The sequence below is a fragment of the Odocoileus virginianus genome, chromosome 24 (genome assembly GCF_023699985.2).
Source record: "Odocoileus virginianus isolate 20LAN1187 ecotype Illinois chromosome 24, Ovbor_1.2, whole genome shotgun sequence".
NCBI classification, from domain to species: Eukaryota; Metazoa; Chordata; class Mammalia; order Artiodactyla; family Cervidae; genus Odocoileus; species Odocoileus virginianus.
The window spans coordinates 41,834,268-41,978,446 of NC_069697.1; the positions used below are offsets into that span (position 1 = coordinate 41,834,268).

At 39.5% G+C, this 144,179-nt stretch overlaps 1 long non-coding RNA gene across 1 annotated transcript; it reads left to right on the plus strand.

Moving 5' to 3' along the window:
* The first annotated feature begins 11,355 nt into the window (after positions 1-11,355).
* LOC110129987 (uncharacterized) lies at positions 11,356-118,855 on the plus strand. The gene is made up of 4 exons (XR_011483294.1): positions 11,356-11,757; positions 19,815-19,896; positions 25,266-25,403; positions 118,674-118,855. It is a non-coding gene; the product is annotated as an uncharacterized lncRNA (long non-coding RNA).
* Positions 118,856-144,179: the final 25,324 nt, after the last annotated feature.

The window sequence follows — 144,179 nt, forward strand, 5'->3', positions numbered from 1 at the left end:
TTTAAAAGCTTTTAATTTTTTACATTGGAGCTAGCTGATTTAACAATGCTATGATAGTTTAAGGTGGACAGCAAAGGGACTCAGCCATATATATATACATGTATCCATTCTTCCCAAACTCCCTTCCCATCCAGGCTGCCACCTAAATTGAGCAGAGTTCCTTGTGCTATACAGGAGGACCTTGTAGGTCATCCATTTATTTTTTAAGATTTATTTATTTGGCTGTGTGGGTCTTTGTTGCTGCATATCCTCTCTGCTCTCTAATTGCAGAGAGCAGCGTGGGCTTCTCACTGTGGTTACTTCCCTTGTAGTGGAGCCCAGGCTGTAGGTGGGCGAGTTTCAGTAGTTGTTGTATGTGTGTTCAGTAACGGGCTTGTGGGCTCTGGAGCACTGGCTTAACAGTTGTGGCCCAAGGGCTTAGTTGCTCTGAGGCGTGTGTGATCTTCCAGGACCAGGGATCAAATTGCTGTCCCTGTTTACACTTCAAGGAGAACTCTTAACCACTGGACTACCAGGGAAGCCCATCCATTTTAAATACAGTAGTGTGTGCATATTAATCCCAGACTCTCTAACTATCCCTTCCCCCTACTCTCCCTCCCATCCCCTGTAACCGTAAGTTCCTCCTCTAAGTCTGTGGGTCTGTTTCTGCTTTGTAGATAGGTTCATCTATATCACTTCTTTGTGGATTTCACATATAAGGGATGTTATACACCTTTCCCCTTCTCTGTCTGATTTACTTTACTTAGTATTGGCAGTCTCTGGGTCCATCCACGTTGCTGCAAATGGCATTATTTCATTCTTTTTAATGGCTGAGTAATATTCCATTGTATATATGCACCACCTCTTCTCAGCCATTCCTCTGTCGATGGACATTTGGGTTGCTTCCATGTCTTAGCTATCATAAACAGTGCTGCAATGAACACTGAGCTGCATGTATCCTTTTGGACCATGTTCTTCTCTGGGTACATGCCCAGGAGTGAGATTGCTGGAGCACAAGGTAATTTTATTTTTAGCTTTCTGAAGACCCTCCATACTGTTCTCCATAATGGCTGTAGTTGGTGAATCATCTTTGATGTTTTAATGACGGTCTCTGGAGAGGGTCTTCACATGCCCCTCAGGAATATGAGCGAACCAAGGGAATTGAAAGAAGAGTATTGTTTGGATGAGTCAAACAGAATGGTGGCGTTTAGGGCTAAAGAGCTTCAAGCAATTAGGAGAAGGGAAAGGCTACCCACTCCAGTACTCTGGCCTAGAGAATTCCATGGACTAGTCCATGGAGCTGCAAAGAGTCAGACATGACTGACCAAATTTCACACACACACACACACACACACCTTTCAATTAGCCTCAAGAAGAACTTGTCTGATGAAAATAAAAGAGTATCTGTAAAGTCACTATATAAATTAAGAAAAGTAATGTATGTGAGTTCCATGGGACATGGGGTAATTCTTCATTGCCCAGAATTGTCTCGTGCATTACAGGACTTCTAACACCCTAGGCTGCTCTACCTGTGAAATTCCAGTGGAATCTCTGGAATCATTGTGATAATCAGAGTTGCCCTTTACATTTCCAAAGTTACTTAAGTGGAGGGAGGTGGGTATCACTCATTTAGATCCAGGACCATTGACCTAATTGAATTCTAAAGAATTTTTCAGATCTCTGCATGTATGAAGCCATGCTTTGCATGCTTGCCTTTCTCTTGTTTCAGATCAATGATATATAATTAATCCTCCAATGGGTTTGGCAAGACAATTACAAATATTTTCCGTTTAGTTTTTTGTTGTTGTTGTTTATTGACAGTACTATGCACCAATATACACTGAGGAGCAGGGCACTGGAAACATCAGGGGAATAAGAATCATGAACATGAATCATGGATACTGGGTTAGCTGGGGGACGCCAGAAATCTTGGGTAGTTAGCTTTTAGCTATTCTTGTTTTTATCACTAAGTTGAAGAACCATGACCAGAGTAGAAAAATGCTGCATAATTGGAAAATGACATGCTGGAAACTTTGGCTCAGGAGTCAGGAAATCCCCATCATCAGCTTATTTAGGCTAACACACTGGGGTTGAATTGGACATAAATGAAGAGGCGATATCAGTCTGCAAGTGTACCCTGTCTATATATTGGGTTGCCAAAAAGTTTGTGAGGGTATTTCTATAACATGCTATAGACCAATCCAATACAACAGGACAATATGACTTTGATTAATTTACAGAATAACAACAGTGAATGCTGTTTATCATAATGTATTTAAGCCCAATAATTGTTTTCCTGAGTTCTTTTTCTATTTTAATTCCTGACTTAAGACTGCTACAGGTGAATCAGAAAATCAGAAAACATCAACTCAGAGGAGGCAGCAACAAAGAAAAAACACCATGAATCACTGAAAAACCACAAACACCCAAAATGTCCAAATGACTCTCAGACAGTGGTCTTAACACCTTGGATTTGGCATTTTTCCAAGTACATCAAGTGGCAAGATTTTTAGCCTACATGCATATCAGAGAAAAATGAACTGTCTCATTGAATTCTGGTTTGACTCCTGTTTACATGTAGTTTTTCAGCTTCTCAAGGTAAGTCTGTGGTTGCTGCTGTTGTGGGGCTGCTGCTTCAGCCCCATTGCCCAAGAGCTCAGACAGGGGGACTCAAAGAAAGCCAGCTCAGGTCTGAAATCTAGAGAAATATTTGTTGACCAGTGATGACCGTTTTCATGATGGGATGGTAACCCACAGTCTCTCTTGAGGTGGGAAGAGGAGTAAAGAGGGGTTAGGAGAAGATTCCAGGGCTTAGTCAGGGAAAGGATTGTTTTAAAAATCTTGAGGTGAGGACAGACTGAGTTGGGAAACGACGTTCTACTTTTATGAGATCTTTTTCCCTGCCAAATACCTTAAAGGTCACATAGCTATTAGTATAAGAATGTTTTTAACCACATAAGTTTCAGTAAAATCAAAATCAAATGCTACTAAGGAAATCAGTTAAAAAAATTTTTTTTTAACAGGAGGTTAGCAAATAAGGAAAATTGCAGCCTCTAGGGCTGAATGACTTGACGTTGTGAATGGCATAACACTGCCAGGGAAACCGCAGTCTGGGTTTTCTACCTTAAAATGTGAAAACATATTTATTTTCATCTTTTTCCTATCTCAAAGCTAGATGAGAATGTTGATGTTAAAACCCTAGTCACCAAAACAGTGACTCTCAAAACGGCAAAACACGGAGGGACTTGCTCCGGGCAAGCCAGGGACTTCAGGTGTGGCTGGAGAAGCAGTTTCCTGATTCTGCTGACAAGGAGGGTTAGATGTTTGCTTTCTGCTCCTCACTAGAGACAGTCAGTGGGAAAGAGGTAGTCTTTGATGAGATGACAGGAAACGGCTTCTCAGAAGTGAAATGAGAGGCCATGTCTAGATTTATTAGATGGGAGAGGTAAGGCGGGACAGGAAAGCAGTCTGGTGGAAGAGTAGGCAGAGGAGAGCGATGCTATCTTGCTGCGTTGGATGGAGAGAATGGTGTTGGCAGGGCAATCCGGTTGGCTGAAATGGGGTGTTCCCAGCTCTAGGGCAGACAGTAGTGAAGGAGGAGAGAAGGTGGGACTTTATGTAGAGCCTCTGGACACGGAGATGCTAGGAATGCATTCCTCACCCCCTCCTTCCTTACTGGTTCAGAAGAGTGAATAAGATAATGCAAGTCACTAAAACTCTGTAGCACAGTGGCTGCCGCAAAATAAGCTGTCATAAATGAAAGTCATTATTTTCTCATTATCATTTTTCATTTTAGTGGAGGGTTTTATTTCCAGCCCTTTGGTGGGCACAGAGTAGTTTCTTAACTAACACTGGTCGGTTGAATGATTGGTTGAAGTAGTCACAGAGGTAATAGTGGCAGCAAACACTGACTCTCTGCTTACTATGTGTGGCTTTCCAGGTGGCACAGTGGTAAAGAATCCACCTACCAATGCAGGAGACCCGAGAGATGCAGGTTCGATCCCTGGGTTAGGAAGATCGCCTGGAGTAGAAAATAGCAACTCACTTCAGTACTCTTGGTGGAAACTTCCATGAGCAGAGGAGCCTGGTGGGCTACAGTCCATGGAATTGCAGAGTCAGGCACAACTGAGCCCTGAACCCAGGTGGGAGGTGTGAGCAGACAGGGGTCTGCAGGGCCAGGAGTAGAGCCAGCAGGCATTTACTCTTGGGATGCGCCCTCCACACAGTCCTCCTCACCTACCCCTCACTCCTGGGGCTGCAGCTCCCAGGCACCACCTCTGAAGCCATGAGAGGAAGCAGCTTGGACAGAGGCTACAGCAACCACAGGAGCAGGAAAGCACTAAAGGCAATTTGTGGAGAAGATTTAATAAGATGAAAAAAATAACCATGGAAAGAGCGATGGAGAAGAGTCCCATGTCCATCACAGGCCTGTGGTTGTAACTAAAATCAGAAGAAGAAAAAAAAGCACTGAGAATAAATGTCACAGTTGCATTACTAAAACAGACACTGGTCTAAAGTGCAATGCTAAACAGGAGAAGTGATTACAGGGCGCTTGAGCCCTTGGGGGTCTGCACACAGAGCCTTGGGGGGAAGTTAAAGCTAGGTGAGCGTAGAGCTTTGGGTAAATCTGCGAGCTAGGAAGCATGCATCCTGTCCCCACTCACTTCCTCTTTGCCAGCCTCCTTCCTTACACCCTGATTTGCTCTGGACCTCAAAGTCCTTTGTCTGTTCAGGATCCTTCAGTGTGATGGCTCACTACAAGGCCTCTTGCCTAGAGTGCACCCTCCTTGTTTCTCCCATCACAACTTCACTTGTCTGTGATGCCCTACCTGGCTCGATCAGCTGGAAGAAATCTGATAGGCAATTTGCCCAGATTGAATACAGGCCTTTAAGTGACTTATCCTAGAGATATGTTTTTAAAGAATATCCCTGAGTGTCAATGACAATTTAATGAATCAAATACTAAGGGAGGTGCTTCATGCCCTAGAGCAGGGGCCAGAAGCATTTTTGCACATCCCATCAATCACAGGGCACCAGTGACTGATCAGTCCGCTCTTCTGCAAAGCTGTGAGGTCTTTATGGCAAGCATTTTAAACGAAAGGCCTGGCCTGATGTATTTCATTTAATGCTTTCTTGTTCTAGTCTCTATTTTATTTCTCAAATGGATTACCAGTTTTACAGGGACAGAAACAATTTCTCACACATTTCTTGTACCACATAATAGTATGGGAAGATATTTCCCAAACAAACACCCCAATGTGTATTCAAGTGGGAGTATAGTGAACACTGTAGAAAGATTCATTTTAGGAAAAAAAAAAGAAATCTCAAGAGGGCCATAACCCAGAGCAATCCCACCACAAAGATGAAACCCTTTGGGAACTTCTACAAATTTAGTTTCATCAAATCCAGTTACTAACACCATCATCCCACACCTAGCTTTAGGCCTCTAAGAAAATGAATTAGTTTTTCATCCACTCAGTGAAAGTTTATTGAGCACCTATGTAAACAAGCTTCCCTCATAGCTCAGTTGGTAGAGAATCCGTCTGCAATGCAGGAGACCCTAGTTCGATCCCTGGGTCAGGAAGATCCTGCTGGAGAAGGGAAAGACTACCAACTCCAGTATTTTTGGGCTTCCCTTATGACTCAGTGGGTAAAGAATTCACCAGAAATGCGGGAGACCTGGGTTTGATCCCTGGGTTGGGAAGAGCCCCTGGAGAAGGGAAACACTACCCACTCTAGTATTCTGGCCTGGAGAATTTCATGGACTGTATAGTCCATGGGGTTGCAAAGAATCAGACACGACTGAGCGACTTTCACTCTCACTTTCACGTGTAACCAGACACTGCTATCTGCGCTGATGATCTTGAGACTGCAGGAGCTGAGTCCTGTCCTGGCAGAACTCCTCATTTAATGGGAAAGCAGTCAAGTGAGTATACAATGTAAGGCCTCCTGCAAAATTCACTGAGAGTTCAAGTCTTCAGTTCAGTCACTCAGTCATGTCAGATTCTTTGTGACCCCATGGACTGCAGCACACCAGGCTTCCCTGTCCATCACCAACTCCTGAGCCTTGCTCAAACTCATGTCCATCGAATTGGTAATGCCATCCAACCTCTCTCATCCCCTTCTCCTTTCGCAGCATCAGGGTCTTTTCCAATGAGTACGTTCTTTGCATCTGGTGGCCAAAGTATTGGAGCTTCAGCTTCAGCATCAGTCCTTCCAATGAATATTCAGGACTGATTTCCTTTAGGATTGACTGATTTGATCTCCTTGCAGTCCAAGTGTTAATCTATAACATTATTCTGGGAGAGCTGCATTTATTATCAGCCTCTTTCATTTACAGATCATTGTCATCCAGCTGTCTCAGCCAACTCCTTATCTCCTAAGGAAATTTTCCCTCACTCTCAGAAGGGATAGTACTGATAAGACTGAGTATGATTGCTGTTTTCTTGTAAAGGATAACAGACCTGAGAGAATGAGAGATGCCATAAAGTAGGATGATAAAGATGGTTATTTCAGTTTTCTTTCAGGAAATAAAGTACCTCAACATTTCTCCCTTAACCAAATTCTTCCTTGTGAAACAGTTATACAGCACTAACCTCATCTTCATGCAGTTAATAACCTGAGTTCTTAGACTTTTTAATCAATAGAAATTGATAAGAGACCAGAGGAGAAGTTCAGGCAGGTCTTCACAAGGAAGCAAAAACAAATGGCAGTTTACCTTGTTAAGGAGATCAGGGGCAAGTTGGTTCCTTAAATGGGATGAGGATGGGGATGGATTGGTGAGTGGGCCAGAGGCGTGGCTTAGGTGGTCTGCCCATCCCCTTGGTGGTCCTGTATGCAGAGTACCCTGCTTTTGCTCCTGGCTCTTCAGAAGTGGCAGAGAGTGTTGGCCTTTTGGTATCTTGTTGCTCATAATTTGCATGCAGTTATTTTAGTCCTTTGTAGTTTCTTTGTATTCTATTGCTTGAGGAGATGTTTGTCCAGGTGCAAGGATTGCAGAAAAGTGTCCCAGGTCCCAGTCTGTTTCACTAATATAGTTCTTGGGGGAAAAAAGTTTTGATCTTAATCAGAGTATTATCTTTTTTTTCCAGCACACACCTCAGTATCATTTTAAAGGACTTTACTGTTAAATCAAATTTAACTACTGCCACCATCACCCTACAACTGGATTTAGGCTTCTAAAAAATGAAGTAGGTTTTCATCTATTCAACAAAAATTTTATTAAGCATCTATATAACTAAGCATTGTGATATATCAATACTCATAAGAGGTGATCCCTGCCATGAAGTAATTTTTAATCTAATGAAAAGGTCAACAAAAACATGTAATTGCAAGATTACAAAATGGTGTGATGTGATGCAAACAGGGTGCTACTGGAAGATGTGGTACCTGAGTTAATTAGGTGAGGCGAGGACTAAGAACTTAACAGTATAGGATAGAAGATTTTGTTTTCCTCCCTTCCTGGAATCTGGCACATCCCAAAAGCCAGGAAAATAAAAGGGCATTTTTCTGGCAACTCAAGTTAATAACTGACTCTTGTAGCATCATAATAAAATTTAATAGAGAATGTCAAAGAGGAAGGCTCTGCTCTATAGACTGAACATTTATGTCCCTCCAAAATTCTTACTTTGAAATCATAACCGGCAAGGTGATGGCATTTGGAGGTAAGGCATTTGGGAGGTGATCAGGTCATAAGGGCTCTGCCCTCAGGATGAATGCCTTTATGAAAGACACCGCAGAGAGATCTCTCACTCCTTCCACTGTGAGGTTGTAGCAAAAAGAAGGTGTCTATGAACCAGAAAGCAAGGTCTCACTAGGCACCAAATCTCTGGCACATTGATCTTGGACTTCTCGGGCTTCAGAAATGTGAGAAATAAATTTTTATTGCTTATATGCTACTTGGTCTATGGCATTTTGCTTTAGTAGCCCCAATTGATTAAGACAAAAGGTGATTTCGGGTAGTAGAAAAAGTCTGGTTATATTACTAAAGCTCCTTCTATAACTGCCCTCACTTGTTGTACTCAGTTGTGTCTGACTCTTTTTGACTCCATGGACTGTAGCTCATCAGGCTGTTTTTGTCCATGAAATTTTCTGGGCAAGAATACTGGAGTGGGTTACCAGTTCCTACTCCAGGGGATCTTCCCGACTCAGGGACTGAACCCATGTCTCTTGTGTCTCCTGCATTGGCAGGCGGATTCTTGACCACTAGTGCCACCTGGAGGGAAATAAACAACAGGGAGGGCCCAGATGGAAGAGGAGAGTGTTGGGAAAGGGAAGGGGCCATAGGAGGGGTTGCCACTTGGAGTGGCTTTAAAACTTGAGACTGAAGAATCCCTTCCTGTTCAGTTGGGGTGGACCTTATGTAAACTGGAAGCTCAGTGGAAAGTTTGCCTATGGTTTTACAATTTATGTGGGTGTTTAATAACAAAGTATCATGTTTCCCTTCTGCTGGTACCAGAGTTATGCAGCCAGATAGAACAACATATACAACAGTAAAAAGGAAGGAGAAATAACAGTTATCCTTTTTTAATTGGCATCGAGTTGATTTACAATATTAGTTTCAAGTGTACAGCATAGTGATTTGATATTTTTTTATCAATCATATTCCATTTAAAGTTATTACAAAATAATGGCTATAGGTCCCTGGGCTATCTGATAAAACCTGTTTGCTTATTTATTTAATACATAGTAGTTTGGGTCTCTTAATCCCCTTCTCCTATTTCTCCCCTCCCCCTTCCCCTCTGGAAGCCACTCGTTTGTTCTCTAGATCTGTGAGTCTGTTTCTGTTTTCTTATAGTCATTCGTTTATTTCTGACTTTCCACATGAGTGATTACATACAGTAATTGTCTTTTTCTGTCTGACTTATTTCGCTAAACATAATACACTCTACATCCATTCAAGTTGTCGCAAAGGCAGAATTTCATTCTTTTCTATGGCTAAGTAATAAAAAGAAATAATGATATCTTTTTGGGTTTCTTAGTATGCCTCCGTACTAATTGCTGTAAGTCTCTGAGATCTCTTTCTTCTTTCTTATCCTGTGTCCCATCCTTCCCCTCTTCCTGGAGTCCCTTCTCTGTGCCCTATAGAACCTGAGGTGAATCATCAAAAACATTCCCTGTATCATCAGCCCCCTCTGTGAAGGTTCTCTTGCTTTCTAACTGAAACTAGCCTTTCTGTTGACGATACCTCTTCCGTGAAACTGACTAAAAAGGTGACTCTTCTCTCTCACAGCCCTTGTACTCTGAGCTGAAGGAGGAGGAGGTAGACATCCTCTTTATTTCTCATTGCCTCATTCCTTAACTTTGTCTCTCCTGATGCTCTTGTCCTTCATCCCCTCTCTGTCACTTACAGCCACACTCATAACTTAGACCTTGTCATTGCCAACAGCTGGTAACTTTTGCTAATTTCAAAGTCAAACATTCAGTTTTCTCACCACTCTCTCTTATGTGTAGATAACTGCAGACTTGTTTCTCTATGTAAGATGGCTGTTTTCTTGCTCTCTGTACATTCTCTGCTCAACCTGTCCCTGCTTCACTCACATGACCCTCCAGTCCTCTTAATTACAGGACTTAATTAGTCTCTGCTAACTGATAAGCCAAACTGATGTCAATTCCCCCTATAAACAGTAGCCTCCTAGCAAAGACTGCTGTCCTGTCCACCCGCTGGCTGCTGCACGTGGTGGGGAGCTGCTCCAGGCCCCCTGTTCAGTAAACCAGTGATGATGTCTCTGTTGCTCTCCAGGTTCTTTCTTCAGTCTCAACTCAGGGCAGCACCAAGACTTGCAGGCCCTTGGGGTACAGCCCAACACCTAGTAACCATGATCCCAATTCAATTTCACTGGAGTACTTGGAAGATAGAGTAAATGCTGTCAGCTTTTGGATCTGACAGATCACCACATTTGCCTTCCAGAATGAGAGTGAATAAATTCATGACAACGCTAATAAAGTGAGAAAAAGACATCAGAAGATGTGAGATTTTGACAAGTTTCTCATGGAAAGTAGGTAGAATCATAATGAGATAAATCAGATCAAGAAAGATGCAGCCCAGAACGCAGGAAAGGCTACAGTGTAGGTGGTAGAGTGGTAGAGGTTTGCCCCCCCTGCACTTGTGAAAAAACAGGAATGGGAGGTAGATCAGAAATCAGAGACTAATTGAAAGCTGTGAAGAGAACAAATCAACCTCTACCTATCATGGAAATGGTGGGTGGTTTATCCCTTTGCTAAATCTGGGTAATATGCTTTCAAATAAGCTGTGTGAGAGTGCTTGGGATGAGATGCATGGAAGATGCCATTTAGGGTTTAGGAGCATTTGACCTGGCTCTCAGTCTAGACACCTAAACTAAAGGCATTTAAAGGACACACCTGCCCTCACTTAGAACAAAGCACTTAGAACTGGAAAATTTTACAGAAAAACCTTCTGAGTGTTGGCCCCTATAGAGGAACATATGCCAACTACTTATATTAATCTACCTGGTTCCCCAGTTGTAAATTTGAAAATATAGGAGGAATTCTAATTGTTTGGGGGAAATGAGGAATACAAATAAAGACCAAGTTGATGACACAGAAGAAATGATTCCCGGTGCCACTTTACCCATTTTTAATTAGTACTCTCAGAATAGGAGAGGGTATCATGTTTATAAAATTTTTAAAAATTTTGAAATTGTATTTACAAATTTAAATGCTGAAATTAAAAATAAAATTAAAGAGATGCCAGAAGAAAAGGGCTGTAATATTTTGAACATGGGCTGGAAACAACCTATGGACAAACTTCTGAAAAACTGATTTACTGTTTTAGACTGTAAATCTTATAAGCCTTGACAATGTAGGAGTTTTAGATAACAAGCTGAATAGCGGAGGGAAGCAATGTGAGTTGTCTTAAAACTGGGAGTCAACGATGGATCAAGAAATATCTCTGTCATTTAAAAATATGAATACTGTATGACCAATGAAAGAAGTAGAAAAACTGTGGGCTACCAGGCTGACTTGAAAAAAAAAAGAGTATAAATTAGTATTACAACAAATGTGGATAAACATCTTCATCTTTCACATTAAGGAATCTGTAATTCCTGTTTAAAGTTGATGAATCAATGAGCATTTATGTAGAACAACTAATAAATAATTACAAGTGATTTTCTTTGCGGAGTGAAACTAGGTAGAAATTAGGGGACCCAGGAAAAAGAGACTTTTACTCTCAGTATCTTTTGATACCATTAGAACTTTTATTCTCATATGAACATATTTTTTTTTTCATATGAACATATTATTTTTTCATATGAACATATTTTAAAATACATTAGAAATCGATTGGACCAGAAAATAGTTACTGAGGAAAGAGGTGAGTCTAAGGGTAATACAGTAAATTAGAAAATTTGCAATATTCCTTTAAATTAACGTAGTATGTTCTATGTATGACAGATTCTAATGCTGATAGTTACACTGGGGAGTAAAGTTAGAGCTTCACATAAACTGCCTTGGTTCATGCACAAGCTAGTCCAATATGTCAGTGTTTTCCCCACCAGGTAACAAAAGTCGGGTGTAAGGCACAGCAACGGCGCAGCAAGCTTTAGAGGAGCACAGCGCTGTTCACGACGCGCGGAGTGAGGGACGATTCACCTCGCTGTCTCTCGCCTTCGCGCAGGTGTTGGCGGGGGCGCCATCTTGCAAAAGCAGGCTCAGTAGTCCAGTTCTCGCGGCGTTCGCGCGGTTTTCCATTACCTCAGGCGGAGCCGCCTCAACCTGCGCTTACAGGCCCTGTCAACAAATTTCATTATTTTAAAGGTAAGAAATATGTTTACCTCATATTTCCTTCTTTACTACATATTAATGTTCAAAAAATTGTGTTGCCTAATTTTTAATAGGATTGTTACTATTTCTCTTGGCTCTCTGGTTTCAAAGTTGAGTGGTTCTAAGTGGTCTATGCCCCATCTTTCCTCCACAAGTACTGTTTTTTGGAGTGTGATTTGAGGTTTCTTTGATATTGCTTATACGAAGTTGTAATAGACAAATTTGTATTTTTAAAAGCTTTTTGTTATAAAAATTCTCAAATATTTACAGAAGTAGACAGTATAGTGTTTAGAGCACTTAAGAATTCATTATTCTACTTCAACAGGGAGGCACTCCTAGCCAATCTTGTTTTATCTATACTCTCCCCTATCTTCCCTCCTATAATATTTTGACACAAATCCCAGCAATAATATCATTTAATTGTAAATATTAATCTTTAAAATGTAAGAAGTCTTTTCTGTAACATAGCCACCATTCTATTATTATACCTAATAAGATTAGAATAATTTCTTCAAATAGTCTGTCAATACTATTGTATGTGTATGTATGTATTTGACATGAAATAAAATTATTATTGTCCTATTAGAAAACAAAATATGTTTGAACTGAAATTTTAAGTTATGACTTCTTTTTCATCCCTAAACTGAGCTTTATCTCTATTAAATGTAACCCATAAAGACATCTTCTTAATCTCTGAAGATATTGGGCTAGAAATATTTTATCAGGACAACAACTTATGCATATGGATGACTCAGAGGCTGTATAGTTGATAATAACTGTGGCTCCAGCTGCTGACCTTCCCAGAAACCTCAGGGGAGAGCAGAGATTTCTCCATGAAATGAACCTTCACATGTCAGCTTGCTTCTCAGCAGCTTTGTCACCCTGAAACTTCTATGATAGCTTCCAGTTTTCCAAAAAGGATAACCACCCTCAAAGCAAAATATTTGAGTTCCCTGACAGATAAAAAGCATACTTGCTGCTCTCAGTTTTGAAAGAGACATAGGTAGAGCTTAGTTTTCGGTTGTTCCCATATCATCTCACTAGACCCATCTTTTCTCTATTCAAAGAAAATAAAGACAAAACTCTAGCCAGATGTGATGTCCCAGTATTTCCCCATTTTCCTCCTTTTTAGTTCAACACTTAGTGTTTTCTTTGGGGGGTTGATTTTATTTTGACTCTGGTTAATAATAAACAACTAGATAAAGATATATTACATACACATCTCTATACATTATCACTTTTATATATGTATGACATTTAATATCTATCATCTATTTATCAATCTTTCATCTAATTGGAGGTGGTGTTTGAGTCACAAAGTTGTGTCCGACTCCTGTGACCCGGTGGCCTGTAGGCCACCAGGCTCCTCTCTCCATGGGATTTCCCAGGCAAGAATACTGGAGTGGGTTGCCATTTCCTTCTCCAATCATCTAGTTATTTATCACAAAGTTCTGGTTTTAAATTATAGATGCATCATTTACTAATCATGTAAATTTGGGAAAACTATCTAATATCCTTCTCATTTGTTAAATGGGATGAGTTTGCTGGGAAAATTACATGAGTTAGCACATATAAATGGTGGTTAGAATCTAGTATTTGCTCGAGGAAAGTTAGTAATATTATTGATACTTTAAGTGCCAATAAATAATACTGTGCTTTAATAGCTACTTTGAGAAAAACTTTCAAAGTTGTCAATATTGATTTCTCTTCATGTTAAAACTACCTGTCATGTAGTACTTTTATGATTCACTTATTTTTACCTTTTATCAGTGGATGTTGCCTGTGATAATTATTACTATGATATTCTTTTCTAGTGATGCTTTATTTCTCTTATTTCTTTTTTGTTATTTGTTACTTAAAATTCTTTTATACCAAAGAGTTGTCCCATTCTCCCATTTATTTATTAATTTTGTTGTTCTTCAGTTGCCAAGTTGGGTCTAAATCTTTGTGAGTCCATGGACTACAGCATACCATGCTCATTTGTCCTTAATTATCTCCTGAAGTTTGCTAAAATTCATGTCCATTGAGTTGGTGATGCTGTCTAACTATCTCATCCTCTGCCACACACTTCTCTTTTTGCCTTCAATCTGTCCCAGCATTAGGGTCTTTTCCAGTGAGTTGCCTCTTCTCATCAGGTGGCCAAAGTATTGGAGCTTCAACTTCAGCATCAATCCTTCCATGAATATTCAGTGTTGATTTCCTTTAGGATTGACAGGTTTGATCTCCTTGCCATTCAAGAGACTCTCAAGAGTCTTTTCTAGCACCACAAATCGAAAGCATCAATTCTTTGGCACTCAGCCTTCTTGATGGTCCAACTCTCACATCCATACATGAGTACTGGAAAAACCATGGAAGTAAGTGAAAGTTGCTCAGTCATGTCCGACTCTTTGTGACCCCATGGACTATAGAGTCCATAGAATTCTCCAGGCCAGAATACTGGAGTGGGTAGCCTTTTCCTTCTCCAGGGGATCTTCCCAACCCAGGGATCGAACCCAGGTCTCCTGCATTGCAGGCAGATTCTTTACCAGCTAGCCACAAGGGAAGCCCTAGCTTTGACTGTATGGACCTTCGATGGCAAAGTGATGTCCCTGCTTTTTAATACTCTGTCTGTTTGTCCTAGCTTTCCTTCCAAGGAGCAAGCATCTTTACAACCCCCAAAATAAAAAAAACATTTGTGAATCTATACTGACATTAATATATAACTAAATTTAAAAATATGTATTAATATCAGTTATAATCTAATACTGTCATAATTTATTTTGTTACTATTGCTGTTTTAATTTTGGCCATTGGGAGCTCTTTCAGGTTGTCTTCTTTGTCAACATGGTTTTATTTATTAATTTAATTTAATTTATTACCTCTTCCTTACTTTCTGGCACTGCAGGATGCTCCACTATCATTTACATTTTCTCTGTAACAGCAGTGGAATCAACTAGGGTTACATCCCTTCTCTTGAAGAATGATGTATAGAAACCAAGATCTCAGTACTAGATGTGCTAATTGCTACTGAGGTATCACTGTTTCTAGTTTCTCTTAATGAATAGAAGTATGGAGTATATGTAGGTACACTTACTCATGCATATGCACACATATATTTTTCTGTATCTATCTGAATGCATATTAAAAATAATACCATGAGTCATATTTTAGCCTTAACACTTTCCTTATTTCTAACTTTTTTTTTACTATGGTAAGAAATCTTGCTTTCATTATCTGTAATGTGTTTATGTTTATGTTCAAAGCTAACATACAGATTAAGTAGTTTTAGAATTGAAACCCCATACCCTGTGAGGAACAAACTTTTCAACAGTGTTTAAATTTTTTTTCCTTTGAATCTTATAATATCTGGTCAAAATGCTGTTTTCCAAAGTTAATAGATCAGCTTCTTTTTACTCCACCCTCCTTCAATGTGGTTATGTTTTTAATTTGTAATACATACGGCCTGCATTCCGTATTTCCCCACATCCTGACTGATTCTGTTTAGTTTATGGAGGGCAAACTTAATACATTCTCAGTGATGTACAGTTCTATGGGTTTTGCCAAATGCGTAGCATTGTGTGTCCTCTACGTTTCCATTCTCTTTCAGTTAGCCCCTGGATTTCCTGTGTTGCCCTTTTGTAGTCAGATCCCCCACCCATTCTTTAATGCCTGGCAACCACTTACCTGTTTCCCATCCCTATAGTTCCAGAGAATTATAAAAATGAAATTGTAAGTAAGTATATAGCCTTTTCAGGCTTCCCTTGGACTCAGCTGGTAAAGAATCTGCCTGCAACGTGGGAGACCTGGGTTTGATCCCTGGGTTGGGAAGATCTCCTGGACAAGGGAATTATTCTTCAGGGAAGAATAAATAAGGGAAGGCCAGTATTCTGGCCTAGAGAATTCCATGGACTGTATAGTCCATGGGGTCATAAAGAGTCTGACACGACTAAGTGACTTTCACTCACTCACTCGCTCATATAGTCTTTTCAGCCTGACTTCTTTCACTTAGCAAAATGCATTTCAGATTTATCCATGTTGTTGTTGTTATGTGGAATCAATGGTTTATTGCTTTTTATTGCTAAATGCAGTTCCATTGAATACATGTACCATAGCTTGTTTATCCATTCATCAGTAAAGGGTCTTTGGGTTGATTCCACCTTTGGGTGATTATGAATCAAGCAGGTGTACTTGCATACAGATTTTGTAGGAAGATAAGCATTCATTTTTCCTGGGAAATCCCTTAGAGTGGCTTGTTGGGTGATAAGAGTTTGAGTGAATGAGTTTAATTTTATAAGAAATTGGCCAAACTATTTACTGGAGTGGCTTTACTTTGCCTTCTCAGCAGCAATGTACAAGAGTTCCAAAATTACAATTTTAGTGTTTCCTGTGAACACTGAGTGGTCTTTATGGAGAATGTGCCTCCTAGCTGGTGCTTATTTCCCCAACTTCTGGGACCCCCAAAATCTATTCTCCTCACTCTCACTTGCCCTTCACCAGTTTATCAGTTATTCTACTTCAGTTCTTCTTCCATTTGAGAAAAAGTATATGTAAATGAATACAAGTATGAAAATGTGCATGGAGTAACAAACACCAAATTGAAACTAGTGATTATCTCTGTTTGGAAGGAAGAAGTTCAAATGGAGATGGGAATTTTAAAAAGTCTTTATTGTGTTGATAATGTTCTATTTCTTTTTTTTCTCAAATTCTTTTTTATATTGAAGTATAATTTACTTATAATATTGTTTTAGTTTTAGGTGTACAGAATAGCGATCCAGTGTTTTTGCAGATGATATTCCATTATAGGTTATTACAAAATAATAGGTATAATTCCCTGTGTGTTACAGTGTATGCTTGCTGCTTGTATATTTTATACATAGTTGTTAGTGTCTGTTAATCCCATTCCTGTAATTTTTCTCTTCTTCCCCACATTACCCCTTTGATAACAAGTTTGTTTTCTATATCTTTGAGTCTGTTTCTGTTCATATTTATTTGTATTATTTTTAAGATTCTACATATAAGTGATATCATACAGTATTTTCTTTCTCTGACTTATTTCACAAAGCATAATATTCTCTAGGTCCATCCAGGATGCTGCAAATGACAGTATTTCATTTCTTTTTTATGTTGAGGAATATTCCATAGTATGTATAAATCATATCTTCTTAATCCAGTTGTCTTTTGATTGACACTTGGGTTGCTTCCATGTCCTAGGTATTGCTTTGAACATTGGGATACATGTATCTTTTCAAATTAGTGTTTCATTTTTTTCTGGATACATAGCCTCCAGTGGAATTTCTGGATCATGTAGTAGTTCTGTTGTTAGCTTTTTAAGGAACTGGTAATATTTTATTTCTTGATCTGGGTTATTGTATTATCCTTAATACCCTTGGGCATATTTAGAATCACAGAAAATTAAATAATAAATAATACAACAAAATAAAACTATACACTTTAAGAAGAAACTAATTTAAAAACTAGATACATGGTATATATTTTCCTCCTCTAGGTATGTCTGTGTTATTTTAATTTAAATATTCATATGTTATTTTTTTACTCAGAAAAACAAATATGTTTTTAAAGAAGTACAAACATCAGACTTACCTTGTAGCCTTGGGCTTCCCAAGTGTCATACATTTTATGTCTTTGTTGAATGTGAGAGGTCTTTTTAAAGCCTCCTTTGTTTACAAGAAGATTGGGGGAAACCAATTACCATTACAATGCAGGTCTGAAATTGGGGCAGAATTTGGGGCTAAATCAATGTGGAAAATTTCCAGAATGTCACAAATCTTGAATCATTTCCCATGAGAAAGTAACATGTTTTAGAATCAGATACACCACAAAGAAAAATCTGGTCTTCCTTTCTCACTGCATGAAGTCGCTTAATTTCTATTTCCTTACCTTTGAAGTGGGAATAGTAAAAACTCCCTTGGTAAGAGTGTTTTGAAGTTTATGGATATCTGTCATTTGTGACCCAACTCTATCCCTGGTTTATGGCACTCCAACCACACGTGCCTTTTTCCATTTCTCCAACTGGCCCAGCTTATTTGTGCCTCAGGACCTTTGTGCAGCTTTAGTGACGTGGAATGCTCTTCCTTCTCATCTTCCCATGGCTGCCTCCTTTTTATAATCCTGTTCTCAGCTTACATGGCGTTTCCTTAGTAATACTTTTCCTGACTACTCAGTCTAACGTAGCTTCTAAGTCACTCTTTGTTATACTCTGTATACCATTTACTGCTATCTGATATTCTTTTACTTATTTAGTTGTTTATCATCTGTTACCCAACCTACCCCAGCTTGGCCCGCTTACACTTAGAAGAACATGTAGCACAAAATAGTCAATGAATTTTTGTGGAAAGAAAGAATGAATAATGACCATTTTTCTTTTGTTATTGAGACATTCTTAATATTGTTTGGTTCCTACAGGATGCCTTAAAATTCAAGGAGTAGGAAGTTATTCCTTATTCTTTCCCTGTCTGCATTAGTCTTACTTTCTTTAACAATTGTTTTGATCAAAGTTTTTTTCTAGAGTAGTATACAGAAAGTTGAACTTTTTCCTTAAAGAGGCTTTGAATGATGTATTTTGAGGCAAGCAGCATAAGAGATGATCTTTCTAGACCTCAGTGAATAAGAACCAGAGATGCCTCCTGATGTCATGTAAATCATAGGACAGAACAAGGCAGACAGACAAAGAGGTGGATAGAAAATAAAATAAGGAGCAAAAATTTGTGTCACTCATTCAGTGTAGTAGCTAAAGGATAGGGAGAATCTGAAGAGGCCTTGAGTTCTCTAATATGAGCCCCTGGATGGATGGTGCAAGATATGAGTATAGGAGCAGGAAGAGTGATGCAAGAGCTGGAGAAGTGGGAAGCACAGGCGAGAGTGTGTTAGGTGTATTACGTTTGGTGCTCAGGCTCTGGATGAGACTGATAGATCAAGAGTTCCTTATTTTTCAGATGGTAGTTGAAATCATGGGAGTAGTTGAGGTCACTAGCTAGTGTGTGTATGGTAACAGAATTGGGATAAGGACTGAACCTGCAGTTACAGGTACCACTGAAGAACAGAAAGAAGAGGAGGCTGTAAAAGGGGTGGCCAAGGTGTCAGGAGAAACAAGAGAGCATCATCACAGAAGTCAAAGGAAGAGGGTGAGGGTGTGGTTGATGATGTCAAATGCAAAAAGAGGGCAGGTCCTAAGGCTGGAAATGAGTCCACTGATTTGACAGTTTGTGATCACTGGTGACCTTTGGCAGTCACAGTTTCAGAGGTAATGGGAGGTGGTGGTGATGGTACAGAATTTAGCTGGCAGTGGCTGGATAAAGAAGTGAGAAAGAAGAGACAGACCTGGTTGTCTGTGCTCTTCAAGCTGGGGTAATCCAGTGCAGTAGGGTGGCCCTGCTGGGAAGAGCTAGTTTTTGGCAAGCACATTATGTATATTGGTGGCTGATATTAAGCATGGTCAACTCTCTTTCTCTCTCTTTTCAACTTTGGCAAGATGTGCATGGTTATTTTTTAGAAATCTAATGCAGGTCTTTAACATTCATTCCTTTCAAAAAGCACCTTTTTGAAAGCTTAAGTCAAATTTTCTGAACTCATTCTGCAACCTGATTTCATCACTATTCACTGTGTAGTCCTGCCTAGGACCGTACTCTGAGCTTCCCAGACCTCTTCCTTAGTAACCAGATATGGAGGTGCACCTTTATGATAATGTTTGCATGTGGAAAACAAGAATTGAGCTCAGTGTCATTCCAGGAAAAGAAAACAACCTTATTATCCAGCATGTACACTCTAACTGGAAATCCTCTGATAAGAGATTTTTCAAGAATTTTATTTTGAAATAGCAAATGACTACAAGTCAAATGCCCTTGATTGACTTCAAGATTGCAGATGCTCAAAATTGTCTTTATGATGTACTTATTCGATGGACGAATGTATTTTAGAGAAAGTTTGATAAAGGTGATAAACAGACGAATTTGAAAATAAAGGCCATTTCTTAGCTGAATTTTCCATGAATTGAGATTTTTACATTTTACTCTAGCATTGGCGTTTTCTTTCATTTTGTTTTGAACTTTTCAAAGGACCAGAAATTGTGATCCGTGTGCAGTGGATGGACTACTTTCTATTTTCATTTTACTTGTGAGAAGACTGCTGTGCCGGGAGGTAAGTAACATGCCCAAGGAATATAAGTCAGATCTTCTGATTTTTCATCAAAAATTTCCCCATGGCTTTCCCAGCACTCTCGTCACATATCTTTGTTCACAGTTTTATTGTGTCATGTTCAAGGTGAAAAATGTAGGGAGGAGCAGACAGAAACAGTTTTGTATATACCTCAGCTAATTGTGTGAAGTTGGTGGTCATGAAGCTGTGGGACTTGGAGCGCTGGTTACAGCGAGGCAGAATGTGGGCAGAAGATGCTTCCTCTAGGCAGCTCGGGCAGAGACTCGTGCACCACCCTTGCCTCTTCAGCTTATTTTTTAGCAGACACAGAGACTGTGCAGCCATCAGCTCAATTTCTGTACGTGACAAATCCTGAATCCTGGGGAGGGACGTACTTATGTAAACTCCCCCCAACCCCCAGTGCATCCTTGTCATGCTGCCAGCAAATGTTTACTGGAGCAGCAGCCGGAGTCTGCTTGGGAACTTGCAACCTGTGTACATCAGATGAGTGACCAAGATGCTTGGGTGTGTGCTGACTCATTTAAGAACATCTGATTTAGAGAGCTGCAGGGGCGTGGGTGTTAGAGTACACTGTTGGTTGATTTTCCAGCATGCTGCCAAAAAAGCAATAAATGGAAGTGGCAAGTGATGAAGTCAAAACACAATTAAGGTACTGTTCAGAATCTAACTAGTTGTTTCTTAAGTCTGTCTTTCAAGATACCCCAGTTATTAGCATCTGAATTCAGTAATATTTTAGAGATGCTGAAATAGGGATAGTAATATTTGTTGAGCACTTACTGTATGCCAGGTGTTTTTCTAAGTGTTTACATGCATTAAATAAGTCATTCCTTACAACCACCCTCTGAGGCAGGTGCTATCATTTTATAATCAGGGCAGAAGTAACTATCCTGAGGATACTAGGGCGTCCTTGGTAGAGCATGACATTCAAACCCAGGTCAGAATCATGTCTACGCCATTAACCACGAAATGCTATTACTACCAAGGAGTTAGTGCCATTAAAATAGAAGTAAATGGTTAGTGCTTAAAGTTCAGCAAATGCTGTTTCTATCCCTCTTCCTGATTTTTTTGTATGTACAAAATAGAAGATGAAAGTTTGTCCATTTACTCTGAAATGTGCACTAAATTGTGGTTAAATGGAGAGCATGAGAAAGAGACTATAGTCTTTTTATATATGATGGATAAATGAGTCCCTTTCAGTCTTTCAGGTGGTTGATCCCTGCTCAAGGACATTCTCAAGGCCAACTTTTTCTCTGGGAGGGAGAAGCAGGTCTGTGTGAGCTGCTGTGGGCTAGACTGAGCTTTGATCCTGGTGAGACCCAGGGACTTTAAAACAGTCTGTCAGAGAGCCCTGGGGCCATGGAGAGAATAGTTAGGAATGAGAGACAGTTGAGGGTAAGTCAGTTACTCCAGTGGCATAATTTAGTATTTCAGACATGACCTTTAATCTTCTGTAAAGTATTTGTTGACCTTGTCTCAGAGTCGCTGGAATCTGCTTTCAGTGGGCCTGTCTCATGCAGTCTGAAGGGTGGGGCCGTTAGGAGCAGAGGGCTTCAGCCCACAGGTCTGAGGCCTCATCAGTATGACCCCAAAATAGAGAGATCCTTTAAATTTTGAATCATAGTTTAACTGCCTAAATAATGAAAGTTTGAACTACCTCCCCTTCTTTGGCCCAAGTGCTAATCAGTGCCCACTGCCTAAACGTTCTCTACTCCATTGAGGGGAGTCTTAAGCCCCCACCCCAGTCGAGTCCTCTGACCTCCCTGTGCAGTCACAGACTCTCCAGAGCTGGGTGCTCTGCTCACACCTGTTGCCTACTGGGGACCATCCTCTCACTCTCCTCTTGACGCCTGCTTTCCTGTTTGCTAGCCTGTCTGAACGGTGAGGTTCGCTCTTCCATAAGTCCTTATAAATACAGCTGATGTTAGACACATAAGTAGCACAATTAAATCACCTCTTTTAGCTGTGGCTTTTCTTAGAGCTCTCAAAATTGCTTAGTTTCCAGTTGGCCTCCGCCTACCAGAGACCAGCTTCTCTCCTTCAGTCTACTCACAAGAAGGCCCCGAGTATCGGAAACACTGCAGGGGTCCCCTTGGTTCCTGGGGATAGGAAACAGACTTCCCCACGTTCTGTCTAAAGCCACCAGCCCAGTCTCACTCTCTGAAATGGAATTAATATCTGTCCACAATACTGACTGGGAATACCCATTAGGTTCAGGAAGTCCTGTCTTGATTTGTCAGGGTATCAGGACCTTCCCAGATCCCCCATATCATCAGAACCCCTGAATCAGACGTTAATGCTTCCTAGCCTCTGGACTCTTGCTAAATAAAGTTGTCAGTGGGACCCTGCCAGTGGGTCAGATGGCACCATACACCGCCAGTGTCCTTTCCTTCAGAACAACAAGTAGGAAGCTTCAAGCCTACACTTCCTCATGTAGGTCTCTTTCTCGCAACATCCCAGCTCCTATAAAGAACTCAAACATCAACATGACCTACCTTGCAAGGAGGCCTGAGGAACTGTTCAGTCAGTCGTGGGTAACTGTTTGTGACCCCATGGACTGCAGCATGCCAGGCTTCCCTGTCCTTCGCTATCTCCCAGAGTTTGCTCAGGCTCATGTTCATTGAATTGGTGATGCCCTCCAACCATCTCATTCTCTGTCACCCCCTTCTCCTCCTGCCCTCAATCTTTCCCAGCCTCAGGGTTTTTTTCCAATGAGTCAGCTCTTCGCATCAGGTGGCCAAAGTGTTGGAGCTTCAGCATCAGTCCTTCCAATGAACACCCAGGACTGATCTCCTTTAGGATTGCGTGGTTGGATCTCCTTGCTGTCCAAGGGATTCTCAAGAGTCTTCTCCAGCACCACAGTTCGAGAGCATCAGTTCTTCAGCACTTAGCCTTCTTTATGGTCCAGCTCTCACATCCATACATGAGTACTGGAAAAATCACAGCTTTGACTGTACAGACCTTTGTCAGCAAAGTGATGTCTCTGCTTTTTAACATGCTGTCTAGGTTGGTCATCGCTTTTTTTCCAAGAAACAAGGGTCTTTTAATTTCATGGCTCCAGTCACCATCTGCAGTGATAGAGCAGACAGAATGCTTTCTGGGGAAGGAAGCATTTCATCCTAAAATATAATTCACAAGGATAAAAATTTGTCAAAGGACACTCCCAGTTGACATTACTATGTGGTCCACAGTGTCTCATTCTAAAGAGTGGCCAGTGCGCAGAGGTAGTAAATACAGAGTGAACAAAGCTCACGTGCATCTTAGAGATATTTCACTGCTCGCTAGCCTTTCCAGGAAAGAGGATGTATGCTGTCATTTTAGACGTGTCCGGCTATTTGCGACCCAGTGGACTGTAGCCCATCAGGCTCCTTTGTCCCTCAGGTTCTCCAGTTACGGAGGCTGAAGTGGGTTGCCATGCCCTTCTCCACAGGATCTTCCAGTTTAGGGAAGGTGGTTTCACTCCCAGTTTGCATAACCATAGAGCCCCTCTCTAGTTTTTTTTTTTTTTTTTCCTTTTCTCAGAACAAGAGGACTCTCTGCCACAAAGATAAGTTCAAATTACCAGTCTAGGAAACAGAGTAGCTTGCTAATTTTAGAATGATTCTTCTTCCATTTATTTCACACATCAGCATTTACCAACATTTCAATTATTTTAGAGTAGTTGAAGTAGGAAGAATACTAGATGTGAAATTGTGAAACCTGCATTTGAATCCTGGTTTGTGTTTTGTTAGACTTGTGTTGTAGGCCAAGTTATTATCTCCCTGAGGTTCAGCTCGTCATCTTAAAATGGGAACAGTTATATCATGAGAAGCAAATGATAATAAGTATGTAATGTTATTTGGGAAGAATAAAGAGCTATAAAGATGCAAACTAGGGTTTTGTATTATTACTGTTGTTATTATTATTACCCAAGGTTTTACCCATTTCAGGGCTTCCAGCTGCATCATATTTTGAGACAGATTGCTCCAGGAAGAATGTAATGAAAGACTAAGTTTCTATTCTTTTTCTAGCCTTGTGTAGTATTCATCCCAAGGATATTAGCAAAAGGTAGTTGATACTCTTTTCCTCAAATAGATGCCATTTGTTGAGCAGTGACTATGGATCAGATACTAATCTTAGGTGTGCTGGGAAAAATTTGAGGATAGTAGAAACCACTCCTGACCTCATAGAGTTATAGTCTGGCTGGGAAGGTGGATGTTACCATATAATTACATAATTAAAGAAATACAATCAAGGCAAGTGCTCTGAAAGAAAAGCCTGAGACCAGTGTTCCCAGGTTGTGAGGCTAACTAGGCGTCTGCGGTTGTCACTCTCATTTTGGGTCTTGCTCATGCCTTTTGCAAGCCCTTGTAAGATACTCTCAATCTTTTTGTGTCAGATGCTCTCAGGAACTTCCCCCAGTGCTGGCCAGCCCTGTTGAGTCTGGTGTCTGTCTCCATTTAAAATGCCTTCTGGGTTCTTTGGGACTTGGGCAATTATGTGTTTCCCATTCTACCCTAAACAAGCTTGATCCTGGACCTTCCAACAGCAGCTCTGAGTTCTTAATTGATTTTAAGGAACTGGCTCAAAGCCCTCTTCAGTTGCACCGGGCGTGCCTGCCAGCATAACCCTCTGTAGTGTCTTGGGATAGGGATCAGTTGCTTGACCTCTTTATTTCAGAGTGAGCTGTTTGTTCTCTGAATTCCGTAGTAGAGAGCCAAGGGCTCACCCCTCAAACTCTAATATGACTCAGGGTTATGATATGTTCTATTGACTGACGTGTAGTAATGCATTCACGCCTATGAAGGATAGTCTGGTTTATTGGGAAGAGCACTGGACTGGTAATCAGCAGATTTGACCTTGTCATCAAGTAACTTTTTCACCTGGAGCAAAACTTCACTTCTGTGGTTCTCTGGCGTGACACCTACAAAATGAGTAAACAGTATTCATTGTTTAATCAATGTTTATTAAATTTTATGAAGGAACTGGGCTAGACATTTATATATACACACATATTTTTGCTAATCAAAGTTATTTGGACCTTAGATTTTTACATTCTTAGAATATGTGTTATATAATGACTGGAAGAACAAGATGGCGTATGTGCCTCATGGTGCATATTATGGATTGAATGTTTGCCTGCCCCAGACTCATATATTGAATCCCTTATCCTTCATGTGATAATATTTGGGGATAGTGTTTTTTTAGGCTTTGACACGGATATTTTTTTTTCATTATTCTGCTTTCTACTTTTCCATATCATGATGGAGATTATAAAGACCATTTGTAAACAAAATTTCATAGCTCATTTAAAAATATCAGAGAAGAAAAAGTGTATTTGATCTCTTGTGTTCTTTTCTTTTTCTTTGGCCCAGCAAGTTTCATTTTAGTAAGGGAGAAGCAAAGAAGAAGTGAGAAAAGCAAAGATGAAGACTGAGAAAACTTTTGGAGCTCCAGGGACCAGTGAAAAAGTTGTGCATCCAATTGCATGAGCTTATTAAATTAGGCCAGAGGTAAAATTATGTGTTTTGAGTTTGTTGTTGTATAAAACAAAGTTTTCTGGTTGTACACTGAATATTTTGTTGGGGGGAGGCTGTTAAAATAATGTATGCTATCTTTTTTTTTTTCTTTTACTAATTGGCAGTTAGGTTATTCAGAGAGAATGATGAATGAAATGACAGGTATATAGATATTACTCATATTTAGTGTTTTCTCTAGCTTCCTTCTCCATACTCTCCATTTTCTTTAGTTATGATTTCAGTTTTATATATACTTTTTTTTGGTAAGTCTTGATTTGTGGTGTAAATGTCAACCTCATACTAACAAAGACTACTTTTTCTCAGTTTTATTTTGAGATGTCTGTAGCCTGGATTTTTTATCTATCAAGGAAGAAGATGAAATTTTAAGAGAAGAGTTCATTTTTGGATGTGTGAGTTAGTTAAATGGCTAGTGATAGAAGCCAGGCTGTTTCAGATAATCATGGATTCCGAAACTATCTTTGATACTTTTATGGACATGATTATTATCTCCCCAAGAACTGAATATTTAACTGCCAACATAATTCTGATCTCATATCAGGCGATCAAGTACAGCTAAAATCTACTGCTTATTTTTTTGATCTGTTGTGGAGTTTGGACTCTTATTGGAGTTGGTATTCAGTCATTTAATAGATATTTATATGCTAGGTACGTAAATATATGCCAGGTACTGTGCCGGGTATCTGGTATGGATCAGAAAAATTCTCATATCCTCGCAGCCTGTGTTCTGGTGAGGGAGCCAGATAATAGACAAGTGTATGAATGTGTACTATATAATGGGAGGTAGTGATAAGAGCTGGCAAGAACAACCAAACAAGATCAGTTATTAGAGAGGAGGCAGAGTCTGTCTGAGGAGATGACCTTTGAGTGAAGCTGAATGAACTAGGAGGGAATCATTTGAGTATTTGAGAGAGGAGTGTTCCAAATGGGAACAGCAAATGCTAAGTCTCTGAGTAAGGGTGAGTCAAGGATGAGAACCGACTAGGAGGCCATCTACAGGCAGTGAGGGGAACAGGGACCGAAATTGGATTCTAGAAGTAGCTGGAGGCCAGATCCCATCCTCAAAGAAAAGAATCTGATTAGAAAAATAAAAATAAGAGACATTTATGAACTATAGCACAGTGTATCATCCAGGAAAAAATTAGGTGTCATAAACAAGAATGCTACTGGATGTTAAAAAAGAGAAGTATCTCTGTGACCTAGGCATGTGACGAAGTCTTCATGGGAGAAGATGTCCTTGAGCTGCTCTCATTCATTCATTTACTCAGCTTGTATTTGTTGAGTGACAAATAGGTGCTGGACTCTGTGGTAGGTGGTAGAAACGTGGTGAGTATCAAAACAGACCAAGTCCTGTGTCCATGAACGTATTACCTAGTTGGGGAGAGAGAGGTAAAGCATAGAATTACACAAGTGAATGTATAATTACAAATTGAAGAACACTCTGTAAGCACAGTATAGCGGTCTTAGATTTAAAGAGTCTAAGAGTCTAAATCACATACTGACATAGTCTGTGTGTGTGTGGTGGAGGGAGTGGGTGGGTCATCAGAGAAGGTGACACTCAGAAAGTGATAAGATAACTGGGAGTTGGCCAGGTTAGAGTGTGCATGAACTGTCTGGATAGAGGAGTAGGCCGTGAAATAGACCAGGTCTATGCAGGCACCTGAAATGAAGCCTGCGTGGCATGGATTGAGCACAGTGAGCATGGATTGAGGAGATACAGGAAGCGATCAAAAGAGGAAGCAAGGGATAGTTGTGAGGGCATCGCAGGAGTCTAGGTAGGATGATCCTGGCTTAGACTAGAGTGGTGACACTGAAGACCAATTGGAAGGGGAGATATATTTTTGAAGTATTTTCATCAGGCAGATCTCAGGTGACATGCAGAATTTTCATGTATTCAGTTCAGTCATTCAGTGTTGTCCAACTCCTTGCAACCCCATGGACTGCAGCACACCAAGCCTTCCTTGGTTTACCAAGTAAACCCCAACTCCTGGGGTTTACTCAAACTCATGTCCGTTGAGTCTGTGATGCCATCCAACCATCTCATCCTCTGTCATCCACTTCTTCTCCTGCCTTCAATCTTTCCCAGCATCAAGGTCTTTTCAAATGAGTCATCTCTTTGCATCAGGTGGCCAAAGTTTTGGAGTTTCAGATTCAACATCAGTCCTTCCAATGAATATTCAGGACTGATTTCCTTTAGGATGGACTGGTTGGATCTCCTTGCAGTCCAAGGGACTCTTAAGAGTCTTCTCCAACACCACAGTTCAAAAGCATCAATTCTTCGACACTCAGCTTTCTTTATAGTCCAACACTCATATCCATACATGACTACTGGACCTCAGTCCATAGCCTTGACTAGACGGACCTTTGTTGGCAAAGTAATGTTTCTGCTTTTTAATATGCTGTCTAGATGGTCATAACTTTCCTGCCAAGGAGTAAGCGTCTTTTAATTTCGTGGCTGCAGTCACCATCTGCAGTGATTTTTAGCCCCCAAAGATAAAGTCTGCCACTGATTCCACTGTTTCCCCATCTATTTGCTATGAAGTGATGGGACTGGATGCCATGACCTTAGTTTTCTAAATGTTGAGCTTTAAGCCAACTTTTTCACTCTCCTCTTTCACTTTCATCAAGAGGCTTTTTAGTTCTTCTTCGCTTACTGCCATAAGGGTGGTGTCATCTGCATATCTGAGGTTATTGATATTTCTCCTGGCAGTCTTGATTCCACCTTGTGCTTCACCAGCCCAGCATTTCTCATGATGTACTCTGCATATAAGTTAAATAAGCAGGGTGACAATATACAGCCTTGATGTTCTCCTTTCCCAGTTTGGAACCAGTTCCAAATTGTTGTTTGAACTGTTGAACTGTTGTTCCATGTCCATTTCTGACTGTTGCTTCCTGACCTGCATACAGATTTCTCAGGAGGCAGGTCAGGTGGTCTGGTATTCCCATCTCTTGAATAATTTTCCACAGTTTGTGGTGATATACACAGTTAAAGGTTTTGGCATAGTCAATAAAGCAGAAGTAGATGTTTTTCTGGAACTCGCTTGCTTTTTCGATGATCCAGTGGATGTTGGCAATTTGATCTCTGGTTCCTCTGCCTTTTCTAAAACCAGCCTGAACATCTGGAAGGTCATAGTTCATGTATTGTTGTAGCCTGGCTTGGAGAATTTTGAGCATTACTTTACTATCGTGTGGTAGCATGTGGTAGTGCAATTGTGTGGTAGTTTGAGCATTATTTGGCATTGCCTTTCTTTGGGACTGAAATGAAAACTGACTTTTTCCAGTCCTGTGCCCACTGCTGTGTTTTCCAAATTTGCTGGCACATTGAGTATAGCACTTTCACAGCATCATCTTTTAGTATTTGAAATAGCTCAACTGGAATTCCATCATCTCCACTAGCTTTGTTCATAGTGATGTTGCCTAAGGCCCACTTGACTTCACATTCCAGGATGTCTGGCTCTAGGTGAGTGTTCACACCTTCGTGATTATCTGGGTTGTGAAGATCATTTTTGTATAGTTCTTCTGTGTATTCTTGCCACCTCTTCTTAATATCTTCTGCTTCTGTTAGGTCCATAACATTTCTGTCCTTTATTGTGCCCATCTTTGCATGAAATGTTCCCTTGGTATCTCTGATTTTCTTGAAGAGATCTCTAGTCTTTCCCATTCTATTGTTCTCCTCTATTTCTTCGCACTGATCACTGAGGAAGGCTTTCTTATCTCTCCTTGATATTCTTTGAAACTCTGCATTCAAATAGGTGTATCTTTCCTTTTCTCCTTTGCTTTTCGCTTCTCTTCTTTTCACCGCTATTTGTAAGGCCTCCTCAGACAGCCATTTTCCTTTTTTGCATGTCTTTTTCTTGGGGATGCTCTTGAGCCCTGTCATGGATGGTCCATCCCTGTCATGGACGGTTCATCCCTGTCATGGACCTCCATCCACAGTTCATCAGGCGCTCTATCAGATCTAGGCCCTTAAGTCTCTTTCTCGTTCCGCTGTATAATCGTTAAGGATGTGATTGAGCTCATTCCCGAAAGGTCTAGTGGTTTTTCCTACTTCCTTCAGTTTAAGTCTCAATTTGGCAATAAGGAGTTCATGATCTGAGCCGTAGTCTGTTCCCAGTGTTCTTTTTTTTTCTTTTGCTGACTGTATAGAGCTTCGCCACCTTTGGATGCAAAGAATATAATCAATCTGATTTCAATATTGACCACCTGGTGATGTCCATGAGTAGAGTCTTCTCTTGTGTTGTTGGAAGAGGGTGTTTGCTATGACCAGTGCGTTTTCTTGGCAGAACTCTGTTAGCCTTTGCCATGCTTCATTCTGTACCCCAAGGCCAAATTTTCCTGTTATTCCAGGTATTTCTTGACTTCCTGCTTTTGCATTCCAGTCCCCTGTAATGAAGAGGACATCTTTTGGGGCGTTAGTTCTAGAAGGTCCTGTAGGTCTTCATAGAACCGTTCAACTTCAGCTTCTTCAGCATTACTGGTCAGGGCATAGACTTGGATTACCATGATATTTAATTGTTTGCCTTGGAAACAAACAGAGATCATTCTCTTGTTTTTGAGAGTGCATCCAAGTACTGCATTTCAGACTCTTTTTGTTGACTATGATGGCTACTCCTTTTCTTCTAAGAGATTCTTGTCCACAGTAGTAGATATAATGGTCATCTGAGTTAAATTCACCAATTCCAGTCCATTTTAGTTTGCTGATTCCTAAAATGTTGACATTCACTCTTGCCATCTCCTGTTTGACCTCTTCCTATTTGTCTTGATTCTTGGACCTAACATCCCAGGTTTCTATGCAATGTTGTTCTTTACAGCATTAGACCTTGCTTCCATCACCAGTCACATCCACAAGTGGGTGTTGTTTTTGCTTTGGCTCCATCTCTTCATTCTTTCTGGAGTTATTTCTCCACTGATCTCCAGTAGCATATTGGGCAGCTACTGACCTAGGGAGTTCATCTTTCAGTGTCCTATCTTTTGCCTTTTCATAGTGTTCATAGGCTTCTCAAGGCAAGAACACAGGAGTGGTTTGCCATTCCCTTCTCCAGTAGACCACATTTTGTCAGAACTCTCCACCATGATCCATTTGTCCTGGGTGGCCCTACGTGGTATGGCTCATAGTTTCATTGAGTTAGACAAGGCTGTGGTCCATGTGATTCGGTTAGTTAGTTTTCTGTGATTGTGGTTTTCAGTCTGTCTGCCCGCTGATGGAGAAGGATAAGAGGCTTATGGAAGCTTCCTGATAGGAAAGACTGGCTGAGGGCATTGTCTAGGCTGTGAAAAAATTAGAAATGCAAAGAAAACACAAGCTCCAAGTGAATACATTCTGATATTCTGACAGTAAAATGTACTTCAGCCAGAACACCATGTATTGACAGTGTGGATCTTGTATGTTAATAATTATCTTTGATTCTTGGAACATCTTTGGAAGTCTGATTTATACAAATTGTGAGGTAATGATGTACTTATTTGGACAACAAATAGAATACTTACTGTATGCTAGGAACAGTTGTAAGAGCTGGGTCCCAAAGGGCTGGTATTCTGCTAAAACTTACATTCCTGTGTATTCTTTTAAGAACTACGTATTTTAACCAAAAGAAAATAAATGAGTGATATTTTTCTTAAGTACATCAGTTTGATGTAGGAAAGTGTAAAATAGTTTCTGAATTTTTGTGAGAAGGCTTCCAAACTTCTGTTTAAAACATTTTAAAAAGTAAATAAGCAAATAACTCACTGGGAGAGCATTTTCCTTTAATTAACCATGAAATAATGCTGTTCCTATATCGAGATTATGTAGAAATCATTAAATAAACAGAATCTCCCAACAGAATAGGTATGCTAAAGCCATAAAATATTGCTAAAACAAATAATATAGTTTCCAAAGTTATAATAATATAAATTTTAAAAGGTTGACCTCAGCAATAATAAAAGAAACAAAAGTTTAATCAACCATATGCATTTGTTCCTCTAACCTTAGCAAAGATTTTACCTTTTTGAATCATTAAGTGTTGGGTGGGAGTGGCTGCACTAGTGAGAACTGGCACAACTGTTTCTGGAAAGCAGTTTGAAAATATGCATGATGGGCTTAAAATGTTAAATCTTTTTCTTAAATCTGTTTTAGACACATAACCAAATAATAATCAGTAATACAGGTAAAGATTTCTATACACACAAATGGGCAAAGATTCAAGATGGGGGACAGATATTAAGCTTAGGAGGCTGAAAAATTAACTTTGTGATCTGAAATGTAATTAGTTTTTTGATGCTTCTGGAGATCTTATTTTGATAACTGTGAATGGATTGAGTAACCTCAGCAAAGAGCTACATCGTCGTTGGAGATGGAATCTCCTTCTGTTTCCTGGCTGGTTTAGCCCCAGAACAGAACTGCAGAGTTTAGGGCTTTCTTACTTTCCTGCCTTCAGAGCTGCACCAAGATTCCTCTTGTCATGGATTAGGTCAGAGCCTACAGGTCCCTGCTAGAAGCTCTCTGCTGCCATCTCCAGTCCTCTCTTCTCTATCAGTCCTACCTTCCACCTCCATTCTAGATTTCAGAACACACATACAAACAGGAGTGGGAGAGGCAGACAAGAAGTAAAACATCAGTAGATTTGGAATCAGTAATAATAATTGGTAATACTTATATAGTCTGTATGCTTATATAGTTTTTATGTATATTAACTAATCGAATCCTTACAACAACAATAAAATAACAATATCATGAGGTAGATACTGTGATGATCCTCATCTTACAGATGAGGGTACTGATGTGAGGTGATTTAACCAAGGTCATACAACTAGTGTGGGGCAGTGCTGGGATTTTTGCGCAAGCAATCTGCATTCAGAATTCTGCTTTTAAGATCATTCTATGATCCTGCCTCTTTAATCAAATGACTGGAGTGCATGTCCTGACTCTCTTACTTACCAACTAGTGATTGGGAAAGACCATACATCTCAGACCCTGAGTTTTTTACTGTGAAATGAATATATAATGATACCAACTGCACCAGAGTGTCATGATGATACAGTGAGGTGAGGTGAAGTTATGCCAAATACTTATGGCATTGTTGGGCTTTCCTGATGACTTAGCTGGTAAAGAATCCACCTGCAATGCAGGAGACCTGTGTTTGATCCCTGGGTTGGGAAGATCCCCTGGAGAAGGGAATGGCTACCCTCACCAGAATTCTGGCCTGAAGAATTCCATGGAATTATATAGTTCATGGGTTGCAAAGAGTTGGACACAACTGAGCGACTTTCACTTTATGGCATTATTATTATTCATAAGTATATTAAAATTCCTTGTAAGTTTGTACATTGGCTTTGCCATAATATGTAACTTCTATTTAAAAATGAATAGCAAAGTCAAAACTGTGCCCTCCTGAAACATTTTTGAGACACTTTTTGTTATAGCATTTGATGGTTATGCAGCTCACCAGAAAGTTCTGATCACTGCTTCTTCAACAAGTTGTCCAGACATCTGTATCATTTGGACACTTGAATGACTCTAGACCACGGCTCTTTCAGTTGTGCGGTTTATGGAGTGAGTTTGACAAAGACTGTTGGCAAGTCCCTTTTGCTGTGGTGAAGCAGCAGCTTAGACTGAGGACAAAGGAACTCACCATCGTGCTCCGGTACAGAACACTGTGGGTCTCTGGGTGTGGAATTTCCAAGTCGGCTTGTCTGTATCTTTGATCCCATGACCTGGTGTCTAAGGAGTGGCTGTGATACAGAACTTTATGCCAACCACAAGAATGCAGTTAGAAGCAAATCTTGATCTACTTTCTCATTTATGTGGTCACTGTGTATACATTTTGATCCTGCAGAGTAAGAGTTCTAAGAAAAAGAGAAAAATAGATTTCTCTTATAACTCTGAAGTAGAAGTAGAAATGGAAACACCTTTTTCCTTGGGTAACTCTTATCTGTACAGTATTTAGCAAGTTTCTGTATTTATTCATGCAAAAATATACATCCACTGTTCTTTTCAATTCACCTTCTTTTTCAAAGAGATATGAGCTTATTTTATTCTTAACTCTTTCTCTGATCTCCCACTTCTTCTGTTTTAGAGTTGTACAGGTCTGGGTACATCTGGACCCAGCTACACATCTGATTCTACTGTTGGCTGTGAGATTTTGAACTAGTTACTTATCCTTATGATCTTAGATTTTCTTATTTGTAAATTGAAAATAATAGTGTGTAGCTCTTGGGATAGGTAAGATGATTATGTGGGATAATGTGTGTAATGCATCTTGCAAGATGACTAGGTAAGTTGTAGGGGTAGAGGGCATAGCATATACAAACACGGGTAGACATAAAAAATAAGAGCCTAGAACAAAGGTAAGGAAAGGAAAGTATAAGAAATAATCAAATGACATACGGATAAAAGAGAAACAGATTTTGTTGAATAAAGCAACAGGTTTAGAATTCAAAATAAGATTTTTGTCATTTCCCAAAAACTACATAATCAGAACAGAAACTGGACTATTGGCCATACCTAAGCTCCTTAGCAGATCAGAATCACAGGCTTTCTTTTATTTGTTTCTCAGACATCTGTTACCTCCAGGAATTCTGCCTTGATGTCATTGTGGGAGGAGGACCTTTAAGAAAGTCAGGTAGGAGAGTAGAGACCTTTACTGCTTATCAGGATGAGAAGGTAGACATGATAGCCAGTTTTGAAGGACTGTTTGAATTGAGTATTGATAGCAAGCTTTTGGAAGGGGTTGCAGTATTTATTTATTAAATATCTATTTTTGTTAGGGCTTCCCAGTGGCGCTAGTGGTAAAGAACCCACTGGCCAGTGCAGGAGACAGTAGAGATGTGGATTTGTTCCCTGGGTGGGGAAGATCCCTTAGAGGAGGGTGGCAACCCACTCCAGTATTCTTGCCTGGAGAATCCTCTGGACAGAGGAGTCTGGCGGGTACCATCCGTAGGGTTGCAAAAGTCATACATGACTGAAGCAACTTTAGCATGCAGCACATTTTTGTTTGGAACTAAATGTACAGTGTTACTGCATTATTTTGAAGGAGCAGAACTTCACATCAGAGGGGAATAGATAGGTAGGTATTGCTTTAAGGAAGTATTACAAGCAAAGGAGACAATATCCATTATCTATCCAGCGTGTACTCACACTGGATACCTATCCTATCCTATTCATCTATGATAACAGGTGAATGAAATATGAATCTTGACATAGGAAGATGTTGAAGTTAATAATTATTTTAACCAACCATTCCCAAGTTTGGCGGCTTTAGACTATAACAGCCATTTATCATTTCTCGTAATTCTACCAGTGACCTGGTTATTCTTCTGCTGGTGTTGGTTTATCTCTCTCATGTGATTGCAGTGAAATGATGTCTGGCTGGAGTCATGTGGAACCTTACTTGGGATATTGATATGACTGGGCTCTTCTTTTTCATACATTCGCAAGCCTTCTTCCTTTCTACATGGCCTATTTGGTGTCCTGCTATCAGGTATATTGTCACCCTGCTTATTTAACTTATATGCAGAGTACATCATGAGAAACGCTGGGCTGGAAGAAGCACAAGCTGGAATCAAGATTGCCGAGAAATATCAGTAACCTCAGATATGCAGATGACACCACCCTTATGGCAGAGAGTGAAGAGGAACTAAAAAGCCTCTTGATGAAAGTGAAAGAGGAGAGTGAAAAAGTTGGCTTAAAGCTCAACATTCAGAAAACTAAGATCATGGCATCTGGTCCCATCACTTCATGGGAAATAGATGGGGAAACAGTGGAAGCAGTGTCAGACTTTATTTTTCGGGGCTCCAAAATCACTGCAGATGGTGACTGCAGCCATGAAATTAAAAGATGCTTACTCCTTGGAAGGAAAGTTATGACCAACCTAGACAGCATATTAAAAAGCAGAGACATCGCTCTGTATAATGGGCTCCAGTTTCATCCATCTCATTAGAACTGATTCAAATGAATTCTTTTTAATGGCTGAGTAATATTCCATGGTGTATATGTACCACAGCTTCCTCATCCATTCGTCTGCTGATGGGCATCTAGGTTGCTTCCATGTCCTGGCTATTATAAACAGTGCTGCGATGAACAGAGCAAAGTAAGCCAGAAAGATAAAGACCATTACAGTATACTAACACATATATATGGAATTTAGAAAGATGGTAACGATAACCCTACATGCAAAACAGAAAAAGAGACTCAGATGTATAGAACAGACTTGTGGACTCTGGGAGAAGGCGAGGGTGGGATGTTTCAAGAGAACAGCATTGAAACATGTATATTATCTAGGGTGAAACAGATCACCAGCCCAGGTTGGGTGCATGAGACAAGTGCTCGGGCCTGGTGCACTGGGAAGACCCAGAGGGATCGGGTGGAGAGGGAGGTGGGAGGGGGGACCGAGATGGGGAATACATGTAAATCCATGGCTAATTCATTTCAATGTATGACAAAAACTACTGCAATGTTGTAAAGTAATTAGCCTCCAACTAATAAAAATAAATGGAAAAAAAAAAAAAAGCAGAGACATTACTTTGCCAACAAAGGTCTGTCTAGTCAAGGCTATGGTTTTTCCAGTGGTCATGTATGGATGTGAGAGTTGGACTGTGAAGAAAGCTGAGTGCCAAAAAATTGATGCTTTTGAACTGTGGTGTTGGAGAAGACTCTCGAGAGTCCCTTGGACTGCAAGGAGATCCAACCAGTCCATGCTAAAGGAGATCAGTCCTGGGTGTTCATTGGAATGACTGATGCTGAAGCTGAAACTCCAATACTTTGGCCACCTCATGCAAAGAGTTGACTCATTGGGAAAGACCCTGATGCTGGGAGGGACTGGGGGCAGGAGGAGAAGGGGACGACAGAGGTTGAGATGGCTGGATGGCATCATCGATTCGATGGACATGAGTTTGAAGTAAACTCCAGGAGTTGGTGATGGACAGGGAGGCCTGGCGTGCTGTGATTCAGGGGGCCACAAAGAGTTGGACACGACTGAGCGACTGAACTGAATTGATCAGGTAACTGATATCTGTTTGCTCAGTCATTTCCAACTCTTTGCAACTTGCCAGGTTCCTCTGTACATGGGGATTCTCGAAGCAGGAATAGTGGAGTGGGTTGCCATGCCTTCCTCCAGGTAATTGATCACTCTACATGATGGCAAAAATCAGCATTCAAGAGAAAGAACATGAAATCTGCCAGTTCTCTTAGAAACAAAGTTCTGAACTGACGCAGCATCATTTCCATTGAATTCTCTTTATTACTGTGACTCATAAACCAATGTATGTTGGGAAATTAGCTCTCTAAAAAATGGAAAATTCCCACTAATTTGTAGTGCTACGAATGTGACATCACTGAACGCAATATGGGAAGAGATGTGTACAGTTCTCTCTCAAGGGCTGATATGAGCTGGCTCAGCATGCCCTTGGCCAACCAAGAATCATCATGGGAGAGGACTACCAGTCTAGACCACCAGAAGATGTGGTTCACTAAAGGCCATCTTTGGAGATCATCACAGAAGCAAACAGTTGAATGTAAAAGACAGTTTCATAAATGTCTCATTGTGTTATTAGTATTCAGCAAGATGTGGTAAAATATATTAAATGGGGATGATCAGAGAGCTATAGGAGTATAGAGAAAATAACTGATTCTGCCAAGGGATATCTATAAAAGATTCACAGTAGAGATAGTGATTAAGCTGAGTCTTTAAGAGTTCAACAGGGAGAAAATGGGAAGAAGATATCCAGTTAAGGGGGACAGTATGTACAAGTCCAGGAATTGTTACAGTAAGATCACTTGAAGAGTGTAAAATGTTTCCTTACTCAACTGATTGTAGTGGATTAATCTTGGCTAGTTGAGATTTCTGTCCATTGTTCACATAAATCAGACCATGTGGCTCAACTTTTGAAAAAGTGTCTGGTCCTTATAAGTAAAAAGTTCCTAGAAGGCAGGTATAGAATAGGAGGCTAAAAATGTCTCCAGTGATAAGATTATGAAAATTCTCGAATGCAGTTTAAGAAGTCTAGAATTTATCCTATAGGTAATAAGACTCCCATCAGATAATTTCAAGAAAAGAAGTGGCATGAATTTATATTTCCTATAGTTGCTATAGGGCTTTGATGGCTCAGATGATAAAGAATCTGCAGGAGACCCGAATTTGATCCCTGGGTCAAGAAGATCGCCAGGAGAAGGAAATGGCAGCCTACTCCAGCATTCTTGCCTGGAGAATTCCATGCATAGAGGAGCCTGGTGGACTGTAGTCCATGCAGTCACACAGAGTTGGACACGACAGAGTGACTTAATACTTTTTGCTGTAAAAGATTATCATATGCTTAATAGCTTAAGACAAAAAAACCTTGTTATCTTACAGTTATGGAAGTCAGAAGTCCAAAATCAGCTTCACTGGGATAAACCAAGGTGTCAGTAGGGCCGGTTCTGGAGGCTCTAGGAAAGAACATTTCTTTGCCCTGTTCAGCATCTGGAGGGTTCCTGCATTTCTTGGTTCATGACCATTTCTCTACATCACTCTATGCTCTTGCTTCTGTTATCACATCTCCTACTATACGCTTTGACCCTCTTACCTCCCTCTTTAAGGGATCTTTGTGACTATGTTGGACTCTTGCAGATACTACAGAATAATTTCCCCATCTCAAGATTCTTAACCCAATCACATCTTCAAAGTCCCTTTTTCCTTGTAAAGTAACGTAGTCAACAGGTTTCAGGAACTAGATTGTGGACATCTTTGGGGGAGCCATTTTTCAGCCTACCACACATGATCAAATTTGTATTTGAGGAATATCACTTTGGCAGTTAAATGCAGAATTGATTTGAGAGGCATGATACAGAAGGCTAGGAAAATAATTATAGGCTGTTGTAATAGTCCAGGTTTAGCCTTGAAGTAAGATGTGACAATAAGGAGAGAAAGGGGCATATGAATTTCAAAGTTATCTAAGAACTGTGATTAACATAGTTTTCATGACCAGGAAGAACTAAGGAGTAAAGCAGTGGAAAGAATCAAGGTTGACTCCAATTTTTGTCTTCACTTAGGTGATTGTGACATAGTTAAACTATAGAGGATGCATGAGATTTCAGAGTAGGAGGACAGTTGGTTCCATTTGGGCCATGTTGTTACTCCAGTACTTTGGCCACCTGATGTGAAGAGCTGACTCATTTGAGAAGACCTGATGCTGGGAAAGATTGAGGGCAGGAGAAGGGGACGACAGAGGATGAGTTGGTTGGAGGGCATCACTGAATCGATGGACATGGGTTTGGGTAGACTCTGGTAGTTGGTGATGGACAGGGAGGCCTGATGTACTACAGTTCATGGGATCGCAAAGAGTCGGACACGACTGAGTGACTGAACTGAACTGAACTGTTTGAGTAGCTTCTGGAACATGATGGTTGTGAGGGCAGAGGCCATTGGAAATTCAGACCTAGAGAAACCCTAAGAAAGATCATTCTTGGAGAACACACGGAATAGGAAAAGAAATTCCAGCATAGAAACCAGCACGTCCAGTATTTGAGAAGAATTGCCAGCTAAGGAGGCAAAGATAGGAAGAAAAAGAGGTGTCCCTGAAAGGAAGAGGTGAGAGCATGTCAAGGAAGGAGCTGAACGATAGTCAAATATCTTAGAGAATAAAGTGAAATAAGGCCTGAAGTCTTGGACTATGCAGGCAGATAGGTTTTTGTTGTATTTTATTTGGAGCAATTTTAGAGGGCCTATGAATGCTGGGGCAAGATGAAGGGTAGAGGGTCACTGGGTAGAGAAGTAGAGAAGATAACTGCAGGAATTATTTCATGATGTTTGGCTATAAATAGAAGTCAAGAGACTGTATAGTCTGTGTATAGAGAACCCTGTTTTCTCCAGTGATGCCAGTGGCTCTCCCATTTTGTAATTGAAGGGAAAATTGTTGGAGAGGAAGACAGTGAAAATAAAGGTTCAAGAAGTTATAGAAAGATATCAAGTAGAGGATGAAATGGGTCAAGAACACATGTTTAAGTGTTACCTCATGGACAGAAGTGGAGGACAAGGTGCATCCATGATAAATAAGTACATGTATGGATACATTAAAGGGCAATATGGCAAAGATGCAGAAGCTTAAGCTTGACAGACTTCTTTTCTTCTCTGAGAGGGATGGCAGGAGCACCTCTCCAACCAAGGAGTCCAGACTTGAGCTCACAGGCTCTGTCTGAGATAAGTATGCAAAGGTTTGGATCCCAGTCCCACGTATTCCCAGCTGAATGACTTCTGATGAGTTTCTTAATTTATCTCAGTCTGAGTTTCCATATCTGCAAATTGTGGATGCTAAGATTATTTACCCCAACATAGACTTATTATAAGGTTGAAATAGATAGTCAATGTAACATGCTTAAACAAGTGTTCGACATTATAATTATTGGTACAAACTCGAATTGACTCTCTTCTGTCTTCTCTTTTACCTTCTATAATATTTTGAAAATGCTTATTTGATTCATTTATTTAACATTTTAAGATTTCTTCCAACTAAAAGCTTTTAAAAAATTTTAACATTTAACAGTGTACACTTTGAAAACATCTGACCTTCAGCTACAACATAATTTATTTAAATAATTTCATCCAGCAGAACAATCCCTCAGAGATATCTGAGAGACTGTATCCTGGGCTTAAGTCCTCAAATAAATGCCCCAAATAAAACATAATGCTCAAAAAAGAATTTAATCCATAAAACTATTTTAGCTCAACACACAAGAATATTAGACTCATGGGCAGGCCATGACATTTTAAGATTAAAAAAAAAATGCTGTCTTAAATCCATATCTGGGAGAACATTTGATATAATCTTTATGCCTGGAGCAAGGAAGTGTTACAGATTAATTTGTATGAGATTTTCATCTTATTACTTCTAATTTTGGATAGGCCTAAGGCTATCTGTGACTTTATGGGAGGGAGCTCAGGGCCTGAACTGAAATACCTCTATAAATCACTCTAACTGCTTGGCTAGCCTCAGATGCATACTAGATAGGTTTCCACCAATCCTACATTGAGTTGAGTCTAGGCATTGAATATGGCTTAATTTATCTAGAAATAATTTTATCCCAGCAAGGCACTTTGAAAAATGGCACATATTTATAGCCTACTATCGTGCATATTTGTGTAAGAAAGGCAGAAAGAAGATGAGAAAGGGAGAAAGAGAACAAGAAAGGAAGCAAGAAGAAATGGGGAAGATGCACAGAGGGAATAAGAAACATTAATGAATTGTTTTCTAGCATTATGTTTAAAGTATCTATATTCTTCTTTTATTCGGTCCAGAAAGTCCCAAGCTAATATGGGAGCTCTTATGTTTTAATCATCAACTGAGTTTGAATACTGGGTTAGCAAAAGTTCCTAAGCGTTACCAAAAATATAACTCTCATGGAAGGGAGAAAGGACATGTATCAGGAGACTAGGTAGAAAGTATGTTATGGACATAATATGCCTAAAGTTGCAAAGATAATAGTGTTGGAGCCAGGATTTGACCCCAGTCAGTCTCTGAATCCTGAGCAATGCTTAGTTATTCCACTATAGGACCTCCCATTCAGATGTTATATTAGTGATACTAGGTCAAAGATAGATATGAAAATGACAGAGTGACTTTTCTCACTGAAGTTGGTCATAGTGGAGTGACCACAGCTTGATCCAACCATCAGTATGCACTCCCAATGCATATGTAGAGTTATGGAGTTTAACTATTCTTCCCTAGAGCCAAATATGTTTAGAACTTTAGAGTTATTATAATAATGATAACCACTTTTTGTGATATATACTCTTTTAAAATGCTGTTGAATACTTTCCAGTATTCAGATTATTAGATTCTTTTTCTTTTTTTTCTGCATAACAGTCATAAGTGACATTGTCTCTAGTTTTATTTTTTTGGTAGCATTTTTGTTAGATTTGGTTCACTCATTCGCTGATTTTACAGAAAAAATTTGGAAGCTTTCTTTTCTTCTCTGTGCCCTAAACAGTTTAATATTCTAATCACTTGTCATTTAAAATTATTATAGGATTTACCCATAAAGCTGTATGTTTACAGTGACTTTTAAAGGATACACTTTGGCAGTTCTTAGTACTTAGCTACAGTAATTGATTTATTGATTTTATATATCTTCTGGGGTCAATTTGGGAACTTTTTAGTTTTTTAGAAACCATCCAGTTCTTTGTTACTGAATTTATATGCATAAAGTTGACCAAGTTGTTATCTTACAATTCTAACCTGTGACAGTGGCTATTTCTCAGTTTTATTTTCTCCCTCTCTGATTGCTTAGGCAATGCATTGTTTGCATATTTTAGTGTTTGTTCGTTTTTCAAAGAACAAGTTTTTATTTTTATTTTTTTTAAAGTCTAATTGCTTTTTTTTTTCATTTATTTTTATTAGTTGAAGGCTAGTTACTTTACAATATTGTAGTGGGTTTTGTCATACATTGACATGAATCAGCCATGGATTTACATGTATTCACCATCCTGATCCCCCCTTCCACCTCCCTCTTCACCTGATTCCTCTGGGTCTTCCCAGTGCACCAGGCCTGAGCACTTGTCTCATGCATCCAGCCTGGGCTGGTGATCTGTTTCACCCTAGATAATATACATGTTTCGATGCTGTTCTCTTGAAACATCCCACCCTCGCCTTCTCCCACAGAGTCCACAAGTCTGTTCTATACATCTGTGTCTCTTTTTCTGTTTTGCATATAGGGTTATCGTTACCATCTTTCTAAATTCCATATGTATGCATTAGTATACTGTATTGGTCTTTATCTTTCTGGCTTACTTCACTCTGTATGATGGGTTCCATTTTCATCCATCTCATTAGAACTGATTCAAATGAATTCTTTTTAATGGCTGAGTAATATTTCATGGTGTATGTGTACCATAGCTTCCTTATCCATTCGTCTGCTGATGGGCATCTAGGTTACTTCCATGTCCTGGCTATTATAAATAGTACTGCGATGAACATTGGGGTGCACGTGTCTCTTTCAGATCTGGTTTCCTCAGTGTGTATGCCCAGAAGTGGGATTGCTGGGTCATATGGCACAAAGAACAAGTTTTTAAATGCATTTATTTTTTCAAACATTTTCCTGTTTTCTGATCGATTAATTTTGGATTTTTTTTTTTTTTTGGTGTTTGTTTTCTTCTGTTTACCTGATAATTATTTTGAGTTTCCTTTTAGATCTTTTTTTTTGTTCTTGTTTAGTGGTTTTCCGTATATTAGGCTATGAATTTTCTTCTGACTTATAGATACATTAAAGTTTCATTTATTTCATTGTTTTTAGGTATTCTGTAATGTTGGATTTAATTTTCATTAAACTTCCATTTGAATTCCTCATGAATTGAGAGAGTCTAAAATTTTCAAATGACAAAGATTTTTTTTTAAAATTGTCATTAGTTTCTAATTTTACTGAATAGTGATCAAAGAATATTTTCTGAACTATTTTTACTCTTGGTACTGAGGCTTTCTGTCTAACCTGTTGTGGGTTGAATTATATCCTTTGAAAAGATACATTGACATTCTAACCCCCAGTATCTGGGAATATGACCTTATTTGGAAATATGGTCTTTGATGTAATCAAGTTGAAATGAGGTCATGCTAGATTAACGTGGGTCTAATCCAATGATTGGTCCTTTTAAAAAGAAGAGTATTTGGACAGAGAGACACACAGGAAAAACACCATGTAATAGTAGAGGCAGAATTTGTGATGCACTCACAAGCCAACGAACCCTGCAGATTGCTGGCAACCACCATAAGCTAGAGAGAGGCAAGAAAGGATCCTTCTCTGGATCAAGTGTAGTCCTGATGATATTTTGATTTTGGACTTTTAGACTCCAGATTTGTGAAAGAATAAATTTGTGTTTTTTTAAAGCCCGCTAGTTTGTAGTACTTTGTTGTGACAGCCCTCAAAATGAATGCTGTTATTGTTCAAGTGCTCAGTCATGTCCGACTCTCTGCAGCCACGCGGACTGCAGCGCAACAGGCTTCCTTGTCCTTCAGCATCTCCTGGAGTTTGCTCAGACTCACGTCCGCTGAGCGGGTGATACTATCCAGCCACCGCGTCCTCTGTTGTCCTCTTCTCTTCCTACCTTCACTCTTTCCCAGTCTCTGCATCTTTTCCAGTGAGTTGGCTCTCCGCATCAGGTGGTCAGAGTATCGGAGCTTCAGCATCAGTCCTTCCAATGAGTATTCAGGCTTGATTTCCTTTAGGGTTGACTGGCTTGATCTCCTTGCTGTCCAAGGGACTCTCATGAGTCTTCTCCAGCATCACAGTTCGAAAGCATAAATTCTTTGGCACTCAGCCTTTTTTATTGTCCAGCTCTCACATCCATACATGACTACTGGAAAAGCCATAGCTTCGAATGTACAGACCTTTGTAGGCAAAGTAATGTCTCTGTTTTTATTACACTGTCTAGATTTGTCATAGTCCCCCCCCCCCCCCCAAGGAGCAAGTGTCTTTTAATTTCATGACTTGAATATAAATATGGGAATTCTTTGTGTATAAGTGATAGCTGAAATCCTGGGTTAGTATGAAGCTACCAAGGAAAAATACACAGCTGTAGTGTCTGTTAAATAGCCACTGCTACTGCTGCTAAGTCACTTTAGTCATATCCGATTCTGTGCATCCCCATCCCTGGGATTCTCCAGGCAAGAACACTGGAGTGGGTTGCCATTTCCTTCTCCAATGCATAAAAGTGAAAAGTGAAAGTGAAGTCATTCAGTCATGTCTGACTCTTTGCAACCCCATGGACTGCAGCCTACCAGGCTCCTCCATCCTTGGGATTTGCCAGGCAAGAGTACTGGAGTGGGGTGCCATTGCCTTCTCCTTAAATAGCCACTAGTCACATGTAATTATTTAAATTTAACCTTGAGCTAATGGGCTTCGCTGATGACTCAGATGGTAAAGCATCTGCCTGCAATGAGGAGACCTGGGTTCAATCCTTGAGTGAGGAAGATCCCCTGAAGAAGGAAATGGCAACCCACTCCAGTATTCTTGAATGGAGAACTCCATGGACAGAGGAGCTTGGTGGGTTACAGTCCTTGGGGTCGCAAAGAATTGGGAACGACTGAGTCACTAACACACAATTAAAATTAAATAAAATAAAAAATTCAGTTTCTTAGTTGTATTAGTTACATTTCAACACTCAAAAGTTGCATGTGACTTATGGTTACCACATTGGATAAGCACAGATTATAGAACATTTCCATCTTCACAGAAAGTCATATTGGACAGCAGTAGTATACTGAGTGAAAAGAGCAGAGGTTTGAAATATATCAAACCCTAATATTATTTATATCTGTGTGGTCACTAAAAGAGCCCAACAAAAATAGAATGAGAAGGCACCTTCATCCATTAAGTGCCTTTTAATGGGCTAAGACTAGAGGCTTTCATATGTTATTGCTGATTCTCAAGCTCTTCTGTAACTTTGGTAATATTCATTATTTTTTTATTGAGGCTTGTTATGGTTAATTTTCCTAAGACCTCAAACTAGTAAGTGACTGTGCTGAAATTATAACCCAGGTGTACATAATATTTCAAGTCCAATGATTTTTCAGTTGCCACAGGCTGCCCATCTTAAGGGGCCTCCCAGGTTGCGCTTGAGATAAAGAATCCGCCTGCCAATGCCCGAGACTTAAGCCACGTGGGTTCAATCCCTGGGTCAATAAGGTCCCCCGGAGAAGGACAGGACAACCCACTCCAGTGTTCTTGCCTGGAAAATCCCAGGGACAGAGGAGCCTGGTGGGCTGCAGTCTGCGGGGTCACAAAGAGTCAGACACAACTGAATGAGCACATGCACACTGATTACACTCATCTTAAGAAAACACAGAGAAAATGATGCCAAGAGGAAAGAGACTTTCATGAGTGTGTGCATGATAAATGGCACCAAGGATTCAAGTAAAGTCAGATCAAAAAAGTGTTCATCGAATTAAAAGGTTGTCACAGACTTTGTTGAGAACATTTCCAATATAGTGTAGGGACTGAAAGCCCTATCAGAGTGAACGGAGAATAGCAATACAGCCATTAGGAGCATAGGCCATTTTAATTTGTTCTTTTAAGAGATTACATGTAGGTGATTCTTTCTTTACACAAAAGATGACTCACTGAAAAGACATTTCAGATTTTTATAAATTATATATTAAATGGCCTAAGGTTGCATCTTTCATCTTTGGTATAGTCAGAGAGGCTGAGTCCTCTGATTCACTCCTTGTTCCTTAACTACTAGATGTCTGACCTTGGTCTAGTCACTAAACTCTCCAAAATATTTTTTCTAGTCTGTGCAAAGGGATTGGAAATGTGTGCCTTGCTTACCTAATGCAGAGTCTTGAGTATCAAATGAAATATTTAATAGTGAACTGAGAAGTGATAGGCAATATAATATGCTATTCCTAATTGATCAGACAAAAACAGTACTTAAACAAGAATTTTATGCATCTAGTGGACTTTTCGTTTAATGTTCTCAGCTCTGTATCTCTGGAGAAGAATAGAAAAATACATGAGCATTTGTTGAGTTCTCCCAACCTGGCTTCCAGCTTGACATTTGAGTTTTCGATCCATGGACATCTGTGAATAGCTCTGAATTAAATTTTATTCTGGACTTCCCTGGTGGTCCAGGTGGTTAAGAATCTGCCTGCCAGTGCAGAGGACATGGGTTTGATCCCTGGTTCAGGAAGATCACACATGCTGTGGAGCAACTAATCCCATGAATCACAACTACTGAGCCGGCGTGTCACAACTACTGATGCCCATATACTCTAGAGCCTGTGCTCTGTAGCAAGAGACACCACTGCAATGAGAAGCCTGCACACAGCCAAGAGAGAATCCCCTGCACACAGCAATGAAGACCTAGTGCAGTCAAAAATAAATAATAAAAAAATTTTTATTCCTTGACTGATCCCATCGAAGCTGGAAGAAGAGACAACTTTTTTCCTCTCCAAGATGTTTAAAATAAGAGGAAAATAGTTTAAACTTCCTTTTTGAGAAAACTCAGCTTGCATGATATGTATTTCTAATTGTTTTGTTAACTAGATAAGTACCTATATATATAGAACCTGATAACGTTGTGGAAAAACTTAACATTAGTTCTCAAGGAAGCAAATTCCTTTGATTACGTTAACTGGAGAACTCACAGAATTGTTTGTTTTTGAGCTGTGCTGATGACTGGAGGGCAGAGTGTTGCTCAGAACTACCATGATTTTGTTAAAGTGAAGGTAAGCGGGAAATGATGTGTATTTGTCACTACACCATAGAAAAACCTGAAAGGACTTCTCAGGTGCTTCTCCAGACCTGAAATTATCAGCTGAGAATATTTCCTGTCCTGCAAAAAGTTTAACTCTCACTGAAGTCTTACTGCATGTATCCTAGCTATGTCTGAAGTAGCTCCAAGGAAAATCCTTAGTATTTTCAGTCAGAATAAATCAGAAGAGGAGTAATAATTTTGTTAGTAAAGTGTTTCTTAGTATCTTCTGAAATTTTTCTAGTTGCCTTAAGGCATATGGAACCCACAAGTTTACTGGAAACATCAGTTATTAAATAGACATTTTACCGTAATTGAACGTTAGTGTCACACAGTTCAGACCACAGGCCCTGCCAGCCCAGAGAAAGGGTTGCTTGTAGCAAACTGCAGTGACAGGAAGCAAACCTCTCAATAGGTCCCCGCACAGGGCTCTGGCCTGAAGGTGCAAGAGAAAAGAATTACAACCGCTGCCCCAGCAAGTCACCACTCATTTACTATCATAGAAATAGTCTATGAGGGCCAGGTAAAACACGAAGGAAACAAAGTCCTGGTGGGATTTTTTAAAAATCCATTACTTTTTTTTTTTTTTTTTGCTTGAGGTTTGTCATGTTACTGATAAATGGTCACAGTAAGGTGTTGAGGGAAATCCCCAACCTCAGTCCCTGGGGTAGGCCATTGATTTGGACTCTTATTTACTGACATTTTAGCAGAAATGATATGAAATTCCTCTTTTTTTAAATGTGGTTTTAAGCTCCCACCTAATGACCAAGAATCCATATAAGTTTGAGTTTTAGTCTCCTGACTCTCAGACAAATAGGGGAAACTCATTGTTTATACCCCGGGTAGAATATCACCATTATGTTGAATGTGATCTTTGACTGGCTTTTGCATGTCCCTGGTCCTAGTAGCGAAGAGTTGACTCATTGGAAAAGACCCTGATGCTGGGAGGGATTGGGGGCAGGAGGAGAAGGGGACGACAGAGGATGAGATGGCTGGATGGCATCACTGACTTGATGGACAAGAGTTTGAGTGAACAAGAGTGAACTCTTGAGTGATGGACAGGGAGGCCTGGTGTGTTGTGATTCATGGGGTTGCAAAGAGTCGGACACAACTGAGCGACTGAACTGAACTGAACTGAGCTGAGTCCTAGTAGCAAGATTGATTTATGAAATGATGCTTAATTAGTCCTTATGACAACAAGGTTTCTACCTTTCTATTTAGAGCTTATCCTCTTGTCTGTGTATTGCCCCACCTCTGGCTTCCTTGGGGTGATCCACAGTTCATTCTTCTGAACCTCCAAAAGTACTCTATTCTCCTCCAACAAATAGAGAAAAAGCAAATAAATGACCCTTCTACATATGCTCACTAACCTCTACTAATAGTATCTTAAATTACAAGCTCAGTAACATTATTATCTAAGGAGAATGTTTATATTTTGCCAGTCAGACCCTGTGTCCACTGTGTTAGTGTTTCCCTGTATCAGAGGTGAGCCCTGAATGCTGTCATAGTCTTTGAGTCACAAGTTGACTTAACCTCGTGTTAAGTAAGCCCAGAGTGCGGACTTAGGCTTTTTCCTTGATCCTGGTCTGCATTGTTTCTTTGTCTGGTGGCTCAGAATCCCTTCTGTGACTGGTAGTCCTTCATATATCCCAAATCCCCTAAGGACTAGAACTACAGTGCCTTGATTACTTCTTGAAAGCTCTCTTTCTTTAGGTCTGGATTTGACTTTTGTCTCTAGTGGGGATTTCTATTACATATGGACAGATTTTCGGCAGTACATCATTGTCCACTGACTGTCATACCTGTCATACATATCCCATCATATAGTGTATCATCAAAATAGTAGCTACTGTGTGTCTAAGGTTATTACTAAAATGAAGATAGTATTTGGGCTTCATGAATTTTTTTTTTTTCTGAGCCAAATGCTAAGTAAGGAAATGATGAGTTTTGGTATTCTCAGAAATTACTGTCTTTGTTTTGTGCCTGCCAGGATTGCTAGATATGAATGGCTGAGCTGTTGCCATTTTAAAGAAAAAAAAAATGGTGCCCTGGTTTCCTTTTTTCCTACTCTGAACCCAGTCTGGCTGGGAAGGGAGCTTGGCCATTACCAGCCCTCAACACTGGAGAGAACATTCTTTTAAATCGTGTAGACCCTGAAACAACAATGTGGCCACTCCCTTGGCTCCTAGCATTATGGTGACGCCTGCTTTCTGGTGACTTTTGGCTTCTCTTTCATGCTGAAGTCAGTTTGGACTGCTTCTGCATTTGTCATGCTTTTGTTGTTTAATTATTAAGTTGTGTCTGACTCTTTTGTGACCCCCATGGACTGTCGCCCAATAAGCTCCTCTGCCCATGGGATTTTCCAAGCAGAATACTGGAGTAGGTTGTCATTTTCTTCTCCAGGGGATCTTCTTGACCCAGGGATTGAACCTGTGTCTTCTGCTTTGGCAGGTGGATTTTCTACCACTGAGTGACCAGTGAAGCTCTTGTCATGTGTGTCCCTTTGTAGTTATGATTTGGGGATACTGGCTGCCTGCATATCGGGGGTCATTCATAAGCTAGTCCCTGCAACCTATGCTTACCCCTTCCCAGTTTCCTGTCTTCACCATCTGTCCTGTGGAGTAGGGGGTGGTGGGCGACAGTCCCATCTAAAGTATGACCATTTCCTCTTCCAGGTTCAGCTCAGCATTAAAAAAATATGAAGAAAAAAAGCAGAAAAAAACACTTTAATAAGCAAAATGAGTTAAATGTAGTAATGATGATGGTTATTTACTCAGAGAAGATATTCCATTATCTATTTGTTTTTAATGTGTTGATAGTAATATTAATACAATAATAGTAATTAATGCTAGTAATCACAGGGGCTACATATGCGCTGTCTCATTGATTCTTCACAACATCCTGTGCTATGATTGTCTGTGTTTTTCTTGTTCAGAGGAACTTGGGGAACTGAGTTGCTTCATCTAAGCCACAAGTCAGTGAGTGATGGAATCAGAACTTGGCTCTAATTTTGTTAGATTCTATGACCTAAATGAGCTCTTCATTCTACACCTAAGTAAACAAATGTGAAAGAGTCCTAGCAAATCTGATGTTGGCTGGCTAAACAGAGCCATTTAAATCTTAGCCTGAGAAGTTTGTGTTTGGTTCCACAGGCAGTAGATGGTTAGCCACAAATTTTTGAGTCTGTGGATAATGTGGTAAATTCACTTTAGGAAGACTGATTAGATATTAATGGACAGGAGAGACAACTAGATGAAAGTCAGAGATACAAAGACTCTGAAAATGTATTACAATAAAATACGTAGATCTTATTTGAGAAAGTTATAAAACCTCATACTGAAAAATATCTCTAAGTGGAGAGATATAGTGTGTTTTTAAACATATATAAACAAGAAATCTCATCACTATAAACTCAGTTCTTCCTTCTCTGATTGAGCTATAGAATCAATGAAATTCAGTCAGTACCTCACAGATTTTTGTAAAATAGTTCTTTACATGTTCTAAAATGAATATGTCAAATTAAAGCAAAAAACCCCCAAAACACTGCTGCAGAACACGAACTACTTGGTTATAAGACATTATGACTTATGAGTATACATCTGAGCTTTGAACAACATAGGAATTAGGGGTGCCAACCCTCCCTGAGGTTGAAAATCCATGTGTAACTTTACAGTCAGTCCTGCATATCCACAGTTCTACATCCTTGGATTCAACCAACCATGGATGGTGTAGTATTGTAGTTCATGTTTGTTGATAACAGTTCACATATAAGTGTACCCGTGCAGTTCAGTCTCATGTTATTCAAGGATCAGCTGTATAATAATTAAGACAGTGTGGTATTTGTGCACAATAGCAGACTATGGAGACTCTAATATCAAACCAAAGTATATGTGGAAACTTGGTATATTACAGAGGTGGCATTAAGGGATTAAATATTAAAAACAGAATTATGTATTTGACTACATTAAATTTAAGAATTTCTATTCATCAAAGAGTCCAATACACTGTAACTGGGGGAAAGCTGCTAGCTACAGTATTACCAAGAAAGCCTTAGTATCTCAACTACAAAAAGCACCTAAAGTGATATAGAAATAACTGCTCACTTAGTAAATGAGCACAAGAAAAAAGTAGGTATTTTATAGAAGAAGAAATATTTGTGATAAATATATCTATGCAGAGGGGTGCTTAATCATCAATAATCTGAAAAGGCAAGTTAGAACCATAGTGAGATGTCATTTTATATCTGTTAATTGGAAAAAATTAAGAAGTCTGATGGTACTAGGTGTTAGAAAAAATGTGTATTAACACTTTATTGGAGCAAGTAGCATAAAAACATTGAAAAACATGCTTTCAGTGCTATAAAAAGCATTGAAAAACAATTCAGCTTAATTTTGTGAATCTATTTATATTCCAGGGGCTTCCCATGTGATGCTAGTGGTAAAGAACCTGCCTGCCAATGCAGGAGATGAAAGAGATGCAGGTTTGATCCCTGGGTTGGGAAGATCTCCTGCAGGAGGACATGACAACCCACTCCAGTATTCATGCCTAGAGAATCCCATGGACAGAGGAGCCTGGCAGGCTATGGTCTGTGGGGTTGCAAAGAGTTGGACACAACTGAAGTGACTTAGTGCGCGCACACACACACACATTCATATTCTGTGACCCAGAAATTGTAGGCATACACCTTAGAAAAGTTTTTCTCAGATTTTAATGCTCATAGTAGTCTTGATAAAATACAGATTTGCAGTTAGCCAAAAAAAGATTAAATTTTTTAAATCCATAATTAGAAACACTGTAGAGAAACTGAAAAACATAATTTATTCATCTACTGAACAAATATTTATTGAGCAGAGCACTTACTGTATGCCAGCTAATTTTATAGCATTAAGAATACAACAATGAAAAGAAAGAAGGAAAGACTAAACAAGTCCCTTGGCTGCATGGAGCCTATATTCTAGTGTACATGTTGTGAGAGAAGGGGTATTAGGCACTAAATAAATAAATATATATAGTTTGTCTGATAGTATGTCTAAATGCCTTGCAAAATATTTGACAGAGAAGGGAGATAGGGAATTCTGCAGTTGTAGTAGCTGTAATTTTAAATATACTAATAGTTATTAGGGCAAATCTCCTTGAGAAACTTAAAATTGACTAAGAACCTGGAAGAGGTGAGGGAATGAGCCATGTGATTATCTGAGGGGCAAGTTCATGTGCAAAGACCCTAAGGAGAATTTATGCTTTGTGTGATAGACGAATGGCAAGGAAATTAGTGTGGCTAGATCTGAATGATTAAGAGGAAGAGAAATAAGAGATAAAATCAGAGGGGTAGAAGGGCCTCGATCCTGTAAGAGCCTTGTAGACCATTGAAATGATTTTGGTTTTTGTTCAGAGTCAAATGAAAAGCCACTGGAGGCCAGTAAGTAGATGAGTGATATTATGTGGTTCACAGAAGGCAGCATTATTCTGGTTACTGTGTTGAAAATACACTAATTGAACGAAGGCCAAGTATAAAATCAAGGAGAACAAGTAGGAAGGTACTGTAATATGCCAAGAGAAAGATGATGGTAACTGAAAGCTGTGAGAGTGTCAAGACATGAATTTTTTGGTGCTATTTTAAATGTAGAGCTGGTGGAATTTTTGAAGAACTGAATGTGAGGTCTAAAGAAAATGGTTTCCTTTTGTCCTAAGACAGTGGAAAATAGTGTTGCCTTTTACTGAGATAGGACTGCTGAAGGGACACATTTGGGGAGAAGAATGAAAATCTTGTGGTCAGATTTAGGCATGTTATGTTAAAGATGTTTCAAGAGGAGGTGTGTGTTATATGGGGCTTCCCTGATAGCTCAGTTGGTCAAGAATCTGCCTGCAGTGCAGGCGACCCGGGTTCAGATAATTGATTATGCCAGTCTGGAGTGAGAGAGAGGTCTGGGTTGAAGGTATAATTTTGGAAGTCATTATCGTGTAAGTGGTATATATAGTTGTAAGACTGGCTATGTTTTTTGAGGGCACACTCCAGGAGATGGTGAGGGACAGAGTGGCCTGGCATGCTGCAGTGCGTGGGATTGCTAAGAGTTGCACTCAACTGGGCCACTGAACAACAATAACAAGACTGGCTGAGATACCTAAGAGAGGGAGTGACAAGAGAAGACATCTAAGGTCTGAACATTCCAATGCTTAGAGCAAATACCTTAAAGGCAAATAAAGAGAAAAGACAAATTGCCTACAAATGACCAATATACTTACAGATGACTTTTCAAGAGCAACAGGGGAAGCCAGAAGAAATGGAGTAATATTTTTAAAATACTGTAAGAAGCAAAATTATATTTCTAGAATAAAAGTAAAATAGAGACATTTTCAAGAAAAAGAGAGTTTGCCATCAGTAGGCCACTCTGCATCAATGTCTAAAGGATGCATTTCAGGAAGTGAGGAAGAACATCTGAAATGAAAGAATAGACTGGGGAATGAAGGAAGGTCCTCAGGTTGCTGGGCAGATATCTTAACAGTGATACTTCAGACATCAACCCATTTGGATGAAATTGGAAATGTTTTACCAAATATCGGAATTGTTCATTTCCAGAGACTAAGCTATTGAGAATGTAGATTTCTAATTGATTTTGAATTTATTGTTTGTCTTCAGCATGATAAGCAAAATGTTTATGCTGCTTCTAAATGTTATTATTCATAACCTTTATTGCATAAGTAAATAATAGTGTGCACAGTTTTTTAAAACAAATTGTTGCTGTTTTATTGTTGTTGAGTCGCTCAGTCATGTCTGACTCTTTGCAACCCCATGGACTGTAGCCCACCAGGCTCCTCTGTCCATGGGATTCTCCAAGCAAGAATACTGAAGTGAATACTGAAGTGGGTTGTGAACTTCCAGATGTTCAAGGTGGATTTAGAAAACGCAGAGGAACCAGAGATCAAATTGCCAGCATCTGTTGGATCATAGCAAAAGCAAGAGAATTCCAAAAGAATATTTACTTCTGCTTTATTGATTATGCCAAAACCTTTGATTGTGTAGACCACAACAAACTGTGGAAAATTCTTCAAGCGATGGGAATACCAGACTACCTTACCCACCTCCTGAGAAATCTGTATGCAGGTCAAGAAGCAACAATTAGAACCAGACATGGAACAACAGACTGGTTCCAAATTGGGAAAGGAGTACATCAAGGCTGTATATTGTCATCCTGCTTATTTAACTTATATGAAGAGTACATCATTCAAAATGCTGGGCTGGATGAAGCACAAACTGGAGTCAAGATTTCTGGGAGAAATATAAATAACCTCAGATATGGAGATGATACCACCCTTATGGCAGAAAGTGAAGAGGAACTAAAGAGCTTCTTGATGAAAGTGAAAGAGGAGAATGGAAAAAGCAGGCTTAAAACTCAACATTCAGAAAACTAAGATCATGGCATCTGGTCCCATCACTTCATAGAAAATAGATGGGGAAACAGTGGAAACAGTGGCAGACTTTATTTGCTTGGGCTCCAAAGTCACTGCAGGTGGTGACTGCAGTCATGAAATTAAAAGACTCCTGCATCTTGGAAGAAAAGCTATGACCAGCTTAGACAGCATATTAAAAAGCAGAGACATTACTTTGCCAACAAAGGTCCGTCTAGTGAAAGCTATGGTTTTTCCAGTAATCATGTATGGATGTGAGAGTTGGACTATAAAGAAAGCTGAGCGCAGAAGAATTGATGCTTTTGAACTGTGGTGTTGGAGAAGACTCTTGAGAGTCCCTTGGACTGCAAAGAGGTCAAACCAGTCTATCCTAAAGGAAATCAGTCCTGAATATTCATTGGAAGGACTGATGCTGGAGCTGAAACTCCAATCCTTTGGCCACATGATGTGAAGAACTGACTCATTGGAAAAGACCCTGATGCTGGGAAAGATTGAAGTCAGGAGGAGAAAGGGACGACAGAGGATGAGATGGTTGGATGGCATCACCAATTTGATGGACATGAGTTTGAGCAAGCTCCGGGAATTGGTGATGGACAGGGAAGCCTGTTGTGCTGCAGTCCATGGGGTCACAAAGAGTCAGACATGACTGAGCGACTGAACTTAGACACCAGGGGATCTTCTTGACCCAGGGATGGAAACTGTATCTTCTGCAAGTCTCCGTTTCTTTATCCGTAAGCCACTGGGAATTCCAAACAAGTTGACTGGAAGTTTAAAAATAGTATATTTAAGTTAACGTGTTAATTCACTTCAGCTCTCTCTCAGTTACCTGTTGGGAAAGTATTCCATTTAATAAAATGTGTACCTATTTCTAAGGGGGAATTTGGAAAAGTCCTGCAAGGCATTAAAGATGAAAATGTAGGTAATGATCAGTACATAAAAATGGCATGTTAAGATTTTGAAAAAAATCACTGATGAATTAATAAATTGTATTAACTCTTCTTTCGAAAGAAAAATATTACTAGCAAAATTCTTTACATTTATTAATTTTTAACATTCATTTTACAGTTGCTAAGTAAAAATTCTTGAAGAGTATATCAGAACCTTACAGTTAGCATTATGCTCCATGACGCCACATTTGAAGCGTATCTACTGCAGTTAGAAACAATGTCAAGATGCCTTGTATCACAGTTGCTGCTTAATACTGTACTGGAGGCCTGTTCAGTGTAATACCAAAACAAAAATATAGAAGAGATGTAGCTGTCATCAAGAAAGACGTAAGAGATTGTTATTCACATAACATGTCTGATAGAGTATGTAAAAACTCCAAGAAACCAATACAAAAATTATTAGAACAAATTGGAGAGATTTAAAAGGGGATATGGATCAACGTGTATAAATCACCAGCTCTTAAAAATGGCAGCAGTGAGAGGTGGGTTATGGACAAGAGGCTGGGGACGTTGCAGTGTGGCCCTGTGGCCCTGGCCCCCTTTCCCAGGGAGGAGGCTCAGGGTCAGAGGGGTGGTAGTGTGCGTTCGCTGCCATTTCATGTCTGCACCTGAGTCCTGGGCCGTCCCTGGCGCCCGGGGTTTGATGGAGGACACAGACATTCACAGCCCTTTGGGCTCTAAAAAGAAAAAAAAAGTGTCAGCAATGACCAATTAAAAATGTATTGGAAAAGATATTTGTCATTGCAGGAAAATGTGAAATATTTAGGAATAAGCCCAATAAGGAATATTCAAGGTATTTATGGGAAAGCTAATGAAAATTTACTGAAGCTTATAAAAGAGTACCATATATATTGAAAATAAACAACTGTACATAGTATTTGAGCATGGAAAAATTCAGTACAGTTGATCCTTGAACAGTATGGGTTTTAATTGCGTGGGTCCACTTATATGTGGATTTTTTTCAATAAATGCATACTATGGGACTACACTGTCCATGGTTAGTTGAATTTGTGAATGCAGAATCATGGACATGCAGGTCTGATCATAAAGTTATATACAGATGTTTTTTGGTACATACAGTACTACATGGTCTGTGGTTTTTGGTTGAATCTGAGGATAAAGAACCATGAATTTAGAGGACCAACTATGGAACTTGATCATGTGCAGATTTTGTTATCTGCAGCAGGTTCTAGATCCAATCCCCAGTAGATACCATGGGACAACAGTACCTATTTTCCCACTATACAGGGGTCTATGCCCTTAACTGCTGAGTTGTTCAAGGATCAGCTGTACTTTAAAAATGTCACTTATACCCAAATTACATTATGAATTCAATACAATCCAAATCAAAATCCTAAAAGAAATTTCACAAGCTAATTCTAAAGTTAATATGGGAGAATAAATGCACAAGAATAGCCAAGGAAATTAAAAAAACAAAATGAACAAAAAAGATCATATGCACCAGGAAACAAAATATTTAGCAAATATATGGTAGTAAAAATAATGTGGTATTAGGGAAAGAAAATGAATAGGAATGGGATTAAGAGTCCAGGAATGAGGCATGCATGTGTATGAGACAGTTATCCATTATAGAAAATAAAATAAAATTTTATCAACCCCTAATGTAATCATGAAAATAAATCCAGGTGGATTAAATCAATAACTCTAAAATCTTTAAAATATTAGAATATAGGAGGATATGTTTATAACTTTGGAGTGAAGTGATCTTAAAGTAAATACAATAAGTCCAATGATGAATAAAATATCATTTTTCAACATATTGCCAAACTCCTGAATAACACAAAAGACTACATGCACAGAAAAAAAACAGACAGTGATAAGTAGGAAAAAGTATTGGCAATCTATCAAAGACTAATGAACAATATTCAGAATTTATAAAGAACCAGTGATGATACATACGGGAAAAGCAATCCAACTGAAAAATAGGCAAAGGGTATGAGTATGAGTCACAGAGTTACAAGTGGATCATAAACATACAAGATGACTCTACTTCTGGTAATGAAGGAAATGTAACCAACAATGGTGACATTTATGGCATTGAAACTTTTTTTGAGAAATTATCTTTTTCCCTACAATGTGATTTCAGTTAAACACGATGGAATAAGTCTGTGCATATCGATGCAGACGCTTTCCAGGAAAATTGTTATTTTAAAAAGCTTCATTATGCTACATTATGCATATGCATATTATGTTAACATTTCTGTAAAACTTGCTTTCATATGCATATATGGATATATAGAGATACACTTAGTTGGATCCTATGCAAGCAGAGCCTGAGATAGTGATTGTTCTTCAAGCAGTTTATCAAGAAAGTGTTCCCAGGATAGGGGATGTGAGAAAAGCAGAGTAGGACAGGGGAAGGAAAGCAAAGCAGGAATGTAGTCTTGGGTGGCGACCTGCTCAGTCGGCAGCCGTGCTCTGGAGCACGAATTGCTCCAAGATGGTTTCCACCTTGAGGTGATTTTATAACCCTCTGTGTCAGTTCACTGTTGATTAAATGTGGCCTACTTTCCTACTCCAGGGATCTGGGGAGTAGTCCCAACTCTCTTTTGGCCAAGAACAATTCTCCAGAGAAAAAAGTTCAAAGTTAGCATCAGCCAGCTCTGACAGCAACAGAAAAGGAAATCCGGGCTGGGCATCTATGACACGCATGCACACACAGGCGCAGAAACACAGACAAAAGTAGGTGAGCTTTGGTTTTATATTTGCTCTTTTAATAATCACAGTATGTTTTATTTCTTATGTAGTTAGAAAATAAGCTTTTTCAAAAGATGTGTTTTACTTTCTCACATAGGTAATGACTCCCTTGTCCCAACTCATCCAGTCTTTCTTGGCTTTCTTATACTTATCTCAAATAAAATGTATTAAAGGAACCACATTAAGATTCCAATTAGCTTTTTTCATTCTTGGATTTCTTAGGTCAAGACAATTACAGAATAGTTCTTTGAAGCAGATATATTTCAATTTTCTGTTTAATAATAATGTGATCATTCATAGTCCAATTTGCCAAATACGAGAAACATGTATTAACTAAAACAGAAATCCACGGAATATATAGTGTTCTTTCTTCCAGTACTCAGTGACTTTGATTAGAGCTTCTTATGCTGAATGTCTTGGTGCAAATATTAATAGCAAATCACCATTTATTAATCAGTGTCCATTTCTGCTAAAAAGGGGAGGAAATCTGATACTGTTCCCAGTGAATTTAAGGTTCTTGCCTCGCCATGGAAAGAATTCAAAAGTGAGGCAGAGAGGTTAGGAAAGTAAACTGAGGATTTATTTAACAAGAATACACTCTCAGAGGGAGACAGGTGAGGGGATCTGGTGTCCTGGGTTTCTTTGGAAAGCCAGTTATGAGGGGAATACAATGAAGGGGCCAAATAGTCATTGACAAAGGAGGAGTCTGAGTTTCATTCTAGTTTCATCTTCCAAAGGGAAGAAGGGATTTTTGTCCACATTTACTTTAGATAAGAAGTGTCGTGGTGTTGGTGCATGATGATATTATCTGCAAGGCTTATCTTATTTTAATGAGAGCATCATGAGCAACAGGTTACATTTGGACACAGGAGATTCTTGCCTTTCCTCGCCTTTTTTGTCTCCCCCCGCCTTCCCCCAACACATCACTCAAATGTGTGGTTTCCTGTCAGCCTGGAGGTTCCTGCTTTTCTTTGTCTGCTCATGGACCCCTGATGTTTACAAGATGCATAATTGCCTGCCCCCTGCCCCCTGGCCCACATGTCTCTGCTTATATGTAGCTGTCTGCCTGCTGTGATGATACTGATTTTTATCTTTTTGTTGAGGTATCGGGGCTTCCCTGGGCTTCTCAGCCCTCAAGAATCCATCTGCAATGCAGGAGAGGAGTTTGGTCCCTGGGGTGGAGAAGATCCGCTGGAGGAGGAACTGGCAATCCACTTCGGTGTTCTTACCTGGAAAATCCCATGGACAGAAGAGCCTGGAGGGCTACAGCCGACATGGTGGCAAAGAGTCGGACACCACTGAGTGACTGGGCATGCATAGTTAATTTAAAATGTTGTGTTTGAGTGTACAGCAAAGTGATTCAATTATGTGTGTGTGTGTGCTGTGCTTAGTCACTTGGTCATCTCCGACTCTTTGTGACCCCAGGGTTTGTAGCCCACCAGGCTCCTCTGTCCATGAGGATGCTCCGGGCAAGAATACTAGCATGGGTTGCCATGCCCGCCTCCAGGGAATCTTCCCAACCCAGGGATCAAATCTGGGCCTTCTGTGTTGCAGGCGGATTCTTACCATCTGAGCAACCGTGTGTGTGTGTGTGTGTGTGTGTGTGTGTGTGTCTTTTACAGATTCTTTTCCATTGTAGGTTACTACATGATATTGAATATAGTTCCTTGTGATAGACAGTAGGTCCCTGTTGTTTACCTGTTTTATATATAGTAGTGTGTATATAGTAATCCCAAACTCCTAATTTATCTTCCCCCCCTGCCTCCCTGGCACTTTCCCTTTTGATAATCATAAGTTTATTTTCTGTGTCTGTGAGTCTCTTCTGTTTGCAAATGTATTTTATCATTTTTTAGATTCCACAAATAAGTGATACCATATGATATTTATCATTTTCTGTCTGATTTATTTCACTTAAAATGATAATCTCTAGGGTCATCCATGTTGCTTCAAATGGCATTATTTCATTATTTTCTGTGACAAATATTCCATTGTGTATATGTACCACATCTTCTTTATACATTCATCTGTTGATGGACATTTAGGTTGCTTCCATGTCTTGGCTATTGTAAATAGTGCTGCTATGAATATTGGGGTGTATATATTTTTGAATTAGAGTTTTCTCCAGTTATATATCCAGGAGTATGATTTCACAATCTTATGGTAAGATTGTGTTTTTATTTTTTAAAGAACCTCCGTATTCTTCTCCCTAGTAAGTGCATCAACTTACATTCCCACCAACACAAAGCAAAGGAGGGTTCCCTTTTCTCCACACCCTCTCCAGCACGTATTATTTGTAGACTTTTTGATGATAGGCATTCTGACTCATGTGAGGTGATACATCATTGTAGTTTGGATGTGCATTTTTCAGGAGACATGGGTTCGATCCTTCGGTTGGGAAGATCCACTTCCCAATGGCAGTCCACTTCAGGATTCTTGCCTGGGAAATCCCACAGACAGAGGAACCTGGAAGGCTACAGTTCTTGAGGTTGCAAAAGAATCAGACACGACTTAGTGATGGAACAACAATAACAAGAATAATTCAAGATATTGAGCACCTTTTCATGTGCCTGTTTGCCATCTGTATGTCTTCTTTAGAGAAATGATAATTGAGATGTTCTGCCTATTTTTTGATTGAGGTTTTTTTTTTATATTAAACTATATGAGGCCTTTGTATGTGTTCTTTGCTGACAAAGGTTCATATAGTCAAAGCTATGGTTTTTCCAGGAGTCACATGTTGGAAATGGTCTCAAAATGGAGTTGGCAGAATAGAACAGATGATCAAAAATGGCTTGGGCAAGGCAGTTTTTACTTCTGCAGAAGGGTGTGCTGCAGATAAAAGATCTACACTGAGTGGGCAGCCCACTTGGGTTTTATTCCTAAGACGCAGGTTCCCTCCCCTGGCTCCTCATAAGCCAAGAAGCACAGAGTCCCAATCTTCCCAGATACTGTCTGGGATTCTTATTGGTCAATGGGGTCATGAGTAATACTTGCAAACCCTGAGGGAAGGACTGTATTCTGTACCCCTGTAGTTCTCTCTCTGCACATGCCCAGGGTAAAAAGCCCATGAAATTATCTCACCAAATAGTTTTTATAAGGAAGGGGAACCAGGAAGGGGAGAGGATAAGGGACTGGCAATGAGCTATTTTTAGAAATCTTATTCACGATCTGGGTACACACACACAAATATATATCTTCCTATTCAGCTAAAAAAATGAATAGGGATTATTTATCTATTCCTCATATTTTCCCCTTTGGTAGAAAACACTATATTTTCCTATATCACATATGAGTGTGTGAGTTGGATCATGAAGTTTGAGCACCAAAAAATTGATGTGTGGTGCTGGAGAAAACTCTTGAGAGTCTCTTGGACAGCAAGGAGATCAAACCGGTCAATCCTAAAAGAAACCAACCCTGAATATTCATTGGAAGGACTGATGCTGAAGCTGAAGCTGCAGGACTCTGGCCACCTGATGTGAAGGGGTGACTCATTGGAAAAGACCCTGATGCTGGGTAAGTTTGAAGGCAAAAGGAGAAGAGGGCTGCAGAGGGTGAGATAGTTAGATAGCATCACCAACTCAGTGGACATGAATTTGAGCAAACTTTGGGAGATAGTGACCAATTGGGAAGCCTGGCACGCTGTAGGTCATGCAGTCACAAAGAGAGGACTTAGTAACTGAACAACAACTGTCACATCATTTGCAAATACTTTCTCCCAGTCTTTCGGTTGCCTTTTCATTTTGTTTATGGTCTCCTTTGCTTTGTGAAAACTTTTAAGTTTGATTAGGTCCCATTTGTTTATATGTGTTTTAATTTCCACTGCTCTAGGAGATGGATCTAATAAAATATTGCTGCCTTTTATGCCAAAGAGTGTTCTGAATGTTTTCCTCTAGGGATTTTATCGGAGAAGGCAATGGCAACCCACTCCAGTACTCTTGCCTGAAAAATCCCATGGATGGAGGAGCCTACCCCATGGTAGGCTGCAGTCCATGGGATCGCAAAGAGTCAGACACGACTGAGTGACTTCACTTAATCACTTTTCACTTTCATGCATTGGAGAAGGAAATGGCAGCCCATTCCAGTGTTCTTGCCTGGAGAATCCCAGGGATGGGGGAGCCTGGTGGGCTGCCATTTGTGGGGTTGCACAGAGTCGGACACCACTGAAGTGACTTAGCAGCAGCAGCAGCAGGGGTTTTATGTTATCTAGTCTTAACATTTAGATCTTTAATCTATTTTTAGTTTATTTTTGTGTATGGTGTTAAAGAATGTCCTAATTTAATTCTTTTACATGTAGCTGTCCAGTTTTTCCAGCACCACTGATTGAAGAAACTGTCTTTTCTCCATTATATATTCTGGCTGGCTGTGTCATAGATTAAATGACCATTGGTATATGGGTTTATTTCTAGGCTTTCTATCCTGTTTCATATGTCTATTTGTCTGTATGTCTGTTTTTGTGCCAGTACCATACCATTTGGATAACTTTAGCTTTGTAGTGTTGTCTGAAGTCAACACTTCAGCTCTGTTATTCTTTCTCAAGATTATTTTGGCTATCTTGGGACTTTTGTGTTTCCATACAAATTAAAAACCTTTTTGTTCTAGTTCTGTGAAAAATGCCATTGGTAATTTGATAGGATTGCACTGACTCTGTAGCTTGCCTTGGGTAGTGTTGTCATTTTAACAATGTAGATTCTTCTAGTCAATACCATGGTATATCTTTCTGTTTGTGTTGTCTTCAGTTTCTTTCATCAGTATCTTATAGTTTTTGGAGTAGAGGTCTTTGCCTCCTTAGATAGATTTATTCCTAGGTATTTTATTCTTTTTGATGATTCAGTAAATGGGATTGTTTACTTAATTTTGCTTTCTGCTATTTTGTTGTTAGCATATAGAAATGCAAAATTTCTGTATATTAACTTTGTATCTTCCAACTTTAATGAATTCATTGATGACGTCTAGTGGTTTTCTGGTGGCATCTTTAGTGACAGTTTACTTCTTTTTTTCCAATTTAAGTTCCATTTATTTTTTTTCTTCTCTGATCAGTGTGGCTAGGACTTCTAAAACTGTGTTTTCATTTACATTTATCACTGTATCTTTTGATTTGCTCTTTGATTTCTTCAGTGATCCATTTGTTGTTGAGTAGCATGTTGTTTTGGAGAAGGCAATGGCACCTCATTCCAGTACTCTTGCCTGGAAAATCCCATGGATGCAGGAGCCTGGTAGACTGTGGTCCATGGGGTCACGAAGAGTCGGACAGGACTGAGTGACTTCACTTTCACTTTTCGCTTTCATGCACTGGAGAAGGAAATGGCAACCCACTCTAGTGTTCTTGCCTGGAGAATCCCAGGAACGGGGGAGCCTGGTGGGCTGCCGTCTATGGGATTGCACAGAGTGGGGCACAACTGAAGCGACTTAGCAGCAGCAGCAGCATGTTGTTTGGGCTTCCCAGGTGGCTCAGATGGTAAAAGACTCTGCCCACAATGCAGGAGACCTGTGTTCAATTGCTGGGTTGGGAAGGTCCCTTGAAGGGGGGCATGACATCCCACTCTGGTATTCTTGCCTGGAGAATCCCCAGGGACAGAGGAGCTTGGTGGGCTACAGTCCATGGGGTCGCAGAGTCGGACACGACTGAGCGACCAAGCACAGCATAGCACACAGCGTGTGGTTTGGCCTGTGCGTGGTGGTTTTTTGCAGCTTTTTTCTTGTAGTTGATATCTAGTGATATTGATATTTTGTGACATCATAGATGGAAAAGATACTTGATATGATTGCAGTTTTATAAATTTACTGTGGCTTGTTATGTGGCCCAGCATGTGATCTATCCTGGAGAATGTTCCATGTATATTTGGCAGCTATCGATATTTTGCTGCTTTCAGATAGAATGCTCTATAAATATCAATTAAGTCCATCACATCTAATATGTAATTTAAGCCCTATATTTCCTTATTGATTTTCTGGATGGTCTGTTCATTGATGTAAGTGGGATGCTAAAGTCTGCCACTATTATTGTGTTACTGTTGATTTCTCCTTTTATGTTTGTTAACGTTTGCCTTATATATGGAGGTGCTGCTGTGTTGGGTACATATGTATTTACAGTTGCTATATCATCTTTTCAGGTTGATCCTTTGATCATTATGTTTTGTTCTTCTTTGTCTCTTATAACAGTCTTATTTTTTAATTTAAAAATAAAAAATTTTTAAATTAAAAAATGTTAATTTTTGTAAAATTAAACTTAATTGAAAATTTTTATTTAAAAACTTAATTAAGAATTTTTAAAATTTATATATTTAGTTTTGTGCCATATGACTTGTGGATTTTAGCTCCCCAACCAGAGATCAAATCCATGACCCCTACAATGGAAATGCTGACTACTAGCCATTAGGCTCCCAGGGAATCCCCAAGAGTATTTATTTTATAACTTTTAATTAGAGAATAATTACTTGACAATATTGTGATGGTTTTTACCATACATCTACATGAATTCACCATAGGTATACATATGCCGCCTTCCTCTTGAACCCCCCTCCCCCCACCCCCTAGGTTGTCACGAGGCACCAGCTTTGGGTTCCCTGCATACATGAAACTAGACACCTGTTTTACATATGGTAATATATGTTTCATTGCTGTTCTCTCAAATCATCCCACTTTCTCCTTCACCCACTGTGTCCAAAAGTCTGTTCTTTATGTCTGTGTTTCCTTTGCTGTCCTGCAAGTAGGGTCGTCACAGTAAAGGACAGACATGATAAAGACCTAACAGAAGCAGAGGAGATTAAGAAGAGGTGGCAGGAATACACAGAAGAACTGTAAAGAAAAAAAAGGTCTTAATGACCTGGATAGCCATGATTATGTGGTCACTCACCTAATGCCAGCCATCCTGGAGTGTGAATGCACATGGGCCTTAAAGAAGCATTATTGCAAACATGCTAGTGGAGGTGATGAAATTCTGGCTGAGTTATTTAAAATCCTAAATGATGACACTGTTAAGGTGCTGCACTCAATATGCCAGCAAATTTGGAAAACTCAGCAGTGGCCACAGGACTGGAAAAGGTCAGTTTTCATTCCAACCCCAAAGAGGAGCAATGCCAAAGAATGTTCAAAGCTACTGCCCAATTACACTCATTTCACATGCTTGCAAGGTAATGCTCAAAATCCTTCAAGCTAGGCTTCAACAGTATGTGAACCAAGAACTAGATATACAAGATGGATTTAGAAAAGGCAGAGGAACTAGAGATCAAAATGCCAGTATCCATTGGATCATAGAAAATGCAAGGGAATTCCAGAAAAATGTCTGTTTCTGCTTCATTGACTGTGGCTTTGTGTGGATCACAACAAACTTTGCTGTGTGGGGTGCTCAGTTGCTTCAGTCCTGTTTAACACTTTGCGATCCCATAGACTGTAGCCCACCAGGTCCTCTGTCCATGGAATTCTTCAGGCAAGAATACTGGAGTGGGTTGCCATGCCTTCCTCCAGGGAATCTTCCCTATGCAGGGATTGAACCTGCATCTCTTGCATCTCCTGCATTGGCAAGTAGGTTCCTTACCACTAGCACCACTGGAAAATCCTTAAAGAGTTGGGAATACCAGACCACCTTGCCTGACTTCTGAGAAACCTATATGCAGGTCAAGAAGCAACAGTTAGAACCGGACATGGAACAACAGACTGGTTCCAAATTGGGAAAGAAGTACATCAAGGCTGTATATTGTCACTCTGCTTATGTAATTTCTATGCAGAGTACATCATGAGAAACACTGGGCTGGATGAAGCACAAGCTGGAATCAAGATTGCTGGGAGAAATATCAACAACCTCAGATATGCAGATGACAGCACTCTAATGGCCGAAAGTGAAGAGGAACTGAAGAGCCTCTTGATGAAAGTGAAAGAGTAGAGTGAAAAAGCTGGCTTAAAACTCAGCATTCAATAAACTAGGATCATGGCATCTGGTCCCATCACTTCATGGCAAATAGATGGGGAAAAAAAAAAAATGGAAACAATAACAGACTTTATTTTCTTGGACTCCAAAATCACTGCAGATGGTGACTGTAGCCATGAAATTAAAAGACACTTGCACCTTGGAAGAAAAGCTATGACCAACCTAGACAGCATATTAAAAAGCAGAGTCATCACTTTGCCAACAAAAGTCCGTATAGTCAAAGTTATAGTTTTTCCACTTGTCATGTATGGATGTGAGAGTTGGCACTCATGTGAGATCTGAGTGCCAGAGAATTAATGCTTTCAAACTGTGGTGTTGGAAAAGATTCTTGAGAGTCCCTTGGACAACGGGGAGACTAACCCAGTCAATTCTAAAGGAAATCAGCCCTAAATATTCATTGGAAGGACTGATGCTGACACTGAAGCTCCAATACTTTGGTCATTTGATGAGAAGAGCCAACTCATTGGAAAAGACCCTGATGCTGGGAAAGATTAAAGGCAGGAGGAGAAGGGAGTGACAAACGATGAGCTGCTTGGATGGCATCAGTGAGTCAGTGGACATGAGTTTGAGCATACCTGGGAGATAGTGAATAACAGGGAGACCTGGCATGCTGCAGTTCATGGGGTCACAAAGAGTCGGACATGACTGAGCGACTGAACTATAACAACAAATGGTAGTTTTAATCCTAGTTTTTTTGTTTTTTTTGTAGGAATATCCATACTGTTTTCCATAGTGGCTGTATCAATTTGCATCCCACCAACAGTGTAAGACAGTTCCCTTTTCTTCACAGTCTCTCCAGCATTTATTGTTTGTAGACTTTTTGATATTGGCCATTCTGACCAGTGTGAGATGACCCCTCATTGTAGTTTTGTTTTGAGTTTCTCTAGTAATGAGCAATGTTGAGCATCTTTTCATGTGTTTATTAGCCATATGTCTGTCTTCTTTGGAGAAATGTCTTTTTAGGTCCTCTGCCCACTTTTTGATTTGGTTGTTTGCTTTTCTGGTATTGAGCTGCATGAGCTGCTTGTATATTTTGGGGATTAATTGTCAGTTGTTTCGTTTGCTATTATTTTCTCCCATTCTGAGGGCTGTCTTTTCACCTTGCTTGTAGTTTCCTTCATTGTGCAAACACTTTTAAGTTTAGTTGGGTCCCATTTGTTTATTTTTGCTTTTATTTCCATTACTGTAGGAGGATCTTGCTGTGATTTATGTCAGAGCGTGTTTTGTCTATGTTTTACTCTTGAGTTTTATTGTTTCTGGTCTTGTGTTTAGGTCTTTAATCCATTTTGAGTTTATTTTTGTATAAGGTGTTAGAAAGTGTTCTAATTTCATTCATTTACTTGTAGTTGACCAGTTTTCCCAGCACCACTTGTTGAAGAGATTTTGTTTTTTTCTATTATATATTTTTGCCTCCTTTGTCAAAGATAGGTTGTGCATAAGTGCATGGACTTATCTCCAGGCTTTCTGTCTTGTTCCATTGGTCTATATTTCTGTTATATTGTGCCAGTACCATCCAACAGTCTTTATTTTAAAATCTATTTTGTCTGATATCGCAACTCCAGCTTTCTTTTGATATCCATTTGCATGGAATACCTTTTCCTGTCCCCTCATTTGCAGTCTGTATGTGTCTCTAGATCTAAAGTGAGTCTCTTATAGGAAGCAAATAAATGGGTCTTTTTTTTTGGTGATACTAATTCTTTACTTTTTGATGTAAATGCTGTGAAAACCCACTTCTCTGCCCTCTTACTTGTTTATCTTGCTCATCTGCTAATTACTAATGTAAACAGGAAGGGCCCCCAACCTCTAAGCAGGTCCCTCTTAACTTCTCTATCTAACCTCAGCCCATGGTTGTAGATGCCATGTGTGGGTTTATGGGTCCCAGATGCTAGTTTCTCCCCAGCGTTTTTCAAGAAGTCTATATTCAGCTGCCTGGTTGACCTTTCAACTTGTACATCTTCAGTTAGCATTTCTATCTAAAGAGAACTCTTGATTCCTCTTCTACCTTCACCTCCTGCGTACCTATTCCTCATCCATCTCAGTAGAAATCATCATCATTTATTCATTTGCCTAAGCCAAAAATCTGAGTAATCCTTGATTTCTTTGTTTCCATCATTTCCCCCAGACTCAGTTCATCAGAAAATCCTCTTGAAGATACCCCTACAACATCTCAATCTGTTTTTTTTAGCTCTAATTACCCCCTCATCCAAGTAGCATAATCTTTTCTCATGAATTATTATAATAACCTAATTACTCTCTTTCATTTTTTGCTTTCTATTGTATACAGTAACTAGAACAGTCTTTTAAAAATGTAAATTGGACCATTTACGATTTCTGGATAAAAGCTTGTGCTGTATTTATCATAAAATCTACGTACAAAACTGTGGTTCCAAAATCCCAAGACCTTTTCCCTGCTCTTTTCCCTTCATTTCATGTCATACTCCTCCTCTCTCACTGCGCTTTAGCCATGCAGGGCCTCTGCTGGTTCCGCAGTACCTGCCAACCCAGTTCATCATTAAGTCCTTGGTCATTCAGGCCTCTGTAAGCACCTTCTCAGAGAGGTCGCTGCCCTCCCAATTTAATGTAGCTGCTCAATTTCTCTCTATGATATTACCCTAGTTTAATTTTCTCTATTGTATTTTTTACTTCTTGTATTTTTCTTGTTTTTTTTTTTTTTTACCATCCCATCTCATTTAAATTTAAACCCTAGAAAAGTAAAGATTTTGTGCAGCCCATCTCGTCAGCATATATGTAGAATGAATTCTGGCACATATGGTGAATGAATGGATGGATGAATGCATGTAAACACAGCTACTTTGTAAAAGGCGTTGTGGAAGATACATGATTAGTATTAACAGGGTGGTCCCTGTCATATATGGAGCTTCCAAAATGTTTGGACACCCCAACAATAGAGGATTGCATGACTAAGCAGTGAGCTATGTGGTATTGACCATAAGTGATACAGGATATCACTTATGAGAAGAGTGTGGGAAATGCAAGAGACCTAAGTTTGGGGCCTCTGTTCCAGTATTTGTGTACTGCTCCAGTATGCAAATCATTTAACTGAATGTATAGAATTTCCATTCTCATCAGTGTGGTTGCAAGCAGGAGTTGAATGATGCTAAAACTGTCCTGTGGTAGTTTATGCCCCAACAACCTGTCCGGACAACATTTTTCCAGTGACATTCAAGTATGCTTTCAGTAGAAATATTTTGAGTAAGTTTTAAACCTTATTCAAACTGGGTATATGCTTTAGCAAATGTCTGCCCTTTTTAAACAACATGCTGTTTGGGGATGACCTTAAAGATTTTTTACATTAATTCTTAGGCAATAAATTAAGGAGACATAGTGAAAACTGATGATATCAGCATATAAAGAACATTTGGATATATCTATTTTTTTCCACTTAATTGGCTAATTTTTTTCAGTCTTAATTGATTATACTACTTTGGCTTTTTGAAACACAGTTCTCTTTAGAATTTCCTATTACTCATGTATTTAACACCTGTTGGAATTAAAGCCTTATTGGTATTTTAAGCCAATTAATAGTCTTGTCATTTATTCATGTGGAACTTGTACTCACTTCCCAGGGAGTTCTTATTATTTTTACAATAGATACAACAGTCAACAAATAAATACCCCTAAAGATTAAAAATTATTGTCTTAATCTTATAGTTTTCTGTTAAGGAAATAAATAAGGTTTAAAGAATCTGCCTGGAAGAAATGAGTGAGCAAGAAAGACACTGGAAGGAGAAGCTTAGTGTTTCTTTATCTTCTCTTTTGTTCCGGAGTAATCCTAACATTGTGAAGTCTTCAAAAATTTACTGCCTTTGCTTTTCAAATAAATGACTTGGGTGTGAAAAGCAGCACATCCGCCCTGTGGTTGAGCATTTTTTCTGAGTTGACTTATCTTTGAACTTCTCTGTAGTGGTGGGCTGGTGGCACTCCCCTGGCCTCTCTTGGAGATTCCTTTTCATTCAGTTACTTTCAGTTTACTGAAAGACCCCAGGATGGCCCCAGGAACACTCCTCATTTCCTGACTTCGGGCTGCAGTGATCACACCTTCAAAAACAAAATTCTATACTTAGGGAAGTATGTTGTTGTTGTTTAGTCACTAAGTCGTGTCTGACTCTTTGAGACCCCATGAACTGTAGCTCTCCAGGTTCCTCTATCTATAGGATTTCCCAGGCAGCAATACTGGAATGGGTTGCCATTTCCTTCTCTAGGGGATCTTTCCGACCCAGGGGTAGAACCCTCATCTCTTGCATTGGCAGGTGGGTTCTTCACCACTGAGCCACCAGGGAAACCCCTAAGGAAAGTATACCCATGTCCTATCCTATCAGGAAAGTGAGATCCCTGTTTATTGCATTTACAACTTCATATAATGAAATCTCCAATAACCCAATCTATTCCTGAATCTTTGATCAATAGTCCCCCCTCCTAAATTCAGTTTCTAGGGAAAATAGAGAGTAGGAACTGTTTCAGGAATATATTTATTTACTTTTAAAGTATTATGATATATAGGCATAAAATATAATGATTAATTTTTAAAAGTAAGACTCCACACTCTGTTCCTGTTTACAATAAAATGATATTATTAGTGGTTTCCCCCATCCTTCAGGGTTCTAAATAAAGAAAATATATATGAGGAGTATAATCAGATGAAAGTTAAAATATTATTCTATTAATATTAGTAAAAGCCCTATAATGCCTAAAATGAAGCTTTTAGTAAACAAATGAGGCCCTTAAAAGCCAGTGTTCAATATATACTTTTTTTTTTTTGGCAGACATGGGGTTAGTGACCAAGGTGAAATTGGGAATGGGACAAGACTGTATTTACTATTTTCTCAACTCCCCAGCCCTCCCCACACTCTTTTCTTAAGGTTTGTGTTTTAAGTAACATTAGTTTATAAAATTATATTTCACATGTACATTATATTTCTATTTCTTTATATCCTACAGTGTCCTTGCCACCAAAAGTTTAATTTTCTATCCGTCACCATACAGTTAGTCCGTTTACCCATTTCACCCCACCCCCACCCCTTCCCCTCTGGTAATCACTACTTTGTTCTCTGTATCTATGTGTTTGTTTTTGTTTGTTCATTTATTTTGTTTTTTCTTGTTTGTTTTATTTTTTATATTCCATGTATGAGTGAAATTATATGATATTTGTCTTTCTTTGTCTGACTCATTTCACTTACCGTAACATATACCTCTTTCATACAAATTGAAGAAAGTACACCTGTAGTGCAAACTTATTAATGACTTCATCCATCTAGAGGTAAAAAGATGGTGGCCTCTTCCCATTTCTGTTCCTAATCAGGGAAGTCCCTGGCCAGAGGTACAGAAACCTGAAGAGGACTTATTAATTTCTAGTAAATGGACAGGGACCTAACTTCTCTAATAAAATATGCCGCACTGAGTATTCAGCTCCAAATGATTAGAGCAAGGAAAGAAGGATTCCAGGGTGGAGGTGAAAGATATGACACATGAAGTTTTACTAAGTGTAGAAGAGAGAGGCACGTTGCCATCTCTGATGGTGCAAGGTGTGCACTGCATATAAGGTGCACAGGATTTCCTTTATATAGAACCTCACGGTCAGTATGTCCCTGTGGACTGGGCAGTAACAGGAGAGAGTTTTACAGATTTCTTAGGACCTATATAAGAAACTAAGTAGTTATGTTACCCTGACTAAATGTTAGTAATTAAATCCTCATTAGCCTCAGTTTCTTTGGTTAGAGACCACTGTTTTCCTAGTCAATAATCATTCTCCTCTATTTCCTTAGTAACAGATCCCTGTTGATAGGGATAGATTTGTGTCTGCATTAAAAAAAAAAAATTAAAGGCCATTTCTTAGCCTTCCTTGCAGAAAGGAGTGGCCAATGGGGAATCTCTAAATGAAAATAAGTCAGTTGCAAGATATACCCATTCTCCTTTCTCCTCCTCCTTCCCAGAGCAAGACTGGGATTGCTGAACTCCTGTGACCATACAGGAGGTCACCTTGTGGGTGGAAACCCACTGAAAATGAGGAAGCAGAAAGAGTCTGGGTCTGGGTCCCTGATGTCAGTGGAGCCACCAGATCAGCCTTACACTCCGAGGCTTCCTGTTTACATTAGATAAAAATACAGTTCTATGTTGATTAAGCTATTGTTGGTTGAGTTTTCTCCTATATGTCCTTAATCATAATTGATAGATAATTTATCTCCAAAAATACTTTTGTGGGTGAAGAGGAATAAGCGAGGGAAAATTGGGAAACACTTTGTTAAGTATAAAATGCCACATTAATGTAATGACTTTGTAAGAATTTGAGCTCCAAAAATACCACTTTGGGGCACAATCTTGATGACAAAGATTAACACAGAACAGTGAAGTGGGTCATTTTATTCCTGTCCCCATTTTGCCCCAGACTATAGGGCATCTTCCCTAAGGCTTACCATGCTCATTCCTTGAGGTCACATCTGCCTGACTTGGTTGCATTTTCCGCAACTCAGCAGAGTTGGTCTTGAGATCCTTGGGAGGAGCTGGAAAGAGAACAAATATAGGAGTAGACTGATCTTGAGATTAAGGGCTTGCTTCCCCTAGATTTCCCAGCAGTAAGAGTCAGAGCTCTAGGAGATGCTAAGAAAGATCCTGAAGTTGTGCTGATGAGACTAGACCATAAAGACTTCCATAAATGACCTAGAGGATCCTTGAACATTAAGATACTGTAACTTGGTCATCTGATAGTGATGTGTAAAAATGATCTAAAGTGAGCAAAGGAGAAATATTTATCTCTTCCTGGAGATCCCAGGAAAACTTTCCTCATCCTTGGTCCTAGAGGCTGGTCAAGAAGTCCACTTGCCCTTGAAATAGGGGATAAAGAGGCTATATTGCTATAGTGAAAGCTTTGTCCTCAAGATCCTGCTGAGGACAAGAAGAGATCGGGATATCCTAGAAGCAGTTACACGAATCTCTTTTTCTTTCTTTAAAGTATACTTCGTTTACAGTATTATATTAGTTTCAGGTATACTGCATAGTGATTCAGTATTTTTACAGATTATACTCTATTAAAAGTTATGTTAAGATAATGGCTATACTTTCCCATTTTATACAATGTCCTTGTTGCTTATCTGTTTCATATGTAATAGTTTGTTTGTATCTCTTAATTCCATTCCCCTGACTTGCCCCTCCTTCCTTCTCTCTCCTCATTGTAACCAGTACTTTGTTTTCTGTATCTGTAAATCTGTTTTGCTATATACATTCATTTTTATTTTTTAGATTGTGCATGTAGGTGATATCATACAGTGTTTGTCATTCTCTGTATGACTTATTTCATTAAGCATCACATTCTCTAGGTCCATTCATATTGCTGCAAATGGCAGAATTTCATTCTTTTGTGGCCAAGTATTCCATCTCTCTCTCTCTCTCTCTCTCTCTCTATATATATATATATATATATATATATAGACACACACACACAGACACACACATCTTCATCCATTTGTTTTTTGATGGACACTTGGGTTGCTCCCATATCTAGGCTATTGTAAATAGTGCTGCTATGAACATTGTGGGGTGCATGTATCTTTTTGAATTAATGTTTTCACTTTTTCTGGATATATATACCCAGAAGTGCAGTTTCTGGATAATATAGTAGTTCTATTTTTAGATTTTTGAGGAACCTCCATACTGTTTTCAACAGTGGCTATGCCAGTTTACATTCCCACCTAAATGAAAGATTTGATACTGTAAAGTTTGTAGAAGAGAATATAGGCAGAACACTCGTTGTCATCGATCATACATAACTCCCTTTCTTCAGTGTCCTCAATAAACTGTCATCTAATCTCTGCACACTAGCAGAGGTGAAGGGGTTAGGGAAGTTGTAGGATTCACTGCCCCTTTGAAGAGACTAATCTGCTTTTGAGCTTCTTTCCTTTTGGTAAAACATGTATTCTTTAGAGTAAACCTCAAAGAACTTCTCTGCAGCTTCTGCTCATGGGATCCATTTCTGTTTTTGAAGGCAACAAAGAAAGACTCAGTTCAGTTCAGTCACTCAGTAATGTCTGACTCTTTATGACCCCATGGACTGCAGCACACCAGGCCTCCCTGTCCATCACAAGCTCCTGGAGTTTACTCAAACTCATGTCCATTGAGTCGGTGATGCCACCCAACCGTCTCATCCTCTGTCGTCCCCTTCGCCTCCCACTGTCAATCTTTTCCAGCATCAGGGCCTTTTCAAATGATGCAGTTCTTTGCATCACATGGCCAAAGGATTGGAGTTTCAGCTTCAGCATCAGTCCTTCCAATGAATATTCAAGACTGATTTCCTTTAGGATAGACTGGTTTGACCTCTTTGCAGTCCAAGGGACTCTTAAGAGTCTTCTCCAACACCACAGTTCAAAATTATCAGTTCTTCAGTGCTCAGCTTTCTTTATGGTCCAACTCTCACATCCATACATGACTACTGGAAAAACCTTAGTTTTAACCATACGGACCTTTGTAGGCAAAGAAATGTCTCTGCTTTTTAATACACTGTCTCGGTTTGTCATTGTTTTTCTTCCAAGGAGCAAGAGTCTTTTAATTTCATGGCTGCAGTCATTGTCCACAGTGACGTTGGAGCCCAAGAAAATAAAGTCAGTCACTATTTCTATTGTTTTCCCATCTATTTGCCATGAAGTGATGGGACTGGGTGCCATGACCTTTGTTTTTTGAATGTTGAGTTTTAAGCCAGCTTTTTCACTCTCTTTTTTCACTTTCATCAAGGGGCTCCTTAGTTCCTCTTCACTTTTTGCCAGAAAGGTGGTGTCATATGCACCACCATAGGTTATTGATATTTCTCCCCACAATCTTGATTCCAACTTGTGCTTCATCCAGCATGGCATTTCTCATGATGTACTCTGCATATAAGTTAAATAAGCAGGGTGACAATATACAACCTTAATGTACTCCTTTCCCAATTTGGAACCAGTCTGTTGTTCCATATCTGGTGCCTACTGTTACTTCTTGACCTGCATACAGATTTCTCAGGAGGTGGGTAAGGTGGTCTGGTATTCCTATCTCTTCAAGAACTTTCTACAGTTTGTTGTGATCTACACAGTCAAAGGCTTTAGTGTAGTCAGTGAAGCAAAAGTAGATGTTTTTCTGGAATTCTCTTACTTTTTCTGTGATCCAGTGGATGTTAGCAATTTGATCTCTGGTTCCTCTGCCTTTTCTAAATCCAGTTTGTACATATGGAAGTTCTCAGTTCACATATTCTTGAAGCCAAGCTTGAAGGACTTTGAACATTACTTTGCCAGCATATGAAATGAGTGAAATTGTGTGGTGGTTTGAACATTCTTTGGGATTGACTTTGACTTTGATTTGGCTTTGACCTTCTTTGGGACTGGAATGAAAACTGACTGTTTTCAATCCTTTGGCCACTGCTGAGTTTTCCAAATTTGCTGTCATATTGAGTGCAGCAATTTAATAGCATCATCTTTTAGGATTTGAAATAGCTTAGCTGCAGTTCCATCACCTTCACTAGCTTTGTTCACCTCCTAATCTTATCAGCACTCCTACCTTTGAACCATTGCTATAAAATTCACCAAGTCCTCCCATGTTGGGACACCCAGTTCCACGGACAGGACCCTGCTGTGGCCCCCTTTGCCTGGCAGAACAATAAAGCTTTTTTAAAAATTTTTTAATTTTACTTTACAATATTGTATTGGTTGTGCCATACATTGACTTGAATCCACCATGGGTGTACATGTGTTCCCCATCCTGAATCCCCCTCCCATCCCCCTCCCCATCCCATCCCTCTGGGTCATCCCAGTGCCCCAGTCCCGAGCACCCTGTATCATGCATTGAACCTGGACTGGTGATTCGTTTCACATATGATAATTTACATATTTCAATGCCATTCTCCCAAATCATCCCACCCTTGCCCTCTCCCACAGAGTCCAAAAGACTGTTCAATACATCTGTGTCTCTTTTGCTATCTTGCATACAGGGTTATTGTTACCATTCTTTCTAAATTCCATATATATGTGTTAGTATACTGTATTGGTGTTTATCTTTCTGGCTTGCTTTCACTCTGTATAATAGGCTCCAGTTTCATCCACCTCATTAGAACTGATTCAAATATATTCTTTTTAATGGCTGAGCAATATTCCATTGTGTACATGTACCACAGCTTTCTTATCCATTCATCTGCTGATGGGCATCTAGGTTGCTTCCATGTCCTGACTATTGTAAACAGTGCTGCGATGAACATTGGGGTGCACGTGTCTCTTTCAGTTCTGGTTTCCTCAGTGTGTATGCCCAGGAGTGGGATTGCTGGGTCATATGACGGTTCTATTTACAGTTTTTTAAGGAATCTCCACACTGTTTTCCATAGTGGCTGTACTAGTTTGCATTCCCACCAACAGTGTAAGAGGGTTCCCTTTTCTCCACACCCTCTCCAGCATTTATTGCTTGTAGACTTTTGGATAGCAGCCATTCTGACTGGCATGAAATGGTACCTCATTGTGGTTTTGATTTGCATTTCTCTGATAATGAGTGATGTTGAGCATCTTTTCATGTGTTTGTTAGCCATCTGTATGTCTTCTTTGGAGAAATGTCTGTTTAGTTCTTTGGCCCACTTTTTGACTGGGTCTTTTATTTTTCTGGAATTGAGCTGCAGTTGTTGTTTGTATATTTTTGAGATTAATTCTTGTCCGTTGCTTCATTTGCTACTATTTTCTCCCATTCTGAAGGATGTCTTTTCACCTTGCTTATAGTTTCCTTTGTTGTACAGAAGCTTTTGATTTTAATTAGGTCCCATTTGTTTATTTTTGCTTTTATTTCCAATATTCTGGGAGGTGGGTCATAGAGGATCCTGCTGTGGTTTATGTCAGAGAGTGTTTTGCCTATGTTTCCCTCTAGGAGTTTAATAGTTTCTGGTCTCATGTTTAGATCTTTAATCCATTTTGAGTTCATTTTTGTGTATAGTGTTAGAAGTGTTCTAGTTTCATTCTTTTACAAGTGGTTGACCACTTTTCCCAGCACCACTTGTCAAAGAGATTGTCTTTCCTCCATTTCATATTGTTGCCTCCTTTGTCAAAGATAAGGTGTCCGTAGGTGCATGGATTTATCTCTGGGCTTTCTATTCTGTTCCATTGATCTATATTTCTGTCTTTGTGCCAGTACCATACTGTCTTGATGACTGTGGCTTTGTAGTAGAGACTGAAGTCAGGCAGGTTGATTCCTCCAGTTCCATTCTTCTTTCTCAAGATACTTTGGCTTTTGAGGTTTTTTGTATTTCCATACAAATTGTAAAATTATTTGTTCTAGTTCTCTGAAAAATACCATTGGTAGCTTGATAGGGATTGCACTGAATCTATAGATTGCTTTGGGGTCATATACTCATTTTCACTATATTGATTCTTCTGATCCATGAACATGGTATAATTCTCCATCTATTTGAGTCCTCTTTGATTTCTTTCACCACTGTTTTATAGTTTTATATATTTAGGTCTTTTGTTTCTTTAGGTAGATATATTCCTAAGTATTTTATTCTTTTCATTGGAATGGTGAATGGAATTGTTTCCTTAATTTCTCTATTTTCTCATTGTTAGTGTATAGGAATGCAAGGGATTTCTGTGTGTTAATTTTATATCCTGCAACTTTACTATATTCATTGGTTAGCTCTAGTAGTTTTCTGGTGGAGTCTTTAGGGTTTTCTATGTAGAGGATCATGTCACCTGCAAACAGTGAGAGTTTTACTTCTTCTTTTCCAATCTGGATTCCTTTTATTTCTTTTTCTGCTCTGATTGCTGTGGCCAAAACTTCCAAAACTATGTTGAATAATAGTGGTGAGGGTGGGTGTCTTGTTCCCGACTTTAGGGGAAATGCTTTCAATTTTTCACTATTGAGGGTAATGTTTGCTGAGGGTTTGTCATATATAACTTTTATTATGTTGAGGTATGTACCTTCTATTCCTGCTTTCTGGAGGGTTTTTATCATAAATGGATGTTGAATTTTGTCAAAGGTTTTCTCTGCATCTATTGAGATAATCATATGGTTTTTATTTTTCAATTGGTTAATGAGGTGTATTACATTGATTGATTTGTGGATATTGAAGAATCCTTGCATCCCTGGGATAAAGCCCACTTGGTCATGATGTATGACCTTTTAATATGTTGTTGGATTCTGTTTTCTAGAATTTTGTTAAGGATTTTTGCATCTATGTTCATCAGTTATACTGGCTTGTAGTTTTCTTTTTTTGTGGCATCTCTGTCAAGTTTTGGTATTAGGGTGATGGTGGCCTCATAGAATACATTTGGAAATTTACCTTCTTCTGCAATTTTCTGGAAGAGTTTGAGTAGGATAGGTGTTAGTTCTTCTCTAAATTTTTGGTAGAATTCAGCTGTAAGGTCGTCTGGTCCTGGGCTTTTGTTTGTTGGAAGACTTCTGATTACAGTTTCAATTTCTGTGCTTGTCATGGGTCTGTTAAGATTTTCTATTTCTTCCTGGTTCAATTTTGGAAAGTTGCACTTTTCTAAGAATTTGTCCATTTCTTCCAAGTTGTCCATTTTATCTGCATATAGCTGCTGATAATAGTCTCTTATGATCCTTTGTATTTCTGTGTTGTCTGTTGTGATCTCTCCATTTTCATTTCTAATTTTGTTGATGTGATTTTTCTCCATTTGTTTCTTGATGAGTCTGACTAATGGTTTGTCAATTTTATTTATCTTCTCAAAGAACCAGCTTTTGGTTTTGTTGATTTTTGCTATGATCTCTTTTATTTCTTTTGCATTTATTTCTGCCCTAATTTTTAAGATTTCTTTCCTTCAACTAACCCTGGGGTTCATAATTTCTTCCTTTTCAAGTTGCTTTAGATGTAGAGTTAGGTTATTTATTTGACTTTTTTCTTGTTTCTTGAGGTAAGCCTGTATTACTATGAACCTTCCCCTTAGCACTGCTTTTACAGTGTCCCATAGGTTTTGGGTTGTTGTGTTTTCATTTTCATTCATTTCTATGCATATTTTTACTTCTTCTGTGATTTGTTGGTTATTCAGCAGCATGTTGTTCAGCCTCCATATGTTGGAATTTTTAATAGTTTTTCTCCTGTAACTGACATCTAATCTTACTGCATTATGATTAGAAAAGATGCTTGGAATGATTTCAATTTTTTTGAATTTATCAGGGCTAGATTTATGGCCCAGGATGTGATCTATCCTGGAGAAGGTTCCATGTGCACTTGAGAAAAAGGTGAAATTCATTGTTTTGGGGTGAAATGTCCTATAGATATCAATTAGGTCTAACTGGTCTATTGTATCATTTAAAGTTTGTGTTTCCTTGTTAATTTTCTGTTTAGTTGATCTATCCATAGGTGTGAGTGGAGTATCTCCCACTATTATTGTGTTATTGTTAATTTCCCCTTTCATACTTGTTAGCATTTGTCTTATGTATTGTGGTGCTCCTATGTTGGGTGCATATATATTTATGATATATCTTCTTGGATTGACCCTTTGATCATTATGTAGTGTCCTTCTTTGTCTCTTTTCACGGGCTTTGTTTTAAAGTCTATTTTATCTGATATGAGTATTGCTACTCCTGCTTTCTTTTGGTCTCTATTTGCATGGAATATTTTTTTCCAGCCCTTCACTTTCAGTTTGTATGTGTCCCTTGTTTCGAGGTGGATCTCTTGTAGACAACATATGTAGGGGTCTTGTTTTTATATCCACTCAGCCAGTCTTTGTCTTTTGGTTGGGACATTCAGCCCATTTACATAAGGTAATTATTGATAAGTATGATCCCATTGCCGTTTACTTTATTGTTTTGGGTTCGAGTTTATACACCCTTTCTGTGTTTCCTGTCTAAAGAAGGTCCTTTAGCATTTGTTGGAGAGCTGGTTTGGTGGTGCTGAATTCTCCCAGCTTTTGCTTATCTGGAATGTTGTTGTGCATTGTGCTAAGTCATGTCTGACTCTTTGCGACCCCATGGACTGTATAGCCTGCCAGGCTCCTCTCTCCATGGATTCTCCTGGCAAGAACACTGGAGTGGGTTGCCACTTCCTTCTCCAACAGTAATCTGGGCTGTAGGTTATTTTCTTTCATCACTTTAAGTATGTCCTGCCATTCCCTTCTGTCCTGAAGAGTTTCTATTGAAAGATCAGCTGTTATCCTTATGGGAATTCCCTTGTGTGTTATTTGTTGTTTTTCCCTTGCTACTTTCAATATTTGTTCTTTGTGTTTGATCTTTGTTAATTTGATTAATATGTGTCTTGGGGTGTTTCACCTTGGACTTATCCTGTTTGGGACTCTGGGTTTCTTGGACTTGGGTGGCTATTTCCTTTCCCATTTTAGGGAAGTTTTCAACTATTATCTCCTCAAGTATTTTCTCATGGTCTTTCTTTTTGTCTTCTTCTTCTTGGACTCCTGTGATTCTAATGTTGGGGCATTTAACATTGTCCCAGACATCCCTGAAGTTGTCCTCATTTCTTTTAATTCTTTTTTCTTTTTTCCTCTCTGTTTCATTTATTTCTACCATTCTGTCTTCTACCTCACTTATCCTATCTCTGCCTCTGTTATTATACTGTTGGTTCCCTCCAGAGTGTTTTTGATCTCATTTATTGCATTATTCATTATATATTGACTCTTTTTTATTTTTTCTAGATCCTTGTTACACCTTTCTTGCATCTTCTCAATCCTTGTCTCCAGGCTATTTATCTGTAACTCCAATTTGTTTTCAAGATTTTGGATCATTTCCACTATCATTATTTGGAATTCTTTCTCAGGTAGATTCCCTATCTCTTCCTCTTTTGTTTGGTTTGGTGGGCATTTATCATGTTCCTTTACCTTCTGAGTATTTCTCTGCCTTTTCATCTTGTTTATATTGCTGTGTTTGGGGTGGCCTTTCTGTATTCTGGCAGTTGGTGGTTCCTCTTTCTTGTGGAGGTTCCTCGCTGTGGATGGGGTTGGACGGGTGGCTTTTATCAAGGTTTCCTGGTTAGGGAAGCTTGTGTCAGTGTTCTGGTGGGTGGAGCTGGGTTTCTTCTCTCTGGAGTACAATGAAGTGTCTAGTAATGAGTTTTGAGATGTCAGTGGGTTTGGTGTGACTTTGGGCAGCCTGTATATTGAAGCTCAGGGCTATGTTCCTGTGTTGCTGGAGAATTTGTGTGGTATGTCTTGCTCTGGAGCTTGTTGGCCCTTGGGTGGTGCTTGGTTTCAGTGTAGGTATGGAGGCATTTGATGAGCTCCTATTGATTAATTTTCCCTGGATTCAGAAGTTCTCTGGTGTTCTCAGGATTTGGACCTAAGCCTCCTGCCTCTGGTTTTCAGTCTTATTCTTACAATAGCCTCAAGACTTCTCCATCTACACAGCACTGATGATAAAACATCTAGGTTAATGATGAAAAGTTTCTCCACAGTGAGGGACTTCTGGAGAGGTACACATAGTTACATGGAGAAGAGAGGAGGGAGGAGGGAGATAGAGGTGACCAGGAGGAGAAGAGGGAGAATCAAAAGGGGAGAGAGCAAGCTAGCCAGTAATCACTTCCCTATATGCTCTCCACAGTCTGGACCCCTCAGAGATGTTCACGGAGTTACACAGAGAAGAAAAGAAGGAGGAGGAGACAAAGGTGGCCAGGAGGATAAAAGGGGGAATCAAAAGGGAAGAGACAGATCCAGCCAGTAATCAGTTCCCTAAGTGTTCTCCACAGCCCGGAACACACACAGAGATTCACCAGGTTGGGTAGAGAAGGAAAGGGGTGGGGGGAGATAGTGGCGGCCTGGTGGAGAAAAGGAGAGTCGAGAGGGGAAGAGAGCAATCCGGCCGGTGATCTCGCTCCCAAGTGAAGTGGGTACTGACGATTCCGTTCTTAAAGGCACAAAGTTGATAACAGATACCAAAAAGCAAAGATTAAAAATCTGGAATAGAGATTAGATTCTCAAAAATACAATATTAAAAAAAATTCACAAAAATTATAAATATATATATATGAAGTTTGCTTTAAAAATAGTCTTTCTTTTTTTCTATTGCAAGGTAATAGGTTATAAAAATGAAAATTAAAGGAGTAATGGGGACTTAAAATTAAAAAAAATTAAAAATTTTTCTTTTCTTTTTTTAATTTAAAAAATGATAATAGTAAAAATATATCTAAGACTTTCTCTGGAGCTGTTGCGGATAGTGTGGGGTCATTTCATTTTCAGAGAGTTCCTTGGTCCGGCTTGTACTTCTCAAGGTCTGTAGGCCCCTTCCCATGTAGTCGGTGCTAACTCCAGGGTTTTAATCTATTGCACCTGTCACTTCCAAAGCGGTTCCCTCTGTTTATTTTAGCTGCTTCTGTTTGCTGGTCTCTTCAGTGTCTGATTTCCGTCCTGACACAAGGGGTGAGGTGGTGGTCATTTTTTTTAGGCTCGCTTGTTCCGTCGTGCTTTGGGGAGGGATGAACACTGCGAACAAATATCACTGGCGTGTGCTCACAGTGCCTCAGCCACCCTGGGTTTGCTCCCGCTCACGGCGTGTGTGCTTTCCCAGTCTACACTGCTCAGGCTCTAGGTGGCTCTGCCGGGATCTGTCTGAGGCTGGCCCTGGTTTGCATGCCCTTCCCAGGTCTAAGCTGCTCAGGTTCAGGTTCTCGGGTACTCCACAGAGGCACAGACTTGGTTGGGCCTGCGTTTTGCACCAGTCCCAGGTCCGAGCAGCTCAGGTGACCAGGCGCTTGGTGCGCACTGTCGCCCCCAGTTGGAGGCTCCGGCTCATCCCCTCCCGTCCCAGCCGCTGGGCTGTGTGCTGGGTGTTCGATGGTGCGCCTTCTCACGGGGGCCATGTGTCTCTTCTGGGAGCTGATCGCTGGCTGTGACCCTCCCGGCGGATGTCGACCGTCCAGAATCCCAAGAAGTCTTGGTTAGCAACGAAGTCTGCTTGCAGTTTGGTAGAGGATGCCTCTCTGCCCCCTTCCGGCTCTGGCTGCCTTTGCCTGCCTGTCTCTGGCCAGGGCAGGGGGAAGGGGGTGGCGGGGGGTCGGGGGTGGGGATGGGCTGGTCCGCAGCCAGCTAGGTCTGCTCTATCCTTTGTTCTGTGAGCATGCCTGGCAGTGTCTTAGGTTAGAGCTTGTCGCGGGATAGCTATCCCACAGTCTGGGTTGCTGTTTAAAACGTCAATACTTAGAGCTCCCATCTTCCTGACTCCCTGAGGACTACCCTGGAGGCCTAGACCAGACTGTAACCATTTGAGTTAGAGCAGTTAACTAGACAGTTGGTTACAGAGTCTAATTCTCTTGGTATGTGCAGAGCAAAGTTCTAGGGAAAGTAAAAATAAACATACCCTATCTGAGATACATTTCCATGTCTCAGGAGGCTTAGGACATTTTTACAAGGGCACTGAGAAATCAGGGAAATTTTACTTACCTATAGTGGAGAATGGAGAAGGCAATGGCACCCCACTCCAGTACTCTTGCCTGGAAAATCCCATGGATGGAGGAGCCTGGTGGGCTGCAGTTCATGGGGTCGCGAAGAGTCGGACACGACTGAGCGACTTCACTCTCACTTTTCACTTTCATGCATTGGAGAAGGAAATGGCAACCCACTCCAGTGTTCTTGCCTGGAGAATCCCAGGGTCAGGGGAGCCTGGTGGGCTGCCGTCTATGGGGTCGCACAGAGTCAGACACGACTGAAGCGACTTAGCAGCTTACCAGCAGCATAGTGCAGAATATTTTTCTAAAAACATAAAGGCCAAAACACCCCTAAAATAACTGACAGATTTGATGAGAAAATAATGAAAAGAAAGTTGAAAGACTAATGGTAAGCTTGAAACCCCCTCAGATTTATAGTATATATGCTTGGCACAAAATTAATCTCTCTTAACTCTTAGAAAAGCAAACAAAAAAGACCTTTGAAATTTTTGCAGAGGGCACTAGTTTTCTTGGCAAAAGAAGAATAAAACTCTATAGGAAAGGTGCTTAGGCTCTTTAGTAATCGAATAGGTGCAAAAGAAAAAAAGACTATTTGTGATATTGCCCACTGACAAACTGACAAACAATGCCTAGAGTTAGTGAACTAGTGGTGAATAGTCCTTTTCATACTATATTGGCAAGAATGTGATGTTTCTACAGGACACTTTGGCATTATGTGTTGTGGGAGGCAGATCCCCAAACCCCAAAAATGTCCACATCCTAGTGCCCAGAACCTCTGAATATATGTTATAGGGCAAAAGGGAATTACAGTTACAGGTGGAACTAAGGTTGCTAAATCACATGACCTTAAAGGGATTATTCTGGATTCCTGAGTGGGCCCAGTGTGATTGCAAGGGTCCTTAGAAGCAAAAGAAGGAGTCAGAAGAAGAGGTCAGAGTAGAATGGTGTAGGAGGCTCTAATTTCTTGTTGCTGGTTTTGAAGATGGAGAAAGGAGGAAGAAAAGCCAGAAGCTGGCAAAGACAAAGAAACAGATTCTTCCCAAGAACCTTTCAAAGGGACATGATGTTGCTTGACAGAGTAATGTCATCCCAGTGAGACCATTGTCAGACTGCTAGCCTACAGAACCATAAGGTAATAAATTTATGTTATTTTAAGCAACTAAATTGATAGTAATTTGCTATAGCAGTGATAGAAAACTGGTATGTTTAGATTTTAAAAAGTATTCAGTCTTTGAGATAGATATTCCATTGCATATATATTCCATGTCCTCTTTATCCATTCATTTATTGATGGATAATTAGATCCTTCCATATCTTGACTATTATAAATAATGCTGCTATGAATGTTGGGGTCCATATATCTTTTCAAATTAGTGGTTTTTTCCTTTGGAAAAACACCCAGAAGTGGAATTGCTGGGTAGAATGACAATTCCAGTTTAATTTTTTGAGGAACCTCCATACTGTTTTCCATAGGGGCTGCACCATTTTGCACACCCACCAATAGTACAGGAGAGTTCCCTTTCTCCCCATCCTCACCAATATTTGCTCTTTATTGTCTTTTTTGGTAATAGCCATATCTCTACTCCTTCGCTCACCTTGAAAGCAAAACGTAGTGAAGTTATCTATACTTGCTGTCACAATTCTTTTCTTCCCATTACTTCTTGAACCATGTCTAAACAGGCCTTTGCCTCCCACTACTCCATAGATGCTGCTTTTGCCGAAGTCTCCAGTAGCTGTTAGTTTCTTCAAATTGAGTGGTCATCTCTCTACCCTCATCCTATTTATCTGTTAACTGCATTTAACATAATTGATCACTCCTTGCTTTCTGGACATTCTTCACTTTCCTAGAAGATATCATTCTCCTGTTTTCCTCTTACTTCAGTGGCTACCTCAGACTCCTTTGCTGGAGCCTCTATATTTCCCCAATCTCTAAATCTCCATATATTTGAACCTCCCATGAATTCAAATTATTTTAAAAAAATATTTATTATTTGATTTACTTATTTTTGGCTGTGCTGGGTCTTTGTTGCTGCCTGGGCTTTTCTCTAGTTGCAGCGAAGTGGGGCTACTCCCTAGTTGTTGTGCACAAGCTTCTCATTCCAGTGGCTTCTCTTGTTGTGGAACACAGGTTCTAGGGTGCCCAGATTTCAGTAGCTCTGGCCCATGGGCTCAGTAGTTGTGGCTCCTGGGTTCTAGAGCACAGGTTCTAGAGCACAGCAAAGGCTCATTTGCTCCATGGTATGTGGGATCTTCCCAGATCAGGGATCGAACCTGTGTCTCCTGCATTGGCAGGTGGATTCTTTAGCACTGAGCCACCAGGAAGCCCCTCGGAAATTCAAAATGTTCAAAACAGAATTCCCCTATCTTACTCCTCTCCTGCTCTTCACCATTTACTCAGGGAAAGATTTGACTCTCATATACCATGTTCACTGCCTTAACAAATCTTGAAAGCTCTAATTTCAAAATACACACAGAATTTACCCACCACTTTTTTTTTTTTAAATAATAATAAACAGCAACATCTTCTCCTACCATTCTGGCCTCATCCACCAAAACTGTCTTACAGAAGATTCTTAACTATTCTCTTTATTCTTGTCCATATTTGTTCTCAGCAAGGCAAGCCAGAGCAGTCCTTTAAAATGCAAGTTAAGGCAGTGCCCCTCAACTATCCTGTGATAAAGATCTATTTTAAAAATTTCATTCCATCATGGATTGATGATGCCTCTGTAAAATACTGGAAAAATTAAATTTAAAAAGACAAGCAGAACACATCACTTTTATTATTTGATTCAAGAAGTATAAAATTAAATTTCAATTACAGGTTGCTTTGTCACCAACCGATAACACACTGCTTACAGATGGCAAAGACCCGTGGACTCCACTTTGGGTAGCACCAGCTTTGATCATGTTAGTTCCCTGCTCAAGCCTACTAGTGACTTTCTCCTTGCCCACATCAATAGTCAAAGACTTAGTGGTGGCCTCAGAGGCCTCTGTGATCTGGCCTCCTATCATATTTTTCTGCCTTTTTTCTGGCATCTTGCCCCTTGGCCAGCCATATTAGGCTCCTGCTCTTTTCAGAACAGGCCATGCATCTTCTCACCCCTGATCTTTGTACTTGAAGTTTTCTCTGTTTAGAATGAGTTCTTCTCAGAAAGTCATATAGATCTTTCTCATCTCCTTCAGGTTGCCAATTAATGTCTCTTTTAAATACCATCCTCTTTCACCAGTTATTTAAAAGAAGCTATATTTTCATTCCTGGATTTCAGCACACAATACAAGACAAAAATTGCCATTTTCACCCCTTCCCCCATACATTTAACTTTACTTATTGCCTGTCTTTCCACAGGAGAACATCAGCTCCTCAAAGTTGGGGGCTTTCTGTTTTGTTCACTGCTATTTTTCTAGTGTTTAGAATATAGCCTGGGATATAGATACTCAAAATATTTATCGAGTGAATAGATAAATTGAATAAATACAGCTCAGGAGTATACCATAAGGATATACCTGGGTCTCCTGCATTGCAGGCAGATTCTTTACTGTCTGAGCTACCAGGGAAGCCCAAGGATATTATCAGATAAGTGCTAAAAGTTAAATGTATAAGAATGCTCAGAGTATCAGTAACTTAAAATATTTATTGAGCATTTACAGCACTAAAAATTGTAAGCCTCCTCTATGGTCATTAATAGGATATTGATTATGTGAATTATGATGAACCTCTATACTTTTGTCTGCTGAGTACCTTTGTTCTTCCAGGTCCTGCATTTGTCCATTCCCGTGGCTACTGTGGAGTTGCTACATTCTAATAGCTGATTGGCACAGGGGTGGAAATTAAGTAATGAGCCCCTTCCTTGAGATTTTGAACTTTGTAGCCTAAAAAGTGTAGTCAGTACAGTCAGAGAAATGTTTCCTACTGTGTGGAGAAATCCATACTGCTTTGAAAGAACATGAAATGGACCCAAGAAAAAAAACAGATGAGGAGAACAGAACTCTTAATGTTGTTTTAGTCCCTCCTCCTAATTTTTTCCCTGAGGTTCCCCTGCATCCTTGCCCTTTTCTCAGTTATTTAGGCTTTCCTTGGATTCCCTGATCTAATTCGCCTCCCATTTTGTTAAAGTCAGTTCATATTTGTGTTCTGTTACTTGAAGACAAATGCACATACAACGCTGTACTGTGTGGTGGCAGAAAAGATGATGTATATCAATGTTCATGGATTTAAGAAAGTTTCCATAATAAATTCCTGGGTGGAAAAGCAAGTTTTAAGTAAACATGACCCTATAATATAAAAAAGTATATATTTTAGCTGCATATGTGCATTTAGAAATGAATAACAATAAATATATGCCAAACTATGGTTATCTTTGGGTAGTGAGATTTTTGAGGACTCCTGGTTTTTTTTTTCTTTATCTTTTCTGTCTTTTTTTGAATTTTTATAGTGAACATTATAAAGATAATAAATATTTGTAAATACAAAAGACTAGGCATAACTTCTCTTTACCTAGTTTATTATCCTGATATTATCACTAAAAATGCATCACATATAGGAGAGAAAATGTGGAAATTATGCATAATTTTTCTGGGATTTGATCCATTTACCCTCTTGGTTACTTTAGTAATTTGATATTCACCATACTGCCTCCTCCAGTCTCTTCCCCTAATTTCCGAATGAAAGATGCAACTAAAAATGCAATTAGAACATATATCTTCTGAAATGATCTCTTATTGCTCATTTCTTCTCTTTTTAGAGCAAAAGATTACATGGGATTTTCTTACAATTAAATATATTAATTTTTTTATGCCCTAAACATGTAAATATCAGGCATTTAGAAGAGGGACACAGGGTTTCTGGCAGGGATGGTCAGAGAAACTTCATGGGAGAGGTTGGATTCAAGCAGGACAGAGAAGAAAGAATGGACACTTCAGGTTGGTGTGTGCGTGTGTAGGAGGCTCTAGAGGGAGCACAGTTGGAGCATATGAGAATACTACAGAACATTTTGGGGGCCAGTGAGAATACTACTCCAAATGGAGCCAAAAGAGGTAGTTTGTGGCTAGATTGTAAGTCCTTTATGACAGTATAATTTTTTTAAAAAAAGTTTTTATTTTGTATTGGGGCATAGCTGATTAACAATGTTGTAGTAGTTTCAAGAGAACAAGATGGCGTAGGAGTAGGTGGATGTGGAGTGCACCTCCATGGATACATCAGGAATACACGTTCAGACACAGATGTGCATGCAGAACACCGGCTGACAGCAGACAGGAGTACCTGACCAGCAGAAATGAGTATATAGACCCACGCAAGATTTGGTAGGATGAAGGAACTAGGGGGAAAGCCAGGAGTGTTAGTGTTGTAGCCACACGTTCTGGGAAACAAACTCACTCAGAAGGACAATGCAGATAGTAGAGTGCAGTTTATTACACCGGAGGGCCCAAGGCAGAGTCTCCTCTTAGCCAAGGACTCCAGCCAATTTTTGTGAAAACCTTATATACCCTAAGTGTACGTGCTCAAACCCACCTCCCCAAATTCCTTGAAACTAGTCTGGACAAGGTAAAAGAGAGATACGATCAAAGTTAACCCATGATTCATGTGTAATAAGCCTAAATAGTTAAACAGTGGACATTTATCAATAAGCCTGTGGTCATATCCTGATAAACATAATGGAATTTACGACTTTGTTCTGTTACAGAGACAATTAGCATATTCTTTTAGGTGACTTTTAAGGCTGAGAGTGAAACAGCTGATCTGTGGCAGTCTAAATGGAATGAGAATCAGACAGTCCTTGCCGCAGCCATACGTACCCGGTGCAGGGATGTAGATGCCCTGGAAGGTGCAGCGGCTGGGAGCTGGAGTTTAGGAATTGTGGAGCAATCCCAGGGCAAGGGCTGCTGTTGACTGAGGAGAGACAGATCAAGGGGATGTGAGGGAGGAGATTGTGGTGGGAAATGCTTGTGGAGGAAAGCCAGGCAACCATGGAAGCAAGGGGATACTGCTGAGTCAATCGTAGTGGGTGGAGTCATCACCATAGCCTCTCTCTCTGCACCCAGCAGCATAGGCAGCTGAACAATAGAGAGGCTGGCCCATCAAATGCCTGACGCACTGAACTAGAGGAGGACCCCACCCAGTGTGCCCCAGTAAGTGCGTGATGTGCCAATTACAGAGTAAGACCCCAGTCAGGGGGATCCCACTATGTGCCTGATTCGCTGAACAACAGAGAAGGAACCCAAGCAAGAGAGCCCTCTTGAGTGCCTGAACAGGTGGAGCTGGGGAGAAAGACTGGCCAAAGAGGACTTCTGATCACCAGCTACAAGAGGCTTGAAAAAAGACTCTGAAAGGGCCATAACTCTTGGGGTGGAGGCACTCCATGTCCCTGCACACTGGGCGCCACCAGGGTCCCCGCAAGCCAAGCAGCTGCACCCCCTTCATGCTCAGCTCCCACTGGGGCAGAGCTGCCACAGGCAAGAAAGTCTTGCATCTATGCGTACAGGGTTGCTTTGGTAGTAGTCCAAACTCTGTACCCTGTAGACTGTGGCCTGCCAGGCTTCTCTGTCAGGGAGGGGGGTTCTGGAGTGTATTGGCCAATACTGGTTGCCATACCCTTCTAGAGCACTATATTTCCTGCTGCCCCAGCCGCCAGCTCCCCTGAGTACCTGGTGCTGCCAGAATCCCTGAGACCCAAGCAGCTGCACCAGCTCCACACCTGGCCCTCACAGAGGCAAACCCAAATCCTCCAGGGCAGCCTCAGGAACAAACCCCAGTGGACCATCCACATGTAGAGGTGGAAATAAAACCACAGTTGAAACCCAGGGGCAGTGTGACTAAGAAAGAAGACCCAAAACCTTCCCACCAGCTGTACAAGCTGCAGATTAAATCCACACTATCAACTAGGCAGACTCTGTGTCTATGGAACATATAAAAGATCATTGAGAGCGCCCACAAAAGAAAACGCACTAATTCTGATAGCTGTGGACATCAGAGGCAAGAACATAGAGGAGTAGGAGATTAGAATCGGAGCTGCCCCCACAACAGGTCCAGAGATCAGCACAGCATTGGAGGGCATTATAGGGAGGGGAGGTGGACTGTGACTCCCTCCCCGCAAGGGAAAGGACGCTCTTAGCAGTGATTCAAGGAAAACATTCATTATTCTTATGTTTTGGCTTGTTCTGTAGATCCTTTTGAATTTTTTTCTTTTTTCCCTTTTTTCCCTCCTCTGTTGTAGTCATCAATTTTGTTGGCACTATGAAATCTAATTAAGCCTTTGAGCTTTTTTTTTTCCCCTCAGTCACATTTTTAATTATTTATGGTTATAAACCTCTGCCTCTACATTGGGCTTTCGCAATTCTGGGGAGTTTTCCTTTTCTTTTTTTTTTTAATTTTAATTTTTAGTTTTTTAAACCTATTATTATTTTTTCTACATTTATTCTTTTGCTTTTCCTACTGCTCTTTTACCCTTGCAGTTAATCTTTAATGTATATAAATCTTTATCTACCTCTATTTAACTTTGCATATCTATTCTTTCTTTCCTTTCCTCTCAACTTATTTGTTAGTTTTATTTTCATTGCTTTATTCCCCAATTGGCACCTTGCTTTAGTTTTGTTTTCCAGTTTGTGCTTTAGTTAGTTTTGTCCTGGTAGATATAATTTTTGGTTTCCTTTGTTCTCCAGGTCAATCTATTGTACTTTATTATTGTTGGGCTGTTCTGATTTTGTTTATGAGTGTATATGTATATGTGTATATTCAGTCACACTTTATATCATTTTTATAAACCTCTGCATCTACATTAGGCTTTTGCAGTTCTGTGGAGTTTTCCTTCTTTTTTTCTTTCTTCTTCTGTTTATTTTCTTTTCTCTTTTTTATAATTTTAACTTTTAATTTTTAAGCCTATTATTATTTTTTCTACATTTATTCCTTTGCCTTTCTTATTGTTCTTTTCCCCTTGCAGTTTATCTTTAATATATAAAAATCTTCTTCATCTACCTCTCTTTAACTTTGCATGTCTATTGTTTCTTTCTTTCCTTTCCTCTAACATATTTGTTAGTTTTGTTTTCATTTCTTTATTCCCCACTTGGCACCTTGCTTTAGTTTTGTTTTCCGCTTTGTGCTATAGTTTTGTTCTTAACTGGTAAATATAAATTTTGATTTCCTTCGTTCTCTGGGTTAATCTATTGTACTTTATTTTTGTTGACTGTTTTGACTTTGCTCATGGATATATATGTACATGTGTATATTCATTTATTTAATTATTATTTGCCTGGTTTTTTAACTGCCATTTGTTTGGGGTTCATCTTTGGTTTCTCGTTTTTGGATATTTGGTTTAATCTCACTTAATGCCATAACAAACCACTTGTGGAATCTTCATTCCTGACCAGAGAGCAAGCCCTGACCCTTTGGAGCGGGAGCACTAACTCCAAGACCCTAGAATACCAGAGAACTAACCCTTGGGAGTATCAAATAGTGAGAACTCACACAAAGGAAACCACTTGAATACAAGACCCAGCATCACCAACCACCAGTAGTGTCCTGTGCAGGATGCCTCATCTAAACAACAAACAAAACAGAAATACAAACCCAATCATCAGCAGACAGGATTACCACCTCACTCAGCCTTGCCCATCAGAGAAACAAACAAGCAAACAAACAAAAACTCAGCACAAATCTCACCCTATAGGAAGCTTATACAAACCACTGGACCAACCTTAGGAGGGCAGAAGCCAAAAGGAAGAAAGAATTCAACCTTCAAGACTGGGAAAAGGAGGCCTCAAACACAATAAGTTAAAAAAAATAATGAAAAGGCAGAGAAATACTACACAAATGAAGGAACAAACTAGAAACACAGAAGTCCAAATAAATGAAGAGGAAATAGGCAAACTCCCTGAAAAAGAATTCAGAATAACGATAGTAAAGATGATCAAAAACCTTGAAAACAAAATGGAGAAAATGCAAGAATCAATTAACAAAGACCTAGGAGAACTAAAGAATAAACATATAGAGACAAACAACACAGTTACTGAAATTAAAAATACTCTAGAAGGAATCAACAGCAGAATATCTGAAGCAGAAGAATGAATCAGTGAACTGGAAGATAAAATGGTGAAAGTAACTTCTGAAGAGCAGAATAAAGAAAAAAGAATGAAAAGAACTGAGGATAGTCTCAGAGACCTCTGGGGCAATATCAGATGCACCAACATTTGAATTATAGAGGTCCCAGAAGAAGAAGAGATAAAGAAAGGGTATGAGATAATTTTTGAAGAGATTATAGTTGAAAATTTCCCCAACATGGAAAAGGAAATAGTCAATTAAGTCCAAGAGGCACAGAGTCCCATACAGGATAAACCCAAGGAGAAACATGCCAAGACACACACTAATCAAACTGACAAAGACTAAACACAAAGAAAGAATACTAAAAGCAGCAAGGGAGAAGCAACAAGTAACATACAAGGGAAACCCCATAAATTTAACAGCTGATCTTTCAGCAGAAACTCTGCAGGCCAGAAGGGAATGGCAGGATATGTTTAAAGTACTGAAAGGAGAAAATCTGCAACCACGATTACTGTACCCAGCAGGGATCTCATTTAAAATTGATGGAGAAATAAAAAGCTTTTCAGACAAGCAAAAGTTAAAGACATATACAGTCAATAAATACAACAGAAGAAAAAGGATCTACAACCCCAAACAATTAAGAAAATGACAATAGGAACATATATATCAATAATTACTTTAAATGTAAATGGATTAAATGCTCCAACCAAAAGATGCAGACTAGCTGAATGGATACAAAAACAAGACCCTATATATGCTGTCTACAAGAAACCCACTTCAGACCTAAAGACACATATAGACTGAAAGTGAGAGGATGGAAAAATATATTCCAATATATTCATGCAAATGGGAAGCAAAAGAAAGGTGGAGTAACAGTCCTCATAGCAGACAAAATAGACCTTAAAATAAAGATCACCAGAGATAAGGAAGGACACTACATAATGATCAAGGTCTCAATCCAAGAGGAAGACATAACAATTGTAAATATCTATGCACCCAACACAGGAGCACCTCAATACATAAGACAAACACTAACAGACGTAAAAATTGAAATTGACAGTAACACAATAATAGTAGGAGACTTTAACACTCCACTCACACAAATGGACAGATCGTCAAAACAGAAAATTAAAAAGGAAACACAAGTCTTAAATGATACATTAGATGAGATGGATCTCATTGATATCTTCAGGACATTCCATCCAAATGCAGAAGAATATCCCTTCTTCTCAAGTGCACATGGAACATTTTCCAGGATAGACATCTTGGGTCACATATCAAACCACAGTAAATTTAAGAAAATTGAAATAGTATCAAGCATCTTCTCTGACCACAATGCTGTGAGACTAGATATCAATTACAAGAAGAAAACTGCAAGAAACAAGCACATGGAGATTTAACAACACATTTCTAAATAACCAACAGGTTACTGAAGAAATAAAAAGGGAAATAAAAAAAGTTCTAGAAACAAATGACAATGAAAACACAACAACTCAAAACCTATGGGATGCAGCAACAGCAGGTCTAAGAGGGAAGTTTATAGCGATACAATCCTATCTTAAGCAAGAAAAGCATTGAATAGACAACCTAACATTACACCTAAAACAACTGGAAAAAGAAGAACAAAAACCCCCCAAAATTAGCAGAAGGAAAGAAATCATAAAGATCCAAGCAGAAATGAATGAAAAATAAATGAAAGAAACAGTAGTAAAGATTAGTAAAGCTAAAAGCTGGTTCTTTGAGAAGATAAACAGAATTGACAAACCTTTAGCCAGACTCATCAGGAAAAAAAAAGAGAAGAATCGAATCAACAAAATTAGAAATGAAAAAGGGGAGGTTACAACAGACAATGCAGAAATACAAAGGATTATAAGAGAATATTATGAACAACTATATGGCAATAAAATGGATAACCTGGAAGAAATGGACAGATTCTTAGAAAAGTTCAATCTTCCAAGACTGAACCAGGAAGAAATAGAAATTATGAACAACCCAATTAGAAGCACTGAAATTGAATCTGTGATCAAAAATCTCCCAAAGTAAACAAGCCCAGGACCATATGGCTTCACAGGAGAATTCTGTCAAACATTTAGAGAAGAGCTAATGCCTATTCTTATAAAACTCTTTCAAAAAATTGCAGAGGAAGGAACACTTCCAAACTCATTCTATGAGGCCACCAACATCCTGATGCCAAAACCAGGCAAAGACAACACACAAAAAAGAAAACTACAGGCCAATATCATTGATGAACATAGATGCAAAAATCCTCAACAAAATTTTAGTGAACAGAATTCAACAACACATCAAAAAGATCATACACCATGGTCAAGTTGGGTTTATTCCAGGAATGCAAGGATTCTTCAATATATGCAAATCAATCAATGTGATTTCCATATTAACAAACTGAAAGATAAAAATCATATGATAATCTCAATAGATGCAGAAAAAGCCTTTGACAAAATTCAGCACCTATTTATGATTAAAACTGTTCAAAAAATGGGTATAGACGGAACTTGCCTCAACATAGTAAAGGCCATATATGATAAGCCTACAGCAAACATTATTCTCAATGGTGAAAAACTGAAAGCATTCCCCCTAAGATCAGGAACAAGACAAGGGTGTCCACTTTCACCATTATTATTCAGCATAGTTTTGGAAGTCCTAGCTACAGTAATCAGAGAAGAAAAAGAAATAAAAGGAATCCAGATCAGAAAAGAAGTAAAGCTCTCACTGTTTGCAGATGACATGATACTGTACATAGAAAACCCTAAGATAGTATCAAAAAATTACTAGAGGTAATCAGTGAATTTAGTTAGCAAAGTTGCCGGATACAAAATCAATACAAAGAAATCACTTGCATTTCTGTATACTAACAATGAAAAATCAGAGAAATTAAGGAATCAATCCCATTCACTATTGCAATATAAAGAATTAAAAATATAGGAATAAACTTACCTAAGGAGACAAAAGAACTGTACACAGAAAATTATAAGACACTGATGAAAGAAATCAAAGATGACATAAACAGATGGAGAGATGTTCCACTTTCCTGGGTAGGAAGAATCAATATAGTGAAAGTGACTATACTGCCAAACGCAATCTACAGATACAGTGTGATCCTTATCAAATTACCAATGGCATTTTTCACAGAACTAGAACAAAAAATTTCAAAATTTGTAGAGAAACACAAAAGACCCAGAATAGCCAAAGCAGTCTTTAGAAAGAAGAATGAAGCTGGAGGAATCAACCTTCCTGACTTCAGCTTATACTACAAAGGTACAGTCCTCAAGACAGTGTGGTACTGGCACAAAGACAGAAATATTACCAATGGAACAAGATAGAAAGCCCAGAAATAAACCCATGCACCAATGGGTACCTTATTTTTGACAAAGGAGGCAAGAACATACAATAGGGCAAAGACAGCTTCTTCAATAAATGGTGCTGGGAAAACTGGACAGCTACATATAAAAGAATGAAATTAGAACACTTCGTAACACCATACACAAAGATAAACTCAAAATGGATTAAAGACCTAAATGTAAGACCAGAAACTGTAAAACTCTTAGAGGAAAACATAGGCAGAAGACTCGATGACATAAATCAAAGCAAGATCCCCTGTGGCCCACCTCCTAGAGTAATGGAAATAAAAACAAAAGTAAACAAGTGGGACCTGATTAAACTTAAAAGCTTTTGCACAGCAAAGGAAACTATAAGCAAGGTGAAAAGACAACCCTCAGAATGGGAGAAAATAATTGCAAATTAAACAACTGACAGAGGATTAATTTCCAAAATATACAAGCAGCTCATACAACTCAATACCAGAAAAACAAACAAGCCAATTAAAAAGTGGGAAAAAGACCTAAACAGACATTTCTCCAAAGAAGGCATACATATGGGTAACAAACACATGAAAAGATGCTCAACATAGCTCAGTATTTGAGAAATGCAAATCAAAACCAAAGTGAGATGTCACATCACACCAGTCAGAATGGCCAACATTGAAAAGTCTACAAACAGTAAATGCTGAGAGAGGGTGTGGAGAAAATCCCTGTTTTCTTGCTCTTGCCCTGTTGGTGGGAATGTAAATTGATATAGCCACTATGGAAGACAGTATGGAGATTCCCTAAAGAACTAGGAATAAAGCCACCATATGACCCAGCAATCCCACTCCTATGCATATACCCTGAGGAAACTAAAATTGAAAAAGACACATGTGTCTCATTGGTCGTTGCAGCACTATTTACAATAGCTAGAACATGGAAGCAACCTAGATGTCTGTTGGCAGATGAATGGATAAAGTTGTGGTACATATACACAATGGAATATTACTCAGCCATAAAAAGGAATCCATTTGAGTCAGTTCTGATGAGGTGGATGAACCTAGAGCCTGTCATGTGAAGTGAGGCTTCACATACAGAGTGAAGTGAGTCAGAAAGAGAAAGATAAATATCATATTCTAATGCACATATACAGAATCTAGAAAAATGGTACTGAAGAATTTATTTACAGGGCAGTAATGGAGAAACAGACATAGAGAATAGACTTATGGACATGGAAGAGGGGAGGAGAGGGTGAGATGTATGGAAAGAAGTAACATGGAAACTTACATTACCATATGTAAAATAGATAGCCAATGGGAATTTGCTGTATCACTCAGGAAACTCAAGCAGGGGCTCTGTATCAACCTAGAGGGGTGGGGTGGGAAGGGAGATGGGAGGGAGGTTCAAAAGGGAGGGGGTATATCTATACCTACGGCTGATTCATGTTGAGGTTTGACAGAAAACAACAAAATTCTGTAAAGCAATTATCCTTCAATAAAAAAAAATTAAAAACAATGTTGTAGTAGTTTCAAGGGACTTGGGCATACATATATGTGTATCCATTCTCCCCCAAACTCCCTTCCCATCCAGGCTAGCACATAACATGAGCAGAGTTCCATGTGCTATGCAATGGGTCTTTGTTGGGTATCCATTTTAAATATAGCAGCATGTACATGACTTTCCCAGTGTCCCCAGCTCTCCCTTCCCGCCAACAACCATCAGTTCATCTTCTTAAGTCTTTGAGTCTCTTTCTGTTTTGTAAGTAAGTAAATTTGTGCCATGTTAACTGTTGGTCCATGTTTATAAATAATAGCTTTTAGTTCATGTACCAAACCAGTTAATAGTGGCTATCTGGAGTGCTTTAAGAAGATTCCTGAGTAGTTCCTGTGGAAAAAAATCCCTGATGAATGAATGGTGTCTGTCCTGGGCATGAAGAGTGAGAGTGACATCACACGTGCTTGGCTATGTTAAACTCTACTGAAGACAATGAGAAACTGAGGTTTAGCTTTGTTTTATTCTCATGTAGTCTACTTCTTGAATTTTGATCCACGTTCATGTTTTGATTCCTGTGCAGACTTGTCTACATAGATATGAAGGTGAAACTAGCTTTTTGTATTATTTGTGTTCTTAAGATATATTGTTCTGTGACGTTTCAGTTTATTTTCATTCTTGTCTGACGAGTTGCTAAAACTAGTAAGCCCATCTTTCTGATCAAGAACTCTTGTAAAAACTCAGTAATGACACTTATGATCATAATTTGACTTCCTGTGTAGTTTGCCTATAGGTAAAGGATCTGCTAAATCACGCTAGATGAGTATGTTCAGTATGTGAGAGTTGTGCTTCTCATTATAACCATGTTCATTGGCATCTTGATGTCTTTCTCTGGCTCTTGGATGTTTTGGTAGCATGGGTAAATTTATCATAGCTTGTTGAGAGCAAGTGTCAAATACCTGAAAGGGAAAGGCTGGATCCAGGCACCCTTCTCTTAGAGGAGACAGAATCTGTGTCATTTCCAAAAGATTGCCTGTTTTCTACCGATTTTAATGAACTACTCTAGCTCTATTGGTCACTTTTTGTTTTTATTATGAAGTATTTGGCACATATAAAAGAATACAGGAACATAATAATAAAATGTACACCCATGACTTCTCCTCCCAAAAACAAAATAACACATTACCAATGCATTGCTTGTATCATATTCTCTCCTTCTCCTGCCTCACTTCAAGAGGCAACCATTATCCTGTAAATTGTAGGTATCATTCATTTGCCTGTTTTAATTGGTAACTTTAGCAAACACACATATATATAATCATGTAGTTTTGGTTGTTTTGAACTTTATTAAAATGGTGTTATATTGTTTGTAGGCTTTTGCAGCTCATTTCTCCCATCTACAGGCATGCCATAGAGACATGACAGATTGGGTTCCAGACCACCTCAATAAACCAAATATAGCAATAAGGCAAGTCACAGGAGTTTTTGGTTTCCCAGTGCATATGAAAGTTACATTCATACTATTATATTTTAGTCTATTAAGTGTACAATATCATTATGTCTAAAAAATAATGTACATATTTTAATTAAAATATTTTATTGTTAAAAAAGTGCTGATCCTAAACCGAGCCTTTAGTGTATTGTAATCTTTTTGCTGATAGAGGGTCTTGCATTTATGTTGATGGTTGCTGACTTATCAGGGTGGTGTTTTCTGAAGGTTGGGGTGGCTGTGGCAGTTTCTTAAAATAAGGCAGCAGTGAAGTTCGCTGAACCAGTTGACTCTTTCTTTCATGAACAATTTCTCTGTAGCATGCAATGATATTTGATAACATTTTATCCACAGTAGAACTTCTTTCAAATTTGGAATCAGTCCTCTCAAACCCCATCACTGCTTTGTCAACCAAGTTTATGTAATGTTCTAAATACTTTGTTTTCATTTCAACAGTCTTCACAGCATCTTTACCAGGAGTAGGTTCTATCTCAAGAAACCAGTTTCTTTGCTCATTAATAAGAAGAAGCTCCTCAGCTGTTCAAGTTTTATCATGAGATTACAGCAACGCAGGTACATCTTTAGGTTTCACTTCTAATTCTCTTGATATTTCCAACATATAAATAGCTACTTCCTCCAATGAAATTTTGAATCCTTCAAAGTCATCCACGATGATTGGATTCAACTTCTTATAAGTGTCTGTTAATTCTGGTATTTTGACCTCATGAGTAATCTTAATGGCATCTAGGGCTGAATCCTTTAAAAAAAATTTCAATTTTCTTTGCCCAGATCCATTAGAGGAATCACTGTCTCTTGCAGCTATAGTTGTACAAAATTAATTTCATAAATATTAAGATGTGAAAAGTCAAATTACTGCTTGATCCATGGACTACAGGATGGATGCTATGTTAGCAGACATGAAAACAAAACTAATCTGGTAGAGCATCTCTGTCAGAGCCCTTGGATGACCAGGCACATTGTCAGTGAGCAGTAGCATCTTGAAAGAAATGTTTTATTTGGAGCAATGGGTCTCAACAGTGGGCTGAAAATGTTTAGTAAATAACGTTGTAAACAGATGTGCTGTAATACAGGTTTCACTGTTTTAATAATAGAGCACAGAAAGTTAAAGTGAAAGTTGCTCAGTCTTGTCTGACTCTTTACAACCCCATGGACTATACAGTCCATGGAATTCTCCAGGCCAGAATACTGGAGTGGGTAGCCTTTTCCTTCTCCAGGGGATCTTCCCAACCCAGGAATCCAACCCAGGTCTCCTGTGTTACAGGAGGATTCTTCACCAGCTGAGCCAGGCAGAGTAGATTTAGCCCTAAGGGCCCAAGATTTTCAGAATAACAAATTAGCATTGGCTTCAACTTAGAATCACCAGCTGCCTTAGCCCCTAATAAGAGCGTCAGCCTGTCCCTTTGGTGCTTTGTAATCAGGTGCTGACTCCTCCTCTTTAGCTGTGAAAGTCCTAGATGGCATTTTCTTCCAATATAAGGCTGTTTTGTCTACATTGAAAATCTGTTCAGTGTAGCCACCTCTGTAAGTTATGGAAACATTTTGTTTCCTTAAACCTCATGAACCAACCTCTCTTAGCTTCAGACTTTTCTTCTGCTTCCTCACCTCATTTAGCCTTCGTAGAATTGAAGAGAGTTACAACCTTCCTTTGTATTAGGCTTTGGTTTAAGGGAATGTTTGGTTTGATCTTCTATCCAGACCACTAAAACTTTTTTCATATCTTCAATAAAGCTGTTTTGCTTTCTTGTCTTTCATATGTTCACTGGAATAGCACTTTTAGTTTCCCTCAAGAACTTTTCCTTTGCACTCACAGCTTGGCTAGCTGCCATAAAAGGCTGAGCTTTCAGCCTATCTTGGCTTATGACATGCCTTCTTCATTAAGCTGAATTACGTGTAGCTTTCGGTTTAAAGTGAGAGATGTGCAACTCTTCCTTTCAGTTGAACATTTAGAGGATGTTGTAGGGTTGTTAATTGGCCTAATTTCAATATTATTGTGTCTCAGGGAATAGGGAGACTTGAGAAAAGGGAGAGAGACAGGGAAGAGCTGGTTGGTGGAATAGTCAGAACACATACAACACTTATTAAGTTCACCATCTTATATGGGCGTGGTTTGTGGCACCCCAAAACAGTGACAGTAGTTAACACCAGAGATTGCTGATTATAGATCATCACAGCAAATATAATAATAATGAAAAAGTTTGAAATATCAGAGGGATTACCAAAGTGTGATAGAGACATGAAGTGAGCAAATGTTTTAAGTCTGTAGGATCTACCATCTCCTAGTGCTGGCTCTCAGACCACAGGGAGAGAGACCAAACCTCTAATAATAAAAGTGGTCCTGAGAAAGTAAATGCCCTCACAAAAGTGGGTAATGTTTTCATCTAGCATTTAGGTTCAAGGCTTTCTGCTTGTCACTTTAAATTCCTTATAACAAGGTTAGTGTTATTTATCTATTTGGATGCTCAGAGAGCTTAAACAACTCTGAAAATCCCATTGCTATTTGAGCCCTGAATTTATCCCACATTCACACACTTTCCACTCTAATACCCACAGGGATTTCATTAACAAAGTCAGCTAAGGTGATGTAAGGGGGTCCAATCCAGTGGGTAAAGATTGAATCAGGAGAACCTTGTGCAAGGAGATGCCCAGGGCTCTCTGAGATGTGTTTAGAATTCAGAAGTCCATCAGTAGGGTAGGCGAGTGAGCATGGAAAATGCTTGGAGATGCAGGCAGAGAATCACTTGTGAGCAACTTGTGTTCCTCTTCCCCAGAGTTGAGTTTACAACAGACATTAGTAAATTTACTAAAGGAAATTTAAATTTAAGGAAAGTTTAAGGTTTAAGGAAAGTTAAATAACTTGAATATGTGTAGTATACCACCAGTAAGATCATGTAGAGTAAACTGGTATGCAGCCAAAATTTCTCCAGGTTTTACTAAATTTTGTTAGAAAAGACATTAGTGATATAATGTTCAAATCCCTCTGGTTAATTGTCCCCTGAAGCAGGGCTTGGCTTCTTTGAAACAAGGCCCAGTGGGTTCCCCACCAGCTTTATAAAGGGAACCCTCAGGTGGTGCGCCCAGAAATAAATCTGCTCACCTGGGACCACTGCCTTTCTGACATGCACCTGCTGGGTGTTACCTCAGGAGATTCTCCGTGGTCACCTGGCTACCTCAGAGTTTGTGAGCCTCCTTCCTGTCACCATCGCTGAGTTCTGGAGATTAATTGCAAAGTGGGCAGAGGGATCGGTAAGCACCCCCACCCCTGTGGTAGGGGCTCCACGTCCCACCTCAACCAAAGAAATCCACTTTTATCCAGTTCATAAGGGGTTTGCCTATTTTTGTTGCTGTTGTTGTTTAGTTGCTAAGGTCTATTAAACTCTTTTGTCTACTCCATGGACTGTAGCCGATTAGAACTTCTAACAGTTGTTTGAAGACAGTTTCTCTGGTGTCTCTCTGGTGAAGGATTCTGCTATGTTCCAAGGAAAAGTGGGCAGAGACTCAGTTTCCTGCTCAAAGTGGAATTCTGTCACCTGGAGAACAAAGCACTTCTGTTCAGACTCTGAGTCTCACAGACTTGCTTATTAAAATAATTTCTGCCATTTTGGCTTCCAGCTTCTTTCTTCAGAGGTGTTGGGCATGGTCCCTGGGTTAGACTGGAAATACATAGCCAGTCCATCCACTCCCCACCTCTGTCAGGGTTCTCAGTTGCAGCTAACTGAAATATAGCGTGAGCAGAAAAGGAATTTATTAGTGAATACAGAATATCCCAGGAGGCCAGAAGCCAGACTGGGAGGCTCCCCCGCCAGGATGGATGCCCAGAATTGCACTGAGGACTTGGTCTGCTCCAAACTGCTCACTCGCCTCTGCGGGCCACAGACTCACTGCTGGTGTTCAGCCTTGGCTTGTGTGTGACCTTAGCCACCCCTCCCTCCGGCAACTGGAACTGCCTGCTGTCTGTCGCTCTAGAGTGGACCCCAGGTGACACTTGTTTCTCTGCAGTGATTCAATGCCTTTCTGGTATATGTGTTTGCTGGGGCCTATGTTGTAGCCCAGTGTCATAGCTGCCAAGGAGGTGGAGAATTCTCCAAGTGTAGCATGTTTGGTGGTGCTGAGAAGCCCAGAAAAGTGACAGCATGTTCACTTAGCCATCATTACCCTCAGAGTCCCTTCCTGTCCCCATTCCCTACCTCTTGCATTTACCCCAACCACAGCTTCCTTTATCTTCAACCACTCAAAACCAAAGACTTCATTAGAATTGAACTCTCTGAGGCATCACCGTCAACTCACACAAGCCCAGACATGACTAAACTTCAGCAGTATAAACAGCCAGTGTCAAGTTGAAACCTCTAAAGTGTACGCACTGAAACAACCATCTATTCCCAAACTAGTCCACAAGACCACAGGGTCCTAGGAAAGAATTGCCCATGCCTAATAGGGAGCACAAACATGTTTTCATTAGAGTGAAAATACAGCTTACTTTATGCCACATTCAATCAACAAGGACACAAAAAATGTATTTCTTTCTAAGAAAATTCTTCAGTGTTCAACATAGCTGTTTATTGAATGGATCAAGATGCTGTTAGTAAAAGCAGTAAACAAAACCCAAAGTCCTGTCTGTGAAGTGTTCATATTCTAGAGGGAGGAGCAGACCATGAACAAGGAATCAAATATATAAATAACAATCTCAGTGATAAGAAAATAAAGCAGAGTTAAGGAAAAGAAGTGCTCATTATATTGGGTGATCAGAGAGGTGGTATTTGAGCAGAGATGTGAGTAATGGGATAGGGCAGGTATAAAGCGATTTGGGAACAGAAGGTCCTGAGACAAAAACACTTCCAGGCATTAGCATTAGAGGAAGAAGGTCAGTGTGTGTGTGCTGGAGGGAAAGCCAAAGCTGAAATGAAAAGGAGAGACAGGTCTGAATACAGGGGGTCTTGTAGGCCACCATTAGAGTTTAGGCTTTTATTTTAAGGATGATAGGAAGCCATCGGACGGTTTTAAGCTGAGCAGTGTGACATGATCAGGTTAACCTTTTTGAAAGTTTCACTGGCTCTAGTTTAAAAGAGAAATATGTGGGGCAAAATTGAAAGCGAGGAAGCCTCTCAGGAGGCTTTGCTGTAACCCAGAGAGAAAAGCATGTCAGCTTGGACTCCCGGGGGAGCGGTGGAAGTGAGATCAAATTAATTTTTGAATGTATTTTGCCAAGACTTTCTCATGCTTTGTATGTGAAAACGAGAGACAGAAAGAATCCAGTGTATATTTCTAGGCTCCATTTTATGGTTGATTATATTTTTTAAAAAGTGGATATAAGAATATTTCCCCATAGGCTTTTCCAGAACTTGCCACTCCCCATCAGGAGGTGGCATCTATTACTCAAGGGATTGATTTTGACTATACTTGTGTCTTGGACGGTTAGCCAGAACAAAATAGCAAGGTCTAAGTGACCCCGAGCTCAGCTTCCATTTTGCATGATTCATAGAAGTCTTCTTCCTGTTTGTTTTTTTTCCCCGCATCAGACAATACATCTTTGATAACTAATGTGAATCTGGCTTTGTGTAATTCCACATCTGTTCTTTTTCCTCTGCTGCCCTCTTGGGGCCACAAACCACATTGCCCCACTTGTATGCCAGGCAAAAAACAATGAGCGCTTGTTACCTGGTGGGTACTATTTTGAACAGTTCACGTATACTTATTCCTGTGTTCTTGACAATCCTGTGTGGTACTTCTAACCTCCTTTTAAAGATGAGAAAACATGAATGCATAGATACAAGAAACAAGTTACCAAGATGCAAGAATCAAGGTTCTACAATGGCCACGCTGGAATTTGAACCAAGAGTCTAGTGTTGCACTATCCCCCTCTTCTTTGGTATGGAAAAGCCAGTCCAGTAGGCATCCATGTGAGACTTGTGTACTTTCATAACTTGTGAAAGTAAATTTACTTTGAAGTATGGGTTTTTATCTCTTTACTGGGTGATGACACTAGCTGCCTAACTAATCTCCCCATTGCTAGTCTTTCCCATTTCAGTCTATTTTCCATACAGTAATCAGAGGGGTCTCTTAAAAAAATGAAGGCATGAGCTAAGTGATATCTTATCTTTTCACCTTATCTAACTATATGAAAAATATAAGAGCCAGTCTTACCAAAGGGGTAAGATGAGTGAGCTAAGCCAGTTCAGTTCAGTTCAGTCGCTCAGTCGTGTCCGACTCTTTGCGACCCCATGAATCACAGCACGCCAGGCCTCCCTGTCCAGCAGATAGCCTAATACTCTTGAAACCACAATCAAAAATGGAGTCTATTGATGTGTGGTTATAATACTTAATATGCAGTATTTATCTCTGAGTAAATTTGGCTTTTATCTTATTCACTGTCACACGTATCCTGCAAGGATGAAAGCACATCTTCTCTCTTTTATAAGAGGAGAAATTCTACCATACAAATACTGCTCTGACATAGATGGAGTTATGGAAAGAATGTAGCTGAGGGTGCAGTGTCATGCAGAATAGAACTCTGACTCCAGAAATCTAACTGGTTTTCAGAAACCAAATGAAGTGCGTTAAGTGGAACCCTTTAAATATAGTCTGAACCAGAAGGTTAATATTCAAGCAGATAAAGCTGCTCAAGCTGTGTAGAGGGCAGTAGATGTAGTGGGCATCTGCTTGGCTGTCTGCAAAGACTTTGGAAGCATAGCTGAGAAGCCTCTTGGGCTCAGCTTCAAAAACATTCCCAGAAAGCATATGTGGTGTCAAGAGCCATTCCCAGCAGTGGAGATGGGGAGCCCAGAAGTTGCCAGTCCCAAAGCCATAGTCAATATTGTACTTTTTCCAACATCCTTGAGTTACTTTTCTTATCTCTGGGTAGTCGAGGCTTCTCTACACATGAAAGAAAGATAAAAATAAAAATGTTGTAATTCACACAAAGTGAACTCAGGATCTCACCTGGAAGAGCGACAGAACTGCAGTGTCTTCCTGCCACAGCCATCAGCTTTGCCGCTTTGCTTTTCTGCCCACGTTCAGTAGTAACAGACCACTGAAGTTTAACCTTCCTTGTCTGGAAAGTGGGAGTGGAGAGAGGAGGTGGCTTATCTGGTGTCTATTCCAGGGGTTCTTTTCTGGAATCAGAGTTGTGCACCTGCTGACTTGCCAGTTAATATGTAAACAGAGAGCGAAAAAGACTCAAAAGAGGCAGCAAGACACTCCCTCAGGATTCTCCTTCCCAGTCCTTTTTTACTGAGCAAAATCACTGTGACAACTTCAGCCTGAATCTAGATCACTACAGGGGAGACGATTTGAGATAAAGACTTCTTTACGGTTAAGTAGATTTTTGTCTGCTTGTTTTGTAGTGTTAAGAAGTCTCCAGGGTGACTCCCATGTGAGCAGGTCTGTTGCAAGCAATGCTGGATGTAGGTTTGTCAGAGAAATTGAAATTTATTAAATAGAATTAGCATTATTTCCTGTATTTTTTCAGTATTGGTTATTTGGATTCCTTCAAAGTGTTTTGTTTTTATTTTGTTTTAAATATAAACAGACTTTAGACTTGTTGGAAAAACAATTTACTATAATCACATTTGGCCCTATAGATCAAACTATTTCCAGCTCCATCTGTTCTGACAGACATAAGTGATTATTCTTGCTGTTCTTTAAGACACACCAAATGTGTTTACCTGCCATGCCATTTCTTTCTCTTTATTTTCTACTATGAGCTTTAAAAATCTGTAGTTATAAATTTATAGGTCTAAGACTGATGCTGCTGCTTATTTTCATCTCTGCCTTCCAGCACTGGAAGAAAAAATAGGTATCTTTCTGACAGTGTAATTACTCCCACCTCTGACATCCGTGCTCCATGGTGATATCTGTAAGGAAATAATTTGGATAGGGAGTAATACAGTGGTCATGTATGGATGTAAGAGTTGGACTATAAAGAAAGCTGAGGGCCGAAGAATTGATGCTTTTGAACTGTGGTGTTGAAGACTCTTGAGAGTCCCTTGGACTGCAAGGAGATCCAAGCAGTCCATCCTAAAGGAGATCAGTCCTGGGTGTTCATTGGAAGGACTGATGGTGAAGCTGAAACTCCAATACTTTGGCCACCTGATGCAAAGAGTTGACTCATTGGAAAAGACCCTGATGCTGGGAAAGACTGAGGGCAGGAGGAGAAGGGGACGACAGAGGATGAGATGGTTGGATGGCATCATCGACTTAATGGACATGGGTTTGGGTGGACTCCGGGAATTGGTGATGGACAGGGAGGACTGGCGTGCCGTGATTCATGGGGTTGCAAAGAGTCGGACACGACTGAGTAACTGAACTGAACTGAACTGAATACACATGTTCTGGGATTAAGGGCATAACAGGTATGAGCTGGAAGACTCAGAAAATTTGAAATGTTGAAGCAGCTGAAGAGATGTTGAAGCAGTTGAGGCAGCTCATAACCTAGCTGAGTCTCTAGTTTATGAATGTAGTGTCTTGAAGAATTTTTGAGAATCTTGTGAAGTATTTGTTGCCAGTGTTCTACAACAGTTTGGAACCTGCAGCTTGTCAGTGGAAAATACGATGATGAGCCAGCCATGACAGTGGACTGGGTTGTAGTGATGGGTTATCTTTAAAGACACTTCTGTTTCACTCATAATGTCCTGTTCATCCAAGCGACTATACTTCTCTTTATTTTTCTAGACTATTGGGTTCCAAGATACCTAGTCTGATTTAGGCAGTCTTTTAAGAGATTACTAAGGTGTATGAAGTACACCTTAGCATAGGACCTAATTGGGTAGCTTTATAGTGAAAAGCTGTGATTTAGCTATGAACATTAATAGGTAGGTCCTTTCATTAATATCAGCTAACCAGTGGACTATAACACACTATAGCCTAAACATTGATAATACCACTCTGTACTCAATTAAGTTTTCTTTCACTTTGTCAAGTGTGATATAATGTCCCATTCAGTGCATACTTGCCATTCTTGTAAGTCATATGAAGGCATACTTCAAGACCGGAAAATTGGTCCAGAAGTATAGTTTGAAACTTCCAAGTTTGTATATTTATGAATCTATTATTGATCCTGACCCACTCAACTGGAAGGTGAGGTAGAGAAATGTTATTGCATTCAAGTCAAAAGGCTCACAATGGGGAAATGAGTCTAGCTCTAGGGAAGGTACAAATGATGGAGACCAGAAGCCTAGAGAAAAGACAGCTCTGTTTAGATCTTAGAGTCCTTGGGCGTATATTAATTTGAAAAATATTTATTGGGTTGGCCCAAAACTTCACTTGGGTTTTTCTGTAAGATATGGAGAAACCTAAACAAACTTTTTGGCCAATCCAATATTTAGTAAGTTCAGATCAGAAATGAGTAAGATTAAATATAGAGAACAGTGACTTTGTAACACGGATTGATAAAATATCACTTGTGTCATCTTAGGTATGACTTTCCTCTGAAGGGCAAATTTGTGGCAAGTCAGAATGGATAGCCCTAGAGTGGGATAGTGAAACACCTCTTTATTAAAGGCAGCTTTTGGCCTTTCCTTCTGGAATTATTTAAACAGTTAACTCTTGTTTTCTCTGGGATTTGTCAAATTTTGCTGAATCTGGCTCAGTGGACCAATCTCAATATGCCATTGCATAAAACTGGAGTAACAGTACCTACTTTGAAGAGTCATTGTGATGATTAGAAAATGTTAGGTATGATACACATAGAAATACAGCCAGGAGCCGCAAAGCCCCTTTGTCACAGGTTGGGTTCTTTAGAAGCAGAACCTGGGATAGATTTAAGCCAAATGACTCATTGAGAGAATGTTCTTCTTGAAAAACCTATAACAAAGACAGAGAGGCAAAACAGGAAAGGGCCCATTGTTCACCATGGACACAGTCACAGGTAAAATCTAGTCTTGGCCTAACCACTGGAGGACTCTGGAGAATAAATGGTACACAGAGTTATGATTGGAGCAGATTGGCCTTTTGTATTCCAAATGAGTCAGCTGTTGGCATTTGGAGACCTGTAGTGGAAGGCGGGGGTTGTGTTGATGGTAGGGTGATCTCCTGGGCATATCTAGGTGAGCTGACTTCTGTTAGCCAGAGGCCATTCTCGTGTACCTCTAACTTCTCTTCCTCAAATGAAAACTTGTATCCCTTAGGGTGATGTCCCTGGGGACTCCATTCTGTCTTCAGTACTTACTCCTTTGATCTCCAGTTGGAAGGTATCTTCGAGCTCCACTTAGAGTATCAAGTTTTTGTGAAACAGAAGCAGTGTTCTTCACGATTCTAGTGCAGTGCCTGGCAGATATTAGGGACTCTACGGATGCTAGCTTCTGTTTTTTAATCTTTGGTCTCTAAACTTGTCTCTCATTTTAGAGAATCGCTGGCAAAGCATCCTCCTGTCAAGCCATGACAAGAAGAGACCAAGCAAAGCACTTAGCATTTAGTATCTGATTAAGAAGTGCTCATTGGCTTTATCACAGGATCATTCATGCGTTTTGAACTTTCCTATGGTATAGAAGAAATAACTGCAGTCAGTCAATTATCATGGATATTATTATTAGCATTAATCACCATAAATATTAAGATGTATTTACAGAAAATAGTTTAGTTTTACCTTTGAAAAAATATTTTATTTCTGATTCTTTTAAAGCATATACACTAGACATTATCACCCAATTTGGTACTTAAATATCTGTATTTTTCTTTCTTTTTTTGAATGGTCCTATGGATAAGGACTTTGTTGTATCCTTTGACTGTCCCCATACCATCTGCCTCTGTCATTTGATCACTGTCAGAAGCAAGAAAAGTGCTCAATTAAAACTTATCTTGATTAAGTATAATAGTGGGCAAATTAAAACATCAATGAACCAAGTGAAAATAATCCCTTAAAAAAGAGACAACATGACAAATTTTTTCTAGAATTTTCTGCCAATAATTTTGCCAAAACTATTTTAAATGCTCATATATTTTTGCCTACTAATTGTTTCTATGAATGTATCCTTAAAAACTTGGAACCAAGACCTATGTCCATAAAAAAAAGTTAAATTGTTACATTCAAAGGTCATTAAACAAGAATAAGATACATATACTGATGAAAAAAATCCAAAGTGTAAGTGAAAGAACAAATTGCATATATATACTTTTATACACACTCATATATGTACATACTTCATATATATGTGTATATAAATTTTTGTATTTAATTGTGAGATAAAGATTAAACAGACTTTTTTCTAGTGAATCAATAGTCATAACACCATTTATAAATAGCCTGATTTTTCCCCTCTATATTGAAAATGTTAACTTTGTTATATATAAAGTAATCATTGGTAATTGGATCTTTTACTGGCCACTGCTGATTTGTCTCTTTCTTTACCAGCATCACATTTAATCTGAAGACAGTAATTTTGTAGGCAGTTTTAATAGCCATATAACAAGCACTGCACCCTCCTTGCTTAATTTTTTTCTTTAAAAAAATGTATAGGCAATCTGCTACATTTACTTTTGTATTAATGTGCAAGTTTTCTCTGTAACTTACAACTTTCTGCTGTAGTTTAAAAAAACGAAAGCATTTTGTCTGATTGAAATTGCATTCAGTTCAGTTCAGTTCAGTTGCTAAGTTGTGTCGGACTCTTTGCGACCCCATGGACTGCAGCACACCAGGCTTCCTTGTCATTAAAAAAATCAATAAACTAAAAATAATATCAGCCCCATTATCTAAACACAAAGATTCTACACTGTACCATCTTTGCATCTGCACTGAGTATTATTATTAGTTAGAAAAATACCATTGCTATCTGCCAAACAATGATATCTTAGTGTTGTTTTATTTCTATACCAACAATGAACATAAGTTTTATATGTGTACTGATTAGTTATAAATACAATAATTTTAAATTCCCCTGCTGGATGAATCACAAGCCAGAATCAAGATTGCTGGGAGAAACATCAACCTCAAATATGTAGATGATACCACGCTAATGGCAGAAAGCGAAGAGGATCTAAAGAGTCTCTTGAAAGTAGTAAAAGTCGCTTAGTCGTGTCCGACTCTTTGTGACCCTGTGGTCACAAATGTAACCAGCCAGACTCTTCTGTCCATGGGATTCTCCAGGCCAGAATACTGGGGTGGTTAGCCGTTTCCTTCTCCAGGGGATCTTCCCAACCCAGGGATCGAACCAGGTCTCCCACATTGCAGGCGGATTCTTTACCATCTGAGCCACCAGGGGAAGTCCAAAGAGCCTCTTAATGAGAATAAAAGGAGAGTGAAAAAGCTGGCTTGAAACTCAACATTCAAACAACTAAGATCATGGCATCTGGTTTCATCATTTCATGGCAAATAAATGGGGAAAAAATGAAAACAATAACAGGTATTTTCTTGGGCTCCAGAATCACTGTGGACAGTGACTTCAGCCATGAAATCAAAAGGCACTTCTTAAAAGAAAAGCTATTACAGATCTAGGCAGCAAAAAGCAGAGACATCACTTTGCCAACAGAGGTTCATATAGTCAAAGCTCTGATTTTTCCAGTAGTCATGTATGGACTTGAAAGTTGGACTGTAAAGAAGGCTGAGGGATGAAGAATTGATGCTTTCAAACTGTGGTGTTGGAGAAGACACTTGAGAGTCCTTTGGACAGAAAGAAGATCAAGCCTAAAGGAAATCAACCCTGAATATTCATTGGGAGGACTGATGCTGAAGCTGAAGGGGGCAATAGAGGATGAAATGGTTGGATGGCATCAGCGACTCAATGGACATAAGTTTGAGGAAACTCTGGGAGATAGTGAAAGACAGGGAAGCCTGGTGTGCTGTAGTCCATGGGGTCCCAAAGAGTCAGACAGTTAGCTACTAAACAACAGCAACAATTTTAAATTTTTAAAGTATTTTATCCCTCCCTTTTTATGTGGAGTTTTTGGTCAAGTTATGTAAGCTCCTAATACTATAAAGATGTTAATGCTTTTAGTATGTTCTGTAGGCATTTCTACAACTTGATACTAAGCTCATGATTTTCAGAATTTGTATATGAAGTTTTGTATTTTCACATAGTGTAATCTTTCATGCTCTCCCTTATGTCTTTTATTATTTTTAAGCTTAGTAAATTGTTTTGCCTCTAGACACTTGATAAATATTCATGTTGCTTCTTTCTTCCAACTAATTTCTGATTTTTTATGCTTTATTCCTTTTTAAAAAATTTTATTTATTTTTTAATTGAAGGATAATTGCTTTACAGAATTTTGTTGGTTTCTGCCAAATATCAACATGAATCAGCCATAGATATACATATTGATTTTTTATATTTACTTCCTTAATTTTTCTACAATTTGTTTTGGTTGAGTGAAATGAAATAAGGTTCTAAATAGATTTTTTCCAAATTGCTAACTAATCACTCAGACAGCAGTTATTGGCCAAAGCTTCACTTTCTCTTTGATTAATGGTGTCTCCTTTATTGACTGTCATGATGCTATATCTAATAGCTTCTACTTCTGGGCTGTACATTCTGTTTATTTTTAGTCTAGTGATAAATTGTTTTTATTTTAACTATAGAACATATAGTTGGGTATACATAATAGAATTAGTCCAATCTTAGTTTGTACTAATTTTCTTTATTCTATCATCTCTCTTACTCTCCTGATTTATTTTGGAACAATTTGGTTGTGTGTGTGAAATTTGATACTGTACTTTCTCAGAGGACACTGAAGGGTTTGAAAATGGAAAATGCAAGCAGGCTGATTGTGGTAGTAAATAACTGGTTAACATAGCCACATGGACACTTTGATCAAGTTCTATAGCATGATCCTGTTTTGTCATTATAGTCATTATCAAAATTTCATAATAAGCACAAAATGATCACAACATTTTCATTCTCAATCACAAGATCAGTAGGCTGAAATTAATGACTAGTTAGGTGCTAGGTATTGGGGGTACGAAAGGTAGAAGGCTCTTCAATAAGGCATAAGGCTTCACATGCTCTTTTGTACCTTCAGGTTTTATTCTCTCTGCTTGAAATGTCATGCTTTCTGCTTCTCACCTTCATAAATTCTTTCTAATCCATGAAGATTGAAATTTTATATAACTCTTTCTGTTGCTCTTCGAAGACCCTGGCAATTAGACACTTCCTTCTCTTTAACCCCACGTACTTTGTTTATACTTCTTTGATCACCTTGTCTCTTTGAATTATAGCTACTTACTTATGCTCCTATTCTTCACTAAAGTCCTTGAGTACATGAACCACAATTTTTCATTGTTATAAGCTGAATGCTAAGTATTGAGGATACATTTCAGCATTTGCTTACTGAGTGAATATGTAAATGAATAAAATAAAACATTTTTATTTCCCGAACATTTCTATAAGAAAATTATTGAAACAAAATTTCTCAGAAATTTTCAATATGTTTCAAACATTCCGAAGTCAACTAAATAGAACTTGGTGAAACTCAAAAATGTTAAAAAGTGGTTGTGTGCGTATGTATATGTGTTTTGTAGGCAGTAATTTCCTCCTAAGATTTCAATATGACATGTGTGGGTTAGTTGGCTCATCACTTTTGTTTTCCAAATAATGTTCAGCTTTAAAAAACATTACCCTGAAGCACAGGTAACTTTGTGAGCTGGACCGAAATGTCATCACCAAGCTGGACTTTCCCAGGTAGAAGGCCTGTGTGCTAAATAGAAACTGCAAAGACTACCTGTGAAAAACATTTTCATGTCAGCAGAACTGACTTACGTGTGGATGATGTTGATAATTCTCTACCTGGTATTTACTTCTTCCAAAAAAATCTTCCCTGTCCAGCTGTGAGGGGACTTAGTACTCTCACCATTGTATTATTCTGTTAGGAGTGCTGAAACAAACTAAATCATTATTATCTTGAACAAAAAATTAGGCATGTGTTGTATTATATATGTTTTTAAATGGCCATTCTACCCCTGAGCATATCCCAGATCTTTTGTAAAAGAAAACTCTATTTTTTGTTCCATATCCACCACATTGAACAAAAATTCTGATTCTAGCTGTTCTGGACATGAACTTGTCACCCACTGGTGCTTTACATCTTGGACTTGATCCTTGGTTTCATTAATCTGCTTATGTTTTTGGCTCTTCTTCCTTGGTCTTTCTAGTTTTTCACTTTCTGGGAGTTTTAAGTTGTCTCCAGTCACTGCAAGTAAATACCATATCTAATATCTATCTTTATGCCTTGGAAACTTGACACCCTGTTGTGCCTCGTAGTAGAGGAAGCTTCTTCAGGCTTACTCTGACACACGCAGGAGTTAAATCCTGTAAGATACCATCAGTCAGGAAGACAAGGACTGCAGATGGCTGATCCAGGGGAGACCAGTGCTTTGGGAAAATGTTAAATATTGTGTATTTCTGGCATCACAGTCAAGTCAGGACCATGACATTAGGAATGTCATATTATTCTAAGGTCCTACCATTAAACATTACATTTTGTTTATGACAATAAAACTGAGGCATGTGTAGTAAAAGGGTTTGGTGAACACCATTGTACTTCAGGGATCACCCCACAACCAAGCAAGGTTCCCACATTTCTCTGTGAGCCCTCCCTATAAAAATGTGTTTGATTAAAAATCTATTCTTTGTAAGAAATATATGTAGAGCAGAATATGTCAGACATGATGTGCTAAGAAATGACTAAGTTATCACAATATTTGACTTATAATTTATAAAATATGTTCATTTACATGTTATGATTTGGTTTACTTGTGTCTAACCTTACTCTACTAAAATATGTTCTCAACAAAATAGATTATTAAAACAGAGTCAAGCCATGATATTATATCACTCTTCTGTAATAGCTTCTCAGATTTAAAGTCTAAGGCTTTATATTGAGGTTGACAGTTCTGTCTGGTATTCACTCTCCCCCCGAATCTTCCTTTTATGCCTATTAAAAGGGTCTCAAATTCTCACCATTAGTATTGTGCATTCAGCTTAGGGCCACTAAAACCAATTAAGTCAAGTGATCTAGAACCTATGCTGTGGCTTTCATGATCTAGTTCCTCTTCTCAGATCTTAGCTCATTTTCATGACTCATTTAGTCTAGGCACCTGGGCCTCCTTGCTCTTTTTCTATTAATAACACTGTACATCTAGGATAAACCCCTTCTTGACCCTGAGCTATTACCTTTTTTATATATGGTCACAGTCAACTTGCTAAAGTTTTGTTAAGAATTTTTACATCTATTCTCACAAGAGCTTTAGTTTTCATTACTATCTTTGCATGGTTTTGGTATGAGATAATGCCGGTCTCAGAGAATGAGTTGCAAAGTACTGTTGTTTAGTCATTAAGTCGTGTCCTACTCTCTGTGACCTCATGAACTGTAGCATGCCAGGCTTCCTGTCCCTCAAAATCTCCCGGAGCTTGCTCAAACTCATGTTCATTGAGTCAATGATGCCATCCAACCATCTCATCCTCTGTTGCCCCCTTTTCCTCCTGCCCTCAATCTTTCCCAGCATCAGGGTCTTTTTCCAGTGAGTTGGCTCTTTGCATCAGATGGCCAAAGTATTGGAGCTTCAGCTTCAGCATCAGTTCTTCCAATGAACATTCAATTCAAGTTTGATTTCCTTTAGGATTAACTGGTTTGATCTTCCTGCTGTGCAAGGAACTCTCTAGAGTCTTCTCCAGCACCACAGTTAGAAAGCATCAATTCTTCAGCCTCAGCCTTCTTTATGGTCCACCTCTCATATCCATACATGACTATTGGAAAAACCATAGCTTTGACTATATGGACCTTTGTTGGCAAAGTGATGTCTCTGCTTTTTACTATGCTGTTTAGGTTAGTCATAACTTTTTTACAAGGAGCAAGCATCTTTTAATTTCCCTCCTGTTAAATTTTGTAGAAGAATTTGTTTAGAATAGGTATTATACTTTGCTTAAATGTTTGGTGGAATTCACTAATGAAATCCTCTGGTCCTAGATGTTTCTTTGTGGAAAGGGTTTTCATTCAACTTTAATAGATGACATTTAAAAACAGATTTGATTTCGGTGCTCTTGCAGGAGGAGATGAGCACATGTCTTTCTACTCCACCATCTTGAACCATGGATATAGGGCTACTCATTATCTGTTCTTTTTTGAATAAGCTATGGTAGCTCACACTATTCCAGAAATTTGTATGTTTCAGCAGGTTTAGTTGCATTCTTTGGCATAAAGTTGTTCATAATACTTCTTTATTTTTCTTTTAATACCAGTAGAATTTGTCATGTAACTTCTCTCCTTGCTGATATTGGTAGTTTGTGTCTTCTTTTTCTGATCTTGCTTGTGAGAGGTTTATCAGTTTTATTGATTTCCTGAAGAGTAAGTTTTCCTTTTAATTGTTTCTCTCTCTCTCTCTCTTTTTTGTATTTTCTATTTCATTATTTTCTACTCTGATCTTTATCAGTATATTTTATTCTCCTTACTTTGGGGAGTTTTATATGCTTTTATTTTTTTGGCTTCTTAGGCAGAAGCTGAAGTCATTAATTTCAAACTTTTGTTCTTTTCTAATATAGGTGTTTTAGTTCCACAAATTTCACAAAATTTGGATATTTTGTGTTTTCAATTTCATTCAGTTTAAAGTACTTTCTAATTTTCCCTTTAACTTCTTCTTTGATCCGTGGGGTGGTTAGAAGTGTTATTTAGTTTCCAAATACTGGGGAATTATCCAGAGATGCTTTGTTATTTATTAAATTTATCATCAGTTCAGTTCAGTCGCTCAGTTGTGTCCCACTCTCTGTGACCCCATGGACTGCAGCACGCCAGGCCTCCCTGTCCATCACCAACTCCCGGAGTTTACTGAAACTCATATCCATTGAGTCGGTGATACCATCCAATCATCTCATCCTCTGTGGTTCCCTTCTCCTCCCACCTTCAATTCAATTGTGGTCTGGGAGCACACGTATGATTTGATCCTTTTATATTTACCGACACTTAGACACCACAGAGCCTTGAGCTCTGTAGACCGTGCCCTTGTTTCAGGGCCTTTGCCTTTGTTGTGTCCTCTGAAGGGAATGTTCTTTCCCCAGAAACTCCTACCTGGCTTGTTCCCTCAACACTTTCGAGTCTCTGTTCAAATGTCATCATCCTTGTAAGGACTTCCCTGACCACCAGATGTGAAATGTGATATTCATTGCACCAGATACTCTTCACCCTTCTTTCTTGATTTAGTTCTCTGTTGCACTTGGGGTGTGTGTGTGTGTGTATGTGTGTGTGTGTGTATATGTTCAAATATATTCCCTTTACTAGAGCGTAAATTTCATGAAGGCTGAAATCTTCATCTGATCTACTCACTAATGTATTCCCACCATCTGGGATGGTGCCAGGCACATAGCAGGTGTTTCATAAATATTAATGAATTTGATTTTTTTTAAAAAGCAATAAACCTGTGGGATTGGTAGTGATAATTTTATTATCACCATTTTATCAACATAGTAGCAAACCAGTTAAATGTAAAATGCAGACACTTTATGCTGCTTTATATAATAATCCCTGCCACTTCATGTCAGTTGCTTTGTAGCCATTTTGTGCCAGGTACTATGCTAGAGGTCAAACATTCCAAGATGAGTGAGCATGACTCTGGTCTTGAAAAGGTTATTAGGGGCTGGAGCTCAGGCTGCATGGTGAGAGTAGCTAGAGGTGAAACTGAAGAGTAGGAAGACTTTATTATATACCACATAAAATGCTAAGATTTTAACTGGGTGAGAAGTCAGATGCTGGAGCACTTAAGAAAGCAAGTAGCATGATCAAATTTTCTGTTTTGTGCTAAAGAACTGTTCTCAGTACAGTGGAGAACAAGAAGCTTCTTGAAGCTTGCAGTCTAATAGAAAAGACTAATAGTAAACAACTAACAAATACAAATCCACTGTAGGTTCAGGTAGTCATAAATGCTTTGAGGGAAAATAGAGGAGGGTAAGGGAGTGGAGAGTCATGGTGGGGGGGAGGTGTATTATAAATAAGGAAGTCAAGGAAGATTCTATTAGGGAAGATACAGTTGTAGAGATATAAATAAAATTAAAAGGGGAAAACAGAAAAAATCCTACAGAATTCCAGGCAGAAGGACAAGGACCACCACATTGCAATGGTTGTGACACAGAAATGAGCTTTTCCTGCTTTAAGAAAATCAAGGAGGCCAAAGTGACTGAAGTTGAGGGAACGGTAGGGAAGCGTGATGTGCAGTAAGGACAGCGAGGTAAGGGATAGATCATGGTGAGTCAGAGACTATACTGGGTTTTATTCTAGAGTAATGAGAAGCCATGGGAGTGTTCAAATCAGAGAAGCAGTAATATCTGACTGACTTTTAAAGATACCTCTGATGGATATATGGAAAATAGACTATGGCAGGGCAAGAAAGGAAGCAGGAAAGGCGAGAAAGGAAGCAGGAAAACCAGTTAGGAGACTGTCTCAATGGAGCAGGTATAAGATAATGGTTAAGATCATGGCATCTGGTTCCATTACTTCATGGGAAATAGATGGGGAAACAGTGGAAACAGTGGCAGACTTTATTTTTTTGGGCTCCAAAATCACTGCAGATGGTGACTGCAGCCATGAAATTAAAAGACACTTACTCCTTGGAAGGAAAGTTATGACCAACCTAGATAGCATATTAAAAAGCAGAGACATTACATTGCCAACAAAAGTCCGTCTAGTCAAGGCTATGGTTTTTCCAGTGGTCAAGTATGAATGTGAGAATCAGACTGTGAAGAAAGCTGAGCACTGAAAAATTGATGCTTTTGAACTGTGGTGTTGAAGAAGACTCTTGAGAGTCCCTTGGATTGCAAGGAGATCCAACCAGTCCATCCTAAAGGAGATCAGTCCTGGGTGTTCATTGGAAGGACTGATGCTGAAGCTGAAACTCCAGTACTTTGGCCACCTGATGCAAAGAGTTGACTCATTGGAAAAGACCCTGATGCTGGGAGGGATTGGGGGCAAGAGGAGAAGGGGATGACGGAGGATGAGATGGCTGGATGGCATCACCGACTTGATGGACATGAGTTTGAGTAAACTCTGGGAGTTGGTGATGGACAGGGAGGCCTGGCGTGCTGCGATTCATGGGGTCGCAAAGAGTCGGACACAACTGAGCGATTGAACTGAGCTGAAGATAATGGTTGAATCTGGAGTCTGTAATGGAGGTGGTGGGATATGGAAATGGTGTTAATAACTTGCTAATGTGCTGGATATGTCCTGCACTATTCTTAAAATTTTGGCAACTGGTCAATGGTAGTGCCATTTCCTGAAATGGGGGCCAGATTGTGGAAGCACGTTGTTAATGGACTGGATTCTGTCTTTCTCCCAGTTTCTGTTTGGAAACCCTAATTCCCAGTGTGACTGTAGTTGGAGATAGGGCCTTTAAAGAGGAAATTAAGGTTAAATAAGTTCATAAGACAGGCTCTAATCTAATATGGCTTGTGGTCTTATAGGAAGAGAAAGACATCAGGGATGCATGTGTGCAGAGAAAGGGGATGTGAAGTAAACAAGAAGGAGCTGTCTGCAAGCCATGGAGAAACCAACCCGGCTGGCACCTTGATCTTAGATTTCCAGCTTCCAGAGCTGTGAGGAAATAAATTTCTATTGTTTAAGCCTCCCAGCCTATGGCATTGTATTATGGCATAGCAATACCCAAGCAAACCTAGCAAACTAACCCAGAAGTGAAGAGGATAATGAAAAACTCAAGTTCTCTATTAGACATGTTGAGTTTGAAATGCTTGTTAGACTTTCAGGCAGAGAGGCTGGGGAGGTGGGTGGACATGTAAATCTGAATCTCAGGGAAGAGGTTGAAGCTGGAGATATAGTGGAAAGTCATTAAAGTAAATTGGTATGTTGCGTCCAACTCTTGCAAGCCTGTGGACTGTAGCCTTCCAGGCTCCTCTGTCCATGGGATTCTCCAGGCAAGAATACTGGAGTGGGTTGCCATTTACTTCTCCAGGGGATCTTCCTGACCCAGGGATCAAACCCGGGTCTCCTGCACTACAGGAAGATTCTTTACTGACTGAGCTACAAGGGAAGCCCAACTGCCATCAGTGTCCCAGTCCTGACTTCTTACTGTTCTCTTAGTCACTGTTCCCCAGGGGAAGAGGGTTGACATAACTAATTGGTCATTTTGGAAGACAGAATCCACTATTCACAGTTAATTAATTTCCTGTATCTTTTGGGGATGTCTACCTTCAGAGAATATGCATTTTCTAATCTTTCATATTGTGAGTTTTTCAAAAGTCTATTTGCTTTGGGAGAAACCTGTGGTTGTCTAAATGTAACTATCTCTGAATGGGATAGTCACTAAAATATTAGCAAGCCCAGTTATCTGTGACTCAACCATATTCTCCAGTATAAATATATTAAAAATCAGTACCAAAGTGACATTTTAATCTCCTCTTCTTGACTTTATATCTATTCTGTAGTTGATTGTGAACTTTAGAGTGAATTAGATAAGGACATGTATCCAGTAGATACTAAAAGAGAAAATCACTAGGGCCAAACAGAAGGTTGGGGCTTTCCAACATGAAGATAGACAATGAAAGAGGAGTCATAAAAGAACGTTGAGAAATTAAGACTAGAGAAAAATCAGGAGAGTGTGAGGGCTGGAAACCAAGTGAAGACAGCATTTTAAGAAGCACACCACAGTCATCTATTTCAGAAGATGCTGGTAGGTTGATTTAAATGAGGATATAAGAGACTGGTGGTATTTATTATCACTCCTCTTTCTGGTTAGTTTTGTGAAAGGGAGAGAGAGAAGTCATAATGTCAACTGGCTTCAGTGAAGGCAGAACATCAGCACAGTCTTCCACATTGAATGACGTAGTTAAATCCACTACTCAGTCACTCCCTCTGGAAGGCTGACCAGTTGTTGGGTTTTGCCTGGAAGGCAGCAGTTTTCTGGGATGTAAGACTCTTAGTGCTAAAATAGGGGAAATTTGGTGGGGCAAACTGGAAGGAATTGGTTGCCCTATCCACAAGCAACACTTACCTCTTACACATACATGCACACAAACACACACCCACAAGCTCCAATAATCATACATAGTCATACTCATACCAGTATGGCCAACTATCTTATACCTGTCATAGTATATTCTGCTGGCACAGTATATCCTTAATGACGTAGATACGGATTGAGGGAAAACAAAAAGATAGTGAAGAGGAAAAGTGGCTCACCCATCCAGTCACAGGTAAGGACACTAGCAGCAAGCTTATTTGCAGTTATTTAAGATGAAAATGATATCCTGATGTAAGGCAATGAGAGTGAGATGAATGAGAGGGCATGGATTCCAGGGGGTGAGGTTCCTCACCTCCTGGTGATGTGTGGGAAGTTTATTCTTTGGGCATGTAAGTAAATGGTATTTATCAAAGAAGGGAATGTGAGGTTTATAAGAGAAAAGGATGAGTTTGGTTTTGAAACGTAAAGCCTGGAGTCCCTGGGGGGTTGAGGGGTCACCTGGAGAGTTTTGTACAGCCCAGTGTAAATTTTAAGGGTTTGAATTTGAGCCTTTCTGCCTGGATTCATATCCTAGCTCCATCAACCATTACTAGCTTTGTGATTTTGAGTAGACTTAATCTACTGTACTTCAGCTTTCTCTTATATAAAGTGAACAGAACAATGGTGTCTGCTTGATAAATTGATGGTGAGAAACTGACAGTTTCTGCTACATAGTAAGTGATGGCTACTCTTCATTGACTGAAGAAGCTGGAAATATGGGAATGGGATTAATTAAGAGGACTGAGCTAGAAATATAGCAATATGAAATGGAAAGTCCAGAGGAACATCTGATAGAGCAGGCAAGAGATTGAAGAATGTGTGCATGCATGATGTTGTAGTTCTGGCAGTAGTGAAAGGGAAGTTAGACATTATACCTTGGTTTAATGGTTTAATGGTGACTGTTGAAGAAGATAGTATGTTGTATCATGGTGATACTTTAAGAGATATTAAGATTCTTTTCTCAATTTTCACTTGGAGATTTTAGAAGTTATCTATTTCTTCATAACAAACCTTGCCAAAATCTACTTAATATTATCTGCTCATAAATTACTACATCTTAGCAGTTTGGGCAGGGAAGTTCTGAGATCTGAGGAGCCAGGGTTCAGCTGGGTGATTCTTTTGTTGCCCTGCCTCGTGTCACTTCTGATATGGCTGCAGTCATCTGTCAGCACAGCAGAGACAAGAGGACCTCACTCACATTTCTCGAGGTTGGTTCTGTGTGTTGACTGCAGTGGTCCCTCTCCGGAGGGAGGCTAGCCAGGCTCTCTCACGTGGTGATCTTAGGGCAGCACAGTGGTTTGAGGGCTCACTTTTCATGTCATTACCAGAGGCTTACCTAGCAGGGCCTCAGATGTCCTATTACAATCTCCCTGCTGCCAGTTATGCCCAGAATAGGGCTTGTGCATGATACATGATGGGTATGATAAGGGTAGGAGTGAATTAAGGTGCAGGTTGGTTGAGTCTGTACTCTGATAAGATATTACCTATGGTCAAACCCTCCCTTCATGAGAATATGGTGAGCTGGCCAGGTACTCAAGTGGGCATAGGGATAGAACTAGAGAAGAGATTATACTGAAACCTGAGAGTTAGAAAGTTAAGGTGCCAAGCTGTACACTAGAAAAATTGAATTTGAAACACAATGAGTAGACCATTCTAGAACACAAAGCCTCAAAGACCAGGACAGCTTGGAGATAGTACCTGTAGCTTTCACAGCTCAGCCCTGCTTTCCAGTGGGGTGTGCTGTTCTGGCTTAAAGGAAGGCAGGTACTTACTGTGGTGGTGGACGAGGGACTTGGTGCCCAGGAACAGTGCCAGACCTGATGAAGCCCTGTTCTCTGCTCCGAACTCCTGTGGGGCTACTGAAGTCATTTCTCCTCACTCTTCTCACAGGCCAGTCACAGCCATTAACTAAATAGAAAGTGAGAGAAGAGTTTATTGGTTCAGTGAGAAGTGAATATGTTTTCTGTTTGGTATGCTTCTTCTGCTTACTACCACTGTATTTGCTTTATTCACATTATTTTCAGATCACAGTAAGTGACAGCAGATTACAATAGAGGCAACACGGTGGAGGCTGAGGTCCAAGACACCATGTTTCCCTTGGTGTCCAAGTTAAAGATGACTCTGTGTGTCATGGGCCACAAAATCTTTTGGAGGCTGTGAAAAAGTTGTTTCTCAAATTCTTAAAAAACCGAACCTTACTTGATCCCAGCTCCCATCTCCAGTTCCTACCTAGCACCTCTGATTTTCAAATTTCTTTTTGAATTCGAATTCAAAGAAGATAATACATTAAATGGTACTTTGAAGCACAATTCTGGTATCAGACTTCCTGAGATCATATGCCTACAAGTGTAACTGTGGTAAAAATGATTACCTCTCCTACACTTCAGTTCCCACAGGTATAAACTGAGAGCAATAATGGCATCAACCTCATGTAGTTGTTGTAGTGATTAATACATGTATAGCTTTTGAAACAATGCCGAAAACATGACTAGCATTCAGACTGGCTTAGCTGTTATTGTTACTGTTGCTTTATTGTTTTTTCTTTTTGTATGCCCCAATGAAAGTATTATAAAAATATACCCAAATATTCCCATTTTAAATGCTTGCTGTTAAATTGGAGAAACAAACTATGTATACGTAAAATATTTAGAGAATAGTTGAAAGGCCGTGTTTGAGAAGAACAGATATTTAGACTAATTACCCATACAAGCAGTGAGAATGAGCAGTATGGGGAAGAATGCTCAGTGAGGGGACATGTCACTTAGAAAGAGGGTCACGGGAGGGACCTTGAAGAAACAGTATTTAGCTTTGGATTCTGTGGAGAATTAATGACCAGTGTGGGCGACCTAAGTTGGCCAAGTTCCTGTCTGTCCCCCCAAAGTCAGATGTGGATGAGGGGAAGTGGTGTGCTGTTTTCTATTATTCAGGCTTGATTCTTTTGAAACATTCTCTCCACTTTTTTGGGTGTGCGGGTCAAAAGTTCAGTGACTTGTCGCTTTGACATAATACCAGTTTCCTCATATTGGGTTGCAGTTTTCGTTGTTATTTCAATAGTTGTATTTTCCACAACACTATCAATTTCTTTTCAAGGAAATACAAGAGCCAATTCAAAGAAAACAGTGTTGGCCCTTCTTGGTGAAAAGCAAGGCATTTCTTAAGCTCTGAACGCTGTTTACTTCTTTGCTTACTTCGCCCACTTCATCCAGATTCCATTATCTGGTGGAAATATGTGCATATTACACAATTATTTTCTTTGTGTGTCTAAAATTTTACGTGGCAGTTTTGCTAAGAACTACAGCTTTTTGCTTTAATCTCATTAGAGGCAGCAATGATTTATTTTCACTCTTAGTGCAAATAATATTTGGTCCTTCTCTCTCAAGATTTTAATACAATGGTGCATTTTGGTGTATATTTTAATATATTGGTGTGAAAAAAATTCCCTTATACTTCCTACCTCAAAATTGGTCTCCCTGATGGCTATACTTTCCCCTTTAATCCACACACAACACTGCACAAATTGTCTTGCTAAAGCACAAGTCTGATGTCCTTTCCAAAACTCTCGGTGGCTCCCTGTCACACGCAGAATGAAATCTACACTCCGCTGTGTGACGTCTATCACTCTGTCCAGCTTCCCAGGCCTCCGTCATCCTCACTGTTGTTCACCGTGTCTGCTCTAGCCCTGAGAAAAGGGAGTTCTCATTCACACCTCCGTGCCTTTGATCATGCAGGTTCCTCTCATTACACTGGCCTTCCCTCTTCTCTTCTAGAAATGTTCTGGTCATGCATCAGGAACTTTCCTGGAACTGGCTGCTCCAGATCTAAATAATTGTTTTCCCTCAGGCTCTCCCAGCTGGTTGTTGCTCTTTGGTGGGCTTCTATTGACAGCAAAAGCCATTGTTTATTTAGAAGTATTGAGATAATTGACTTTATAGACTAAAACTGCCTTCTGGATCAATTAAAACTTCAGAAAAGTACATTCTGGAGCATCCAATTTGTCCAACCCACCCACCCATACATTTGCTGTTCTTGGATACTCTAGATAACTGACTTTATTAGCATTTTCCTAGAATTCACATAACACATTATGAGCATACAGGTTGAAAATTAAAGGCACTTGACCTAGTCTAGGTGCTCCTTTGGTATCCAGGGTTCTCCCCACACCATATCCTTCAACATGTCACTATGGTTGGCCTCATTATGCCCACTTGACAATGAAACATAGATTCTCAAAGTCAGATGATGTACTGAGGCACGTGGAGACAGGGAAATGCAGTGGATGTAAGCGTGATGTTTGAAGCCAGACTACATGGGTTCGGAACCTACACTGCCTAGGTTTGAATCCTGGCTCTGCCGTTTACTAGCATGTACCATTTACTCAATCATTCTAACAGTGAAGTGATGTTTCTTTCACTGTAAAATATGATAGAAGTGTCTTCTTGGTGGATTTTCTTTTTCTCAGGACTAAGATAAGTTAACATATGTAAGGCACTTAGAACAGTCTGGCATGTAATAAACATATGTAAGTGCTCAGTTTAGTTCAGTTCAGTCACTCAGTCATGTCTGACTCTGCGACCCATGAACTGTGGTATGCCAGGCCTCTCTTGTCCATCACCAACTCCTGGAGCCTACCCAGACTCATATCCATTGAGTTGGTGATGGTTGGTAAGTCCAATCATCTCATCCTCTGTCATCCCCTTCTCCTCCTACCCTCAATCTTTCCAAGCATCAGGGTCTTCTCAAGTGAGTCAGCTCTTCGCATCAGGTGGCCAAAGTACTGGAGTTTCAGCTTGAACATCAGTCCTTCCAATGAACACCCAGGACTGATCTTTAGGATGGACTGGTTGGTGTTAGCTGTTGTTATTATTATTTAGTATTAACTTTAATGAGCATAGGAACTAAAAAGTGAATGAGTCAGGACTGGACACAGATTTTTTTGGCTCCAAAAACTGTCAGTTTATACATTTCAAACTGCCTCCTGCTATGCCCATTTGCCTTGAGATTAAAGAATAGAATGACATTCTTTTCATCTTTTCTCTCAGGGATCCAAACCTTTTATCAGGTTATTTCAGTCTCAGATGCCTGACCACTATCTCCTGCATACTTTCTGGAAGTTGAGGTCTGCAGAAGCATTAACATGAGTGGGGTCAGATTCTGAAGTTACTTTGGTTTAGTGTACAACCAATCCATCATGCATGCTTTTTGGAGGTTGAAAGCTCCGGAAGCTTTAGCATGAAGGAGATCAAGTTTTGTTTCCATACAAGGTCATGATGAAAACTGTGGGTCTTTTACCAAAATTGTCCTAGGCCAGTTTGCTCTGCTTGTAATGTCACTGGTATTTGCCTATTGGTGTTTGGACTGCCTATACCAAGCCACAAGGTACGGAGGACTCAGACCAATCTGACATGCTTCTAGCACATGCAGCAGCCCTCTCTACCTTCCTTCCCCCATTAAGGAGTGAAGGAAGGTTTTGTAAAGTTGTAAGAGTATGTCTCTTCCTCCCCAGCTGCCTTCCCCCTTCTGTTCCTCAGAAAGGCATGGGCCCCACATTGCCCAGGAAGAACAAAGCAGAGGTGAGAGGCAGATAAGAAAGGTGTTATGCTTGGCATGACTGGTTTAGGCTTAGGTTTGTGCCTAAATAGCCATTTAGGGTGAACTTTTTATATCCCTTGAGTTTTAACTTGCTGTGTTTGCATCCATATGACAATATAATTAAACCAGAGTTTATAAGATCTGTTCCCTGAGGGTAGTATGTTTTTTTAACTTAACCAAATTCAATTAAATCCAACAAATTCATTCTGGATTTCAGTCTATGACATCAGAGTAAGTTCTGTGGACATACGTTTGTGTAAGATAAGGCTGGTTACTTCCAGAAATTTAAAGTCTTGTTCAGGAGACAAACAAATAAAGAAATAATTGTAAAGACCCTGATGCTGGGAAAGATTGAAGGCAGAATGAGAAGGGGATGACAGAGGATGAAATGGTTGGATGGCATCACTGACTCAATGGAGATGAGTTTGGGTAAACTCTGGGAGTTGGTGATGGACGGGGAGGCCTGGCGTGCTGCAGTCCATGGGATCGCAAAGAGTCAGACACGACTGAGCGACTGAATGGAACGGAATGTGTTAAATTCTATGATCGTGCACCAGGAGAAATGACCCTGATGATTGGCTGGGGATGGTGGTAGTAGGGAGAGTATCAAGGAAGACTCTCTCTGAAGAGAATATGGGATATCACAACGTAGAAGAAGCAAGAGGAGAAGTGAGAGCTTGGCGATGTGAAAGCACCTGGCCGATTCAACTGACTAATATAAGAAGGGTAGCTTGAAAATGTTCCACATATTTTATAAGATTAATGGTTTACAACAGCTCCATAACAGATGTTCTGTTGTTATTTCCATTTTACAAATGAGGAAGCCAACTTCCCCAGTGACAAATTTTGAACAAGGCAAGCTACCTCCAAAGAAAGATACAATCATTAGTCATTAAACTTAACTACTATCCTCTATACCACGCCTCTTGTTTGATTTTTCTCAACTGGGACTAGCCATTGGAATCATCTGGGAGATTTCTAGAAATATACAGATCCTGTTCCTTTCCCCAGACAGTGATTTTGTGTCTCTTCTTGGTAAATGGCTCAACTATTCATCCTGATGCTCAAAGTTGAGCTTGGGAGTAATGATAAAGAATCTGCCTGCAATGAGGGAGACCCAGGTTCAATCCCTGGGTCAGGAAGATCTCCTGGAGAAGGAAATGGCAACCCACTCCAATATTCTTGCCCAGAGAATCCCCATGGACAGAGGAGCCTGATGGGCTACAGTCCATGGGTCGCAAAGAGTTGGACACGTCTGAGCGACTACACTTTGTTTCTCTCTTCTTTGTTTTCCATATCCAGTTCATCTCCAGATTCTTTCAATTTTCCACCAAAAAACTTATCTCAGATTCTTCTACTACTTGTGTGTCTACTTCCATTTACAGCATCCATAACCAAAACCACCTAACCAACTGATTTCAGTCTCTCCCAGCCCACTTCTAGTCCATTCTCCAGATCACAGCCACAGTGATTGTATCACCTCTGGCTCGGAGTCCTCCAGTGGTCCCAAGTTGCCCCTGGAATTCAGTCTAAACCTTCAGCATGATTTACAAGGCCCTGTATCACTAAGCCCATGCCTATTCTCCTGGTTCATTTCGTACCACCCTTCCTCTTGTCCAACTACATGGATGCTGTTTTATTTCCTTCACTGTGAGAAGCTCTCTTCTACCTTATAGTCTTCCCACTTGCTGCTGTTCTTTCTGTGGGAAGGAACCTACCTTCTCTGGTCCTAGACATTCCCTGACACCTCTTGATGAAATATCCCTTCTGTCACTCTCTTTTAGGGCACACTGTTCTTTTCTTTGGTTGTATAATTTCTTAATATGATTATATGCAGTTGCTTGTTGAAGTCAAAGTCCCCGCACAAGCCTGGGTACTCCAGGAGGGTAGGGATTGCACCTGACATTCACCATTGTGTGCCTTACATGTGGCCCACTGCATGGTCCAGAGCAGTTGTGCAATACACTTCTAATGACTAATTGATAGGCAAACTGGATACAGAGATGGAGATTTAAAAAAAAAAAAAAGGTCATTGGATTTGGAAAGGAGGCTGCTTAGGATATGCACTTGCCTGCTTTCAGTTGAATGATGGGGAGGAAACCAAACCTAATAAATCCTCAAGTTGAATGAGAAAGCAAGTGGGAAACAAAATTAATGTCATGTGGAGGTAATAATAATTACTATGTTCCGGACCAGACCATGAATTTGGCACTGTGCATCCATTATTTAATCATCATAGTAACCTTACAGGGTTCTGTTATCTTCATGCTTTGGATAAGGTAGAGAATCTCAGAGAGGAAGTAATATGACCTGGGTCACATATTAGAATATAGCAAAGCTTCAGAGTTCACTCTCCTGAGCCAATGGCTCAGAGGAATCATGGCAATGAGTGGTTTATTGAAAACCACTACTGTCAAGAGATTGAAATTCTTCTGCCATCAAAAGATTGAAATTAAAAACAGGTCTGTGTGAAATGAAATAGAAATCTTCAGTTTTAACAGGCACTTTGAATGATTCTAAGGCTGGTTGACCTAGGTACCCTGCTGTGTGGGGCATTAGTCCATGCTGTGCTTCACAAGAGAATAGATTTTAGGTCATTTGCAACTTCTGGTCTAAGCCTTGGAGCCTCTAAGACTCTATTTCATGTGTATATTGATAAAAATGTTTTCTCACAGGTTTATGGTGATTAAATGAGATCATTTATAGTGTGCCAACTAATAGTCGGTACACAATAAATGTTGCTTCTCCTTTCTCTCCTAAACTTTTCTATCAGGAATTTTCACTGGGTTAGGAATGGAGAAAAAACTAATAATTTGAAGATGTGGTAAGTTGGAAGGGAAGTTTAATTTTTTCCCCCTATTATCTCCATTCTGAAAATAGAGGAAGAGAGACACAGAGCAGTTAAGTAACTGGATCTTAGGCCACAACTAGAAGTGGCACCCCTCTTAACATCCATGCCTTGCTGATGAAGCAGATTTGTAAAGAAGTCTCGAGTTAATGCTTGTTGAATTGGATTTGAAACTTAGCTGTTTTTCCATTGCTTTTTTCTTAAAATAGAATATAATCTCGCTTTCCACTTTGTTGACTTTTTTTCCTTTGACTTTTTAAGAATATATGCCCTTGTGTTTTTATTGTAAACATCACATTTGTTTAGGAGACCACATAGTATTGAAATCAAATTAATATAGTTAATGTGCCAGGTAATGAGTGGACTATAAGTCCAGTTAAGCGAAGTTGAGGGTTCAGATACTTAGAAAAAGTATCTGAAAAATTGCTTAAAAAAAAAATTGCTAACAGAAGCTTTAAGATATGTAGAGGTGTCAAAGTGGCATGGATAAAGGGAAAGTGAAGTCATCCCATCTCAAGGTACAGGGTCGGATGACTTGCTTCTGGTACCTTATCTTGTGCTCATAGAAAAGACCAGCCTTATCTTGTGCTCAGTGAAAAGATCAGCAAGGGTCCTGGGAATTGTCTCAGGACTTTCCCTTCCAATCCTTACACTGACTCTGTGTTTTTGGGGTGTTGGTTTCTCCAGTTTTTCTCTGGTTGTGCTTTTATCATGCAGAGCACATGACTCCACATCCCTCTTTCCGTGGTTCTATTTTGAGAGCTTGAACACATCAGCCAGCCCTGAGTTGAAGCCTCTGTCAGCATGTCAGCTTAAAGCTTCATGTCTGTCTGGCTTGCCTTAGATAGTCCCTCAGTAAGAAGCTAGGATTTTTTAAAATTTATTTGATGTCTTAATTCCTTACTTCTTATGGTGGTGCTTTTTCCTTTAAGATTTACTTTGATATGTTTCACATTTGATCACAGTGCCTGGTTTTTAACTGCCCTTTATCTCAAAATCTATTTGTACAGAGTATTAGAAATGTGTGTGTTCTTATTGCTCTTTTTACAATGAATGACAGTCTATATGGAAATAGACTCCATTTTGTTTTCCAAATTCACATTAATTTAATGTGTTAGTCAAGGTTCTCCAGAGAAACAGAACCAGTATATATGCACACACTTATAGAAAGAAATTTATTTTAAGAAATTGGTTTCTGAAATTATGCAGGCTTGGTGTATCCAAAATCTGATGGGGAAGATCAGCAGGCTGAAGAATCAGTATAGAGTTACAGTTCAAGTCCAGTGGCGGTTTGGTGGTAGAATTCTTTCTTGCTCAGGGGAAGTCAAGCCTTTTGTTCTAATCAGGTTTTCAGCTGATTGGAAGAGGTCCACATACCTTAAGGAGGGCAATCTGCTTTACTCAAAGTCCACTGATTTGAATGTATATCTCATACAAAAAACACCCTCACAGGAACTTTAAGAATGATGTTTGACCAAATATTTGGGCACTGTGGCTCAGCCAAGTTGACACATAAAATTAACCATCACACTTGGCATTTTTCAAGTTGGACTCTGCAGAACCGTATTCTAGTTGTTAATAGGTTAGCAGGAAAAATGAAGCAGAGGAGTTCAGTAGTTCACTGATTTAACATATTTGTCTATACACACACACACACACACACACACACTATGTGTGTTTATAGATGTATGTCTGTATGTTACACATTCATCTGTTAAAGACTGGAAATTCCTGAGGTCAAGAAAGCTGCTCTGTGTAACTACTACACCAGGAAGTTAAGGCGTCCATAACTATGCGGTGTTTCACTTGCAGCACCCTCCTCCACCACCACATTGGGAGGAAGTGGGGCTGGGCTTGTTTCCCTAGAAATCCCAAATCCTGAACCCCGCTTCTCAGATCTAAATTGTACAGAGATGTTTGTCTAAATACTAAAAATAAGTCATCTGACCCTGGTTCCTGCTGGCTCCCATTTCTACACTGCAGCAACCACTCGAATGATCAGACCCTGTATCTGAAAACCAGCTAGAACTCTTCTAACTAAGAACTTTAAAATCCACCCTCACTCTTTGTGGGTTGTTTTTCTTGCACTTATTTTCCCTTTAAAGATTTAGATACTCCCAAGTAGTTTAACACTTAAAGTTGTTCTCAGAGGATAACTAATCGTTTATTCTCCTTAATTCCATAGTCTGTAGTCTACTAGGATAGATGAGATGACCGTCAGAGACTTGCAATGGAGACATCAGAACCTCTGCTCTCTTTCCCTCCCCTGACCGGGAAGGGAACGGTAAGGTGGATGTGGTTTAGAAGATGAACCGTTATAAAAACCAGAAGTGGGTAAAGTCTCCATAGACTCTGAGGGTAGAGAAGAGGCCCTTCGGGAAGTTGGTTTGGGCTAGGTCTAGAGCTGGTGCAGGCTGATGCCTGGGCCAAGGCGGAGCAGGAAACCCTGCCCCTAGATGCTGGGAGTACAGCTCTCAAAGCTGTGGCTTTTCCAGTGGTCATGTGTGGATGTGAGAGTTGGACCATAAAGAAGCCTGAGCGCCAAAGAATTGATGGTTTTGAACTGTGGTCTGGCGAAGACTATTGAGAGTTCCTTGGACAGCAAGAAGATCAAACCAGTCAATTATAAAGGAAATATACCCTGAGTATTCATTGGAAGAACTGGTACTGAAGCTGAAACTCCAATTCTTTGGCTGCCTGATGCAGAGCCAACTCATTGGAAAAGACCCTGATGCTGGGAAAGATTGATGGTAGGAGAAGGGGGCGACAGAGAATAAGATTGTTGGATGGCATCACTTTCTCAATGGACGTGAGTTTGAGCAAACCCCAAGAAATAGTGAAGGACAGGGAAGCCTGGTGTGCTGCAGTCCATGGGGTCTCAAAGAGTCAGACACGACTTAGCAACTGAACAACAACAACAAATGGCTTAGGGTCCCAGGTAGAGTTAATCGCCAGGGGGACATGGCCAGAGTTCAGAACCTCACATATCAGGCATTCCTGAGATGCCTCAGGGTCATTACTACAAGGGCCTGACAGACTTTCTCTGAGAGGTAAGTAGGAGGCAGTGGATTTAATCATCTGAGATTTGGGAACTAGAACCATGGGGGTGGGAGGAAAACCCTACTGAAATCCAGTGCTCCAGGAGCCTCAGAAACAGGGCGTCACATGGCACAGAGCAGGAAGGTGGAGCGTTTGCAAACCCATTTGTCCAGCCCTGGCTGGTGGCTAAGACCAGCTTTCCCCATTGCTTCAAAAGTATTAGAACTTTAGTTAATGGGACCTAAGACTATATGGTTTTTCCAGTAGTCATGTATGGATCTGAGAGTTGGACTACAAAGAAAGCTGAGCACAGAAGAATTGATGCTTTTGAACTGTGGTGTTGGAGAAGACTCTTGAGTCCCTTGGACTGCAAGGAGATCCAACCAGTCCATCCTAAAGGAGATCAATCCTGGGTGTTCATTGGAAGGACTGATGTTGAAGCTGAAACTCCAATATTTTGGCCACCTGATGCGAAGGGCTGACTCATTTGAAAAGACCCTGATGTTGGGAAAGATTGAAGGCAGGAGGAGAAGGGGACGACAGAGGATGAGCTGGTTAGAAGGCATCGCCGACTCAATAGACATGAGTTTGGGTAAACTCCAGGAGTTGGTGACGGACAGGGAGGCCTGGCGTGCTGCGGTTCATGGGGTCACAAAGAATCGGACACGACTGAGTGACTGAACTGAACTGAACTGAAGACTGTTGGCATGAAAAGTAAAACTAATTTAGAGAAAGAAAAAGCAAAACAATCTGGAAACCACAATCTTGCAACGGGGGCTAAGGAGGCAGAAGAGAAATGTCAGAGTAGGATGTGCTACATTTCCATAATACACTACTGAGAGCAGGAGGCTGGCACTTTTTTCTTCTGATGAATTGAACACCCCCACATAAAGGAACATCAGACCTTTTCAAACTCAAAACAGATTGCTTATTCTAACATCCCAGAGTAGCTGAAGGAGGCCTGCAAAACCCAGTAGGAAACAGGAAGGCAACAGCTTGCTCTTACATTGGCATCTGTGTAGGACCCTTGTTTCTGTCTCTATTAGAATGCTTCCTGCCTGGCAGACTGAGGAGTGTGGCCAGCAGGGCAGGGGTGACTATTGGCTGCTATAAGATTGTACCACCTGTTTACCTTCTCATTTCAGCTATGTAGTACCAAATGGTGGAGGGAACCACGGCTAGTTGGCTGATCTGACCATTCTCTTGACACCAGCACTCCTGGATTCTCTCCCCTTGAGGTTGTCTATTCATTAAACAGGAAGAAAGTAATATAGACTATTATGGAGCAAAATCAAGGTTTCATTGCCACTGCCAGTAAATTGGACAGTAAATGTAAAAGTTAATGGTGCGTGAGTTAGCTGGAACATCATCTTGAGACCCATTCTATGACACCTCTTTAAATCCACACCATGTGAAATATGGTGTCTGTGGGAATGTGGCTCTCTCTGCATATGCAGGTTATTTGGGAGGATTTACAGTATGTGCATGACAGTGACAAATAGCACTGTTAGTTTCTGAGGGAGACCACAAGAGAAGGATTGCATTTATATTGGTTGTTAAAAGCTGTTTAAATTCTTAGTAAGCGATTGCTGAATAATTGAACCACAACCCACATTTCTATTAAACTAGGTCAAATTTAAGTTTGTGTTACTTGGTTTTTGGTAAAGTGGGCTTTTGTGGTAAAGAACCAACACAAAAGTACTGTTTAGCAAAGGACACAATGGGACTCTGGCATTTATGCTAAATGTGCCTCTAGTCATGACAGTTTTCTAATGTATGTTATTGCACTTTAGGAAGTAAATAAATCAGCTGAGTTGGTATCATCTGGAAACTCTGATGCTTCAAGCACTGTACCCAGATTTATTGAGTCACTTAACCTTCCTTTGCCTTAGTTTCCTCATCTAAGAATGTGGGCATGATACTAAGACTTACTCCCTGGGGCTGTTTTAAGAATTAAATTAGGTAATACATCTAACATGTAACAGAGAACCAGGCACATAGTGAGGACCTAAATAAACAGTGGCTATTATTTGAGCCTGGGAAATTGTAACCATATTCATTTTGCAGAGGTAGGAGAGGAAGCTGTATTACTCAAGTAATTTCCCAAGAACCAGGGTAATGAAATGATGTTATAAGGACTGGCACATAGAAGGTACCCCAAGTGTCCTCCTCCTCCCACTTCCCTGATATGTGATCTAGGGAAGGCAAGAGCTCAAAAGCAGAGGACTTAGTGGGTTGAGAACACTGACTGCCACATTGTGAATGATGCCCATGGTGGGAGGGGACATCCTCATAGGTTTATCAGGTCAGCAAGAGTTCATAACTAGAGCAAGTTCTAAGGGATGAGTGGGTGGAATCAGGGAAGTCAGTGGAGTTGTGTTTTGAGATGCTTATTTGGTTGGGATGACAGCATCTGAAGTGTGAGAATACGCCAAGGTGTTAGGGGAAATGGGGTTTGAAATCAGGAAAGTTGGAAAATGATGGAGAAACCAAGAAGATAAGGCACACAGGGACTTATTTTCCTCTTAGTTATTTTAATTAGGGGTGCATTCCTCAAATTGGAATCTGAAGACCAGAAGAGCATGGATGTTCTCTTGTGGCTTAGGGGTTGTGTTTCAGTTATTCAGCAGTTGATTACTAAAAATGTTAGCAGTTTTTAACGACCACTGTAAATGCAATTTTTCTCTTATGGTCTCTTTCAGAAACTAACATTGCTATTTCTCACTGTCATGTACATACTGTAACTTCTCCCCCAAAATCTGCAAATGCAGGTGGATATTAGTGTAAAAGAAGTCTGTGCCTGAGTTCAAAAAATCCTAGACAGAGATCATTCTCTGCTTCTGATATATAATTGCATTGATTATTGTCCTCACACTAATCCAAACCTCAGAACTACTCTGCAAATTAATCCTTTAAATTATATAGAATTTAACTCATCCATGATGGTATCAGTTGATTCAGATGATAAGTGCTGCATAGCTCAGCTCCAATTCTGGACCTGAGTGCTTACAGGGTTCTTTAGGTATAGTGGTACAAATTTGTATGTGGCAAAAGTTAAATCTAAAAATATCTCAAACTCCCTGAATTGCAATTTGCATTAATTAGACTGTTATAAAGCTCAATTTGAGAACTACACTACCAACATTTTCAATCCCTCAATATTTTAAGATTTCTTTCACTTTAATTCTTAGAATAATTTTTCTGTCTGTGAACGTCGGATATTCTGATGCTGAGATACCTAATTCTTAGCTCAGATCACATCACATAATGTGTCACCAGGGTGTCTCTGTACACCCCGATAAAGCCCCAGCTGGAGCCACCAGACAGAAAAAGACTGGATCTTGGGATGACCACCTGGAGGGAAGCTGCCAAAGTGCTTGACATTTGCTTAGGAGAGCAAGAAGTCAAGTTCTGCTGTGTTAAGATTCTACTTTCTCAATCCAACAATTTAGTTGGAATAATATATCTATTCTGATACTGCCACATCTGATGTCTTAGCTCAGATAACAGAAAACCATGCTTTCTTTTTTATCCAAAGCAACAGTGTAGTTATGTTGACTATTATCTTGCCTATTTATGAGTATTGACTAAAATGTCAGTTATTATTCTAATAGTTTTAAATGTATTACCTCATGCTGATCTCACAAGAATCTTAAGATGTAGAATTTTAAAATCCTCACTTAAAAGATGAGGAATCAAAAAGATTATTGCATAAAGAGGGGAAATATTTTGCCTAGGATCAGATGACTGTTTGGAACCTAGGATTCAGATTTGTAGTTCTCCTGTGAATGTTCAACCTTGTACCAGTTGTACATCAGAATCGCATGAGGTGCTCACAGCAGAGACTGATTCTTGCTCACTGAAATCCACTTACTGGCCCAGTAGCTATACTGTCGTTTCCTCCCTTCCTTACAGTTAGGAGCAACCACGTGACAAAGTTCTCCTTAAAAGAAAAAGAGCGAAAGAGAAAATCCATGCCACTTTTAGTGAGATGCATTAGAACTCTCCACATGAGCTCCTCCATGCTAGTTCTTCTTCCACCTAGTGGAAGATCAAACGCCAGTGAAAGTATTCAGTATGGAGGAGCCAGCCATGAGATGGAAAGGTCTGGGTGACTGAGTGACTGTGTGAAGGGGAGGCCCCCCACCAGCCTCTCTGAGCAATCTTGTGAGCAGGAAATTAATTTCTACTGTGTTAATCTACTGATAATTTGGAATATGTTGGTTACTGCAGCCTACCTTACCTTAACTAACACAGAGAAAAATACAGTTTCCTGGTCTGTACTCTAGGCTTGGTCAAACTCCCCGGAAGGAAACCTAAGTATCTACAATTTTCTTTGAGTTCTCTCATGTGATTCTGATATATCTGGTCTTTGACAACAATATACTTCATTCCACATTCCTGTCTAAATCCTTCTAGTTAGGTATATTAAGGAGAGGTTTTTCCATTTTCAGTTTTGTCTGAATTTCAAAAATGCTATGAATCAACAGTGTTTAGTGATTTAGAAAAAGTTTCATTTATGTTTTGATTTTTTTTTAATTCAATTCATTTGACCCAGAGAATTCAAGATGTATTTCTTATGATCAGGAGTCCAGCCTATCTCTTCCTTCCCTCTCTCCCACCACTACTAATCCATCCATCCATCCCCCCTTTATATCCGTCTCCTGTCTCTTCTACACATCTATATATGCATTTATCTTTCTACCTATCAGAGCAGAATTTACCTCGAAGTATTTTCCCTCAATTTTATTTTATATATATATATACATATATATACACACACACACACACACATATAATTTTTTCACTGTGTAATTCCTTGTAAATAACATGCAGAAGTTAACAAGAGTGAAGCAGCTGTTCATGCCTTTTAGTGATTACTTTGGAACTGTGACTGATCTCTAGATCTTAAGGGGGAGGGGGAACATTAAGAGATTTTGTACTTTAAAATTGAGATCTTGTTTTCTTATATTATTTCGTCCTTTAAAATGTATTTTTTTCTGAATGAAATTTATTATGGAATCTTATCAAAGTGGTAAGTTTGATCTTTTTATCAAATGCCTTGAATGTTCATAATAGGATGACACCCTTATTTGTTTAGAGGGTAAATGAAGACAGACTTTAATATCCAGATCCATTGCTAATTAGTAGGGAAGCATCATATAAGGACAGCAGGGACTTTACATAAATTAGGTCCTTTAATTCTCTAGAATAATCTTATGAGCTAAGTCCTGTGTTTATCCTCACTTCATATGAGGACATTGAGGCATGGAGGCATGAAAGAACATGCCAAAAGTTTCATAGCAAGTAGGGGGTGATGTTGGGATATGGACCCATGTAAGCTGGTTTTAGGCTCTCTGCCTTTAGCCACTATCCACACTGCCTATTTTAAGAGGCATATGATTTTCCTTGGGGGCTTCCGAGGTGGCTCAGATGGTAAAGAATCTGCCTGCAATGCAGGAGACCAGGGTTCAATCCCTGGGTTGGGAAGATCTCCTGGAGAAGGGAGAGGCTGCCCATGCTGGTATTCTTGCTGTTAGAATTCCATGGACAAAGGAGTCTGGCAGGCTGCAGCCCATGGGGTCACAAAGAGTTGGACAAGACTGAACAACCAGCATGTTCACTTTCATGATTTTCCTTACCACTCTATGGGTATGTTAATTTTACTCCTTCATAACAAATTACTACAGATTTCAGAGCTTAAAACAACACATAGCACATACGTATTATCTCCCAGTTTCAGTGGTCCAGGAGTACAGATTCAGGTTAGTTGGGTCCTCTGCTTAGGATGTCACAAAGCTACAGTCAAGGTATAAGGCAGGTCTGGAGTCTCATCTGAGTTTCAAATTCCTCTTCCAAGCTCATCTAATTGCTGGCAGAATTTGTTTCCTTCTAACTGTAAGAACTTATGGCAACTAGTTTCTACAGAGCCAACAAAAGACTCTTAGTGAAGTCTGAAATCCTCTTTAAAACAGCTTCCAACTGATTAATTCAGGGTCACTGGGTATAATCTCCTTTATGATGAATTTGTCGATTAATTTAGGACTTTAATTACATCTGCAAAGTCCCTGCACTCTTGCCATATAATGTAACCTAATCAAAGATGTAACCTAATCATATTTGTAACACTGGGGGCAGAGATCTTGGGGGTTATCTTAGAATTTTTCTTTTCTTTTTTTTTTTTTATTGGAAAAGGAAATGGTAACCCACTCCAGTGTTCTTGCCTGGAGAATCCCAGGGAGGGGGAAGCCTGATGGGTTACCGTCTAAGGGGTCACACAGAGTGGGACATGACTGAAGTGACTTAGCAGCAGCAGCAGCATTCATGATTTACATCTAGCCTGCCTTAAAGTTTGGAATATTTTATACCATAAATTTAGACTGAGGGAACAAGGAACCAAATGGTTTCATAAGCAAAAATAAGTGTCTAATCTTCATGGAAATTCAGTCGATTCAGTTCACTGGCTCAGTCATATCCAACTCTCTGCGACCCCATGAACTGTAGCACTCCAGGCCTCCCAGCCCATCACCAGCTCCTGGAGTTCACCGAAACTCATCTCAATCGAGTAGGTGATGCAATTGAAACATCTCATCCTCTGCAGTCCCCTTCTCCTCTTGCCCTCAATCTTTCCCAGCATCAGGGTCTTTTCAAATTAGTCAGTTCTTCACATCAGGTAGCCAGAATACTGGAGTTTCAGCTTCAACATCATATGACATGGCATAATGAGTATGTCTGATCCTTTTTTCTGTGGGTGCAGGAGATAGGTAAATACCATCATACTTAAACAATGAGATGATATTTCCCTTAGGGCTTGACTCATCAACCTCAGCTTATAAAAATATCAAGGATTTCTTTTAAAAATGTTTATTCATAAAATTCTCCTTCTTTAACTCTGTCTAGAGCTCTTCCCATTGAAGGAAGGTTGATGGTATAAATAAGTTACTCTTTTAAAGTTACTATTATAAATTAACTCTGCTGATCAGTTTTCTAGGACGTTTCTTAAAATCACCTAATCAGTGTAGTCATAAGATCAGTCACTGGGTGAAAATCAAACTCCGTGGTGTGGCCAACCAAGATGCCCTCCTATGCTAATCAAACATTCCGTGTTATGCTTATCTCTTGTCACTGCCTTCTCCTCCCATCATTTTATTCCAAGTCACTTTTATGCTTCTGGACCTGTATGTGATGTACCTATATAAAGTTGACACTTGAACAGCATGGGTTTGGACTGCATAAGTCTGCTTACATGTGAATTTTTTGTCTTTAGTAAATACAGGCTACAGCACTACATGATCTGGGATTGGTTAATCTGTGGATATGGAATCGCAGATGAAGGGCTGACTGTGAACTTATACCCAGATTTTCAATTGCGCTGAGGGTGGGTGTTCCTAACCTTTGCATTGTTCAAGGGTAAACTGTACCCTTGTACTAAAATTTCCATGCTTAATTTTACCTGGAATACCCTTTATATCTCAGTCCCATCCCCACACCAGTCTGCCGGTAAATTCTCTTGTTTCTTCAAGACCTGGCTCAGATGTCCCTTCTTTTGTAAAACATTCCCCAGTTCCCAAGCAGAAAAATAAGAGTCGAAGCTATAGAAAAAGGACTTGAGTTCTAAGTCCAGCTGAAAAGTAAAAAGGAAGGGTAATACTGATTTGAATACTGGAGAGCCCAGTTTCATTCTGGATTTAAGTGTGTTCTAAAAAATACTTTAGAAGAAAATAAAATGGACTTAGGAAATCTGAGCTAAACTAATCATATAAATGTGGACTCTTAACATGTTCTACCATTGAAGAGGTTGAGCGGTAAAATAATGCCAACTTTGCCTTCTGGGATTTCACTTGCTCTTCTGACTCTCCGCTGAGAAAGGAACCCGAGCTCTGTGAGGACTGCATTCTTGTCTGAATGGAAGGATGCTTTAAAGGAGGGTAGTGCTGAAAGGACAGTAGAGTCAGCTTTGAGATACTCCCATTATTCAACTTGGAGCCATTGGCATTAAAAAATAATTATTCATAAACAAGTTGAATTCATGATTCTATGAATTCATAATGATATTCAAAATTGTGAAGGGTAAAGGTTACAAAAGACATTGTAATACAAAAGGAAGTAGATATGCTTAATATTTTATTAATTTTAGGAGAATGGTGGAATTGATAGATGTGAGTTTATTCTTTCTTCTACTGAGTATATGACCCTTTATAAAGCATAGATATGTATTTTTCTTCACTTCTATTTGTAGGCAAGATAAAGAGAGTTGTGAGTAATCCCAGGAGTTCTGATAGAGTAAGAACTATACCAAGAGTAAGAAAGATTGTGACAGTAGTATAGGAATATATGTGTAGAAAGAATGTTTTGAAAGAAGATAGATTCACCACATTACTCAAGAGTAAACTCAGTCTTTCATTTTCCAGGAAACAAAACCTCTTGAATGATGGACCAATTATCAAGAGAAGCTAACAAGGCATCATTGATTCTAATAATGCTAATGAATCATGCCAAAATTATTATAATAGTGAAAGGACACACAGTATGTCTTGCTGGCCAAGTAAACTTTTAAGAATGTTTCATTTTGGGAAAATTTGCCTGATTGCCAGTCATGAAAACAGTGTAAAAGCTGTAGGCTCGTTGAAAAGGCCCATTGATTTAACAAGTGCCGTGTGACTCTAAGAAGACAAAGGGAGGTAGGGATGGCAGAAAGATGATCATTGGACCAAGTTTGAATCACTCCGGAGTTTCAGTCAGACCCCAGGTCCTGACTAAGAATTAATTGCTCAGTAACCCAGAATTTGCAGATTTAGCTGGTCTGAGATAGTATTTCTTTTGTTGATGGTTAAAAGTTACTTTAACAGTGGAAAAGTATTAACTAATTAGAGAAATATGAATAAATGAATCAATAGTTTGTAATATGCTAAAGAGGGTACAACCATTACAACTTTAAGCATTGAAATAACTTATGTTCTACTTTTCCTGTTATTCTACTTGTCTTTTAATGTACAATATTATTTACTTATATTTTATTTATTTATTTAGTATATTGCTTATTATCTACCTCACTTTTTTCTCATCCTTTTCCATCCTTGCCAAGTAGGAGGGCAGGGGCCATAGTCCACATTTTTAGCCACTTTCAGAGGTTTGATTGACAATCAGAATTTGTAGATCTTTAGTATATACAGCTTGCTGTGTTTAGGGTAAGTATACCCCTGTGAAACCATCCCCACAGTTAGTGCCGTAACCTTACCATCATCTCCTAAACCTTCCTCTTGCCCTGTTTGTTTGGTTTTGGTTTTCTTGTCTGTTTTGATCACCCCTGCTGTATCTGAAAATCCCAGATAATACCCATCACACAGTAGAGGTTCACCACATTTTATTGAATAAACAAATAAGTGTTATCTTTTTATAGTTTTTGTCTTTATGTAAGTTGTTTTAAGGTTTTGAATCACTTAGAAAAAATTAACACATTTAGACTAATGTCTAGCATTCCAAAGACCCATGTGGACTCAGGGATACATCATTTTTGGAGGGAACCAGACCACTTATGGAGGAGTCAGAGGGCTCTGGTAGGCCTTGCCCTTTCTGCCATGTGATCCCATCTGCTCAGCCTTTCCATCCTTAGAAAGAGCAGGGGAAGAGAGAGGAAGCTGGAAAGATTAAGCATTTATCCAAGGAAAAATGCATATGGAAGAGTCCATTTTAAAAAGGAGTGACTTTAATATCTAACATTGGCAAATTTGAAAGAGTGTTTTCCACCCCATGGTACCGAGTAATGTGGATGTTTCTGAGGAAGAGCAGATCTGTGATAGAAAATGAAGAAGCTGAATTTTCTTCATATACCTAAGCAGTTGAAGTTTCTGTCTCTGCTACCTGTGGGGCATATTCAAGCCCCACCAGGTATGAGGGGGATGACCTCAATCTCAATCTGATTCTATAGAGTGGCATGGTTTCCAATACACCCCAACCTCCTATCCTCAGGTGTGAGCAAAGCTTGACTGTCCTACAAATTGGCCCTGGAGAAGGAAATGGTAACCCACTCCAGTATTCTTGCCTGAAAAGTTCCACGGACAGAGGAACCTGGTGGGCTACAGTCCATGGACTCGCAAAGAGTCGGACACGAGTGAGCGACTTCACTTTCTTTCACTTTCCTACAAATTGGCGCTGTATGTAAACTAGCATAACCTTAGATATTGCTGAAAATGATGGACAGGGAAGCCTGGAGAAATGCATTCCATGGGGTCGCAAAGGGTTGGACATGACTGAGCTACTGAACTGAACTGATTGGAGCAAGGGAGTCATTCAAGTCTGGAAAAGGAGGAATTCTATCTGACCCAAGTTCAGGATGGGGAGAATGTGCTGGGGGATCCCTGAGGGGTACCTACACACAGAAGGAGCAACTGGTGGTGGGAAAGTGAACTCTGCTATGCTCACGACATGGTCTTTTTCTCCATGTTTTTTCCTGTATGAATTCACAGTTGTTAGGTGCTCAGTGTTCTATGGGATCACACCAAGCAGCTCCTGGAAGATGGCCCAGAGCCCAGTGCATGCAGGTTTTTCTTCTGAAGCCCCCTCAACTCTATTAAATAATAATTTGGTTCCCAAATGTATCACAGCATAAGAACAGTCAGAACTGGCAGATTTAAAAGATGATTTTTATCAATTAGACATAATTAGACATAACTGGGGCTCAACAACACCCATACCTAAATTTAAAAAACCTAAATCTTACAATAGAATACATCAAAAAAGCTGAAGGTGAGGAAGTAGAAATAAAATAGTGAGCTATATTAGGCAAAAAATAGACTTTAATAATTTTAAGACAATGTAGAACATTTCCATAATACAATTACTTCTGGAACTATTCTGAAAAGTAAAAGAGAAACTGCTATTATTACAGACATACTAGAATAATGTAAATAAACATTCTAAACAATGTTCCTCCTTCCCAATTAGCTCTTAATATCCAGTGTTTTGGCCAGATTGTGAAGATGATTTTCTCAGCTCTCTAGTTTACTGCTACCAGTTTAGAGAGATTTGGAAGTAGTCTGAGGAAACGTGCTGATATTTCCCGCTGTACAAATGCAGTATTAGTCATGATCATCCTCAAACCAGCGAAGACTATTTTGGATGTAGAAATATCAAGTTGATTCTAAATAATATGTACAGTTTCTCTCAAAATTCCTCATTTATGAAATGAAGGTTAGATATTTTTATTCATTAGGGAGCAAATGATCTCATTATAATGGGTAAGGTGCCTTGTCATGCAGAGGATAAGGATAGACCAATTGTGTTCAGTTCCAAGCCTAATTCAAGTGATTGCAGCAAAACTAGTGGAAGAATTAAAATAATTTCTTTAAACCATGAAAATCAGTAATTCATCACCTCTTCCATGTACACACTCTATCACGGGGCGGGTGGGGGGGAAACATTGTGAATTAAGTGAGAAAGAAAATAGAAATGAGAAAGGGGTAGTTGGAAGAAGGATGATAGAAGGAACAGCAGAAGTTTGAATTTGTTTTACTTTACACACAATTTTTCTTCTGAAGATCAAAACACCGACCATTTGTGAGGAGATCTCATTGGCCTAAGGTCAGTAATAGAACGTGTACTTTGATTCAGTTCTCTGGTGCTCTGCTGGTTCATGCCTGTGCACACACGCTCTCTCATCATTCCTCCTCAACCAAATGTGCACTTGCTGACTGGAGTTGGGGAGGTGGTCCTGGTTTAGGGAGATGTTCACTGATATATACGCAAATTGAATTCGAGACCTTGGCCTCATTGATTCTGGACTAGCTCGTTCCTCATTTTCCGGATAGCGATTGCATTGATCAGACAATATTTTTCTCAAACGTCACCAGGAGAGGAAGCATCACAATTTATCACTGCCAGCCTATATCAATGTTTAACCTAAATCAATAATTAATTAATAAACGTATGTAGGTAAGCATTGTTGAGAAGATGTTTGAGGATTTCATTCTTATAAAACATGAATTTTCCTCTCTTAACTTCTTCCTGTCCTCATTTGTACATATCTTATTTGTTTTCGGAATAAATTCGTTTTTGAAAGTAGCTACCCAGAGATCTCAAACTGTAAAATTAGAGAATCTCCAAAGCATGAGTTTTTTTTTTTCTTTTTTGCGCTGTTTCTTAATATCTTTTGCCCTCTAGTGGTAAACTCAAGGGACTTGCTGTATTTTCAGTTGAATCCTCCAAAGCAAAACATTTCATTAAAATAGAATACAGAAAGCATTCATCATAATTAGCTACTTATTGGAAATAAAGTGCTTTGGTATAGTTTATTTGATATTAAGAATGTGAAGTAACTGTAGAATAATAAAGAATCATGTGGTTGGCAAAATTGGCCTAACCTTTCTAGAGCCTTTATCTTATTTCCATTTCTCCACCTTCACTTTTTAAAATCAAAGCTTCATAATTGCACAAATACTTACTGCATACGAGCCAAATCTTCTTTGCTGCTAAATGACA